The sequence below is a fragment of the Myotis daubentonii genome, chromosome 10 (assembly GCF_963259705.1).
Source record: "Myotis daubentonii chromosome 10, mMyoDau2.1, whole genome shotgun sequence".
In the NCBI taxonomy this organism is placed as follows: domain Eukaryota; kingdom Metazoa; phylum Chordata; class Mammalia; order Chiroptera; family Vespertilionidae; genus Myotis; species Myotis daubentonii.
In genome coordinates this window covers 66,039,457-66,183,635 of record NC_081849.1, presented here as the reverse complement: position 1 = coordinate 66,183,635, position 144,179 = coordinate 66,039,457, and the positions used below count along the sequence as shown (strand labels likewise).

Here is a 144,179-nt window from a genome sequence, read left to right as displayed (position 1 = left end):
TGCCACAGCTACAAAAATTGCTTTGGGGAAAGAAAACCCTCAGCTGCTTATGTGTAATGAATTCATGAAAATGAAACGCTTCCCTCAGAAAGAAAGAGGTGCATGCACCTGCCTTCCACTTCCAATGGTGGTAGCAGACGGGCAAAAGGCAGTTTAGCCGACTCTTCGTACCCAAACAATTTATCCTCATCCACATGCACTCCCACTCCTCAGGGTTGACTCTAAAAAGGTGGCAAGTTAAATGAATCGATGTGTTTACAGCAGTCAATTCAGGTATGATGGTTAATTGTATATGTCAACTTGACTGGGCCATAGGGTGCCCACATATTTAGCAAAACATTATTCTGGGTGTTTCTTTGGGGGTGCTTTTGGACGAGATTAACATTTAAATCAGTAAACTGAGTAAAGCAGATGGCTCTACCTGATGTGGGTGGGCCCCATTCAATCAGTTGAAGGCCTGACTAGAACAAAAAGCCTGGCCCTCCCTTCAGTAAGGAAGAATTCTTCCTGACAGCCTTCAGCCTTCAGCCTTCAGCCCCTTTCCTGCCTTTGGACTGGAAATAAACCATCACTTTCCTAGGTCTCTAGCTTGCTGACTCACATTGAAGACCTGGGACTTACCACCTCCATAGCCTCCATATGCAAAAGAATATGCATGAGCCAATGTATACGTGTGTGTGCGTGTGTGTGTGTGCCTTATTGGTTCTCTTTACTGGAGAACTGTGCCTAATTCATAAGGGTAATTTTTCACCTTTTATACTCCCCCAGGTTTTCTAATTTTTCTATAATGAGCATGTACACAGTAATCATTGATATTAAAACTGTGTTATTAAGTGAACAACAGGAAGGATCGTGTCCTCTTACACCAAGTGTCTGTACCTCAGAGCAGGGCTGCATCTCAAACTTTAGAACTGAAACATACCTAGTGGGGAGCCGTTAAAACTGCCCCCCCCAAGACACTCTGATTCAGGAGTTCTGGTGGTGGCGGTGAGTGTCTGCATCTCTCACAAGCTCCCAGTGATGCCACCCCACGGACCCTGCTTGGAGTGGCGAGGTCTATGATGACTCCAACAGTGACCCCAGCCCCTTTCTAGGGGACTTCTGTGTTTACTCCACCAATCCAGGCCTTTGCTCACTTCTGCCATGTTTTGCTGTCATCTTTCTTCCTGTAGCTCTTGAGCAATGGGGGGATTCTGGAGGGCAGTGATGGCGTTTGACTATTTTTTCACCTCCCTTCCCTAATCCCCAAAGCTTTCCTATAATAAAATGAAAAACATGTTTGTAGAATCCAACCGAGTTGAGTTGAATTTTTGAATTGACTTTTTTCTGTTTTGATCCAAAAGTGAGCAAGAACAGAATGAACACCATAGGATGCTGTCTGATATTCTCTCCGCCCTGTCGAAGGCATTTAATTTTCTATAAATCTAGCTCCAATCCTCTTCGGGATGGTATATCAAGATCCGTAATGTGACATTCAGGCTTTATGGAATGTGATGATCTTGAGGAACAGTGCGTACAGAATCATCGTGTAGAAAAAAATCTTTGAATGTTGAATTGACTTTTTCTGTTGATCCAAAAGTGTAATAACATTGGATAAGAATATCCTAGCGTTACACATGGGTAACATTGACTGAATGTGACATGTAGTTGAATATAATGATCTGACAACACTTGGGGAGAAGTCTGAACAATAATACAACTTTATACATTCTCATTTGATCTCCATTTTCATACCCCCTGTTTTTATATTCTATGTGTCATATCACAATGCCTGGCTTTTGTTTCTTTTTAAAATATTTTTATTGACTTCAGAGAGAGGAAGGGAGAGGGAGAGAGAGATTGAAACATCAATGATGAGAGAGAATCATTGATTGGCTGCATCATGCATGCCCCGTACTGGGGATCGAGCCCGCAACCCAGGCATGTAGCCCTGACCAGAATCAAACCTGGGACCCTTCAGTCCACAGGCCAATGCTCTCTCTATCCACTGAGCCAAACTGGCTAGGGCCTGGCTTTTGTTTCTTAATGCTGCTTGTGATCTTGTTGTACTATTGTCAGAACACTATCAGGTTAAAACAATTCTTTTAGGGCATCCCGAATAGAAATCTTCCCCCACTGCTGAGCTTCCTCTGCCTTCCTATTTTTCCAACTCCATCGTTACCCTCTCTTTTGCAGAGCATCCTGCCTGTCATGGTCTCAGAAGAGAAGTTCAGCTTGTCTGCATAGGCATTTGCATGTCTTCATTAAAGGAAGACAGCAAAGTGATTAATGAGTGCTATTTCTCATTTTGCAAAAGGAATATGTCCATTTTTTATATTCTGTATTCAAAGCAATGAAAGAGTCATGAGTTAGCTTAATATCCAATCATTTACAGCATTTATGTTAAGATGTTTTCTTATAAAGCAATCATGCTAACTGTAGACATGTTGGAGGTAAAGGAGGGATCAGTAAAAGAAAAAAAAAATCATCCATTTTCTCAGCAACATGAATAAGTACTTTAATAATTTTTGGCATTTTTTTCTCCCTGTGGGGATGAGCAGTGTAGCAGTCTGCTTTTTGCAGTTTATGATATGTGGGAATCTGAACATACCTGTGGGAAAACTTTGCTAGGACCTCTACCAAGAGTGGCTATCTTTGTGTGTTGAAATTATTCTACTTTAATTTTTCTATGTTGGGTAATATTTTTAAATAATTATATTTCATTTTTATAATTGTATACAATGAGAAAGCTATCTTCATTTTGGAATGAAGCTGTATGAATTATTTCCCCATGTCATTACACATTCTTAATGTGATTTTTAAGTGGCAATAAGTCAATTCGTGACCCCTCTATTAACTGAAATTTAAATTGTTCCATAGTTTTTGCTTTTTGTGAATTACGCTGGGATAAGAATCCTTGCACATAAATCTGTAGGTGCCTTTCTGTTTATTTTCTCAAGCTGGCAACGGCAGCCTGAGAAAATAACATGGCTAATAAACATGGCAACAGCAGGGCCTGCAGCTGCCCAACTTGAGAGGGTACCAGACTCAGTGGATGCCACACTAGTTTTCTGTTCTGCTGGTTATCTATCAACCAAACAGCGATGTAGCTCATCTGCTCTTTATCAACTGAACTGAATATATAATTTTGATTTTTCATTTTTATGATTTTATTATTTTTCAAGTCGATTGGCTTCATTGTTCTTCATAGCTTCTTGTTCCTTCATCATAATTGTGATGGTCTCTCACAATTTTTAATCGTGATGCTGGGTATTTTCGTTATGCCCTTTCCAAAGCCACCCTCCACCCTGTTGCTCCCTGCTCTGTGCCCTGAGAGGCAGATCAGCTGGACCACAGGGACAGGCGCCCTTGTCCGGACAGGTTGCTGCCCTCTCCCAGGACTAGGGAATCTTTGCTTTTCATCGATGGGTGCAGCATTTGGGCCCAAAGAGTTTCTTTCACTGTCTCTCCCCAGGTCTGATGGCTTTCGCTTCCATCCTTTCCCCGGAAACAGTAAATCTTTGCCGGATACTGACTGTGGGAAGAAGGGTGTGCTGACCTTCCTACATAGGGAGATGGCTTTGCTTCCACTTCCTCAGCAGCGTTGGAGGCCAGCAGCTTTGCTGCTTCGTCCCAACAGCTTAAGGCTTCTGCTTCCCAGGAGAGGAGCATCAGGCGCAGTGCCAGGGACGCCTGCAGCCCATGCCACCAAGAGGCGCTCTCTCAGCCTTTTCACCTTGGTGACCACGGAGAGGAGCTTGGGAGTGGGTACAAACTCCCCTTGTGTCTGGAGCCCCCAGTTATTCTAAGCCGATATACTAGTGCACACTCAGCTTTTAGGATTTTTAAAAAATGTCTTCTTCCCCACGCTGTGGCAGCCGCCTCTTCCCGCCATGCACTGCCAACAGTAAAGGAAATCATGTGTTTTGACTCTCATTGGCGGGTGACTTTTACTCCTTGAACTTCCGTTTCCTGGCCATGGGACCTCAGCTCTCGGATGAGCTCGTGAAAGGGATGGTTTTGAAGAGGGACTGTCAATGTGTTATTAACAGCATCACCGCTCACTTCACAAGCACTCTGGGTTGGAGGGTGAATTACAGGGTCAGGGAAGGTATGGCCCAAGCTCAAAGCCACAGGCACTTGGCAGATGCCTTCAGGGCAATGCCAGCGGCAGGGCAGGGCTCACTGCCTCTCTGGGTTCCCGCTGTCTTATTTGCTAACTGGGAGAATTTTCCTGTAAACTCTGGCATGCATTTAAAAATATGTGTGTGTGTTTTAAAATAACAGCACTATCTTATCCAGCACTTTTTAGTTGATATATAACAGAAAGGCTCCTCTAGATATCTAGTAAGTCATAAGCATAAGTTGAAAAAAATGTTTTATAATGTTAAAACTTTAATTTACCTTTATCCTTATTAAGATGAATGATTCTTGAAGTTGTTGATTCTGATGGTTGCGTAAGTCAAAACGCAATGGTTAATGTGAAAATGGTTAATATTTTAAAAATGGAATCCATTAACGTAAAAGACTGACTTAATAATCTTTCCTCAAATACTCAAACAGTTCAAATTATCTGGAGGGTGTTAACATGAATAATTTAAAATTAATTTTCCAACTGCAATAGAAATAAAACTGATTTTGAGCATTTTCCTGGTTATTTTTAACAAAAAAAAATTTTTTTGACAAATGATAAATGGATGGTTACATGATGACAGATAGACAGATAGATTAATAAATAGATTGTTGTTACAGTATACTAAGGTAAACTTTAGACGCCAATCTTATAACCAAAGTGAGCCTAAGGTTAGAAGTCAGAGGAGTCCTGGGTCCCAAGTCAATCAACTAGTTACAACAAACCAACTAACAGAAATCAGCCAACATGACTACAGCGCCTGTGGTACTAAGACCTCAGTGGGACTGGATCCTGGAGAGAATGTGATTCTGAGATTTAATGATCCACAGAAGATGTTTCATCAAAGGACTGGACATTTCAGGAATTCCTGGGTTCCATCTAGGTGGCAACGTAACCAAGCACATTACCATGATCTAGCTGACCCTGTACTGACTTGGCTAATCTGGCTAACTAGATGCTTATCTCCTTCCTCCTCATCATTTCATGAGTTTTCCCCATGCACAGCCCATGCTGACTCCTCAGTTGAGGAGGACAACCTTCTCAGATAGAGCTGATTATTCTTTCCAGTCAAGAATATAATAGGTCATAGCCAGTTTGGCTCACTGGATAGAGTGTCAGCCTGTGGACCAAAGGGTCCCAGGTTCGATTCTGGTCAAGGGCACATATCTTGGTTGCAGGCTCCTCCCCAGCCCAGGCCCACGCCCTGGTTGGGGCTTGTGCAGGAGGCAACCAATTAATGTGTTTCTCTCACATCGATGTTTCTCTCTGTCTTTCCCTCTCTCTTCCACTCTCCCTAAAAATTGGGTGAGGATTAACAAACAAAAAACAAAAAAAGAGTATAGGAATGGGGGGCTTCCCCCCAAGTCAGCTCTTAAGTTCCACTTGTATGTTGAAGATATGCTTGCAAGTTTCAGTTACAACTACTTCGTTCCTTAAAAATGATAGGTTCAGTAGTTGGCGTTTCCCCACCCCTCTCTGGCAGGCCAAATAATGGCCCCTAAAGATATCCTTATCCTACCCCTAGACCTGGGAATACATTACTTTACATGGCCAATGGGACTTTGTGGATGTGGTGAAGGTTATAGATCTTAGAATGGGGAGATTATCCTAGATCCGTGGTCAGCAAACTGCGGCTCGCGAGCCACATGCGGCTCTTTGGCCCCTTGCGTGTGGCTCTTCCTAAGCCTTAGGAGTACCCTAATTAAGTTAATAAAAATGTACCTACCTATATAGTTTAAGTTTAAAAAAATTGGCTCTCAAAAGAAATTTCAATCGTTGTACTGTTGATATTTGGCTCTGTTGACTAATGAGTTTGCCGACCACTGTCCTAGATTATCTAAGTGGGCCCAATAAGTACTTAACATTGAAGAACCTTTCCCAGCTACGGTCAGACAAATCCAATGGAAGAAGAGGCAGGAGAGATATTCAAAACAAGACAGGGACTCGACTCACTGTTGCTGACTTTGAAGATGAAAGAGGCCACAGAGCAAACGCAGGCAGCCTCTAGAAGCTGAGAGTGACCATGATCAACAGCCAGCACAAAAATGAAGACCTCAGTCCTACAACCACATGGAACTGAATTCTGCCAACACACCTACATGAGGAAATAGGCTCTTCCCTAGAGTCTTGAGAGAAAATGCATCCCTGTACACCCCAGGACTTTAGCTTGGTGAGACTATATCAGACTTATGATCCACAGGACCATGAAGTCACCTGTCTGTGCTGCTTAAAGCCACGTAAGGGTAATCTGTTATAGCATCACTAGGAAACTAACATCCCCATTTTCATGTCTCTTATCGTTCACTGTACACTTCACTCTGTACTGACTCTACCCATGTATTCTAGTGCCTTCATGAGATCTTGTGATGGTCTCAGAAGCACCACTACAGAGGTGAACACAGGGCTGAGCAGGCCCAATCCATGTCCCTTATAAATTGCATTTGGGAGTGATAAGGATGTTGGCAGAGAGAGTACATTCTCCTCTCAAAATGGCAAACCAAAACAGGGGCCATGTAAACCTAGAGGTCCCACTATAAGAGAGAACCTGCTTGAGAATAAGGATAACTCAGATCCACCTCTACCCAGAACACGTAACCTCTAGACATTTTAGTTATCTAACTTCAAAAAACAAGAACAATCCTTTTGTTTAAGTTTGGTTTTACTCCCTGCCACTACAAAAGGCTTGGCTGGTAAAATACCAGTGTCCTTGGGTTGCCAAGAGTATTCTAGGAACTGAACATGGTGGCCTCAGGCACAGTGCCTGGGACATAATAGGCCTCATATTACTAGTTATCTTTATCTTTCAGAACTTCTCAAGGAAAGGCTCCTCACTCCTGTCTCCGACTTAAACTCCTAGGACTCTGAAAGGAGCCGTGGAGCCATGGAAAATCCTGCACGAGATGAGAATGTTGATTCATGTGCTCATGAGTTACCTTTCTCATGGAAACTATCAGAGTGGAAACTTGGGAGATACCCTAGCTCCCAAGAGTGTATATTGAATTTCAGGCACCGTGATATGGCTATGGAAACAACATTTTAGACCGGGCATCCTTTTGTTGGTACCCCTTAAATTATATTTCAAATGAATATCACTTTATTCATTCAGAAGACTGGTTCTGATCACACATCTGTACCTTAAAAAAAACACCTTATAAATGTGACTGGAAAAGGATTTATACACGCTTGTTATTCTGCACTGTATGTTTACAGAATCATCTTGTGTTCCTGTCTGTTATACTACATACCCTGGAGATAATGGCATCTGAGAGAAGGAACCATATTTTTATTTTCCAAGTCAAGAAACGGCCATCTTTAAAACAGTAATATTAGCATTCTAACGTTTACTGCCTTGGATTAAGGCCTAGTCCTTCCTGGCATGTGTTTATGTGGGAAAATGGAAATGCATTCTTTAGAGACACACTCTGAATCATGTCACATGACTGGATTTGGCTTTAACAAGTTCTATGCTCTGAATCATTTGCCTCTTGGCCAATATTTCGTTTGTGGAATTTGATTAAATAGCATCTCTGAGGCTTTTAGAGCTTGCCTTCCCTGCCCACGTGTGAAATAAATGTTAAGTCTCTGACCTTACACTATGAACACAGAAGACCCCCAATAAGAACCTCAGAGCTGCATAGAGGAGGATTCTGGATAAATTCATCCCCCTCAGTGATCCCCACCCTATTAGCTTATTCCGGGTGTGATGCTTTCTTCTGCCAAGCTCAGCCCGAGGGCCCTGAACTGGCTAATGCTGTTGGTTATTCCATTACGCATGTATTATGTTGAATGACATCCCTACAGAATAACCAAGCCCAATTAACAGGTAGTTCTTACAGACCTGGGAGATCCCCAGGGTGCTCCTAAGGGCGTTTTGGTTTCCCCAGAGTGTGGCAGAAAGAATGTAGCACGAAGCTTATAAGGTGGTGTCAGCACCAGTTATTTCATGAGCTAGAGCAGTGCATATGGAAGCACAGAGCGATGCAATCAGGAGTCAGAACTGGGAACCAGGACCGAACAGGCAGCGCACTGTGCTCAGCACCTTTCATCTTGATTGACACACCTTGTAAACAGTCATTTCCAACAAGAGAAATGTGGGCTTGTGTGCATTAGAGCAATGGGTTGGCTGAGTCACAGAGCGGTGGAAGTCGTTTCTGCCTGATGTTAGGCGTTACAGAAAGTCGCTCTGAAGCATTTCACGGAGCTTGGGAACCAAGATACTAGAGGACATACATTTGTCATGTAATGGTTTGTCTGTCTTCAAAATATTCACTAAATATGCAAAAGCCATTATGAAGTGGGGGACAAGTGACTTCAATGAGTCATCAGATTAACAACTGGAGAAAATATGGACAATATGGGGAGGGGGCCTACCGCATTCAGTATCCAAAATTAATGAAAGGAAGGACAAGCCTCCAGCATCCAATAGAACACATGTTTTATTAGGGACATATATAAAAGAGACCTTGGCCTGAAGAAAGGGGTAATGGCTCATTTTAGGTGTCAATCTGAGAGGGCCAAGGGCTGCTCAGATGAAACGTTGTTTCTGGGCGCGTCTGTGAAGGTGTTTCCCATTTAGATCAGCCTTTGAATCGGTGGATTCGGTAGACTGCCCTCCCCAGTGTGACTGAGCATCATCCAATCTCTTGTAAATGTGTATAAAATTCATTTTTTAAGTATGAGCTTTCTTTCTTTTTGATTCAAACTGGCCTCATCCAACACCTGACTCACCTGCCTCCTTCTCCCCTGCAGGACCACCCCCTTAATCTTTAAGCCCTTAGGACAATGGGGTTCTGATCAGCACCAAATAATCTTAGGAACAAAGCCGTGGGTGTGTTGACGAGAGAGAGAGAGAGAGAGAGAGAGAGAGAGAGAGAGAGAGAGAGAGTAAGTTTTGGTCAAACTAGAGATGGCATTTAGACCTCAATTGTATTTCAGCTTCAGGCCCAGAAAAACAGTGAAACCAGATGAAGCAAACCCATGGCTGACATCAGGACCAGCTGCAATGATCAGCTACCCTCACCCCAGCACTGACCAATCAAGAGAGACCAGGACCCTGACCACAACCCTAAATCCCTTGTCGTCATGATTAATGATTTCCTCCTATATATCAATCCCCTGGAAGCCATCGAGGAGCCAGGTCTTTGTGCATTAGCTAACCTGTGACTCTGGGCTGGGCCACTTCCTAAAAATAGACCCTTACTTTCCTTGCTGCAAGCTCCTGTTCCTGCCTTATGGGGCTTTGATGAGCACAGGCAAACGGACCGTTAGTCCCATGACACCTTGAAATCCTGAATAGAACAAAAGGTGGAGGAATTTGTCCCTTTGTCCCTGCCTTACTACTTGAGCTGGGGGGGGGAGTGTCTTACCTCATCTTCTCCTGCCTTTAGACTGGGGCTTACACCATTGGCTCCCCTGGTTCTCAGGCCTTTGGATTTGGACTAAATTATACCAGCAGCTTCCCCTGGGTCTCAGATTTACAGATGCAGATCGTGGGATCTCAGCCTTCATAATTGCATGAGCCATCCTCATAATCTCTCCCTCTGTGACAAATTCAGAAGGCATATTAAAATCTTGTGTTTTGCCAGCCGGTGCGGCTCAGCAGTTGAATATCACCCCAGGAACCAAGAGATCACGGTTCAATTCCTGGTCAGGGCACAAGCCCAGGTTGCAGGCTCCATCCCCAGTAGGCGGCATTCAGGGGAAAGCTGATAGATGCTTTTTCTCTCTCATAGATGTTTCTATCCCTCTATCCCTCTCCCTTCCTCTCTCTCTAAAAAAAATAAAAACGTATTTTAAAAAATCTTGTGGTTGAAAATTTGCTTTCCATAGAGTTGCTCTGGTAATGAAGATTGTAAAGAAATATGTCAGATATTAAAACAAAGAAATAGTGTCAATAGTATCACCAGCAATCAACTGTTTTTTGCTTTTTTTCAAATATATTTTTATTGATCTCAGAGAGGAAGAAAGAGGGATAGGAAGAGAGAAACATCAATGATGAGAGAGAATCACCACTGATCAGCTGCCTCTTGCACACCCCACTCTGGGGATCCAGCCAGCAACCCAGGCATGTGCCCTGACCGGGAATCGAAACACGACCTCCTGGTTCATAGGTTGATGCTCAACCGCTGAGCCACACTGGCCAGGCCAGCACGCAACAATTAAACGAAGTGGCTAAAAAAGCACATTAGAGCACTAAGCGGTTTGGCTCAGCGGATAGAGCGTCGGCCTGCTGACTGAAAGGTCCCAGGTTTGATTCCAGTCAAGGGCACTTGGTTACTGTCACATCCCCAGTGGGAGGTGTGCAGGAGAAAGCTGATTGATGTTTCTCTCTCATAGATGTTTCTAACTCTCTATCCCTTTTGCTTCCACTCTGTAAAAAATCAATTTTATATATATATATATATATATATATATATATATATATATATATATATATATATATATATAATTTTTTTTAAAGCACATTAGACTCAGGTTCAAGAGCTCAGAGAAGCACCTCCATGCCGTAAGACTCCTCCAGTAACAACCCCAGAGAATGGGCTATGGCTGAAAGTCTGGGAGCACTGGATTAGTCAAGGTCAAATACAAGGATCAAGGGGACCAACAGCTCTCATCCCTGCCAGACAACCATGGAATAAGGGCCAGGAGAGCTACAGGCAAACCACTGTGCAAATGGCAACAGGGGGAAGGGAGGAACTTTTCTGCATCAAATGTGTCAAGCAGGCCCTGAGGGACAGAGTCAGAGCTGCAAACAATGAAAGCCCTACAACATGCACACAAAACAGCAGGAACCAAAGGAGAAAAGGCAGAAAAAGCCAGTGGCCATGTGCTGGTCTTTACTCTCTGATACATTGTCAGCTACTTAATAGAATGACGAAACAAAATTTTTTAATTGACAAAAAAACCATTGCACTTAGACATTTATGTAAAAACAATATAGGACAGAATCACTCATGGAGAAGGGAGAGTTGTTTAAAATAACAATTAAAAACACCATTTTAGAGAGGCATGTAAATGGCATTGCTAAATTCTGAAAGACACAGTACACTGCATATGACTACTTTAGAAGAAGCCAACTTGATAAGAGGATACATCTAACAAGACTGAATGACGAAATGCTCTTCCCAGATGCTTCTTTAATGGTAATATCACTGTAGTGCCTTTATCCATAGTACTGCCATATATTTTGAATTATCTACTCTTAAAAAACAACAATGCTAAAAACACAATTCATAAATTACCTAAATAGATATGAGAGAAAGAACCATGGTCCCCACCCCATCCCCCACCCCAACCTTCCCTGAGAGCTAGATCTCCATGTGTCAGGGCAGCCATCCTTTGCTTTTTTTTCAAACAAAATTGAGGACCGCTCTTTGCCCGTTTCCACTTTTCCCATTAATATGGATGTCATTTTTTCTTTGCCATTTCACATTTGATACCAAAATGTAGCACTCATATTTAAGTAATAAAGATAATTACCCTTAATTTTATTGTTGCTTTTTATTACCACACTAGAGGCCTGTTGCACGAAGAGATTCGTGCAATAGGCCTTCCCTTCCCCTGGCTGCCGGCACCAGTTTTTCTCCAGCACCTGGGATCCAGGCCTTCACTGCTCCGGCCAGAGCCTTCAGGCTTCGCTCCACAGCTTCTTCATGCCTACATAAGCAAATTAACCGCCATCTTTGTTGGGTAAATTTGCATACTCTCCTGATTGGCTGGTGAGCATAGCTGAGGGATGGTCGGTCAATTTACATGTTTGTCTATTATTAGGTAAGATTACTATGTCATTTTAAGTTGATGTTGATTTGTGAGAACTGTCATATAGACAAGGCCATGGCAATGATCACTGCTTGACAAATAAGTGAATCAATGCACTGTGTTCAAGATTTGGATACGTTAGAAATTCTACAAAAATTTACAAAAATGGATGAAGTCATCGTGATTCTATCCCAATGTTCTCTAAGAGAGACTTCACTTAAATAGGAAAGGAGGACAGTCTTTTGTAGAATCCTACACACCCCAGCTCTGCCACTTACTGGTTTGTGTGCCTTAGGTAAACTTGATGGGCCTCAGTTTCCTTTTTTTGTAAAATAAAGCTTCAAGATCCTTTAATTCTAAATAGTTTGTCAAGCCATTGACAAATTCCACTTTCTGCTTCTTTACGGGAGACATTTATTGTGGGCCAAACTCTATTTTCAAAAAAGCCAAATTAATAATTTTGAATTATCTTGCCTTCTAAATTGTTAGTTTTAAGGTAGTGATCTTTGGCAGTTTGTTTATATAAAATACAGACTAAGTGCATATAACAACACCATGGAACCAGGACCAATGACAGTACATGACATATTACAAAATAAAATAGACTTTAAATGTTCTACTTAAAAAAAAAAAAAAGAATAGGTTTTTATTCCATCCAAAGCCAACTATCAACCCAGGTCGTTTTCCAATTCCACCATCCAAAGCACATCAGTCTAGAATAATTCTCCCCACCTTCAGGACCAGATGGAATCTGTGATGTCAGGATGCTATAGAGATCTGGGGCTTAACCTTGACTGTTCCTCTCACCAGTTGTAGATCTTGGAAAAACCATTTAATCTCTTCTATGTTCAGTTTCCGCCTCTGAAAATTGAGGGAGCTGAAGAGAATGACACCCAAGGTCCAGCTCAGGTCTAATGCTGTAACTCCTGGATTTAAAACATCTCCTTGCAGGAGTCTGCAAGAGGCTCTTCTCACCTGCTCCGGGAGAGCTCCTTATGCCCTGAAGCCCAGCAGGGCAAGAAAGCTCACAAATACTGAGGAGCCACCTAATGATTCAAATGATTTAATGGAATTTCATGTGGGCAGCTAGGTTTTAATTTTCTCTTCTAGCACATTCCCCCTGGTAAAGTGTACTTTCTAATGGAATAATAACTGCACAGGATATTTGGATTGATGGAGGATATCTCATATGGAAATCAGGTGTAAGTCATGTTCCTCTGGTAGTTTTTATTATCAGAACAAAATAAAAGCCCCCCAAAGAATGTTTATACGTAGAATTAAGAACTGTTGGAATGTTGAAAGGATCTTCTAAGAGTTAAGCATCTGTAAATATTTAAAACAGGATGATATCACATATACTGCTTCTAATAATCTCCTTGAAGTTTGAGTAGAAGCCAAAAGAAATGAGCAAAATCCCAGGGAACACTTTGATATTAAACTGTTGACTCCATGGCCATGCCTAATAACTCAAGTTATAACAGAGCGTTGGGGGAAATGCATAAACGGTCCCTGCAAGCACACAATCAACTCTCCACATGAAGAAATGGGTCATGTAGAGTATGCTGAAGAGGGCTTCCCCCCTCCCATCCCCCCGGGTAAACTTTGGTAGATTCTTTATTTACATCATCTTATTTAATCTTCTCAATAGCCCAGAGAAATAGCAATTGTTCATTGTATTACATGCTGGTAGAAACTGAGGTACCAAGAGGTTTTGTGTGAGCTATAAACTGCTTTTCCTTCAAATGCCAAAGAAATTAAAGGAAGGCAGTCCTTGCTCATAGTCATTCACTCATTCATTCATTTATCTATCTGTCCATCCATCCATCCATCCATCCATCCATCCATCCATCCATCCATCTATCCATTCATCCATCCACTCATTCATTCAGGAACTCCTATTTTTAACATACACTAATCTAAGGAAAGCTTCCTATAAATCCAGCCCACTCCCCCTTTCTTGCTCAGTTTTCCATGGAGATGGAACTCAGAGAAGCCTTCCGTTGGGTCTTTGCCTCCATTGTTTGATTACCCCTCCATCTTGCCTTTTCTGGATTAAATTATAACATTTCCTTTTTGTTTCTCTTTAGAATCATTTTCAAAAGACATCTTTTCTCATAGGAGCAGAATTGTTAACGAAAAAAAACCCCACAGTATTTTAGCAGGGAAGAGGAAAACAGAAAGATTACCATAGCGTTTTTACATTAGCACCATGACATTTCTAATAATCTACAAAAAAAGATTTTTCTTTCTAGCAGCCTCCTAAGTGCCTCTTGAAAACCTCTGTGACATACTCGATAGCTACTGACTAATTTTTTCTGGCAGAAAAATGAGTTCAGTGCTACTGAAAATATGTTTCCTATCATCAGATCTGACTCAGGTCACTGCGTGGCTTCTCAGTGGTGGAAAGGAGTAGGATTTACCTTCAATGAAACGTTATTGAGAAGAGAGAGAAAAATAACATTTTGACCTACTCTGACATTAGCAAAATGCAAATCATAGTCAATTTTCTAGGAGGTAATGTTTCAATAGTTTGCATTTCTGGAGTTGTGCATCAACCTGAATAGTTGAGTAAAAGGTGCATAAAGTGAAAACCTAACTTGAAGCAGCTGGCAGCTTAGTGACGGAGACAGCACCATTTCTTAGGGTAGTTCTAAGTATAGAGGAATAATGGATAGCATTCACTACAAGCTCCTCAGCTCCATAAACCCACAAGGTGGGGGCATTGACTGGGGTAGGACTGGACAGTCCCACAGCAATTTGGGAGATTAAGGATCACTAGCCACAGGTCCCCATGGGTGTGGCAGGGTCAGGGAGGAGTCACATCCCGTTCTTTTTTTTTTTCCTTCCATGCAGAGGTGTAGGTAACTGTAAAACAGATTGCACACGTGGGTGGTCAGGATGTGAAGTGGGAGAAAAGAAAGCTCTTCGTGGCTCTTCTTTGGGAAATAGAGGGGGATGCAATTCAGCAATCATCAAGCCTCTTCATTCCTCTTCTTCAATTTCCTAGCACCGTCAGGATGCCGGCTTCCTCTCCATAGGTGGGATTTCGTGCTACTAACAGCAAGAGGGGGTCAATGCACAAATGTGAAAACCCCGCTCTAAGCGTAGCTTTGGTTTTGATGTTTCTTAGACGTCCATTCCTGTGTTAAAATTCTAGGTGTTGACTACTGGCAGCCACAGGATTTTATCGTTGAGAACACAGGGCAGCATTCTCTAGAAAAATCCCCAGATGCATAAAGCAATTGTTAGTTTTAATAAAGAAGTACGGCCTCTTGGCTTTTGTCTTTAGCTATGCAGAACAGATAAATCTGAAAACTGAACATGATGCCCTGGGTAAGTATGCCAGAGAGTACCAGTCACGTCTACATTCAAAATCACATCAATAAATGCATATTTAATTAGAGCATATAGACATCTAAAGAGAAAAAGTTCAAAGGTTCCCTCATAGATGACTTTCCTCAGATGCCACAGGGCAAAATTTCAACCCAAATGAAATAAGATAAGCTGGGGTTGGTTATTTAATAATCTGTCTTTAAATAGAATTTAACTCTTCTTTTTTTTTCAGAGTTAGAGCCTTATACATATTTTGGAGGTGACTTGGTGTAACAGAAGCTTAGACTGATAATATTCTAATTCAAATGATATCCTCTGTATCAACTTTAGAGAAGTAACAAGCTTAATCCATGGCATTCAATCACTGAGATTCATTTTGACATTTTTAGAACATGGAACCTAATACTGAGATGTAATAACTGCAACAGCTTTGCAAGGAAGGTGACATGCCTTGTGAGGATTTACAAACAGAGGAAAAAATGGTCTAGTCTGGGGTGAGAAGATAGAAAAAGTCTCCAGGTCAAAAAAACTAAAAGGAAATACGTGATTTTCAAATTGCTTCTCTCTGAGGTCTGGGAAGAACCTGTACACATTATCTAAACTTTCCTCCCTCTCATCACTCTTTGTTCTTCTACCCTACAACCCTCTTTAGATTTAAAGGGGGAAACAACAAGGTTGAATGTGAGAGGAAGTTTCCTAACCAATTGCCAATGGGTGAACACTTGGTCTGCTCTGTAGGAAAGATACATGGCTGCTTCTGGACTGTCAACTTCAGACCCTGACAGATGCCCTAACACTGTCTGTACACGGACAGAGTTATCTAAGAAGCGTCCTCTCCAGGTGCCCTGTACCCTATAAGAAATCTACCAGATCAGCAAAAAGATAATATCTTTTTTGGTGTGCCACAGAATTTTAGTAATTCGTTTATGTGTCATCAGATGAAAAAGGTTGAAAATCACTGGTTTAGAGGGATAGGGAAGAGGGATGGGGAATGTCCCTTCTCCATGCCAGGGACTTGCTTTTATACAAATGGGAAGGGGCCTGATCTTGAGGTTCACAATCTCCCTCATCCTGATCATTCCTTCACTTACTCAATGCACTTCACTAGTTGGCCTTATCTGCCTGTCAGCATCCTGCCCCAGGCCAGTCAGAGAGATGACCCTCCCAGCCACCCTCACCACGGACCACAGGACTGTTCTCACAGCTACCAAGACTCCTTGTTGAGTTAGCCCCTTCTGGCCCCCACAGTGCCATTCCTATACCACAGAGGTTCTATAACTGAGACTCCCACCATCCTCCTCCCCAGGTGTAACAGTCACAATAGACTAGGTTATGATGTGGTCACAAACAGGTCCCAAATACCAGTAGCTTAAATCAACGAAGGCTGATTTCTTCCCAAGCCTGCCTCTCTTGGGAAGTTTGGGAGGCAAGAACATACAGGAAGGTCCACATACCACATCTAAATATTTAAAGATTATAAACCAGGGTAACAAACTGTGAAGTAAAATAAGTTCTATACGCTTTTCTTGGAAAAATATGCCTTTAGGACAACCCTGGAAAACAAGATTTGAATTTAGAATTCTAAGACTCCTTTGAGTTCTATGCTAGGAATGTGGTGGAGTAGATGAGTTGTTACAACTTCCATTTTCAGGTGAGGAAACCAAAGTTAAGAGAAAGAGAATAGAGAATGAAGACATCTGGGATTGGTCCAGTACATCGTCTCTCCTCAACCATTGTGTTCTCCTAGTGTAGCCATCTCAAGTGCAAGGGCAGTCCCTTCAATCTGTAGCAGTCACCCAAGAAGGAAGCTCCCCACAGTCAGCCAGGACCACCACACATACAAAGCAACAAATGGCAAAGACCGCTCTTCACCTATTATAATTGTATTCCTTATTTGGTTAATTCCCGAAGCTCATGAAGCCCTCAAGGGTACAGAAACAAAAAAGTAGAGTCACTTTTCTAGGTCAACTCTGCCTTGAATCATGCAGTTAGTCGTAGGCATAATATTTCATTAGTAAGTACAGCACCTGGACAAACCATCATTTGAATTAGAAAAAAATAAAACCTAAATAAAAGAAAAAGAGGAGACACCACATGCCATTTCACTTAGTTTCTTTGATCCTTGCTTATCATTTGTAAATTTCCTGCCTTTAACAAATGAATGATCTTGCTATGGGCCAGGCTGCTGTGCTACCAGCTTCAGATACAATTTTATTCAATTCTCTGATCAGTCCTGGAGGGCTGTCCTCTTTCCATATGTGAGAAAGCTAAGGCTTAGAGAGGTTAATTAACATAGTAAAGGTCACACAGCTAATGAGTAGCTGAGCTGGGACTCAAACCCCCATCAGTCTACTCCTAAAACCATGCTGTGCCCTTACTCAGATATTGTACAGAGAACACTGGCAGGTTCATCCTAACACCTTGTAGGGCTGATATGAAAATTAAAGAGATGATGTATATGAAAAGTGTGGCAAGCCACGAAGCCTGACAAAGGTTTGCTGGGATTATTCCTCACAGTCTTACACCAGGTTAGCTTTGCTGTCCTTCGTGGCCAAGTCTATATTAATCCCATCTTTCATCCTTCATCCACCAAAGTCTGGCTTTCTTAACAGCCAAGGGAAACTGGAAACATGCCTTTTGTAAGAAAGGCTTAACACCCACTGCAAAGGGTGCTGGGTCACGAGAGAGAAGGGTTCACTTACAAAAGACTGAGATTAACTTTCCCAACAAAAAGCAGGCGCCTGGAGGCAAACAACCCAGGGAAGGATAATCATGCTGAGAGTGAAAACACTTATCTAAATAATCACCATGGAATTGTCCACAACCTCCCTGAGTCTGTAGCCTGCAGCTAATCTTAGGAGCTGGCCCTTCCTGGCTATGTATAAGGAGCTGGTCCCTTCCACAAGTTTATTAGGGCAGGTGTCTGACAGCGGGTCACCGCCATCTTGGCCCACTTCTCAAAGCTACTGTCACAGTGCAGCACAGATGTGGGGTCTCCTCAGCGGGATCCACTCTCCTCTCCCCTTTGAATAGCACAATGCCATTTACAAGTGTGGGAATGCAACACATCTGACTTCTTACTCAACATATTATTTCTTTTCGATGTGTCTGTGTTTTCAAGCCTCGAGGTGACCAAATTGAAGACATGTAATGACACCTAAAAGGAGCAACGACTTCCAGGAGGGGCATGTTTGTCTACAAGGTTAACCAATTCCCTTTGTTTTCATTCCAGGTCCACCTTTATCTTGGTGGCAGCAGCCTCAAAATGTGAAATGAAACCTCCAAACCTAGACAATTGGAATTTTATTTACCTCCTCAAGACGTGCAAACAGCTATTCTCTGTGTCTTAGCTGGAGTATCAGGCACACTGCAGAGCTCTGGCCGTGGGTCAGTGAGGGGCATGTGTATTGTGATGTCCAGTTACAATGGAAACCCTGGGGAAGAGAATATAATTCAGTATCCTGGGTGAGGCAATTGAAAAGAATGACAGTCACTGGCCTGGAATCTCACAGATTGTCATGATCATTATTATAGACTAAAGGCCCAGTGCACGAATTCATGCATGGGTGGGGTCCGGCCGGGGCTGATCGGGCCAGGCCAGCTGGGGGGAGGGGCCGAGGGCAGTTGGCTGGCTGGCCCCGCCCACTGGTTGAACTCCAGGTCAAACTCCCAGTCGAGGGGACAATTTGCATATTAGCCTTTTATTATATAGGATGCCGTTTATTGAGCCCATGCTACACAACAAGCACTTTATGTCCATTGTCTTGTTTCACCCTGTAATCACACTGCAAGGTAACTAATATTATTTTACCATGAATGGATGAGAAATGTGAAATCAGGCAACTTGCTTGAGGTCACCAGATGGCAGGTTCTAGATGTGAACCCGAATCCAGCTCATTCTCTGAACCACCAGGGCTTAAACCGAAACCTCCCAGAATGCATAGTGCAGAGCACACAAGGCCTTGGGGGAACCCTGAAACCAACTGGATTGATCAACCTGACAATTCTAAACATTTGTTTGCAGAAAAGCTGATCAGAAAGACTTAACCAATCTTTTTGCAAACCCTTCTTTTGCCTACCATTGAGTACTCTCAATACAAGAAAAGAGTTAAAAATTTTATTTCCAGAAGTTTGATTCTCTTCCATAAGTTATATACTTTGATTCTTCAACTGTTGATTGTAGTTATGGTCATTTGGAGAGAAATGTAAATAAATACTCTATAAAGTATTAGAAATATTTGACCAAAACATGGGTGCTGAATAGTATAGAGAAGGAATATACTTGATCCTTGAACAACACAAGTTTGAACTACATGAGTAGATTTATAGGGTGATTCATATATATATATATATATATATATATATATATAGAGAGAGAGAGAGAGAGAGAGAGAGAGAGAGAGAGAGAGAGAGGGAGAGAGTCAACCCTCTGTAACTCTGGGCTTCACATCCACATATTCAACCAACCACAATTTGAAAAGAGTATTTTCGATCCAAAGGGCCAACTGTATGCATTGTTCTATACCATTTTATATAGGGGACTTGGGCACCTACAGATTTGGTATCTGCAGGATTCCTAGAACCAATGCCCCACTGACACCAAGTGATGGGCAGTTTTGGGAAAGTCAAAAGTTATATGGGGGGTGTTGATTGCACATGGTAAGGGGATTGCCACCCTTAACCCCTGTGTTGTTCAAGGGTCAACTGTACAAGTGTCTCTTATGAAAGATCTAGACCAGAATCATCTCTCCCATGCTGCTGCCGATCGTACCTGGTACCTGCAGTCTGGCTGGAAGCACGCCCTGCAGGTGACCTCCTGCACTGTAGCCTGGCTTCTGAACAGAATCTGCTGTGGGTTCGCCAGATGGGCTTCTTCAGAAGCCAGGGTCCCCTGGAGAACAGATGTTAAGAAAGACAGGGTATTATTTAATGGAAATTTATAGACTCACCCTCGTTGCCCATCCCATGTTTAGCTGTCCCCAAATCCTCTCAGTGCATTTGAGTATCTGTCAGTGGATTTTGAATAGGTCCCCCTCAAAATTTGTGCCCACCGGAACCTCACAATATGACCTGGCTTGGAAATCGGGTCTTTGTAGATGTAATTTGTTCAGATGAGGTCAGACTGGGTTAGGATAGGCCCTAAATGCAATGACTGGTGTCTTTATGTGAAGAGGAGAAGACACTCTGAGACACACACAGAGAAGAAAGTCAGGTAAAGGTGGAGACAGAGACTGGAGTGATGCAGTTACAGGCAAGGAAGGCCATGTTTTTCTGGGAGCTGGAAAAGGCTGGGCAGGATTCTCCCCCAGAGCCTCAGCCAACCCCTGCCAACACCTCAATTTCAGGCTTCTCCCGAGCTGTGAGAGAAGACATGTTTGCTGTGGTAAGCCCCCCAGTTTGTGATCATTTGTGAGGGCACTTCTAGAAACTAATAGAGGGCCTCCCACACACTTGAGCCAAGCCCTCACCATCTTTTGCAGGAATTATTTTTAATATATCAACTCTGCTCCTTCCATAGGCGCCACCTCCACCCCATGGGAGCCTGCAGTGTTGCACACTGCAAAATAAAATATTTTACCAACAGAGTTCTTGTCTTTGAACCTAGATAACCTTCTAAGGACCCTCTGACTCAGTGATTCTGTGTTCCAGATGTTTATTTCCTAAGGGACTAATCAGATGCACATAATTTTTTATATGAGAATATTTCTTAGTGAATTAATAAGGGAAAATTGGAAGCAACCCAAATGATCAGATGTTGGAAAATGGTTGAATAAATTACAGTACATTCCTATGATTGAATATTATGCAGCTATTAAAATCATGGCTTTGAATTAATAATGTGTGAAAATAATTGGGATATAATGCTAACTGCTAAAAGCAGGATAAATAATTCCATATAATAAGATTCTAATTTTGTTTGCAACACATGTTTCTATACATAAAAGATTTGACAGAAATACATCATTTGGTAATCCCTGAGGAGTCACAGTGGGGTTTTTACCTGACCTTTTTGTATATCTCCGTATTTCTTTAATAATCATGTATTGTACCCATCAAAAGAAAAATAAGCCATATGTCTATCTTATTCAAAAATTTAGAAGACTTCCAGTGAAGTAGCTTTCAAGCTCTTTTGACCACATCTCATAGTAAGAAATAATGGTTTTTCTTGTGACTATACAAAGTCCTCACTTCATGCTATCTATAGGTTCTTGGACACTGCGACTTTAAGAGAAACAAAGTATAACAAAACCAAATTCACCATAGGCTAATTGACATAAAGAAGAATTACTAAGTTCCTACAGCCTATTTCTGGTCACAGAAACATCAAACTTCTTTTTTTATATATATATATATTTTATTGATTTTTTACAGAGAGGAAGGGAGAAGGATAGTTAGAAACATCAATGAGAGGGAAACATTGATCAGCTGCCTCCTGCACACCCCCCACTGGGGATGTGCCCACAACCAAGGTACATGCCCTTGACCAGAATCGAACCTGGGACCTTTCAGTCTGCAGGCTGACGCTCTATCCACTGAGCCAAACCAGTTATGGCAACCAAACTTTTAAATAAAGTCCCAAAATGCTTCTAATATTAAACATTGATATAAAGGTGAGCTCTATGTATATTTGGGTTTCCCAAGTAAATGAATGCAGTTTTAAGCTTTAATTACTTCATAAGCATAAATGCTACAAACTTTCAAAACTGCCATTTGATAGCTTACTTCTTTTGACTCTAGGTTTTAATTATTTTCATAAATGTAATTGTGTGTTTTTTTCTTTTAGTCAACGTATGCCATTTTTCACTTGGGAGCTGAAACGAAAAAAAAATGTGCTACTCAAAATTCACAACATTCAATAACTGTAAAATACATTTAGTTGAACTTTCAAATGTTGTGTTTTTGTAAGTTGCAGCATGTATGTCTCTGAAGTCATGAGAAGTTGAGTAAGACTTTTGCAACCCAGTCTCTGAGTAAGTACACTGCAGCATGATTCATTGTATGTGTACTGTAAGCTCATTGGGTTTTCATGTCAGTGGCTCCAATTTGGGTGCAGGTATTCCTGGGCCAGACGCTGTCCTTGTGCTTAGAGCAAAGGGCCTGGCCAGGGTCCACATTTTAGAAGGCACCTCTCTGGGCCTTGATGGCTGTGCTCCTCCCCATAGATTGAGGTATCCATGGGGCTGTGTCCATTGCTCCCCCTGCCCCCACATCCACACCTCCGCAAACCTTGTTCTGAGAATCTAGGCTCCCCACATTGCCTCCCCAGATGGCACTGGGCCTCCTTCAAGGGTCTGCACACCAGCTGTGATGTCTGCAACACCTATACTCGCATGGCAGATAGCACTGCAATTGGTGTGCCCAGTCCCAGGGCCAAGAGAAGGCCAGGCTGCTGGGCTGAGCCTCCCCACTGGGGCTGGAGCTCAGTGGGGAAATGCCGGGAGCCGGTCCATCCTTGCTGTTTCAAAGGACCTGGCATATATGGCATACTGTTCTTAATATGTTTGCTCACCTTCTTGGCACTATGTGTTTTAACCAAGGTCACCTCTCTGAGAAAGGTTGTTTCCCCAGGTAGGGATTTTCCCCTGAAGTTAGAGAGGGAATAAAACCCCTTAACTAAGTGCCAGGCGGGTAATTAATCACTTTAACTACGAACAATCATGCTTAAGCTACATAATCTTTACTCCCTGGAATGGAGATAAGAAATGCCCTAACCTTTGGAATAGAGATTGATAGGACTGGAATCAACTGGTATAAATACAGATATAACAAGACAACAGGACACAGAACCTAGACACAGAACCTACACAGAACCTAGAGACAGAAGAACTTCGCTGGAGAGAACATGGCAAAAGATCCTGGACAGAAACTGGAGACAGGACCTAGAGACAGAACCTAGCGAGGGAACATGGCTACAGAACCTGGCTGGAGAACCTGGAGACCCTGACAAGAGAACCCGGCTATGATGATCACCTGAACGCTGCCTCTGTGTCATTCCTTCTTCACTAACTCCGTCCACACCTTTGGGGACCCCTGGACCTGTTGGGGCCCAACAGGGAAAGAGGAGGTAGCTTCGGACCAGGGGCAGGAGACCAGCTCTCATGCGCCACCCCATTTAGGTGCAGATCACCCAGGAATTTGAACCTGGCCTTTCAGGTCATAATGAAGGTGTATTTGTCGTTGCAGGAAGTTTATTTAACAGTTGCATACAAATGTGCTGATGTTGGTCTTACAGGAAAATACTTTCCCACCAACACATTTTTCTCCATGAAGAGGTCAGTGGGATAACCTACGATGGTGAATAGTGATGGCTGCACGTCTCGGGGCCAGGTGGTTTGTGCAGAGCCTCATTTAGTCCTCACCACAACCCCATAAGGCAGGTACTTACAAGAAAACCAAGACTCAGCGACATTAAGTAATTTGTTCAGGTCACAAAGTCAGTGCTAAAGTTAGTCTTAATTGTATAACAAACCCCTGTGACTTAAAGCAGCAGGGATTGGGGTCTTCCCCTGATTGCTGGGGTGGTGGAGCCTCAGTACTGGTGGTTTCACCTGGGCTCACCCAGGCAGCAGCGCTCAGCTGGAGGGGCCACTGAACTGGGAAGAGACCAGGGCTTCTCTCACTTTCTCCCAGGTGGTGCCCCTGTCTCTGAGTGGCCTCAGTTCTCCTGCCTGGATCCTCTTTTTCCAAGGAGCCACACTGGCTTGTGGGCAGGGGAGTCACCAGGTGGCAGTCTCCAAGCAGAAGGTGCCAAGCCTTTTGATTCCTGCCATGGAACTGGCACTTGTCTACATTTTAATGGTCAAAACCAGTCACAAAGCCAGCCCTGACTTAAAGAGCGAAAACAGACTCCACCCCTGCAAAGGAGCATCGAGATATTTTGTTGTTGTTGTTTGGTTGTTTTTTTTGTTTCTTTTTGGGGGTTTTTTTGTTTGTTTGTTTTACCAAAAAATGGATAAGAGCTATCAGCTAAATAGCAGAGCCAGGATTCAAAGCCAGGTGGCCTCCTGCATTGACCTCCTGTCAATGTTCAGATAAGGTCAGACTGGGTTAGGATAGGCCCTAAATGCAATGACTGGTGTCTTTATGTGAAGAAAAGACACTCTGAGACACACAGAGAGAAGCATGAACTCTAGAACTCTGAATAACTGTGCCATATCTGAACCACGGGGCATCTGGGGGACTTAGACATGGGAAGGATTGTGAGTTTTGTCTTTTTCCTTGCAATACCTTTTCATTCTGTCTTCTCCAGAGTCTGGCTCAGTGCCCAGCACCCAGTGATGGTCATTAGTAAGTAAGTACTCAGGTCACTTACAAGAGATGTGACTCTGAATGGGATACCTAACCTCTCAATCTCAGTTTCCGGCCTGCAAAATGGGGGTAATTACGGTAATAGCACATCCGGTTGCCCTAGGATTCCTGCGCAGTAACGCAGGGAAAGCTTTCAGCACTCAGTGCCACGCTCACCACTGTGTCAGTGTCAGTGATGGGACTGTGCACCAGCAGAATGCGCGTGGGCTTTTTAAACGGCGGGAGTGAAGCACTACTGGATTTCCAGATGCAAACACTCAGCTTGCAAGCAAACGCTCCTGTGAGGCAATCATTTCGAAAAACAGTGTTGAAATTCTAAGACAGCAGCTTTTTAAACGCAGGAGAGAAAAAACGCACAGAGGAACAAACCCACGGAGTCGAACCCCTGCCCATCTTCCTCCGTTCATTTTTAAGTCCCCGCCCCCGCCCCGCTGGGCTGCAGGCTGCTCCCAGGATGGGAAGTGCTGACTGGGCGAGGCCAGGTCCCGGGGGAGGGGGGAGGGGACCTACCTGGGGCCCCAGAAACCTGGGTCACGTGCGTCGCTGAGAGGGGCCCTTAAAAGCTGGCGTCCTGCAGGGCACTGGTGATCGGGAGGTGCGAGGGGAAGGGCTGTCTGGCCTCTCCTGACTGGGGAACCGGCGGGCTCGGGTCTGCGCGCACCGAGGCGGGAAGGAGCGCCCACTGCCCTGCGTAAGTGCGCCGGGTGCGGGCGCAGCGGGGCGGGTCCGCACCACGTTCCCAAACGCAGGGAGTGCGGGGCGGCGGGGCTGCGGGGCGGCGGGGGGCGGGGGTGTGTGGTCTCTGGAGCCCTCGGCCCCCAGGAGGAAGGAGAAAGCGCGGGAGGATGCTACCGAGGGCGGGTGGGCTTGGCAGGCTCAGGATTTCCAGGTTGGGGTACTGCGGAGGCTTGACCCTCTGCCCTGCGCTCGCCCAGCCCCGGAAACACCCCCAAGGCGCCAGGCAGGATCCCAGGCGCTGGTCCCCAGGCTTCTTCCCTCCTGGGAAGCATGAGCAGCGGTGGGGCCCCTCCATTACTCAGGGTGAGGCAGGAGCACCGTCTCCTTAGTCCCTCGTCCCTCTTTGGGACGTTTTGATTCCGGGGTGCTGTGGAGACGTGGGAGCGGAGAATCCCTTGGATTTGAGTGCGACCCACAAAAGGAGAGTTGGCTGGTGCGAAGGAAGGCAGGCACATGAGAAAGACTTAATTTCTGCAATGTAGGGTTAGGGGGAAGCCAGGGGTGTGGGACAGGCCACAGCCCCCTGCCCAGGGGACTCCTAGGAGCCAGTTGGATGTGCAGAGAAATGGAAGCGCCAGTACCTTTAAGGTCAACCTGGTCTCACGGGGGAAAATGGGCTTTTGCCATATTTATGGATCCGAATCCCAGCTCTGCCTTTTACGAATTGGTGACCTTGAGCACTAAGCCTTACTCTCTGCACATTTAAAAGACACTTGTTTCCCTAACCGGTTTGGCTGGGTGGATAGAGCATCGGCCTGGGGACTGAAGGGTCCCAGGTTCGATTCCCAGTGCCTGGGTTGCAGGCTTGATCCCCAGTAGCAGGGCGTGCAAGAGGCAGCCGATCAATGATTCTCTCTCATCATTGATGTTTCTATCTCTCCCTCTCCATTCCTGTCTGAACTCAATAAAAATCTATTTAAAAAAAAAAAAAGACTTGTTTTTCACTCTTCCCTTAAATGTACAACTATTTTTTACTGTGTTTGTGTGTGTGTGTGTGTGTGTGTGTGTGTGTGTGTGTGTGTGTAGTAAGAACAGAGATGTTAGGAGAAAAAGAGATCGAACAAGAATGCATTTTACTAACTTGAAAAGTAACTTTTAAGAAAGTTGTTTAAATAGGACCCGGAACACTCTCTTTTTAAGTAGACCGCACTGGCTTTGTGGGCATAGGAGAGTCTGTAGGGCTGCCAAGCCCCTTGGGCTGGTGGGCCTCCTGGACTTCTACCCCAGGTTAACCTAAGCCAGGGGAAACCCTTTGTCTAGAATGCCAGTGTTCTTGGTAAGAAGCCACTTTATTCCTCTTTCCTAAGGAATTGGCTGGTTTGGAGGGGCGGACCCCAATGTATGTGAATCTAGCTTCTAAACCAGTTTGCGTGGGTTTCTACTGGCCTGATTTTATAGCCTGAGAGATAAGTGGGCTTTGACTGACAGGAGGTACAAATGACGTAGAAGAGTATTAAGCAAGTCCACTGGGCTTACCAGTCCACTCCCCTTGAAAACAAAAACAAGAAGTGTAGGCCGTGGGAATGGCACCAGGTGTCTGACCAGGGAGTCAGACCAAACCTAGGTTTAGCAACCTTGATACTTGGGTTCTGGCTAGGGAAGAATTCAGAGCCAAGATCCAAACTGGAAGAGAACATTTATTTGGTAAATCAGAGGTAGAAGAAGTAATTCCTAGAAGAAATGGACATAGGAAATGAGTTATGGAGGTAAAGGAAGGGTCCTTGGAACTCAGGAGTGAGAAAGCAAATAGTAACATGCCTGGGGCAGGGAGGGGGACATAGAAGAGGAGAGAAAGGGGGAGAAGGGGAGGGAGAGAAGAGAGGGAGGGGAAAAGGAAAGGGAAAGGCACTAGCCTGCCCCTGGGAGGAGATGACACTGGGTCCTCCCTCCTCAGGGTTTTAAGGGTGGAGATTTTAGGGGAGGCCCCAGGGGAAGATCTCAATAGAATATCCAGTAGCTTTCCAGTGTGTCCATTCAGGGTTGTGGTCTCCACTCATTGATTGGCCAGCACCAGGGCAGCGGCACTCTCCAATGCAGATGGTCCTGAGGGCAGCTGTGGCTGGTGTTGCTGCTCTTCTGGGCCTGGAGCTGAAATACAACTGAGGCCTAGATGTCATCTCTAGGGAGGAAAGGTCGGGGGTCCAAACAGCCTGAGCATAGGTATTCACCCTGGGGGAGCAGTCCCACCCTATAATTGTCCTTGCTAGGCACCCAGGACTTCCCGCCCTGGTGACACTCTATACCTGGCTCATCTTCTTGTTCTGCTCATGTCTGTCTGAGTGCCTCCCACAGAAGCAAACAGCATGCCAGTATTTTGTTAATGACTTTGTTTTGTTTCCAGAAGCATAGCATTTGTCAGAGGAAACAATAAGTGTTGAATGCTACTCTGGTATGCACAGAACTAAGATAGTGAGGGAGGGAGAGCTTATCAATGCCTCAGAGAACAGCACATACCCATTTATTAGCACCCAAATACCCCTGGGAATGCACCATTCTTAAGAGGAAGCATAGTGAACTTGAAAGAGAGAACATGTTTATTTACCTTCAAGTGTGGCTCTGATACCTCAAAGCTATGTACCTTTAGACAAAGTACTTCTGTTCTGAGTGGATACAGGAGATGGAATACATACATGCTTACTGTGTGCAGGCATTATGTTAAATGTTTGCACACACAGGGTCCTTCTTGTGGCCCCTCTGGTGTGGTCCCTCAGTTGTTTATTATCAGTGGTCTGCCCTCCAGCCCTGTCTTATTTCCACCCCACTTCTTGAACTCTGTCAAACTCCCTCAGAAATGCAAACCCCTACAGCTAAGTTTAACAATCACTTCATTAGTTCTCCTTAAGATCACACATTTGGTCCTCTGCGGAGTTCTTTTAGAGTGAACTAGAAGAAAACTCTAGTTTTGTTTACTTGTGTGTTTTATTCCATCCATCTTCTGCTTTTCCCATTGTCCTGCTCATTTACATATCTATGGTCACTTTCTCCTTTCTCCTTACTTTCCTTCCATTGTGAGACTTTGGAGAGAGGGGGGAATAGGATCTGGGGCCTCCAGCAAGATTGTATTGACTCTGTAATCGATTATTATTGACTCAGTAGACATAAGGATTGTGCTCCGTTTTCCTTCCTGAAGTCGAAAGGGGCCAGCTGCACACTGAGCAATATAGGATTCGGATTGGGAGTGAGGCCATCACCCACGAGAACTTGAATTGAGCGCAGTGCTGATTGGTAGTGGCTTAGAGACTGAGCTTCTTGCACCTGATGCTAGCACATTCCCGGTCTGCCAGAGTTACTGGGTTTGTGCCGGTCTCTTCTCTGTGAAGGCAAGTACCAGTACTGTATCATTTTCACCTTTGACTCCACGAATTTTAGCAAAGTATCTCACAGTTTATCAGTTGCCCAGAAAATCTCTAAGGAATGGAATTCTATGAAAGGAGAGAAAACTGTGTGTGGAAAAGAGTGTGGGGGACTCGCTATGTTTGAAAGGGCCAGGGAATGTGATTGTGCCTGGGCAAAGCTGAGCAACAAGAAATGTAGGAAGTTAAAGACAAACCCATTCTGAGGCTTGTGTGGACCCCATGGTGCAAAGTTGATATTTGACACACAGGGAAAGTGACAGTCATAGCTAATTCTGAAAATGAAACAATTTCCTGCCTGGGTTTCTTGATGAAGAATAGTATTATCAATCAACAAATCAACTGGAAATAATGTTTTTTCTCTCCCTCTAAGGATTGGAGTGTTTGTAGAATTGACTTGGCTTGGGAGAGAGTTCTGTACGCTCAGGAATAGGGGCCGGTCTCAGAATAAGAGAGCCCGCAGCTGCCCTGATGCTCTGGATTAATTGCCTCTTCTCTCTGTATGTTGTGGTCTCCCTCACTTCTCTACCTGGTCTCAGCACTCCTTTCAAGGGCATGTGGGAGCTCACTGATGAAAGACTACCAGGGCTACATGTGCAATGACACAGTTTGTGTTATTAGCCTACTTGCAGCACAGGAAGACACCCGGTCAAAGGATCAGGGATGTAGGAAGGAGACTCGGGAAGGTTTGGCCGTGTGCTGATTGGGTCAGAGGGGGAGCCAGCGAAGAGGGGACACTGGACGGGCTGTTGTCTAGTAGCCATGGCAATTCAGCAGCTGACCACTCAGCAGTCTTTGTTCAGGAGGGGGAGAGGCAAGTGGGGCTCGGGCATGTTGGTAAGAAACCAGTGACTGCTCAAAAGAAAGGGCTGTCAGTCATCTGGCAGCGGCAGTGTGGCCTCGGGTGTGTAGAAGCATTGCCAGTGTTCTGTGGGGAACATCACAGTGTGATTAGCAGGGAGCTGATTTTCACTTTCTCAGGGATCTGGTATTCCCTGTTTCTCTGTCTGTCTTTTACACACACACACACACACACACACACACACACACACACACGCACGCACACACACACACACGAATGCACTAATGTATTAGTTTCACAACAAAATCACATAGTGAGAAATCTAGTTACTGATGCCACCGTCTGCCCAGCCGTCTAAGTCAGATTTGGGAATCGTCCTAGATTCTGTTCTATTTCAACATATAATATTTCATCACTCCCAAGGTCCTGCTAATTTTACCTTCTAGTTATTTTCAACCTTCCCTGTTTACACTATTACTATCCCCTGCCCAGCATCATCATCTTTATTCTGGGTTATTATAAAGCCCAATTAATAGTTTATCTGCCTTCTGTCTTTGTAGCTGAAGTCCATCCTTGCACCATGGCCATAGTATTCTTTACAATTATGAAGCCCTAGGTAGTTTCTCACCACTGGAGGGTAAAGACTGAGCGCTCCAACAACATCCCCTGCAATGGCCTCTGTATGATTTCTCTAGCTTCTTCCTGCTCTTTAGCACTTTGTACTCTCTGCTTATATCTTGCCTTAGGGAGTAGTTATCTATTGCCATACAACAAAGTTGGAAAAAGCATAACACCCACAGCCTAAGAAAATAGAGAGACAACAGTAAATGAGGAGAGTGGGGAAATCATTCAAGTAGGCATTAAAGTCAGGGTTAGCTATTAGCTTGGAGCTTCGCATTGGTCCAGGTAAGTAATGGTAAGGCCCTGGATTCGGACCTGGGAGTAGAGTTAGAGGGGAGAGGAAGAATTTGACAAACATCCAAGACGTGCAGTGGTGGCTGGTTGGCTGTGGAAAGGCAGCAAGAGGGAGGCAGAGGAGTCCATCGGTCTGGGATGTCCAGCTTCAGAGCTTGAGTATTTCCAACCAAGACGAAACAGGGAAGTAGAGACATGTTTAGGGAAGAAGGTAATAAGTTTACATTTTGAGTTATTGTTAACTACTTTTGATTTTTGTCAACATAATTCACATCCATGGGTGAAAAACCCAAGTCGCAGTACAATTCTCATGGGAAAAAAAACTGTATTCCTCTTTCTACTACTCTCCATGCTTCTCTTCTCTCTGAAATCTCGTCCCCAGCTTTCACCTGTTTCTTCTAGTATTTAACTCCAAATTTCTCAGTGATCTGCCTAATCTATTTCTTGATATCTTGAACTCTTTCTTGATTTAGAGTTGTACTTAAAAAAAAATCAACTTGAGGTATTTGTCTATTAAGGTGAGAACTTATCACTTTTCCTAACTTATGTCTCAACTTGCCTATCCTCCACCCTGACCAATGGTTACAGAATTTGTTGTTGTTGCTAAATTCATTCCTGATGAGGACTTTATTATGTAAGTATTGCTCATTGCTGAGCTAAGTAGTGTACTCTCATTGCAATACCTTTCTTGTACAGTTTGATATTCTTCATTGAGTTAGTAATTGCCTCTTTTTTATTTAGTTTTCTATGTAATTATGAGGACTTCTGTCCAAGCCTGCTGACAGAACTGTAGTATCCTTATGGATATGATTTTTCACAAAAACTCATGAGGTAGTTAGTTACATGCTTTTTCCCCCTTTCCTATGGATTGCTCTGTCTTACTGCTCCAGTCTGCATGGGTGGCCTCTAGGTAGAGCTGTCATCCTGGGACCTCTGTCCTCTTAGTTCCCCTGTTAGTGGGATGCCACATAATTTTCTTTTTTACTTTACTTCCTCAATTTGGTGGAACACGTTTGCCACTAGGTTTCTGAGAAGTGGTATATGAGGACCAATTTTTAAAAACATACATACACCTGAACATTCTTTATCGTTACACTTGTTTGATAGTTTGGCTGAGTAGACAATTCTAGCTTAACATTCATTTTCCGCTTAGAATTTTGAAGCTGTTGCCCACCCCTCCCTGCAATGTATTTTAGCTGCTGTTGCTACTTTTGAAACGTCTAGTGCCATTTTGGTTCTTGATTCTTTTAATGTTTGTTTTTTTCTCTCTCTTGCTCCCAGTTTATGTAGTCTTTTTATTCCTGGAAACTGTTCCATGTCTTTTCATGCCTTGATCTGGGAAAATTGTCATCCCTTTCATTCTGCAAATCATGTCCATACTTCTGCTAAATGTTTTTGTACTAATTCTTTAATAATCTCCTCCCCTGAATTTGATCTGCCTTCTTTTTCTAGAATGCCCATTACTCAGATATTGGTCTTCCAGAACAAATCTCATAATGACCTTCTTTCCTCTTATATTTTTGCCCTTATATTTTCTGTGACTTTTTTGTCCCTTCTTTTATCAAAAATTTAAAACCGCTATTACCCTATTTTTAATTTTCAGGAGTGTATTCTTGTTCTTTCTTTTCAAGACAACTTTCTGTTACTTAATGAATGCAACGTCTGCTCTTATTCCTGTAAATAATTTTTTTGTTGTTTTTGAAGGGCTACCTATTTCATGTATGATTGTTTCTTTTGAGGTGTTTTTCTTCTTCAAGTAGTTTCTTTTGGTCTTTCTTTTAAATTAGAGACTTTTTTCCCAATGTGCAGTGGTTCTTTGCAGTCTGGTTGTGTGTTAAATGTGAGAAATGAAGTCACTGGTTGTAAGTTTCGCTGTGTCCAAGCGATTTGTCAGCAGCTCCCTGGCGCCATGAAATCGATTGGCAGGACCAAGAAGTTCCACGGAGGACCTCACACATCAGCGTCGCTAGGTCCTTTCTCTAAGAGGTTGCAGTTATCCCAGAGAGGCATCCTCAGGCTCCTGCGCAGGATGAGGGATGGAGGCACATAGTGTGTGCTGCCAGCTTTCTTGGAGCTGAGTGTTCAAGGCCTGGGTTCAGGACACGTTCAAGTTCAAGGGGGAGTGTTCAGGGTATGTCACTGTGGAGACGTAGCTTTAAATTGGGTGCCTCTTCCCCAGTGTTTACTGTATTTACTATTCCTAAGTCTAGAGTTCCCCTGGTTTAATTTTCCAAAGAATAAGTGTTCTACAGAATAAGTAGGAGCCAGGCCGGGGGCGGTGAGGTCTGAGCCTTTACCTGCTGTTACAGACTTGGACCAAGCCTTGTGCAGGCTCCAGCACTCAGAATGTCTGGGCTTTTCTGTGGTTGTGTAACGTGAGTTAGCTGGCGTCTCATCTATATTCTGCTTTCATGCTCTGCACACTATTCGTTCTCTTTCCATCTCACGACAACAAAATTTGACCTGCCCTATGTGCTGCTGCTTTTCCTGTTCTTGTGGGCCATGGGATTTATACCTTTTAAAAAATGTCTTCACTGCACTCTAGCAGTTTTATGAGGGGGCAGAAGTAAATGTGTTCAATTCACTCTGCCTTAGCACAAGGATTAGGTTCCACTTTGACAAGTTGCGTTCACTATGCCCATGGGGCCTGGGGCAAAAATGTGTGGCAGGCAGTTGGATAGATGAGGCTAGGCTTTTAAGAAGAGCTATTATTCTGAGCGGTGTCAGTAAAAGGTGCTCGTTAAAGTGATGAGATTACCCTGGAGAGAGAGTGGGGAGAGATGAGCTGTGGACCAAGGAGAGAATCTGAGGAATCCCCATGTTTAAGGGAAGGCAGAAGAAGAGGGAACTCTGTAGGATAACATTCTAGAAGATCTACGAGAGCACAGATGACAGAAGGCAAGTCAATCATAAATTGCCCTAAAGGGTAATATCATTGTATCAGAGAAATCAATTAAGATAATGGCAGAAACTTTTGTTTTGAGTTTGGGAATATGGAGATCATTAATGATTTTGGCAAGATGGTATGGACCGAAGTCAGAACGGACGAGCCAAAGAGTGAAAATAGCTTTTCTGATTTTAGAAACTGCTGATAGAAGCAATAATAGATGTGTTTCCATGCTTTTTCTGTCGTCTCCACTTTGGATACTCTACCCACTTGATTTTAAAATACTTAATGAGGGGATGTGGTTTTGTATCCTTTTGTTCTTGCTAACTGGTCCTTGTGTGACTTTGTTGTCTTCTGAAGGTCCTGTGAAGATAGTTTAGCTGATTTGATTTTAGAAATTATTTCTGTGGATCAACTCTCATACCTTCAGGGCTGGAGTGTGCAAGCCATATTGCGTGGGCTTCACATTCTGGATATGTGGGTGACACTGATACTGTTACCCAAGCCTTTGTGCAGTTACATGTATGATGAAATGTTTACAGCATAATAGAGACAGTGGGGGGCACTGGGAAAAAAATATTCCAGCCTGTTACACTCAGAATAAAACCCAAATCCCATTCTGTTTGAGGTTTCTGAGGGAGCCCCAAAATAGCAAACTTCTCTCCATTACCTGAAATTGAGAAGCCAAAAGAGCAAGGCAGGTGGACAGTAATAGATCACTTTTATTACTGAGAGAGGCTGGGTTGAGTTGGAGCTTTTACTTCTGGAACAATGGGCTTCCTAGGACTAAAGCCCACAGTCCAGCAGAGCAGACTTGCCCCGCTGTTCACAGGCCCACACCTGGCGGAGAGAGAAAAACACTGCTTCCTGTGCGACAACAAGGAAGTTGAGACTAACAGTTTCCCCAAATTTATCAGCAGATATTTTTCCACCTCTCCCCCCACCTGGTAGAGTGAGCAAGGAAGTAACAAGAGGCCAGCCTCACCGTTTATGGAAACATGGGAGCTGGGAAGAAGTGAGCCCCAAACACCACCATAATCTGATACCCGATCCCACTTTGTACCACCCTCCCACCACTCGCTGGACTCCAGCCTCACTAGATAAGTTAGAATGAGGTCATAATGACAACTGCAAAGATAGCATTTCCAAATAAGGCCACATTCTGAAGGACTTCAATATATATTCTGGGGGGAAACAATTCAGCTCGTCACAATTCACACAGCCACTTTGGGCAAAAGATAGACTTAGGAGTCATCCTTGCTTTTTCTCATTATATTTGAGTTTATTAACAAATATTCATGGACGTGCCTTCAAAATGTAGCTGACCACTTCTCACCACCTCCACGGCTACTCCCTGACCCCGGCCTCTGTCATCTCCCCTAGATTATTACATCAGCCTCCTAATCCTTATTCTTTTAAAGTCCATATACTAGGTAACAACCAGAGTGATCATTTCACGTAACAACCAGAGTGATCATTTCACATTTCACAATTCTAATTAGACTGGTATTGCTCCTTTATTTAAAAGCCTCCAATGGTCTCCCATTGAAATTAGAAAAAAAAAATCTGAATGCCTATGAATACAGATAAGACTCCACATGTGTTGACCCTGACTACCCTCGAAACTCATCATGTGCCACTTCCTCCTACATCCACTCTATGCCCATCAGCCAACAAACAAACCTTGGTTGCGCCTCAGGGCCTTTTCACTGCTTCATCAAGGCTGGCTTCGCCCAGAGAAGTGTTTCCTGAACACTGTTAGCTCAGACACTTTCTTGAGATCATTTGAAACAGTAAGGGCCTAGGCTAACGGTGTCCCTCCAACATATTTTGTTGAGTAAAAAAAGGTCACAGAACGGTGTTCTATTACATTTTTAAATATTATACAAGAATAAAAAGCCTTTCCTAATGAAATATTGTTGGTTTGGGGAGTACTGGGATAAAGTTTTAACACATTTATTTACAGCAGAACTTCTCAGCAAAATAATAATTTAATTCTGGGAGGATATAGTATGTTGTACTTCCAAACTTACCTGGATAAGGAGGAGGAACTTGGCCCATCTAGCACCTTTTGGGACATGCTGGTATTGGGACTGTAGAATGGTCTTTGGAGACAGATAAGGACTGGCCTGAATTCCTTGTTCTACCACTTATTAGCTGTGTGAATTTGGGCAAGTAAGTTAAATTCTCTGAGGATCAGTTTCTCATCTGTAAAATGGGAGGTAATAATACCTTCACGGTAAAGGTTAGAAATAGAAATATAAAACCATTAGCATAGTTTCACGACATAGGGAGCATTCAATAATTGATAGTAGTTATTGGTATCATTATCATGGCAATGCCTTTCACCATGGGGATGGTCTTTCTGGTTTTTTTTTTATTTCAAAACTATTATTAATATTTTGGCCCATGTCTACTTTTTATTTCTACCCCCACTCACATTTTCCTTTGGTTTGATTTCAAGGTAAAAGTGTCCTACTACAGTGTCTGATCATACTATTTTCTCCGGTTGCTGATTATTTTCATTCCCTACCTGCCACATAACTCAAGTTTGTCTCCCTTGCCTGGGAGTCCAAGGGTATGGTGGCAGAGATAGGCCCTCCCAACTCATTTGCAAGATGAGACACCACTGTCAGCTGCCAGAGGGGCGGCCTGTAAAAAGGCGATAGGCATATAGTTCCAGTGCCACTTTTGCAGATGGTTGCCCATCACCAGGTGTGCCAGGTACTATGTCCTCTCTGGGACCAGAGCGCTTCAAATATCAATTGTAGAAATTGAAATGATGCCATAAGGAAGATGAGTAGTGGTTCCTTCAAAATAAAGGCTTTCTTTTATCATTTGTTTGCATGGATATCTTTTTCACAAAATAGCTAGATTTGGGATCTGGGTTGGTATTTCATTTAGGGTTGCACAGTAGTCCTTTAATACAGGATCCAAATGCTTTGGATATGCATGAATAATCTTGAGAGGTGACTCTTTTTTAACCAGAGGAACCACTTTCTTGTACTTTTTTAAAAAATTACAGATTTTGTGGAAATGTCTATTACTAGTTGGCCTGTTTTTGTTGTTTGGGGCAATGTTTTAATTGTGTTGGGAGCTATTAACACCAATTAAACATGTGAGGGGACCAGGTAACTGTTTGAATTTCAGCTATAATAATTATTACATCGATGATTTTTACCCTTTAATTGGAATACTTTAAAGTGGAGAAGTTGGAAGGAGAGATGAAGAGAACATAGGGCTGCTTGAAATGTTGGCTCTGTGTTTGGGCCTCATTCTGGAGTTTCTGTTTGCTTCTTCTCTGTTGGTGTAACACACCCCTTCCAGTGGCGGGCTCCTCTCCTAGAGGCCTTGCCTATGTAAGCAGGTTGTTGGTTGCTTCCACACACAGATGACAACTCGGCAGGATTCTCCCGTTTGTCTCTTCTGCTGGTCATTGCAATTGGAATTAACATTTGAGTTGATAGAAAGTGGTTCTCAGCTTATTTTTTAAAGAAGAAACATGAGACCAACACATGCAGGTGTATATTCAATGACCGGCTCTCTGGGGGGCAAGAAAACCCTGATTCAGTGATGGCGAACCTTTTGAGCTCGGCGTGTCAGCATTTTGAAAAACCCTAACTTAACTCTGGTGCCATGTCACATATAAAAATTTTTTGATATTTGCAACCATAGTAAAACAAATATTTATATTTTTGATATTTACTTTATATATTTAAATGCCATTTAACAAAGAAAAATCAACCAAAATAATAAGTTGTGACACGCGTGTCATAGGTTCGCCATCACTGCCCTGATTTGTGGTGTTTGCTGATGGCCATGGTGTAAATATAACCACCATGGCTGACTGGAAGCCATCCATAGGTGTCACTGAACACAGAGTTGGAAAGAAATGCCTGGTAGCAAACTGTTGTATAATCCACCCACCTGACAAATACAGAAAAACTTAACTCCCGGACACAGATAATAGTAAAATGCAGTAAGATAATTCAGAAGTGGTGAGTTTTGATATTTATGACATTTTTTTAAATATAACTTATTTAACGGTAAACTTTTATAGCGTAATTTGTAACAATGGCCATGTTGAACTGGCTCTCACAGTTCCTGGAAATCTAGTTGTTGGTTCTAACACACAGACAGGGATCCACAGAAGTCACTGTCTTGCCCAAGGTCTACTGAGTCAGTCATGACAGGATTAGTATGAACTTTTTCCCAAAACCAAATTTCTCTGGAAAGATTTACTTCGTAATGTTTCTTTTTTATGTAACTCCAGCCTCTACTGGTCTATGAAAGGATCTAGGACCATTACAGGCTGTTATTATCTATCGAGACAATAGGAGTCAGAATATCTGAATGTAACTGGAACCAAGAACAGGAAAGTGGAATGCAGATTGGATTTAGCGCCATAAATAAATCCTTGCTTTGAGTATTGCTTGGCCCTACTACTCACTAGCAGAATAATCTTACGCAAGTCACTTACTTAATCCTCTGGCTTCCACTCTCCGGTTGGTAAGATGAAAGAATTGGGCCACGTGAACATGTATTATCTCATCTAGGTCTAAAATATCATGATTCATTTTTTGGATCTATCTGTTCAACAAATATTTGCTTAGAACCAATTATGTACGCATCTGTCATAGACTCTACTTCAGGCCGAATTAAATACAAATGTAAGAACAGTAACTGTTATTAGAACCTCTCACATTTACGCAGATCCTTCTCATTGACCAAGGAGGACATGGACCCTGAGTCTCTGGGGTTCTGTGGCTTCAGCAGGTCAGGACACATCTTCTCAGAATGTTAGGGAGAGAAGGACCTATTGTAAGAGAACAAACAGAACCTGACTCCCAGGAAACGCAAGAGGTCATAACAGGTAGTAATAAGGAATAAGAAACATGCATTCTTTTTTTTGCCTTGTCTCTCAGTTGCTTCACTTTGTCTTCAAAACCAAAAATTGTTTTTTTTCTGATTATAAGATTAATGATTGTAGAAGATTTAGAAATTGTTTAAGAAGTGTTAAATAAGGAGAAAATACCACCTATCCAATTTAATAGCTTGCTTTACTTTACCTAATATTTTAGTATATTTTCAAAGCATTGTCATAGATATATTAATTGCTGTATATAATTTTATCTTTTTGGTGTACAGAAACTTACTTAATTGGTTACATTGTTGACTGCTTTTATTATTCTATAAAACTCTGATAAATAACTTTGTTTATATTAAATGTTGAACATTGGACACAATTTCTAACTGTAATATTTAAGGTTTAGTAAGACAGTGTTAGCAAATCATAAACTTCTGACCTTGAGCTTATTTGATTCTTCCAATATCCCTTTGTATTTGCCTAGATTTTATTCTGTTTCTAAACAGTTCTTAAGAGGAACAGTTTGTCTGAATCCTTCAATATGGTATATTTGAACTGGAAATAGTGCTAATGTTTCATATTATTTCAAATAGACATGATAAAGTGTATGGTGAGTAACTTTTTCTTTCACTTTCTATGGGTAGTAGATTCTGGTACAGGATTTATTAGTTTAGAAAGTACTCAATAATGTTCAATAAGTAAAAAGATTCAGGCTAGTTTAGGATAAGCAAAAACATCTGAGATGGATGTCATGGAAAAAAAAAGACTTTTCCATTCAGGATAATAGCTTTCATTTCATTAGGAGAGATGACAGCTTAGCACACAATTCAGGAATTCTGACTGTTGAGAACTGTGAAATGAAAAATATTGCTTTCATTCACCTACATGCGAAGCCATGACTCTAACAGTTGTTTAATCAAATGTTAATGTGATCTTCTAAGTTGACCCAACTCTTACTTTTATGAATTAAATATGTCAATTAAAATAAGACCAGCTTTGCCTTTCTTGAACATCTCTGAGTCAACATCTGCTTACAAGGGAACTCCTGTAACCAGCCTGGTTATTTAAATATTAATGGCTTCCATTAAAGGGGCCTGGAGGTTTGCAGCAGGAAGACTGAGAAATTAGAAGGCATCATTAGTTTCTTGTGTCTGCCCCCAGGAAAAAAACCGTTTACTGGAAAAGCTTCTTCCACTATGGTTTTAATACCACAGATTTTTTCCCCTGAACCAGTTAGAGTAAGATTGTTGATTTCAAGCATTCCTTAAAAGTAACTGCTATTAAAACATTAGCATAACAAATTCACATAATTTAAAAAAATTATTAGTACTACAGTAATCATTACCCTTTGGCTTCTTGGGAACCTAATTTCAGTTTCTAAATTCATTTTGTTCTTTATTATAGTCAATAATAGGCAAAAGCATTTTTTTAGCTACATACTGTAGATGATTGAGCTTGCTTACGTTAAGTATGGGGAATTCTATTAAATTAACCGTGAAAGACTTTACAAGGATTACATTTTCAATCCAGTTATAATTATACATTTTTATCTTGTTGGGGAAATGTGGCTCAAAAGCTTTTTAAATTTTCTATCAGTATTTTCATATTATGCCAAATTGGGTTGTGATAAACAGGTGGTTAATAGACTTTTACCCATTTTGTGTTTTTAAGATGTTTTAATAGCTTGGTATTTTAAAGCACCAAATAACAGGCGTTATATTTGCATAGTTGCATATTTCTTTTTGCATCCAATAATCTGAGTGGAGTGTTTATTCATTTCATATACTTTGCCTAGACTTTAGAGCTAAGAACGTGGGCCATGCTTAAATAGCAGTGATGCCGAGTGATGTACCAACCCTGATGTAGGCATCATAATACTTAGCAGGATCAGAATTAAGGTGAAGCAAGTGAGGCACCTGCCTTTGGGTGTAACATGTAACAGTCCCCCCAAAAACTCAGTAATCAAGAAAAGTAGTATTTTAATATACTCTTGGAAAAAAATCAAAATCAATGCCAAAAAAATCCATGGTGAACCAAATGTCAAAACTTTAGATAAAAAGATGAGATTTGACCCTGCATCTCCATCTGCCTCACCTGACCCTAGTCCTGACTCTGGCTGAGTTGTAGTTCTGACTTCTCCACTGTCATGCCTTGCATAAAGCACTCCTTTGAGTCAAATTATCTTATCTAACCATGGTGATAATAATCCTCGCTTTCCTGGTGGAGTTATTAAGAGATTGGAATCGGCTGAAAATACAAGGGAAGGCTCATTGTAAATACAATTTGCATGTTTGTTTACAAGCTAGGGAAATCGCCATGCAATTTTAAGCCACTATTATCATCAACCCAGATGAACACTCTAAGCAAACATCAGATTCGAATATCCTTGGAAAGCGTTGTGTTAGTAAAACTTAAGGCCTAACTCCTAAGTTTCTTTATCAGGGAACTATAGGGGCAGGAACCTAAAAATAGTTGGAGGATCCTCCCTATCTTCCTTCTTTCTTTTTTGTTCTTGGATGCAAAGTGTACTGATTTTGTAAGCTAGAGTAGAGGGAACCAGATCCATTTTGTTTGTTTTAAATTTCCCTGCAAAGTGCCCATGGACAACTGAGGCCTCGCCTTTGCTCACGCTCACCCACCCACTGGTGATGCTTCCCCATTTCTCCCGCCTGCCTGAGCTCCACCCATCCCACCTTGCCAAGGCTTTTCTAGGTCCTCTGCCCTCTGTCGTGGATGGACTGTCACCACCACTCGTTTGGTGATCAGTTACTGAGCCCTTGTTGTCTTGAGGCGTTAATCAACTCCATTGCATTTACTGCCCAGACCACAGGTTTAGAAATATAAACTGTTTCTCCTGCTACATAGTAAATCCCTGGAGTAACCCCCTATTAGGCAGTTAATTTCAGGGTGAGCAGGGATTGGGTCTGTTTTATTTAAGTGGTAGCAAAGGGCATTTACACACAATTGTGTTTTGAGTGGATGAATGACTATGGTGCGTGTAAAAGGGTGAGGGAGATAGTTACTCTTTTGATTCATTTGTGGAATGTTGTTTTCATCCTAGGCCTCGAGGGAATAGTTGGTGCCATGTGGAAGGCGACTGTTCTGTTGGCCCTGCTGGTGCTCTGCCCCGGTGGGGACGGGCTGTTCCGCTTCATATACAATAATGCCCGGGCTTCCCTGCCATATAAGGGAAACGCAGGGCAGCCATTATTTCTCACTCCCTACATTGAAGCTGGGAAAGTCAAACAAGGTAAGTCTAATCAGGAAACCGCTGGTGTACTTTTAGCAGTTCTTTTCCTTTTTAAAAAAAAATCAATTATCCTACAGGATCTAAAATATATTCTGATAATTTTTTTACTCACTGGTTTTATTTCAAATATAAATGCTTTAGTGTCATCTAAATTGTGAGCTAAAACGAGAGTGTGTCAGGCTATTTATCTAGTGGTTGAGTTCCTGCACTTCTTTTTTAAAAAAAATATATTTTATTGATTTTTTTACAGAGAGGAAGGGAGAAGGATAGAGAGTTAGAAACATGGATCAGCTGCCTCCTGCACAGCCCCTACTGGGGATGTTGCCCACCACCAAGGTACATGCCCTTGATGGGAATCGAACCTGGGACCTTTCAGTCCGCAGGCTGACGCTCTATCCACTGATCCAAACTGGTTAGGGCAAGTTCCTGCACTTCTGTTTATCAAACTAGTACAGTGTCTGTCTACCACTGGGCACTTAGTAAGGTTAATAGGAACCTTACAGCTTATTATGTATCAGTTACGGGGGCCAAGTATTCTGTATAAACTCAGTTAAGCATCTCAACAACCCAGGGAAGTGAACTCCTTTTACACACAAGAAACTGTGCGGAAATAAACTAAGTACCTTTTTGGAGTCACACAGATGCCAGCTGGTGGGTGCAGGCTTCACACCCAGACAGCCTCACCACAGAATCTATCACAGCCGCTGGCCCCCCTGCCTGGCAGGTTGCCACCCAAACAGCCTAGGCCTCAGTTTCCTCACTAATAAGATGGCGATGTAACAACTTACCCAAGTCGCAGGGATAGTATAAGAATCAGATGAGAAAATGCATGTGAAAACTCTTAATATTCTGTAAATTGCTCTCTAAAGATTGCTTGCAAATGGGGTTTTCTATTGTCATTATTAATAGAAAAAAAAAAGGTGTCATTTGGTGTCATTAGAAACTCTGCTCTTAATGTAAGTCACTGTGTAGATAAATGAATCTTTCTGGACCTCAGTGGGCTCCAGAATCAGCCGTGGGCAAACTACGGCCCGTGGGCCGGATCCGGCCGGTTTGAAATGAATAAAACTAAAAAAAAAAAAAAAGACCATACCCTTTTATGTAATGATGTTTACTTTGAATTTATATTAGTTCACACAAACACTCCATCCATGCTTTTGTTCCGGCCCTCTGGTCCAGTTTAAGAACCCATTGTGGCCCTCGAGTCAAAAAGTTTGCCCACCCCTGCTCCAGAATAGTATGTAGGCAGCTATTCTGAGGAGCTGTAATTAAAAGGAAGCAGAGACATGGGGTGGTGGCTAGAGGAAGCTGTGGAAATGATCCAGCAGAGGGGGAAGGTTGACTGGGGTGGGGGCCACTCTTGCTAGAGCCCTTTCTCTAAGTAGATGAGTGAGAGACATGGCATCCGTGGGAAGATGCCATCACAGGCTTTGGCATCTGCTCTGGAGGACCGAACTTCATCCTTGTGCCTCTGAGGCTGGCGGGTGGGTAGATGTCATGAAAAAGTGTGGAAGTGATGCTGGAGATTTTAGGGAAATGGTCATTTTATTTCTTTATATATTATTTATTGATTTTTTTTTAAAAGAAGAAGGGAGAAGGATAGAGAGTTAGAAACATCGATGAGAGAGAAACATCGATCAGCTGCCTCCTGCACATCTCCTACTGGGGATGTGCCTGCAACCAAGGTACATGCCCTTGACCAGAATCGAACCTGGGACCTTTCAGTCCACAGGCCAATGCTCTATCCACTGAGCCAAACAGGCTAGGGTGGGAAATGATAGTTTTAAAGATCAACAATAAATCTGTCTACTCTATATGGAAAGTATAATAAAGCAACTTTCCTTCCTTTGAAATTTCTCATAGCCAATAGGATGTCATTGTTTTTGTTGTTTGGTTTAAAACCGTATCTTAAGGGTGCATTTGAGTCCTGTTCAGACGTCTTTTCTGAAATACACAATGGTTCCATGTTTCACCATCTCTGTTCTCAGAAAAGGTGAAAAACTTTAATGATGCTGTCAGTGTACATTAATATACATTTGATAATGTCGTCAGATAATGTAGTTAGATAATGTAGTTAGATAATGTAGTCAGTCTTCTTTTTAAAAGATTCTTTTGACTTGATGTAGAGAAGGCATGAAATGATGGTAGCCTGCTGGTGCAGGCTCATATCACTAGACACATATGAAGAGGCAAAATATCATTGATCCAAATCTACCAAATTGGACCACATGCATTCATTCATTCTGGCTTCCGTAAGTGGATACTGATGACTTAGAGATGATGTTCATTAACAATAAATCAAAGCAAATCATGTAGTTTAGAATTGAAGAGCAATGAACTACTTATAACCAACTCTACCGATCTACAGATGAGACTCAGATAGTTTGCATGATTTGTCCAAGCAGTCATAGAAGCAGAGGTGTGTTTAGGACCCAACTTTTCTGACTTCTGCTATAATTTCTTTTTCTTTCTTTAAGAAGCTATGCTCTCCTAGAATGACCAGATACCCACACATAACACAATTGAGGAATAAGGCAGCACATATTAGAATCCTAAAGGAGTACATGTGACCTAGGCATGCTGGAGATGTTGAGAAAGAAACCATCCTGTCAGTTGACACAGTCCCGGGGAAAAAACAGCAATAGTTGCCATCGTAAATATAACAAGTATTTATCAGTTAGTAATTATATCTCCAGTACCTAGCACAGTGCCTGTATGTAATTGGCACTCGATAAATATTTGTAGAATTCCAACTTTAGACCCAAATGTGTGTCAGGCATTGTGCTTTATGCACATACCAGTTCATTTAATCCCCAGAGCAACCCTAAGGAAGAATGCATAGTTGTTGTTCCCATTTTACAGATGAGAAAAATGAGGCCCAGAGAAATTAAATCTCTTACCCAGGGCTATTAAACATGATAAGTGGCAGAGCTGGAATTAAAACCTCTCTCTGCTGACTCCAGAGTGTGAAGTAGGAACCACTGAACTATGTGACCAGCTCCAGACCTGAGGGTATTGGGCAAAATTTGGGTAAATAGAAAAGGGCCCGCACATACTGAGTGAGGAAACAGCTTAAACAAAGGCATTAAGTGACAGTGACCATGGGGTCTGTATCAGACATCTGGTAGCGTCAAGTCAGAAGACTGTAGAGAAATCCATCTGAGAGGTTGTCCACACCCCTCTCATTCCTGAATTTCTTGACTATGAGCATTTCAGCTATGGTCAAAGGAGCAGAGAAAGATATTGAGGGAGATCGTTTCATCTTCTGTCCTTCTGTGCCAGCCCTGAGAGATCATCATGGGATAAGTGATGATATTTAAAATATTAAATCTGATGTAATGTCACTTTCTACTGTTCTGTAACACACTCAAAATCTCAAAGGAATTTTAAATGGCTGATCCAAAATCTGGTACATCTGGGTATTCAAATGCAACCCTGATAACCTAATTAAGGATCATTTTATTCATCGTCTTCACTGAAAGTTCAGGAAACTCTGGGCAGATGGTCACCTCATTCCCCTAAATCTGTTCTGTTTATCAAGTCTGTCAAAACCTTAGGAACATGAGTCTTAATGCTGCAACGGAACATCTTGGGGATGAATAATCATTCACAAAAAATGAGAGAAATTTTTTTAATCCCCAACTAGCTGGCTTCATTTTATGTAATTGTAATTACATGTTTACTTTCTTTGCAGCTAGAACAAATCCTAACTCTCTGAAACAATGAATCTAAGAGGCAAATTTTAACATGTTCACAAACACATGTTTAGCATTTTCACAAATTTTAAAGACTATTTTGCTATCAGGTCTTCATTTATTATTACTGAGGGTCTGGCTGTGTCTCTCTGTACATCATGGTGATGGCCCGAGTCTTGGTGAGTGTGAAGTCCGCCCTGATTAGCTGGTTCATGCCCTTCTGTGGTCAGACTCCAATCTTTTTTAACGTGGTGGTATTACAAACCCTGGCAACCACAGTACATAACAAGGAGGAAGTGAAATTGCTTCAAAGAGACCTTTTCCCTTTCTGTAACGGTTTTGAATGTTTGTATTGTTGAGTCACGGTTCCAGGAAGAAAGGAACCACTATGTCTTGGGGGTTTATTTTCCACATTCCATTAATAGACTTGGGGAGGGTGAACAGAGCACTAGAAAATATTTTTTAAAATCATTTGAGTTAAAAGAACTTTTTAAATTATTCACTGTGGTTTAGTTAAAGGAAGTTTAATATTTGAAACAGGGTGAACCACTTTTTTTGTGGGCCAGAGAAAAGTTTTCTCTGCATTTCTTAAGCTCTTAATAAGGCCTCCCTGCTCTAAAAGATTTTTGTAGAAGGAAGGTAATTCTGGTGCATTATCAGTGTGGCCTGTTTTAGCTCATTCATTAATTCATTCACATTCATTCATTAACAATATGTATTAAATGCCATAAGTGTATAAGTCCGTGTGGTATGTCCCCAGGGGTACAAAGATAAACTAGACAAATTCCTTGCTTTCTGATAGTCCCTGACCTAGAAGGGCAGGTAGGAAATGAACCTGAGTAAGTGCAGGTAGCAGAGAAACCGCTTGGGGTGCTCAGAAAGGGCAGGCTGGCTGAGCCCAGTCATTTTCAGAGCCGGCCAGCGGACCTGGTGCCGGGCTACTCTCAGAGAGATGGATGACTCCGTCATGTCCTGTCTATCATATATTTTCTCTTCTCACTCTACTTTGATGGTTCTCAGTTTTTCTCTTCTTTTTTCATGAACCATCTCATGCTCTCTTACCCCTCCTGATTCACACCAATATTCATTCCCAACTCCTCATCTTCAGTTCTCTGCCCTCCTTTTTGGGGGAGAGGTCTCTGATTTTCAGAATATTAACAGCTTTGTGAGAACCATTTCAAAAGTGTTTTTTAGGTACAAACTTCCAGCTATTAAAAAAAAATACATCCTGGGGATGTAATGTACAGCATGGCAACTATAGTTAATGGTACTGTGGTGCATGTTTGACAGTTGCTAAGAGAATAGATCTTAAAAGTCCTCATCACAAGGAAAAACATTGTATAGCTGTGTGGTGACAGATGTTAATGAGAATTACTGTGATGATCATTTCACAATATACACAAATGTCCAATCAGCTGGTTGCACATCTGAAACGAATAACATGTCCTATTTCCATTTGAAAAATGGCCCCAAAACAAGTGTTTTAATGGCAGCCCAACCCTGGAGGGTGACCCTGCTTTGCGCTAATTGAAGTGCAAGCAAGGAAGGGGAGAGGGAAGCGGTGTCTGCAGGAGGGAAGGGTGTGGCTAGGAGGACGGCGCCCACTAAACATCTCTCGCCCTTTTCCTCTTCTTCACATCCATCTGTCTCCCTTTTTCTCTGTCTTTTTCTGGTGGGGAGGTAGATCTCATTGCAAGAGGAGGGGCAGAGCTGGCGAGGTTGGGTTAAGCAGTCTTGGCTGGGAGGGAACTGGGCTGGGGCAGAGAAAGGCAGGGTCTTCCAGGCTGCTCCTGGGGTGGCCTGGGCGGGCGGTGACCGTCCCTCCCTTTGCTTGAGCCCTTATTTTATGCCCAGCCTCACGGTGAGGGCTCATCTGCATGTTTTCATTTGACCCTCACAAGGTGGGGGAGGCATCCACATTTCGCATGAAAGGAAAGAGGCTCAGAGGTGGAGTGGCCTGCTAGAAAGCCTGGCCAGGACTGCCAGCCCAGGTCTGTCCAACCAGGAAACCATGTTTTCCCTGCTGTGCTGGCCTAGCAGGACCCTCAGGAAACTGCCACCTTCCCTGTGTCCCCACCATCGCCTCTGCTCCCAGGTGCCCCTGTTCCTATTCAGGGGACGCATTTCAAAGGCAACCATAGCGATGCGCCCTGCAAGCCGGCTTCTTTTCTCCAGGTTTTGTGTGCATAGACTCAGTGCCATCCATTTTCCTAGGTGAGAAGCTGGAGCCCAGACCGGCCAAACCTCTGCCTGTTAAAAGGGTCACAGAGCCCTGGCTGGGTTGGCTCAGTGGATAGAGCGTCGGCCTGTGGACCAAAGGGTCCAGGGTTCAATTTCAGTTAAGGGCGTGTACCTTGGTTGCAGGCTCCTTCCCCCCTGGCCCAGGCCCTAGTCAGGGCTCATGCTGGAGGCAACCAATCGATGTGTTTCTTCTCACATTGATGTTTCTCTCTGTCTTTCCCTCTCTCTTCCACTCTCCCTAAAGATCAATGGAAAAATATCCTGGGCGAGGATTACCAAAAAAATTAAAAAAGGGACACAGAGCTGGTCAGTAGTAGTGCTAGGATCAGCAAAGCACTAGAAAAAGGAACAGCGGGGTGTAGTTGGTGAAGATGAGCTTCCCTTTCGGGAGGCGCATCATTTGAAAAGAGAACTTGTGGCCCAGAGCAGTGGTGTGCTGGTGAAAGTTAACAACCATCTCTGGGGTCGGACCCTGATTGGTCGCACCGATTCCCTGAGTGCACACGTTCGCTCTGTGGCTACTGCGCCCTATCAGTGCTGTCCCTGGACGCCCAGTTGGGAAGACACGTGAACCATCAGCGCTGTGGGGCCCGAGGGCCCTGGGACCCACACAGGCATCTTTAGTCAGTGGCGTGTGTGAAGGATCAGGCTTCCTCGCCGATCCCGTCCACTAGCCAGTCTCCAACTAGTATGTCTCAGACTTAAATGGCTTTTCTTGAGTCGTTTGTTTTTATCGGGGACCCTTGCTTTGCCACCACTACAGGACTCGTCTTTACCCAGACTTCCCCATCCACTTCCCCACGATACCCGTCACCTACTTTCTGTTCCTTCCCCACTCCTTTCCTAATCACTGCTTCCCCTTCCACCTCACCCCTTATGACTAACTCTCCAGTGAGAGGCCATGGGGAGGGTGGGAGAGGGACTCTGAGGTTTAAACCTCAGCTTCCCTTGAGTAGCTGTGTGATCTTGGGCAAGTCACTTAACCTGTCTGTGCTTCCGTTTTGTCACCTGTCCAGTGGGGATAATAATTATACCTGCCACTTAATGTGCATTGACCTTTTCAGTGTTAGCTCCTATCAGTATTATCTCCTTCTGGGTGGCCTTAGCTGTATGAACATTTCCTCCCCCTCTTCCTCCCCTGCTGTCCTTATCCCTTTGCTGCCATAAGACATCTGCCCTCTACAACTGTCCCATCATCTTATTTGGCTCCCTCTGAGTCGCCACGAGGCCACCCTCACGCTCACTGTCTGCCTTTCCCCTCCCTCCCCGGCCATCCTTATCCATCCCGCTCCCGCAGGCCTCAGTGCATTTCCCTTCATGGACGGAGCAGGCCTTGGGCCTCCATGACCAGGGGAGTGTGCAGGATCCAGGCCTCCCAAGGCTGAGGGCTACTTGGCTACGTTGCTTCTCTTGCAACCCCTCCTCTGGCGTCAGGTGACTTTACTCTGCCCTGGCCCTCCAGGTGCCCAATGTGAGCACCTTGGTTTGCTTACCTTCTCAAGTGGAACTGAGATTAGGTGATTGTTTTTGTTCTTTTAATAAGAACAAAATTTACCATCACTTATAAATTATATTTGGGGACCAAAAAAAAAAAAAATCTTAAAGGTGCCACTGTCCTTGGCTAAATTGCATATGTAGACGATGTGGACTTGACCAGAGCATGCTGGGATTCCCTGCAGTGAGCATCCTTCTGCCCACTCTCGTAGCCTTTCTGATCACTGCATCCTAGACCTGGCCGCTGGGAGGAGGTGGCTAACCCTGTATCCTCTCTCTAATCCTCGGGTGAATTTTTCTCTCACTAGGGAGACGATTGAGTGCGGTGGCTTCTTTCCCAGGACAGCATCAGGTGGAGAGCTACGCCGGCTTCCTCACTGTGAATAGCACTTACAACAGCAACCTCTTCTTCTGGTTCTTCCCGGCCCTGGTAAGCCTGCGCCAGCGCCCTCACGGAACTGCCACTCAAGGGCGGGCTGTGCTCCCTCCAGGGTGGAAATGTTAACCTACAACTCAATGAAGAATTGTGGGTTTTAAAATTTATTTTAGATTATTTTTCTAAAAATAAGTGACTCTGTGGGGTGTTCCTGTTTATGGGCAGGAAACCAATGTTTGCAGAGAGGTCCAGCTTTCAAAGTCCCGCAGCCTTATTAGGAATACGAACCCTGCCACCTCTTCCTGCCGCCGCCTTCTTCCTATCTCTTTGTTGTTTTGTTCTAAAAAATACCCAGGGTAGTGGGAAGCCAACAAGGATAAGGAGTGGGGGACTCCTGAAGTTCACAGGTAATGCATGTAAGCATGGCTAAAGGTGGTTGATTTTGGTCTTGGATGGTTGCCCTCTCTGTGGATTTTGCTAGGCCGATTAATATTCCTACACGCACTCCTTCATGAAGTCAGTACCATGAATTGAGCAGTGCTCTGTGAAGACACAGGAGAGGAAACTGAACCCATCTACTCTGGACCTTTGGGGGAGGGATGGAGGATTGAGGTGATCTAGGTTGGCATCCTGGACGAGGGGGCCACTCACCCTCTCAAGTCCATAATACACACAGGTAGGTATATCCTTCTACTTTACTAATCCTAATAAGCTTACTTCAAGGTCACATAAGCATGAACAAATTATGTTAGGCTTCTGGGCACTGTTGGGGGTATTGGTAGAGGTGCTGAGATGCATAAACAAATGCTATCCCACCACAAGGTAATTTTCTATTTTTATTTTCCAAATTGGATTTGCTTTAGAAGCCAGAGAAAACAGTAAAAAAGCAGTCCCTATGGAGGATCTTATTTATATTTGCATATGATTTGCATATAGCAGTGCTACATATCTAATGACTGGGTAAATTGCTTAATCCAGGATGGTTTTCCAATTAAATTACTTCTGTTGGTACTGTTGGGTTGTATTTTTAAAATATGTTTTACTGATTTTTAAAAAGAGAGGAAGGGGGTGAGATAGAGAGATAGAAACATCAATGAGAGAGAAACATCATCCTTCAGCTGCCTCTGGCATGCCCCCTTCTGGGTATTGAGCCCACAACTCCGACATGTGCCCTGATCGGGAGTTGAACGGCAATCTTTCGGTTCCTGGATCAATGCTCAACCACTGAGCCACACCAGCATTTTCTAAACTTCTCATTTTTGCTTTCCCAGTCACGGCCTCTGATGGAATTCACCACATAGTTGTGGGTCGGGGGAGGCATGTAAGAAATGGTGAGGAATTCTAGACACTTTTTGGTAGTCCTTAGGCTGTCATCTACTCTGGAAAGTCTTTCCTGGACCCTAGAGAGTTTCTTATCTCTTCCTTGGTGTTACTGTGGAGTGAGGCAGGTGAGGAACCTAGAGCACAAGATTTAAGGAGGGATTCACTCTCAGGGTTGTATAGATACAAGCTCCGCACCTAGTTGTCTTTCAGATTCCTGTTGGTCCCTCCCATTGGTGGAACCAAACTGGAACCCAGAGGGTGAGGGACTCTTGTTTATAGAGGTCTGCCTTCCAGGGCACAGAGCAAAAAATGGGCCTTCAAAATCAATCAGGAAAACATGCAAATATCCAGCACATCTGTCTTAGGGAGAGTTGATAGAAATTAAGCCTAGAAATATGACCTAATCCTAACAGGTGGAAATTATCCCTGTGTTCTTGGAAGTCTCTTAAACTTTACACCTTTCGGAAGCCACAATGTACACTTGTGTTTTTAATATCATATTTATTAATATCATTAAGTACAGACATTTATCATGTCTTCTATGTGTCTTCTATTGCTGCTGTACAAATGATCACAAACGTAGTGGCTTGCACAGCACACATGCATTGATTCACAGCTTGGTAGGCCAGCAGTCTGACAGGTCTCACTGGGCTAAAATCAAGGTGTTGGCAGGGCTGCGCTGCTTCTGGAGGCTCCGGGGGAGAGTCTGTTTCCTTGCCTTTTGCAGTTTCTGGAAGCTGCCTGCATTCCTTGGCTAGTGGCCCCCTCCTCCATTTTCAAATCCTGCTTTGGTAGGTTGAGTCCTCACATGCATTGCTTTGGCTGACACCATAGCCAGTTTGCCTGCTCTGACTCTTGTCTTTTGCTTCCTTCTTCTACATTGAAGGACCCTTGTGATTACACTGTGCCCACCTGGATAATCCCAGAAACTCTCCCTGTTATATACAGGTCAGTTGACTAACAAGCTTGATTCTCTCTGCAACGGTAATTCCCCTTTGCCATGGGGTGAACCCAGTCACAGGTTTGGGGGATTAGGATGTGGGTATCTTTGGTGGCCAGACTTCTTTGTAAAATGAATGCTTGAAAAGTTTGCCTAGATTAGTGGTTCTCAATGTGTTCTCAGTGATTCTCACATTTTATTGTATTTGAGAATTACCTCCAACTCCCCCCAGAGACGGTGACCTGAAATTGGGAGAATTAACAGGCAGGGCATGCTTGAGGAATCATCCAGCCTATGGGCCACCGCCCTGTGTTCAGTGTTCCTCACCCCAAAGTGGCCCACACTTCTTTTCTCCAGAAACTTCTAGAGCAGGCAAACCCAGATGGAGGTGGCGCTGTCCCCTGAGTGCCCCGGGGATGAGGGCTAGAACGGGGGACTGAGGAGGCGAGTGCAGCCTGTGGGGATCAGCTTCCCTAATCCTGCTTGGTTTTCCTCTGAGGTCTGCTGGGCCTCAGCCTCCACTGCACTCCCTGTCCCCCCACCCCCACCCTCACCCCCACCACCACCCCGGCCCTGGCCTCAGAAACTGATTCCTCACTTTCTCTTCTGCTTTGTGGCTGCTTTTGATACCAGTAAGTTCCTCAATGACTTCTGCATAGCGAGTCTTCTCTAATAATGATCCAGATTTGTGAAAACAGGAACTCATGGTGAGGGAAGTGATCTTTTGTTTTGAAAACAGAATAAAGGCCTAGTCTTCTCTTTCTTAGGTTGCCTCTGAGGGCGACTGGCTTTGTCTACAGTGTAGGTGACACAGGGGGCAGGACAGCTGGTTAGGAACACGGGCTTAGGATCTGCACCCTCTCCCGGTTGCTAGACTGAGCTCTGAAACCCCCACTCCCTGCATGACACAATGGCTGAGCTGTTGGGGTTCCCCCCTTAATTAAATGAAGACCTGGCTGTGCATCTCCTGACCAGATTCTGCTTTGGGGGACCATTCATGTAGCCCTAAACGCATTCAAGATGCTCCCAGAAGACAAAAGCTCAAGGCCGCCATGCCGTGAAGGAAGACGCGGAAGCATAGTGTCCTATTGGACACGATACACCAAGCCTCAGGGGAAAGAGGCAGCAATGAAAAGACAGTGCCACTGACAGCTGTCACCTCAAGGCGTCCAGGATAGATTGTTCCAAGACCTCCTGACCGGGGCCCACCTGCAGAGCCCCGTCTCTGAGGCCCCAGAGCAGCCATTCCTGCCCAGTCAGTTGGGTCATAAATTATGGAACCGGCCAGTTTGGGTGAAGGAGAAGCAGCGGTCACCCAGATGGGGGAAGAGTTCCTTTTATTTGGCAGAAATATTAATCCGTTGCCTGTCTCAGGGAAGCAGCTGATATTGTCATCAGGAGAGAAATGACCCCTTAGAAAAGCTGGAGGTAGAGAAAATAAGAGAGCCAGGAAGGATGCCACATTTGTAATATCCTCTGAGTAATTTTTCGGGCTGCTGTTTCTCAAATTAGTTTTGTTTTCCTGTTATTTCTGCGAACTCCCCTCTTATTGTATACAAATCAGGGCAGAATGGATTCTAGAACTGGAAATTGGTGTGCAGTGGGGAAACAGTCAGCAAGCTAAATGAATAGGCATTTTTCATGGGATAAACAGTATAATGAAGCGAATAAAATGTACAATTATGATGGCTGTTGTTAATTGAACATTGACTCTGTGCTGAACACGGCATTTTTTTTAAATTTAATCCTTTCAAGAACCACCTGAGGAAGGAATTATTATCCTCATTTTATAAATGAAGAGGTTACAGAGATTAAATAATTAGTCTCCAATTGCCCAACAAGAAATTGGCAGAGCTGGAATTTAAAACTAGATCTGGGACAGAGAGATCTTTGCTCTTGATGGCCACTCGGTGATCCGGAGAAAACTAGACCCAGAAGACACTTGACTTAGTCAATCAGGCATAAAATCTTGACTCTGCTCCTTGGACCAAATGCGACCTTGGGCACATTTTTTTAACTACTTTGAGCATTGGTTGTTTTGTTTGTTTTAAAATGAGGACCAGAATACCTTGTGGACAATGGTTTTGAGACCGATGAGATAATGTTGGAAAGCCCTTACATTGGGGCCTGATACATAGTTAGTACAGCTGCTGTTGTTACTATTTTATTATTATCATCATTATCTTTATTAGTTTTCTCATTATTGGCACAATTTGGGAAATTAAAGGAGACAGGAAGTTGGGGGAGATTCCAAAATGGAAGTAGCTGAATGCAAGGCAAGACTGTGGATGAATTGCTCCTGGGTAAGGAAATTACAAAGCAGAATTGTGGCTTTTCCACTTTTAAGAAGATAAAGAAGCATGTTGATTTTTTTTTAAAATTACTATCCTTCACATTGGGAATTATCTAATATTTAACTTTCTTGTAGGAATATAGGTAATTTGTTGGAAGCATTTAGCCTAGACTTACAGATTATTTACCTCAAATGTCATGGAGCCAAAACCTGAGATGTTTAGAGTTGGGCCTGGGCCCCTCCACTAAGGGCCCCGTCTTGCTCCTCTAGCCACAGGGAATGGCTGGGATTCCTGGAGTCTGAGGATCTGGTGACTGAGAAAGGTCTGTTTCATATCAAGGAGTTAGAAAGGCTGGGACAAGTGAGGCACGGGGCACCTGGAGGCAACATTTGAGGTGCTCCCTCCCTTTCAGGATCATGCAGGAGCCCATCTTACTTCATCAGACGCCAGGAAAATCAAGTGCACGGGACCAGGTGCATTTAACACAGTCCACAATCCAGTGCAAGCCAAAGCACAAGGCATTCTCTCTGCAGGTGGGAGAGTGTGTCCCCAGGAGTACCCAGGAGCCAGCGGGACAGCCCCCCTGGTGTGAAGACATGGAATCAGGCTCCACTGGGCCTCAGCCTGTGCTGGGTTCACTCCCTCCTCTGGGTGGCAGAAGCAGTCAAGGTGGTGGAGCCCAGTGGCTCCCAGACTGGTGGTGGCTGCTCAGAAATACCTGGGGAGCTTTACAAATAGGACAGACTCCCCTGCTGGGTGTCCAGCCCCTCCCAGCAGATTCCGATCCAGTAGGCCTGGGGGGGGGGGGGGGGGGCAGGGATTGACATTCCTAAGAGCACCACAGTGATTCCAGTGCAGTGGGCTTGAATTTGGGAAGAAAGAACTAGAGTCAGGACCCCGGGATTCTAGTTCTGGAACTGCAGTTACTGGCTGTACCACTTAGGATAGGGCATTCGTGCTCTCTGAGCCTCCGTGTTCTCATATAGAAATAAACATGTTGAACCTGGTTGATTTCTAAGGACCCTTTCCAGTCTTACCTTCTGTGGTTGACAGTGTTAGTTGGCTTGCCTATAAGACATGCCTAAATGTGCAACCTAAGGTATAGAAACATCCACGAAGTCCACGTCACGGTCCAGGTTGAATGAATGAGCCCTTGAATTCGTGGCCTCTGTGCTAACTAGCCTCCAAGAGAGTCACCAGTGATTTTCGTCTCTGGGTCCGCATGTTCCTCTCTCATCCCCTTCCACATTGAACCCAGGCCAGCCTTTGTGACCAATACGTTATAGCAGAAATGATGGTGTGTCACCTACAAGGCTTCTAAAGGACAAAGCTGCTTTGCCTTGGTCTCTTGGATCCCTCACTTTGAGGGAAGCCAGGTGCTAAAGCAGCCATATGGACAAACCCGTATGGGAGGACGTGGGGCCTCCACCAACCTTGGATGAAGTTCTTCTAGCCCAAGTCAAGCCTTCAGGCGACCGCAGCTCTGGCTGATAACTTGATTGCAACCTCATGAGAGACCCTGAGCCAGAGCTGTCCAGCCAGATACCCCCGAATTCCTGACCCACAGAAAACAGGAGAGATAATAAGTGATTATTGTCTTAAGCCACTAAGTTCTGAAGACATGTTATACAGCATTCGATACTAACACAGCCTCTTGTCGTGAACTTTTGGGCTGTGACTGTGACATCTTGGAACAACTAGAACTTCCAGAGTGGTGACTGCCAGTATTTTGCTACTGGTTTTTTGTTTTTGTTTTGTTTTTTGCTTCTCAGATTCAATTCCCCTCTCTTACTTGCTCTGTGATAATAGAACTTGAAACATTTTCCTATGCAGCGAACATGATATGAAGCTTCGTCAGTAGAGGGTGCTAGAGGGACATTGCAAGAGGAAGTTGGCATCTCTTCCTGTTCCCTTGTCCCGTGTTTTGCCTTCCCTTCACCCTGCTGCCTAGTTCATCAGCAGTATGTGTGAGGGGACATTCAGTGGCACTCTGCCTGAGCTGGGTACCCAGACCATGAAGACCCTCAGCAGGCACACAGTCCGGCTCCGTCCCAGGGATGACCACCTGGCTATGGCTCCCTCAACATGGACACCATTCATCTCAGGCCTTGCCAGTGAGCTGGCTTCCTACAGCCCAGCTCTCTTTGCAGCCCTCTTACCAGCCTTGACCACCTACATCCCAAGGGTGGCTTCCCACAGCCCTCCCATCATAGATACCGTGCACTCCTGGTGGTGTGTCACCCTTCAAGCCCCTGGGATCCCAATATTCTGACTTCCTTTGCGCCCCCACCCCCGCCAGCCACAGCCCACCGCCTCTGGAGGCTTTTCCTATGTGTCCAGGATTGTTGGCAGTTTGGGGCCAGGCCCCCTAGTGAACTTCTCAGCCACCCAGTGGGCTGTAGCTACCCCTTCTCCAAGGAGGTCCAGACTGGAGCTTTGGGAAGGGCCCCATTCATACTTTATGGGTTTGTCCATCCATGGTACTCTTCCTGAACTCAGGGTGTTCTTTAGAATTCACTTTACATGTCTATGGTTATCCTCCCGTTATAATGAATACGTTTTATATTAAATATTTCCTATTCCCCAGCATTTGCCCAACACTGAGAATGTAGCTCCTCATGCTTGCTCATGGCTGACGCAGGCCAGAGCAAACACTGGAAATTGTAACAGACTTGGAACATTGAAGGTCAACGTTTCCAAGTAAAATAAATAATAATTTTTAAAAAGGAAAATATTTTTAAAAAATATATTTCAGAGAAGAAGGGAGAGAGGGAGAGAGAGATAGAAACATCAATGATGAGAGAGGATCATTGATTGGCTGCCTCCTGCACACCCACACTGGGGATCAAGCCCTCAACATGGGCATGTGCCCTGACAGGGAATTGAACCATGACCTCCTGGTTCATAGGTCAATGTTCAACCACTGAGCCATGCTGGCCAGGCCAAAAAAAGGAACATTTTAAAATTAAAGTTACTGTGGTTTCTATTATTTGGTTGAATCCTAATTCAGGTAGCCACCCCATTCTAAATCCTTCTTCCCTGCCTGGAGACACCAAGAGCAAAAAGTGTTGTCTGGCCTAAGGAACCAGGAACTGAAATCAGAAGCCAGGGCAGCCAGTCTTTCTGTCTCAGCCTTATTCTGTCCAAGATCATAGGGTCACCTTTTTGTGCTTCATTCTTCCCTCTTGGCAGATCAACATGCGTTGCTTTCCCAGGTATTTGGCAGAACATGGCTACCCTACAGTTTCTAAGTTCACCTGTCTCAATCAACAGAAATTAACTAGTACTTCTCCTAGGAACATGATGTGATTGGTCCAGTTTGGGTCAGGTGTTCTTTCTTGGGCCAGTCAGCTAAGGCTGAAGGAGCTGGGTCATGTGACATAACATCACCAATGGGCCCTTTCTACTGGTAAACGCAGAGTCACTTTTTATTTTTATTTTTTTTAATATATTTTATTGATTTTTTACAGAGAGGAAGGGAGAGAGAGATAGTTAGAAACATCGATGGGAGAGAAACATTGATCAGCCACCTCCTGCACATCTCCTACTGGGGATGTGCCCGCAACCCAGGTACATGCCCTTGAGCAGAATCGAACCTGGGACCTTTTAGTCCGCAGGCCGACACTCTATCCACTGAGCCAAACCGGTTTCGGCCAGAGTCACTTTTTAGAGAAAGGGGTGTGGGCTGAACAGATCTCTCAAAATATGTCTTAACCATAGATGGCTATGAATCCAGTAGCCATACAGCAAAGATTTGGAAGTCATGGACATTAGTTTTCTCTGAACTTTCACCATCTTCTTTTTGCTATGTATGTAGGGCATTAGGGATCTGGAAGAATAGAAGGTAGGTGAGACAAAACAGGAAGAAAGTAGCTAAAATGATGTTATTGTTCTTTCCATTCATAGATATATTTGGACTGTGCAGAAACCTTTGTGTGCATGATTCCCTTTGAGAAATGAAAACCTAACATAGAGAAGAAAGCAACTAACTCTTTCAGCATTTCTTTCTTTGCATCTTTGCATCAAGTAGGGAAAGTCAGGCTTTTTCTCCTCTCCCCCTTCCCCTCCCCCATTCCTTCTAAAGTCCAACTTTCTGGCAAGAAGCACAAACAGAAGACATAACTACCTCACAAAGGAATGAGAGGTGAGTAGAAAGGTTAGGAAGGAGAAAGATGGGAAGGATTCTAGTGTGGTGTGAGTTGGCTCAAATAAATGAGACAATTCAAAACTTGACAAGAGCCAGTGGTCGCTTGAGTGCTGTAAGGAGGCTCAAAACAAAAAAAATTTGAAAAGTTCATTTTCTGTCTGATGGTACAGTGGCAACAATCATAATAAGGGAAGATTTCGTGAGTGGTTAACACCAACCACTATAAGTAAAATTCCTCTGAAAAAGCACAGAATAGCTTAAGCAAGTGGCTAGTATATGCTGGCAGTGTATGTGTGTGTAGAATTAAAATGCTATTAAGGTACCTAGTTAATGATTCTAGTCACAAAACCAATTGCTTTAAATAAAAGCTCTGCCCTGGTGAACACCATTAGTGTAGCAGCTGAAGTATCATCTGAACTGGAATCTCTGTGGCAAAATGGGAGTCCATTCAAACATACTTGGGGGAATTTCAAGACATTTGCTTGGGGTACTAATGACTTCAATTACGATAGAGCACGTTACTTAAACCAAACAAATGATCTGCCTCCGAATATAGAAGCATGAAGGGAGCCTTAATTAATTTACTAATTGTACTTCTCATCTTAAGTGGTACCATTGATTTTGGTCTGTTGGTGGTTTAGTTTTCTCTTATAAAGTGTGGTGTTCCTTGCTGGGGGTGGGAAGTAGGGGTTGGCTGGAGTATGTACCCAGCCCTGGGCATTGGCAGAACATGTTGCCCTAATATTTGTCAAGTTACCTACGATTCCCTAGAGTCACTCCAATGAGTCCTCTGTGTAAAATACGATTATGGTACCTGAGAGTGCTGAAATTGACAAGTCTTTAGTTGACACCCTCCCCCTCCCCAGTGTATGAGCTTACTGCCTCAGTGATATGTGTAAGGCCTGAATAGAAGGTTATCTCTACCATGTTACATAGAAGAGGGCTTGGGAGGATGGATCAGGAGCTGGGTATGGCTTGATGGGGGGCAGGGTGAAAGGGAAGACTCAGAGTATCAGGGGATGCTATCCATAGGGGGCAAGTCCAGTGGGGCAGGAGGATTAGTACTAGTTTAGCTCCACTATGCTCGCTTAGAGACAAGGAGAAAGGAAAAAACACCCGCTTTCTAAGAATCTCTTTATACACAGAATGTTAAACCAAATAAAATGAGTTTTATTTTCTTCGAATAGCAACCTATAAAGACATAGGGTTGATTTTTTTACCAGCATTGTGAACAAATAATGGAAGGCGCTGACGTGAGAAATTGTAAAATTTCCTTTGGGGATTTTAAAAACAAAGGAAAACACACAAAACAAACAAAAAAATAAAAACGGAATAGATAACCTGCCTCCTTCTGGGTTGTTCATTCTGGAGCAAACCCTGAGGGAGTGTATAAGTTCATGAATTGGCCACCAGGGGTCATCAGAGAATTGAAAAGGGCTTCTGAGGCAAAGCCATAGTTTATTGTTCATCAACAAAAAAATGCTGGTTTATGGGACCTGCCTGCCCATACTCTTCTGTTGCAAGACAGACTTCTCACTTAAATATTTAGAATTCTTTTTATATTTAAAACTTATTTGTCCCTTCTTTTAATCATCAGTATTTGCTACACTACTCTAACTTATATGTCCTTAAGAGAGATTTGATTTGATTTTTTAATTAATATATAAATGCTTTTTAGTAGGGGATTACTCATCTTTCAGTCCAAGTGTTAAGCTATCACTAGAGGCATTCTTAAAGCATTCACTATCCTGTCCCTCCATTACTCTCTAATAGAACCCATTTATTCACTTCTTTATATCCCACCTCACCAGAAAAATGAATCGGATCTAACATTTAGATAAGTATGCCAGGCACTGCTGTAAGTGTTGTGATATGTTCACTATTTGAATCTGCACCACAACCATATAAGATAGACATTCTTTGTCTTCTTATTTTTAAGCAGAGGACACTGAGAAACAGAGAAGTTAAGTAACTTGCCCACAGACACACAGCTGTAAAATAGTGTATTTGGAATTCAAGCCTTGGCAGTCTGGTGCCAAAATCCATGCTCTTAATCATTCAGTGTCTGACCTGTCCATGAGTGGGGAACTGGTCTCCGTCCCCAGCTCTAGGGTAATGCCTATGAGTAGTCTGTGTTATAGGTTTAATGAATGAATACATTGTTGTAAATTCAGTGTCATACTCCTCCGCCAAATGATGATATGCACTGACATGAAGAAATTTTCACAGAAGGTTGATAAGTGAATGCAGCAAATACAGAGTATTATTTATAGCCTGATCCTATTTTTGAATAAAATATACATAATATCTACAAGATACGTATATATTTATGTGTGTGTGGGTGCATAGAAAAATTTGGAAGACTAAACATCTCATGATCATCTCTAGGGAACTTTTGTATACCCCATTTGAATAAAAATTATTATGAATAAGTACTTTCTTTGTAATATAAAATGTTTTAAGTAAAAGTTTTAAAACTTTTGGCAAAAAATCAATGCCCTATTTCTCTTGCTTCACACACACTTGATTTATGGCTTCAAACAGTAAATATTTTTAGTCTTAAATTTTGTAAAAAAACTGTAAATGAATTAAAGCAGTTTTTTTTACTTCATTTGATCCCAAGCTCTGCAATGTCGCTTTGTTCAGTATGTTTTCATTCACTTGTGTTCTTGCCTAATGGATGGGTGGAGAGTAAAGGAAGGGCTGCATTCTCCCGATTGAGCGCTAAGTATATCACCTTAGAATTGTCACCTAATAATTTTATGCCATTCTTATGGAATAATCATTTTATATGTTATTATATTACAATGTCGCATTGTATTACAAAAGTCTGCGTACTGTGACAACCCTAACTTGGGTTTTTAGCTTTGACCTTGTAAATCTTTATCTTCCAGCATCTGACTTTTGCACGTCATTCCGGATAAGGGCAATATTAGCTCACAGGTTGGTTGGCCTGTCAGGGAAGAAAGATGTGTGCATGGAGTTTCCTTTAAAAAATGGGCTTGTTCAAGGGCGGTTGAACTCCTTCACCTCCTTTAGGAAAGTAAACTTGAGGAGCCAGGGCAGCTGAGGTGAGAGGTGTACATGCAGGTCTCTGAGGGTGTAAGCATCCCAGGAATGCCGTGTCCTGGCCTTCAAAGTGGCATAATCAAGATGTTTGGCACTGAGGTGCTCGGCTTGACTTTGTAGTGTGGCCTCTCAGGATCAGGCTGTTTTTCTGAGAGCTGGGAGCTCCCTCATTGTGCCAGGTCACAGGAAGGGACATGAAAAGCCAGGGAGGATAGGGTGGAGACCAGATGGCCCGGGGCATCCAGGAGGGCAAACCCCCCATGGTCCTGCCAGATTCTCAGCCCGGCCTGCACACTGAGCCACCTGGGAACTTTAGAAAAGACTGATGTCTGCTCACCCCATACCAATAGATTTGGAAGCTCTTGGATTTGGGCCTAGGCAATAGTTCTTTTTTGTTTGTTTGTTTGTTTGTGTTTTAAAGCTCTCTAGGTTATTTTAATGGGAGGCCGAGGTTGAGAGCCACAAGTTTGTGTGTAGCACACCGTGGCTTCTAGAAGCTCAGGTGCCTGTTAAGGAGGAAGTGTGTGTGTGTGTGTGTGTGTGTGTGTGTGTGTGTGTGTGTTGAGGTGGGGGTGCTGGATGTCCACTGGATGGGTGGACTCACTGTATTTTACCTCCTGGAGGCTAGAATAATCCCCCTCAGATCCCATTGTTTCTCCCCGTCTAGTATTTCTACTGCGTGAATACAAGTGGAAGGTGGTCCTGGTGAGTGGTATTGAATAGCGACTTAGAGGATCTGAGCGGAGATAAAAATCACTTCTTCAAACAAAAGAGGCACAGTTGGAGCTGGGTGTATTTATTCAGCACGGGAGAGTTTAGAGTATTGTGCCATGACGTATTTTTTTCATCGGGGCCTCAGGCAAGCCTGTGAGGTGGGCTTTATTGTCATTTGATGGATGGGGAAACTGAGGGCCAGGACCCCCCCAGGACCCCACAGCTATTATGTGGTCAAGGTGACCAGAACCTGTCTGGCTCTCAATTCCAGGGCTCACTCCGCTTCCTTGCAGCAGCTTTGAAAGGCTGTCTTTGATTTTAATTTTTCTTTCTTCAACATATATACGTTAAGTTCCTCATTCCCTTGAATTTTTTATGCACATTCACAACACTTGAGGCAAGAGGACTAAGTAGTGAAAAATTGACTAGAGCCCTAACCGGTTTGGCTCAGTGGATAGAGCGTCGGCCTGCGGACTGAAGGGTCCCAGGTTTGATTCGATCAAGGGCATGTACCTTGGTTGTGGGCACATCCCCAGTAGGGGGTGTGCAGGAGGCAGCTGATCGATGTTTCTCTGTCATCAATGTTTCTAACTCTCTATCCCTCTCCCTTCCTCTCTGTAAAAAAAATCAATGAAATATATATTTAAAAAAATTGACTAGAGAAGATGTCAGCCAAAGGAGCAAGAAAAAGCACCCACTTCTACTCTCTCCTGTAGAGATGGTTTACCTTAAAAGCATCTATAACTTCCTGATATTTCTCTATTATAACAATAGCTAACATTTGCAGAACCCATGCTATATGCCCCCCACTGGGCTTCCTGAAAATCAACTTATTTAGTCCTCCCAACAACTAAGTGGCATAGGTACTATGATTGATCTCCATTTTACAGGTGGGGAAACTGAGGTCCAGAGAGCTTAGGTAACCTGCCTAAAGTCACACAACTTGTGGATAGCAAAGTCCAGATTTGAATCCAATTTAGGGCCAGAGCTCACAGACTTATCCATTATACTGTGCTGACTCTTGGAACTATAGCCTGCCATCTGACTCTGGGCTCCTACCATTTTTACCTATTTCCTTAGTGATAACCACAGTTTATACTGACTGTGCCTTTATCATGCGTTAGGTGTCGTTCCATGGGCTTCATAAATAGTATCCCATTTAATTCCTTGATGCTAGAGAGGAGACCCCAGAGGTAACCCCTTGTAGGGTGGCTATTCTTCCTATCCCCTCTTTCAGCAAGGCCTCCTTAGGCCCTTTCCAAAGCTCTGCACCCAACTTCTCGTGACTGAAGAAGAGCGATCCCTCTAGCCCCTCTGTCCGCAAGGCTAGAACTCGGTATGATCAGCTCTTCCTCCAGGTTCTCCACCAGGCGTCCCAGAACACCTCCTCTTGAGTTAGTCTTGCCTTCTGCCCACAGCCTTCTCACATCATCCCTGTTTGGAGCCAATCCTCTCAGACCTTCTCGTCAAGTGCCGATTTGTCTCTAGGGCTGGGCTAAGTAAGAGGAGGCAGCATTTCATTCTGGGCAGAAGCAACAGGATCCTTGTTTGCCCAGCCTGGCCGACCGGACATCAAATGAGCCATGTCGTCACAGAAGGGCTCAGTGTCACCTCCCAGTCTGAGTCTGGTGGAGGCCCCGGAGCTGCTTCTAGATGGCTCTGGAGGAGTCACTGGCGCAGGCAGCGTCTGTACCCACTGCTCCTACACCCAGTCCTTTTTCTTGAGCATTTCCCTGGCATTTCCTTTTGTCTTTAGCATTGTTCCCAGGCTCTTGGGTAACTGGACCCTCCTGTGCCTTCAGGTCTTACTTAGCTCAACATTCAGGTTCTCATTGAGTCCTTCCCTGATCACCATGTCTAAAGGCAGCCCCTCTTTCTCAGCCGTCACTCTCTTAACATCACCCTTACTAGTACTTCCTTTTCATTCTCCTTAATCATCACATTTCTGTATTGACTTACACATTGTCTATATTCCCCATGAAAATGTAAGCTCGAAGAGGACAAGGAGTTTTCTTCTTTCCTCGCCCTCTGCTGTGTACCTTCGTGCATACTTCCCGACCCACAGGAGGTGCTCAGCAGGTGTGGGCTGAATGAAAGAACTAACGACTCCTCTGTCTTTGAGAGTGATGACATTGACACTACTGCAGCATCCCAACCCCGCCAGGGACCTTTTCTTATTTACGTCTCCGGCATCTCCTACATACATCCGTCTGATGTTTAGGGTTTTGTTACCGTTTGCATGGGCTGAATGCTTCTCAGTTTCCTTGTGTTGAATGAAGTTGCTGTTGTCCCTGGGGACACCTTCTGAGTGAATAAGATCAGAAAGACCATTTGGCGACACCTTCTGAGTGAATAAAATCAGAAAGGCCAGTGAAGGGGGCAGACTGTTACTGAGAACGATGGATTCTTTGTGCCTCTTTGGGAATATGTTGGTCAAATGGAAGAGTCCCTCGAAAGTTTAAACAGCTGAAATGCTGTAACCGTGTCCCAGGCAGTGTGCTGGGTACCTAGGGACATACAAAGGTACAGCTTCTGCATTCAATGGATTTTCTGACTATTTCTGACTATTGGCGAGAATTCAGACAATGGCGTAAGATAGACCCCAGGAGATGAGGCAAATACTATTTCAAAACTACAAAATAGGGGGAGTACTTCGCTTATAGTGGAGAGGGTCATTGGGGTCTGGGAGGTCGTCATGAGGTGTAATCCAGGCTGGGAAAGACTGAAGATTTGCCTACATTCGCTTGTGTGTATTGCATAGCCTCAGTGCTCTGTGTGGTTACTGCCTCTCTGTCCCTCCAGGTAGATTCGGAGACTGCGCCAGTGGTTCTCTGGCTGCAGGGCGGGCCGGGAAGCTCGTCCATGTTTGGACTCTTTGTGGAACATGGACCTTATATTGTCACCAAAAACCTGACCCGTAAGTATTGCTTGCACCCTACTTTCCTGTGGAGAACTCTTCGTCTGAACCTTATATCTGCTCTAGAAGTAATTTAGAGTGTGCACTGAACCCCCAGGAGGAGCTTAACAGTTCCAGATTATAAAAACAGTGTCTGCCCGAGAAGGAGGGGCCAGCAGGGTGAGCCTGCCCGCTGGGCTGCTTTCTCCCTTGAAATTTGGGTGAAAGGTTCTAAGCTATTTTTCTGCAGTCTGCTGCTAACTCAAGCAGTCTGGGACTATGAAAACAGGTGGTATTTATTACCACTTGGGCAAGCTCTTTTGCATGGTCCTAATGGGTAGAATTATATCCCTAATTATTCATAGGAACTGCACACTGTCCGGTTCAGTCACATAAGTGATCGGATATCTTGGAAGCAGGATACTGTGGGTGGAGACTGGAATGAAGGAAGAAGTGGGGGAGGAGCCACTTTGGCTGTAACCCAAGTGAACCTCCATCTATTTTGGGGGTTGGGGTGGGGGAGGGGGTGTTTACTTTCCCTGGGTTAGAATCTGGAGGGTGACCCAGCTTGTGACTCAGCAGAAAAGTGTGTGCCAACTCTGTTGAGGTTGCTCTCTTAGGCGTTAGGTGGGAGGAAGGGGATCAGGAAGACGGAACATGAGGACGACCCCTTGGGTGGGAGAGATGGGTGTACTGCATAGTTGGTTGATGGGTGTTCTACATGAACCAAGTAGCACAGGGGTTTGTTTTATATATATATATATTTCAGAGAAGAAGGGGGAGAGGGAGAGAGAGAAACATCAATGATGAGAGAGAATCATTGATCAGCTACCTCCCCCATGACCCCTACTACTGGGGATTGAGCCCACAACCCAATCATGTGCCCTGACTGGGAATCAAACAGTGACCTCCTGGTTCATAGGTTGATGCTCAACTACTGAGTCACACCAGCTGGGCAGTTGCACAGAGTTTTGTTCCCAAATTGCATCTTAGATATAGAGACCCTCTGGGTCGGGGGCAAGTAAAGGAGAGGAGAGGAGAAGGGGCTGGTGTCTGTTCCCACTGTGAGAAGACACAGCAGTTAGAGGGATACCATGTTGACGTGGTGGGGAGAGGTGGGGCGAGGTGGGCATGCTGGGCTCTGGACCAGATCTGAGCCTTCAGTAGGGTGTTCGGTTCATGACCCTTTCACTCACCTGGTCTCTGTTTCCCCAGTGCATGCCCGAGACTTCCCTTGGACCAGCACCCTGTCCATGCTGTACATTGATAATCCGGTGAGTACAGGCGGCCAGTGACAGGGCAACGTGGGCCTCTCGTCTTTCTCCTTTTGATTCCGTACATTTAAGAAATAGGGGGAAAAGGAAATAGAGATTTAGTTTTGTTCATTTTAAAGTAAAATTTAATCTATTAAAACTTTTTTTTTTAGATTTTGTTTTTCTTAATGGATGATTGCATCCGAGTTTGGGGATTTTGGTTGGTGCTTTCTCTCCATCCCTCATTTTCAATCTTATGAAATGCCCTGTTCATTGAATGACATCATCCAGGATGAGGGATTCGTTTCTTTCCACTGATAATGCGACTTCCCAATGTCATGGTTATTATATGGTGGCAGGACTCCTAATCTTTCCAATGGAATTCTAGACATAAAAAGTCAAAACTGGCCTCCTTCACCGTCACAGCGGCAGAATGCCTCTTCTCAGCGCAGGAAGCCACTTCTTCTTGGGAAGTTCTTCTGAACCCGAGTCCAATAAGCTGCAGAGCAGGAGCGTGACTTTAGGACCAGCTTCTGCAGATGTTTGCCCCTCATTTCTCCAACCCCTCTCCCTTCCCAGATGGTTCAAAGAGAAAACAGGTCAATAGAGAGGAGCGTTCTTGTCCCTGCTCTTACCCATCAACCATTCTCTTTCCTGGTCAGTAACTGCATATTTAAATAAATGTTGAATTAAATGTCTCGTTCCCTTGGGTGTTTCAGGGGAGAAAATATTTATATCTGGTGGGTGCTGCCTTTCTTAGACAAATTATTTATGCAGAATAAGTAGTAGCTTCTTTTAGTTACAACTCAGTTGTCTATGAACTTCTAAGTAGAAAGAAACATGAGTGTAAAATGAAATGTTAATTGTTTTAAAACCTCTTGCCTACTGAAGGTGAAAGGGATTAGGGGCCATATTTTTCACACGATCTGGTACCTCCAGCCTGGAGAGTTCCTTCCTGGCAGGACAGCAATGCACCCTCCCGGTTTCAGAGAGGAGGCAGCTTTGGGTCTTTGACACTGTAGCAGGGGCCAAGAAAAGGTGAATTCCTCGGCCTTAAATCAACATCTGGCAGGGTCCCCACTGCGGAATCAGGACAGCTGGACCACTGACCTAGGGCAGAGTTTTATGCTGATGCTTTGTATTCGGGCTTGGAGGGGGGAAGGGAAGTAGGTGGAATGTCGCATCCTCCTGTGAGGATGACTGAGTGCACATGGCACAAAGCCGAGGCCAGAGGCTTGGCTCTTGGAACAGGTCTATTTCCTTCCCATGTGGTGTTTCCCTCTGCGGGGCGCTAAGCACATACTTCTCTGTGGCTCTACCTGCTCATTATCTCCCCTTCAGGTGGGCACAGGTTTCAGCTTTACTGATGACTCCCAGGGATATGCCGTCACCGAGGATGATGTGGCTAGAGACTTATTCAGGTAAGAGGCCCTGGCTCCCTCTTCAGACTCAACACTTTTCTCTCTCAGTAGGAAAGTGCTTATAGCAGAAGTATTACCGATTGGTCCTCCTAGAGTAATTCCCAAAGGCATTTTAAGACACACACCGTCTACTTTCCACTTCGTTACGTTATCACTGATAATTGTAAAAGTGGCCAGCAGAGAAAGTAACAAGGAGGGGGAAGAGCTTAAGACATAAGTATGATTTGGTAAAATATATCCTTTAAGAAACAATGGAAACAGGGCAGGTTATTCAACCAAATGTGATCTTCAGACCTTTGGCCAGGTGCCTCAGAGGGTTCTGTTGACCGCGTAAGAGGAACTTGGCATTTCCAGGAAGCAGCATCTCAGATGTCTGTTTTTCTCTCAGGGCCCCCCCCTTTTTTTAAAATATATTTTATTGATTTTTTTACAGAGAGGGAGGGAGAGGGATAGAGAGTTAGAAACATCGATGAGAGAGAAACATCGATCAGCTGCCTCCTGCACACCCCCGACTGGGGATGTGCCCGCAACCAAGGTACATGCCCTTGACCGGAAATGAACCTGGGACCTTCCGGTCTGAAGGCCAATGCTCTATCCACTGAGCCAAACCGGCTAGGGCCCAGGGTTCCCCCTTTTGTGGCCTTCAGGGCAGTTTTTCATTCTCTTGCTTCTTCTCATGACTCTTCAAGCTAAAAGCTCAGCTCGATAGCTAGTCTCTCCCCTTCCCCTTCATCTTACAAAATTACTACTTTAGTAAAAAAAATTGAAGGAAAATGGAAAGTTGCAAGCTTGATCAAACAGTATACATATAATTTCTTCCTTTCTTTTCCCTACATGACTATAGCTATTTTTAGTATGTATATGTTTTTTTAAAAGTAAGTGACCTTTCATATTTGTGCACATTTTTCCAGCCTGTAACTTATTACTAGAGACCAAGTCCTGAGTTCTTTCCAATCACTAGGCCACCACTCTTTGTAATAATTCACTCCAAGAACCCCAGTGGCCAGAAAGAGTTAACCAGCTCCTCTACCCCAACCTCCCCCAAACACTCACTCTGCTAATTACTTGGTGAGGGAACCGCAACCAGGTCCAAAAGTGAAAATGAATCCAATAGAGTCAGAGGTTTTTCATCGGACAAAAGCTTTCCGTTCTATTCTTTGTGCCCAAGCAAGTGGTGGGATGGGGATGGAGGTGGGGGGTGGGGGTGGGGGGGCAGGAACTTTGTGCCTTTCTCCCAGAGACATCACTCTCTCCTCTGTTTTCTGACCCAGAAAAGAATATGGCTGTCGTCTCCTACACTTCATTTGCCACATGTCCCATTATTTAAACTCTTCCATTCAGTTTCTGGGGAGAATGCATAGGACCCCACCCTTACGTTTCCAGATACAGTGGATCCTGGGAGCAGGTTGGGCAGATCCTGGCAGAGGTCCCTGCCCCTTCCCCCTTGGTCTAATTTATGCCCCCCAACTCCCCCTGCACAGACATAGTCCCGCTGTCCTTATAAGTGTGCTCAAGCTCCATGTCTTTCTCATTTCGTACTGACTGTGGGCTCTCTTTTGGGTTAAATCCAAACCAGCTTAGTTGTTTAACTAGCAAACACCCGGAGGGCGGAGGTTCTGCATTACAGAAACACATCAATCCCCTCTAAGCCAGGGGGTTGCAACCCTGCCATTCCTTTTCTGTCTCTCCTTCCCCTCCCCCCAGGATGGTCCCAGCTTCCAGTTGACCCTCCGTGTGGATATTTACTGCGGACATGTGGTACATCTCCTCTTGCATGACATGTAAAGGGAACCTATTTCAAAGCATGCATTGTTTATAGCTGTTTGAGTTCTTTTCGCTTTAGGCTCTTAGAACTGGAAAATAGCTAATCAAGGGTCGTGCAGAAAACTGACTTCAGCTGTTCCCTTCCCAGTTTACACTATTTGTTTCTTCTCTCCTGCTCCCCAGATGGGCGGTCGGCACAAAAAGGTCGCTTTGAAACCTGTAAATGGGCTACTGCAGGTTTAGAAAGTAAACCTTTCTCCTTCTCCCTTTGAAAACCACCTTTCTTCTGAAAATCCCATTTCTTTGGACTATTACTAGTGCCCGGCTATAAGGAGAAGCCTCCTCAAGGGGCATCTGACATTCACATTCAGGCTGCTTTTCTGTGTGTTTGGAAATGAAACGTTTTCACTACCAGATGTTTAAATGTTCTTCTCCTTTGTTTCTTTTCTTCGGACTTGAATTGTGCTATTGAGCCACAATGCCTCTCTGGTTTAGAAAATAAAATAAATGTGCCAAAGAATAAGAACTTGACTATCTTTGACTTGGAGTATACCAACTGGTGCCCGTCTCCTTCTACCGCAATTGACCGATGGCCCGTTCCTGGTGCTGGGGCCGCAGAGTCAGCAAGCCCACAGCCCCTGCTCTCGCGATGCGCCCCATGCTACCTGACCAGTCCCAGTGCTGTCTTCGATCTCTTGAGCATTGTCATTTTCACACACCTTCTCGGACCCGAACTCATCTTCCATTTTTGGGTCCGAGGAGTATTTTCTGCTAGTCATTCTCTTACAAGCTCTGTCTCTTCCTGTTGTCTTTCAGTGCACCTTTCCGCCACCTGGTAGCTTTTGACTTAAATTCTAATTATTAGAGAAGGTCTTGGCTCAAAGCCAGCAAGGTTGCCAAGTAGAATCGCCTGGAAGAGGCATGTTTCCTGGTGCCTAAACACATGCATGGAATGAGTGCATGCACGCGCACATACACACACACACACATACATGCATGTGTGTACATTATGTATTACATATTTTTGCGATTCCACTTCTAAAATTTGGAATTTTATGTGGCCGTAATTCTAGATTATATTTTTAGGCAAACCATCATGTAACAAGAAGAATCCTTGAGTAAAACAGTTAAATGAGCAAATGCCTATGTAAATCTAACTCACTAAATTTACCTTTTTTATTTTTCACTCCCATTTAAGAAAGACCCCCCAAGGGCTTGCTATTATTAGCCTTGTTGTTGTTGTTGTTCTGATCTTACTGTTACGTTAAAAATCTATGATCACTTCCTCAAGGGGGGCCTTGCTTTGGACACTTCACCTACAGAATCCTGGCATCCTTCGAGCTAGAAGCAACTAAGATGGCCAGATAAAGGGCAGAATGCCCAGTTAAATTTGAATTTTAGATAAACAATGAATACTTTTTTAACCTAAGTATGTCCCATGCAATATTTGGGACACACTTATGCAAAAACCTTATTTGTTGCTTATCTAAAATTCTAATTTAATTGGGCACCTTGTATTTTTATTTGCTAAATCTGGCAACCCTCACAACTCAACAACAAATTCTCCAGGCAAATAAGCTTTAACCTAAGGCATATGGCTACATTGAAATTTACTAAATTAAATTATCTAGTATTGCCTTTTCCCAATTAGCAGGAAGAGCGGAAGGGACGTAACTTTTAGCCTAAAGGTTAGAGAGGGAAAGGAGGAGGATCAACTCCTATTTTTATCTGTGCTCTAAAGGCAGCTTATTGTCAGCACTAACATGGAAGCTGTATAAAGCAGCTTCCAAGATTTAGTTTCTATAAATAATAAATAGAGAAATACGCTGAAACTCTACGGTAGTGTGTAACGGTGGATTTTTATGGAGCCTTTGAAAAGTAAGTATAGCCAGGATCATGGTAATTGTAATGACCCAGTTGTGCCTCTCTGTAACCCTGGAACTTCCTCCTCCTCCTCCTGATTTTGCAGGGCGTCCTGCCTTTCATCTTTCCTGGGTGGTTCATGGCTTTAAGTCCCTCAGCAGGAAGCTGGAACAAAATCCCTGCCTGGCTACTCAGGCATTGCAAGCTGGGTGAAAACAGTCATAGTGCGTCTGAGTTTCACACGGTTTTGTTTCCTTGAGTCTGTTTAAGCCTGTTGCAGCATAACTCACCCAAGTGGCTTTGCCATTCTTTAGTAAATAAGATTTTTTGGAGCCTAGAGGCCATTGCACATTTCCTTCCATATCTGTGGCCTTTCAGTGATTTTCTTTAGAGTGCGTCATTTCACGTCTTTTCTGTGTTTTTGTTATTAAAAACACTGAAATTCTGGGAGGCCCATTAGAAATGATCAGGGTTTCCCACAGGGAGAGGGAGGTAAGCGCTAGAGGTTCCCATTACCTCACCACAAACCTGGGTTAATGAGGTCACAAGGTTTGCAGAACTGCCTCCAAGAATTGCTAAGTAGAAGGTGAAAGCCTGGATCATTTGGCTCAAGGTAAATGATCCAAGTTGGTAACCCAGAGATTTGCAAACGTGCCCAGAGTGTGGACGTCCACTTGTCTCAACTTCTAAGTATCACAGAGTAAGACCACAAGTATTTTCTAACCATCAAGTGTGGAGTGTTATGCACATGAGACATTGAAAACGATGCCTGCAGGAGCTTACACTATAATGGTATCCTGTCTTAAATGTGAAACCTATTGTGCAAGGCTTGGATTGGGTAGCATGAAGCCTTTCCGACTCCATATGATTTTTCTTGCTGTTCTTTTGTTTGTTTTTTTGCAGTGCACTAGTCCAGTTCTTCCAGTTGTTTCCTGAATACCAAGAGAATGACTTTTATGCCACTGGAGAGGTGAGTTGAAGTCATGGTTTCTTATGGTCTTCCAAGAGGACTGAAATATATTAGCGGATAGCATCTGTCAGTCTTCTAAAGAGATCTTTCACTCCTATTCTTTTCAATATTTTACATTTTAAAACATCATTGTGGGCTCATAGGTTGTAATTTCTGTTTGATGTTTGAACATTTCTTGCCATCGTTATTGCTTTTGATGCTCACATTGTCCCACATTTGATCAACGGGAGCCCCTCTGTCTGGTTCCTATGTCCTTTTGACAGATCCCCATTAGTCTTTGAGCACGTCTATGCTTTTGGCACAAATATATTTCTAGGATTATCTTGTGCTTTCCCTGCCCAAGCCCTGGAACCAGTCATTTCTTCAAGGAATCTTGGTTCCTTTTAATGGGGAATGGTATTTAGAAACCAAGACCCTAGTACTAAGTGTGCTCATTACTACTGGGATGCAATTTCTTCTAGGCTTGGTCTATGGACAGGGATAGGAGGCAAAATGGTACAAAGTCATCCCATCATTCTAATTCAACGTCTCAAGCTTCTTCCCTCCCCGCATCCTGTATTTGTATGCTCCGTTTTTCACATTGAAGGCCAGGGTTCCCAACAGCATCAGTGTATTTACTCTTTTGCTCAATCCTACAACATGTGCAAAATGGTTTCACAATTGCTGCATCAGTACCACTACAACAAGAAACCCCCAAGTTACTGTCAATATTTTTGCTATAATTATTTTTATCATTAGATTATTATTTCACCACAGGTTGCCACAGGTTTTTTTTTTAAAAAAGTACTATGTTTAAAGGTTATAAGAACTGATTCTATTTTTAGGGTGATATGTTACAATTGAATATACAGGTTCACGTGCATATATTGGTTTCAATTTTGGGATTTGCTTTTTTCATTCATTTAAATTTAAGGTTATTTCAAAAATGTATAGCAGCCAGTATTTTGAGACCACAAAAATTTATAGGTGCTAGTCGTGGACAAAACAGAAAAAAAATACTCTGCCTTTATACATCCTAAGAAGAGAAGACAGTAATAAATAAAAAAGAAATATGCACTGTGCATCCATGCAATGATAGATGTCATGAGGAGGAAAAAACAAGGTTATGGTTAGAGAGTGATGGAGGTACTACTTAGAATAAAGTGGTCAGAGAAAGACTGTCTGGTAAGGAGACAATTGAGTGAGTCCTGAGTGATGTCGTGGGGTTGGCTGTAGTACCTGGAAGAAAAGCTTTCCTGGAAGGAGGAATAGCAAATGCAAACACTCTGAGGTGGGGACAGGCTTGCTGTGCTCAAGGGAGAGCACAGAGCCACTGAGGAAGGAGCCAAGATGGGAAGGCAGGCAGGTCATGTGGGGCCCTGATGCCCATGGTAGAGTTTCAATTTCATTCTAAGTGTATTGGGAAATCATTGCAGGGTGCAGTGAAAGAGTAGTTAGAATCAAATGCAATACAACACACATATATTGAGTATCTACTATATCAGAGGTATTGGATAAGTGTTGGAAATTTAGTGATTACTACGACATTGACTCCATTCTTTATCTGAAAGTAACAATTTAAGCACAATACAGAATGAAAAGTGCAATCAGAGAAGCAGCCATAAGGACAAGTAGCACAGGAGAGTGCAAATAGCTACCTCTCATTATGGGATCATCAGAAAAGGCCAGACAGAGGAGCCAAAAGTTAAACTGGATTTTGGAAGATGAATAGGGGTACATTACTCAAGGCCCTTTTGCTTGCAAGTGACAGAAACCCTATTCAAGGTGGCTTAAGGCAGACTGGGTTGATTGACATCAGGAATGGCTGGAGATGGGTGCTCAAACATAGTCATCGGGATCTTGTCTTTCATTCTCTCTTGATCTATTCACTTGGCTTTGCACTTCACTGGTTTTATTCTCGGGTAAGTTCTTTCCACCCGTGCCCTTACCCCTCCACCCCTTCCAGCGCTCTGGTATAGCCTACCAGCTCAACTTCTCTTTCCCAGTAATTCCACCCATATTCCTGAATCTCATATGAGCCATTTGGATCCCATGCCCATTCTAAAACTAATAACTGGCGTTAGAGGATGGAATATCAAACTGGCCAGAGTGGTACCTGAGGCCCACTCCAAAGCCCTGGGAGGGATCATAGTGGGGCCCTCACCTTCTGAACTGCAGGGCCTGGGAGATGAGTGGTCTCCACAGGACGATCCAAGTGATGATACCTGAGGAAGGGCTGGAAGGATTCTGGGCCAGCACAAACCACAGATGTCTACTCCAAGGGACTCAACGTGAAAAATAGTCTTTGTTTTCCAAAGGAATTGCTAGTTAATGGAACTGGGAGCTCCCTTCTCTTCAGCCTGCGTTCCTCTAAGGCGTTTGGAAAGGACATTCTGACTGCTTATTTTTTAAAGCGAATAAGCTAATTACCCCGTTGGGATTATTTGAGATCTCTACCAATAGTTCCCTGCTATTCCTTGCCTTTTCACCTACTTCAAAGGCAGGTTGGGGAAAAGGGCCGGAAGAGACCCTCCCATCATTCTTGGTAGCAACCTTGGAGAATGCCCAGTCTCCCCCGCCCACAGAAGAGCCATAGGCCTAGTGTGTAATCCCTTGTCTTGCAAATGATGTGGGGATGTTGTTAACTATGAGGTTGAACTTTCAGCAAAGCTGCCAAATTCCGGATGGAAAATTTGTCTATTTCATGTCCGCCTGGTGGTTCCCACGCATGTAATTTCCAATGTGCGTAGGAAAGGGCCATTTTATTTTTACGCGCTTTGCTGCCAGGACGGATACGTTTAAGGAAGCCTGTGCCTTCCAAGTGATGAAGGGAGATGTGAGCCAGGGCAGGCAGCATCTGGGCTAGAGAGGCAGTGCCAGGCAGCATCTTCATAAGGGCTCCACGGGACACGTCAAATCTGGGGGCATGTCTCCTAGAAGGAAGACCACTAAATAAAGCCTGGATGGCTTATTGTCATTAGAAAGCTATGTTTCTGCAGTCTGGTTTGCTCCATCTGGTCTTCTGTTTCAAGGCAGGATGGAGAAGTGGAAGGCACTCGGTAAATAAGCAGGAGCCCCTGGAGTCATTGCTGGCCTTGCCTCTCTCTGGATGATTCCAAACATGTTCTTTACTGTCTGCAGCCTTCTGCTTCTCATCTTCCCATCAGAGGGGTGGTTTTGTAAACTAGATCACCTCCAGGGGTAGTTCGCTTTACCAGAAATCCAACTGTAGTTACCACATGTACTCTTAAAGCATCTGTGGGCCATTGCAGTTTTAATATAATACCACCCACCCTTCCTGTCTCCACCACCAAAAAGAAGAAGAGGAAGAAGAAGAAGAAGAAGAAGAAGAAGAAGAAGAAGAAGAAGAAGAAGAAGAAGAAGAAGAAGAAGAAGAAGAAATTTCAAGAAGAGGAAATTCTTTTTCCTTCTGAACTCTTAATTTCCTCACAGACTTAGGCAGATTGAACAATTAATGCCACTCAATTTGTAGAATCGTCCTTGAAAAATAAATAGGTAAACTTAGAGAGGGTTTTCTGCTTCTCGGTGCAAATGTCCTGGACCTAAATGTCCTTGACCTACGTGTGCTGTGGATGAGGGTAGCCTGATGCTCCAAGGGTCTGGAGCAGCTGTTTTGTGCCCCAACTTTGGTGCAAGGAAGTCTGGAAGCAATAATAGTACCTACTGCATAGGGTTGTTTTAAACGTTTAATTAGATAATCCTCCTCAAATATTTAGCAGAGTGACTGGCTGTGGTGAGTGCCCAACACATGATGACTATTATTACTACTCATGTTGAAAAGCTGCATTAATATATATATTTGGAGCCATAATATATTAAGGCTTCAAAGCACATGGCTTAATGCGTGGACAGGAGCTGGGCGTTTAGAAAGCTCTGCTCACCTGGTTGGGGATGTGGCGTTGTCTCCCCTGTCATCTTGACACCATCTTTAAAAGAAGTGGTTGCTTCATCAAGGGATGACAGTGCAGCTTAGAAGCGGATACTAGACATTTCGGAAAGCAGATGCGTCGGAAGCAACCCCAGGCTCCTTGTCGCTGCGTGTGGACCATGGTGAGACCAGGAGGCTCAGGGCGGCCCACAGTCAGCGCGATGAGAAAGGACTGCTTTCTCTCCATTTCTGCCCGGAACACCAACTGGAATTAATTTGCTCTAAAGAGAGAAAAATGTGTCTGTAAATCACCCTCCTCCAGGCATGAACAAAAAAGGACTTCAAAGAGGAGAAACAAGCTGCGTTTAATTCACATCATTAACTTGCTTTCTAAGTGTTATTCTTTCTGAGCCAGCGACTATTGGAGAGGTGCCTCTTGTTCTTGAGGTACAGGCCCACTTAGCCTCCTCTCCAGGGAACACGGGCCCAGCGAGACCTTAAACCAAATCGGCCCTCCATTGTCCTCGGAGCATGTGGCTTTCTGTCGACCCCGTGAAAGATCCAGCACTTACGATGGCAGCGGCAGTGAGTGGATGGATGGGAGCTCTTTCAAAGGCACAGGGCGCCTGGTGGAAACTCTGGCTGCTCTTCCGATCAGCGGAAGGGGCCTCCGCTCCTTAGAAGCCGTTTTGCAACCATGGCTAATTTCAGGGCCCAATAAAGGCAAAACTTGGAAGCTATTTAAAAATTAGTGAGCTTAATAGGATACTTTATCTTCATTTGCATGAGCGAAGTCCTGCTGGCATCAGGGAGTCTGACAACCTTGATTGAAAGCATCATGGTTCACTGGGTTGGGAGTAGCAGGAGGGGTAGGCTCCCTGTAGGCCCGAGCCATGTTTGTTTAATTTGTTTCATATAATACTGAGCACATTACTTTTTTAAATATATTTTTATTGATTTCAGAGAGAGATGGCAACATCAATGATGAGAGAGAAACATTGATTGGCGTGGCATCCTGCATACTCCTACTGGGGATCAAGTCTGCAACCTGGGCATGTGCCCTGACAGGAATTGAACCGTGACCTCCTGGTTCATAGGTCGATGCTCAACCACTGAGCCACGCCAGCCGGGCCTGAGCACATTACTTAATGAATGTTAGAGAGTGGTTTCTCCCAAGGCTGTTACTAGATGAAATGAAAATATCGGTGGTATTTCTCTCCAGCTTCCTTTCATCACCCTTTCATGGCCCTTCTCTCCCTGTACTTCCCAGGCCTGGGGGCCCTCCTTCCTACATCCCTACTTCCCAGGGCTATCCCCTGCCCCCACTCACTCTCAGCCTTCCTTTCCTTGGCTATATTGTGCTCAGATTCTATTTTCCAACACTTCCTTCATCTCCATCATGATTTATCGTTTCTCACCTCTATTCTGACTTGTTATCAGCTCACTATCCATTAGAGAGGATCTGAAAAATTAAACTTATTCCCAATAGGCTTGTATTTGGCTAGAGCAGTGGTCACTAACCTTTCGGACCTCACGGACCACCAGGGTCCTCAGACCACCGGTTGGTGACCGCTGGACTAGAGTACAGAGCCTAGGCCATATTCAAGCAGGGACATACAGTTGTGGGGTGACATCTAACGTGTGTGGGATGGGAGAACTATTCTAGCAGTGGGCCTGTCCTCATTCTATGTAGGCCTACACCATTCTCCCATCAGCTCAGGCTGTGATCATCGAATATGGTAGCTAGAAGGGGGCCTTCAAGGGTTCACTTGTTTTATTTGTAGGATTATTTGAGGATATTTATTGAGAGTGGATCATATGACAGGCATAATGCTAAGCACTGTTTCATGGATTACCTTGCTTCATCCTCACAGCTACCTTATGAAGCTTACACTGTTATTGTCATTCTCATTTTACAGATGAGATGACTTAAGGCTCAGAGAGGTTAGGCCTTACTAAGGTCTCCCAGCCAGACTCCAGAGCTGGCTAAAGATTGTTACCCTGCTTGTGGAGATGCAGTCTGGAGCCTGGGTGCTCTCTCTCCGAAACTGCACTGTCTTTGGGACCTGCCTCTTCCCATAAAACAGACCCACTTTCTGTAGAAGGGAGTCAAACATCCTTTCCATATTTTGTGCAGAATCTTTCAACCTAACACAAATGGAAGAGACATAGCTTCTTGGATGTGTCTGTCTTTCTGGCCAAGACTTAGTTTTAATCATAAAGACTTGGCTTTGATCACAAAGTTTTATGGAGTAAATGGAAGTTTCAAGTGATGTAAAGGCTTGATGTCCTCAGAATGCAATTATTTCCAAAAGCTTGGAACTTGCTAAATTTTATTAGATAACATTCAAGCTGCTTTAACTCTGAGGCTCATGACAAATGTCTCTTTTCAGTTATGTTCATTTGACTTGCCAATATTTTCTTTTAGAATTGGGAATGGATTGGTGACTATTTAATGCATTTAATATTAGAAAATTTAAACTTTAAGCTGCAACCTGAAAAACTGAACAGGGACATATGGAACTGTTTGCAAATTAGGCCTGAGGCTTTTGGATAGCAGCATATCTGAGTGGAATCAATGCATGTTTACTGATTCCTTAGTTCCATAGAAAAGAAGATGAGTAAATCGGAAGTCATTATAAGCTTTGTTTGAGGTTGCCCACTGTGCTGCCACACAGATAGTGCTTGATTCGATGGTGGAGACAGGAAATGCTAAGTTTTATATATTATGCAGCTTCAACCTTCTGATTTTATCTGTGGTTAGCAAACAAAGGCCTCAATTTGTTGACCGTAGCCTGATGTTCATACTCTTTGTTTAAAAGTCAAATTATCTGTGGTCTCTTTAAACATAAGGATTTATTCATCTGGTTGAGTCACCTGGCTGCAAGCTGGGTTTCTGCAAAACCGACACAAGATCACTTGCAGGGGAAGGGGAGGGCAGGTGAATCTTTTTCACCTATGCTTGTTGTCATTGATGGGATTTTTTTTTTTTTTTAAGAAGCATCCTCTTGCCCAGCCAGAGTGGCTCAGTAGTTGAGCTTTGACCTATGAACCAGGTCACTGTTCAGTTCCCTGGGTCAGGGCACATGCCTGGGGTTGTGGGCTGGATCCCCAGGAGGGGGCATGTAGGAGGCAGCCAATCAAAGATTCTCTCTCATCATTGATATTTCTCTCTCTCCCTCTCCCTTCCTCTGTGAAATCAATTTAAAAAGAAAACAGAATGAAAAGAAGCATCCTCTCAATCTATAATAATAAAAGCATAATATGCTCATTGGATCGGATGTCCTTCCTGATGAAGCCGGGGCTGAAAATGCCTGCCGGTTGTTGGAGGGAAGCCAGCCAGGGTCCTGAGTGCCAGAGGGAAGCCCGTGTCGGCGGCCAGGGAAAGAAAGGCCTACTCTTGCATGAATTTCGTGCATCAGGCCTCTAGTATGAAACAAGAATATATCATTTGGAAGGCAGCACATCTTTTTGCATAAATTTATGTAGCTAAAAGTTGGATACAGATCAAAATGTTTGTCTTATGCCTACTCCTATAGATTCTGAGCTCCTTTTCAAGCTCATGTTCCAGAGCAATAGATGTTTAGATAAAGTCATATCCTTGTTAGAAGCCATGTTTTTTCTTTTTAATTGCAGCAGTGCGGTCATGAAATTGGATGACGCATGGTCTAGAAATGTCTAGGAAGTTGTAGAGATTACCACAATACTGAAGTTTCAGCTTTCCCCATTCATTAATTTTCTGAAGTGGCCCTTTTAAGGCCCCACCTCTTCTCTCCTCAGAGAAAATAATGGTCCCGTGAAATTAGATTCTACCCCAAGGCTGGATGAAGTCAAGGTCGCCCTTGCTTAATCCTGTCCTCTTGGCTGCTGCTTCCTGTGTTACTCCATTAGGTTTTGTGGTTTGCAATCTGTGTATACAATTCTCTTCAAGGCATATTCCCTTATTCCCTCTGATTGTCCCCATGAGTGGGCGTGGCTCCACCATAGTCTGTGTTTGGAGACAGCTAGAGGACACGGCACTGGTGTGACTCTCTCCGGAAGGGCAGCCCACCTTGTCTCCTCCTGGGGAATGGAGAAGTTCTTATCATCCCCAAGGGACTTCTTCAAAGAGACTTTCATTTCAGCTGGAGTGCCTGGGGGTGTGGGGGTGTGGGGGTATGGGTGTGGAACAGGCAGAAGGGTGTAGAATGACCCTGACCTTCCTCAACATACCAGGGCTGAGGTTGACAACTCCCCCTTTTCCACTGGCCAAGCAGAGGGGCTGTGGACAGCGACACTGTGTGTGTCCGGGTTGCAGTGTGTCTCATTTCAAAGGCCATTGCTCATTATCACCCATAAAGTTGCATGCTTCACCATAAAATGCATACTTAGAAGCAAGGCAGAGAATGAAAACGTATTAACTGCCTTTTTTTTTTTTAACAACTGAACTTGAGTAAGAAATGTAGACCACTGAGAGAAGCTTAAACAATAGTAACTGCTAACACATGTGAAATTTCTGTAAGAGGACATTGTTTCCATTATAGTATTATTCCCTGACACGATTTTTTTTTTCTTCAGGAGGAGCTGATTAAAGCTTGATTTTAGATATGAAATATTTTTTCCTCCTTTAAAAGTCACCGGGTGCAGGGATAGTGTAAGTCTGCTACGAATATTGTTGAAACATGTAAGAAGGGAGAGATTCAGACAGAATACACAGTTACAAGTTTTTTTAAAGCCCAATTTCATTGTGCTTTTACACATCTGGATAATTAACCAAGCATTACATTCTCCCCAGACTATTTTTACAAGTTCAATGTGCTCTTAATGTGATTTCCATTAGGCTGTTCCAAACATCATTTAAGAACTCAGAAAGATCTCAGACCAAGATTCAAAACCACTGCTCCCTTGTTCTCTCTTGGGGGACATAAAAGACAGAGCTGAATGCTGAGATCCTGCTGATGTAACAAGGGAGACTGGGGGCTCACTGCTGCTTTAAATTCCAGCCAATACCAGCAGATGCAGACACACCCCAGTACCTCTGGTCCTTATCAGAGATGAGCTCTATGAGCTCCCCAAGAACTGTGCTGGGAATCACACCTTGAGACGTCTTTCAATATCAGAAAGTAATACGAAGATCCTGATGTGTTGATGGTCAGCCTCCTTTGAATTATTGTGTCAAGTACATATGTTTCTGTGGCTGAGTTCCCCATCTGAAGGTCACTGCTGAGTTCTAAACTAATATGTGCCCAGATACTTTCTGGTCTCGCCTTTCTGCTTTCCTTTTATCATCGCTTTGATGCTGTTCTGAGCCTTTATGAGGCCAGGGTCTAACCCAGTGGTGGAAGGTTAGTGTGAATTCACAGACTTTAGGAGCCCCCGTGGCCAGCTGCTGCCCACATTGGTGAACGCCAGCGAGAGATCAGAGAAACCGCAGGGCCGGTCGCTGTGCCGGTTTGTTGCCTTTGTCCTTGTAACGGGCAGAACTCAGAACAAAAGAAGCAAGAGTTCATAAAATCACAGGATCCCAAGCACAAGTCCTGAGGGGCTCTTTAGCCTGCCTCTGATCCAGCAGACAGCTATACCTAAGTTCTCCCTCCCAAATAAGGGGTTCTGTTCTATTTAAAACATATATATATATATCCAGAAAAGGGAACACTGGGCAAAATAAAACAGGATTTACGGTCTGGTTGCCTTTTTGTGGGCTCATGGTGATCAGAGAATCGTTAAATTGAGAAATAAATATTTGAGGAAGAATAAACAAGTCTTATCTTGTAAAAAAATAAATAAAAAGAAGAAACATGTGTCAACAGGAGAGCCAAAATAATTGCAATTTCACTATACTGTTCCAGTCTGTTTTCCATAAAATGATCCTGTAATTGTCTTCTGTGTGACAGCCGGAGTCACTCCGCCAGTGGGATGATTAATGGGGACGGCAGTGAAGGATTTGTCACACTGACACGGGCAGGGAAGTGTGGGATAGTCATTAGGAAGGAAAAACGAGGTAGACACCATCATGGTTAGGTGAGCAAATGTGACTGAACATTGAGGAATCCGTTTTGGACGTTGTTACAGAACTACCCACCTCACTTCTCATTTTCCAGCAGTGGCCAGCTTAGCAGGCATGTCGTGGATAAACCCAAGGTTGAGCCCCCACTTGGGGGACCAGAAACCCATAATCTATTCCAGGTCCGTGGCCTGAAAGATGATTTGATGTGAGAAATGGGGGGCGTGGAGGCAGCCAAGCCTGGATAGAATTCCAGCCAGGCATGTGACGGCAATGCACAGGCCCTTGTTTCCATCATTCTAAAATATAGGAAGATAAGGTTAACCTTATTTGGCTTAAATTAAAGTAAGTGGAAAAGCCTAGTTTTTAATAGATGCTCAGAAATGGAGTGGGTGTTTGTTCTTAATTTCCTGCCTGGATGTATCCCAGATACTCATGATGGTCACAAGGGGGGAGGTGCCCTAAAATTCTTCCTGCTTTAGCCTACGTTTGTCATCACTACCTGCTTACAAGTTAAAATACATACCCTTCCCTCTCAGGAGGAGAGGTGTTTTATTGCCGGGTTTTATAATGGGACAGCAGTCAACCCCTCTGAGCCTCAGTGTCCACATTTTGCAATGGGAACAGTGCTATGTCCAGCATATGATTATGGTCTGAAATGAGAGCGCCCAGTCTTTGAACTACCGGCCCTCGGGGAGCCTTGGAAATGCTGTGAAGGGTCTGCAGACTCAGATGTTTCCACATAGTACCTCTAGTCTACTGTGAACATATATGCATTGCTGTTCTTCAAATGCATTAGGTTAATTCAAGATTCTTTCAACAACTGTTTATTGAGCACTAACAAATAAACAGCAGTAGGCCCAGGGGATACACTGAGAAACAAGCAGACCGATATCCCTGTATTCACTGATCTTTTATTTAGTCTGGGTGGGGGAATAACAATTCAAGATAAATAAGTAAAAGAGTGTTAGCGAGTGATAAGGAATAAGATCAAAAAGGAGAGAAGGGGACTAGAAAAGGGAAAAAAAAAAAGGTGTGACTATATATATATATATATATATATATATATATATATATATATACACACACACACAGATATATTGATTTCAGAGAGGAAGGGAGAATGAAAGAGAGAGAAACATCAATGATGAGAGAGAATCATCCATCAGCTGTCTTCTGCATGCCCCCTACTGGGATCGAGCCCCCAGCCCCAGCATGTGCCATGATCCAGAATCAAACCATGACCTGGTTCATAGCTTGATGCTCAACCACTGAGCCACACTAGCCAGGCAAAAAGGAGGTATGACAATTTTAGATAGGGTGGCCAGGGAAGGCATCCCTTAGAAGGCCTCACTGAAGGAAGTAAGGGAGTTAAGCATGTGGATATATCTGGGAGACCATTCCTGGTGGCAGGAACTGCTACTGCAAAGGCCACGAGGGAGAAGCAGTGAGGATCACAGTGATGATTGTGGTCCCACACGGGCTGGAGAGGAATGAGGGTGGAGGGGATAATGTTAGTGAAGTGACCAGATCATGTCAGCCCTTATGTCTCAGGAAAAACCCTTTGCTCTTCCTCTAAGGGAAGTGGGAAGTCCTTGGGTTTGAGCAGAAGCGTGACATGATCTGCTTTATCCAGACCACTGTCCTGACAGTAGCCTGGACAAGGGGAAGGGTGAGAGCAGGGGCCAGGTAGGAGGCTACTGCAACAGTCCAGGTGAGAGATGGTCTACCTGGAACAAAGCAGTGAAGTAGGGGTGTGAGAAGACATGTCAATGATAGACTTCCATGGGGCATCAGAGAGCTGAAGAATGGCATCACTTTTTGGCCTAAGCAGTGAGAAGGTCAGAGTTCATGTGAATGGAAAGGGAGGCTGCAAGGAGGGCTTGGGAAGGAGCTGCATTTTGAACAGATGAAGTTTAATATTAAACATGCAAGTGGAAATGTCAAGAAGGCAACGTTTGGAAAAAAATACAAGTTGGTTTTAAACTATTACTGAACTCATAGTAGCCTTTTCAGCATACTCTTAAAAGCAGCACTATTATTATGTTTGTGTCCAAAAAATATTTTGAAACTGAAAAAGAACCTTATACTGGAAAAGCTTGGCTACAGAGGAGCGTTCAAGTGACAATTCTAGTGGCCAATAAGTAGTATTTCCCTTTTCCTCTTCCTTTAGCACATGCTGATGTCAAAACTTGTGTCATTATACGGATGTTGAGATCTTAATTCTGGCCTTGAGATTTTTTTTTTTAAATAAACCTTTTAATGGAACTTTCTCATAAGAAAAGTCCTATGGACCAGAATTGTGTTCACTGGTCCATTTTTCTGTACTGTTTTGGAAGAAAATGAAAATGCTCACTTATTCCATGTCCATGCATTATCTTTGTGTGCTCCTAATCTGTGACTTGCGTGTACTGGGTGCAACTTGGGATGACAAAAGGAGCAAGAGACAGTGCTCTCAGCTATTGTGGAATTTGAAATGTGAGGCTAAGAAATTCTTGGTGTGTCTCTGGTGGAGATACTGCTGTGATTGTTATTGAATGAGCTTAAACACGTAATTTTATCAGCATACATTTCTGATGGTTCATTTTAACATCTACCATTCCCAGTCTTATGCAGGCAAGTACGTGCCGGCCATCGCACATTATATCCACATGCTCAACCCCATCCTGTCGGTGAAGATCAACCTGAAAGGAATCGCTATTGGAGATGCATATTTCGATCCTGAATCAGTAGGTGTCTGCTTTTCCTTTCCATTTTGTTCCTTGAGGAGAATAAACTCCCTTTAATTCGATGGAGGCTCCTCTTACCTTAGAAATCAAACCTGATAAAGAGAAATACAGTTGTGCAGTTGATGTCTAATAATTTCAATCCTCTAAATTTCCCCAAATGCTTTAAGGTGTAGGGGTGTGTGTGTATGTGTATGTGTGTGTGTGGTATGTGTGTATGTGTGTTACATGTGTGTTGTATATGTTTGTGTGTTGTGTGTGTTTGTAAAGTTGTGTTATGTATTTGTGTATTGTGTGGGCATGTTTGTGTGTGTTTGTACTGTATGTGTATGTGTGTGGCATGTGTTGTATGTTTGTATATGTTTGATGTGTGGTATGTGTTTGTATTTGTACTGTGTGATGTGTGGTATGTGGGGTGATGTGTGGTATGTGGGGTGTGTGTGTGTGTGTGTGTGTGTGTGTGTGTGTGTGTGTGTGTATGTGTGTGATTGTCTTGCTTGGCTAATTCTAGCCCAAGGTGGACAAATTACAAAGGGCTATTTCACCAAGCACATGGGCTTCCCTAACTTCTTCCACGCCCTGTGGCTCTTGTGTTTGTCTCTTTTCTCCTCAGATCATAGGGGGCTATGCATCATTCCTGTACCAAATTGGCTTGTTGGATGAGAGGCAGAGAAAGTACTTCCAGAAGCTGAGCGAGACGTGCGTGAAATACATCAAGGAGGAGAAGTGGTTTCAAGCCTTTGAAGTGAGTCCTGGGGCCCACGTGGCCGGAGCAATGAGAACCATCTGAGGGGGTGCCGGAAGCGCCACGGTGCTCAGGCTGTTTGTTGTTGTTAGAGAAGGTGTATCTGTTATGCCGTCCAAGCTCAGGAGGGAGACAGTGGGCTCCTGATGAAGAAGCAGATGGTGTGGGTTTCTTTGAATTTCCTGTGGCTCCATGTTCAACCTGAGATCCTGTCTTTCATTGACTGTCTTGATTTCTTTAAACACTACGTAGGCCCTGAAGGCACACCCTGGGTGAGGAATGGAGGCAGGCAGCCTGGAACGTAGACCATCGGTTCTGAACCCTCTAACCCCCCCTGATAGCCACACACAGGGTTTCAGCCCAAGAAGTGACCAGCATGTGTAACAAATGTCATGTGTTCCTGTGTGCCAGGGACAAAGATGATAAAGTATAGTGATTGGAGACTTTTACCAAGAGCCTTTGGTATTTGTAAACATTGACACATTGCTCCCCTAATATTGAAATTGAGAATCAAATAATAGGGTTATATTCTTCACCCTTGTTGTTGTTATTTAAAATGTTAGACTAGACGAGTGGTCGGCAAACTGCGGCTCGCAAGCCACATGCGGCTCTTTGGCCCCTTGAGTGTGGCCACGAAGTTTCAATCGCACTATTCATGCGTTCCCGCATGTGGTATTTTGTGGAAGAGCCACACTCAAGGGGCCGCAGTTTGCCGACCACTGGACTAGACAAAATGTTAGGATATTGGAGGTTGGGGTTTGTTTTGTTGTTTGCCAGTGTAGATGGGGATGAAATGTAAGCAGCCTTTCTCAGGGGTTTTGCCACCTTTAGGACGGAGCCATCATGTACATGAGGCCAGGTTCAGTTCTGAGGACTTGAATCTTTGTTATCGGAAGCTATTTGTGATGTTTAGCTGAGGGCATGGTGGTTGTTAAGACCGAGGCCTGCTATTAATAGACTTCTAGGCGCTGCAGGTCAGCTGGTTCAGATCAAAGCAGGAGGCAGACACACTTAGGGAGAAGGGGAGTAACACGAAGTTACACTCCAGTCTGCACGTGGGTGCCAGGGCACTACCTGAACCCCCCAGGCAGTGCCCCTGCCAGGAATTCTGATAGCAGCCAGCTGTGCAACCGGAGGGGCTCAGGAAGTCCCTAGCAGGATGCCAGCCACCTACCCTTTCTCTGTATCAGGACACCTGCCATGGCCGCGGAATGTGGTTCAGAATTTCTTGTGCGATAATAAATATGAAGGAAGAGGGAGCATCATGGGGACATGTAGGATCATTCTTCAACTCATAACAACAGTATTTTCTTTTCCTTTTTTTGAAATCCTCATCTGAGGATATTTTTTCCATTGATTTGTGTGTGTGTGTGTGTGTGTGAGAGAGAGAGAGAGAGAGAGAGAGAGAGAGAGAGAGAGAGAGAGAGAGAAAGAGAGAGAGAGAGAGATCCATTGGTTGCCTCCCATATGCACTCCCACCCAGGCCAGGGATCGAACCTGCAACTGAGGTACATGCCCTTGACTGGGAATCAAACCCTGGGCCCTGCGGTGTGTGGGCCAGCACTCTAACCACTGGACACACGGGCCAGGGCCACAATGACAGAATTTTCATGGCTGGTTTTGGGCTATCATCTGTGCTAGCGCCAAAAGGACTAAACCTTTAGAATTTAGACTTCCTATCAAAGTTTACCTCATGGGAGACCGATCTGCAAGTGAGACATTTGATGTGTTTTTGGCGAAGCATACAGGGATTAAGCAATGTCAAGAGCAAGAATATTTCATAGGCCCAAAGGGATAAAGAAGGCAGAAAGACGCTTGTTGTACGTGAAGTGAACTAGCAGTTACAGAATTCAGTGACCCTGTTTAAAAGTTCAAGTATTTTGTATATCCAGAGATAATGAGGAGCTGGTGCATGAGGTTAAGTAGCTTCTCTCCCAACCCAGATTCATCAGGAAACAAACAAAGAAAACACCCCAAACCCTGGAAGGAATGCAGTGTCTCTCTGGCCAATGGCCCAATATCTTGAGTGAAGAATTAAAACAGAAAGACTGTTGCTTTTTCAAGGGGAATAGATGAAATGATACTTAGGAAAGTCCGTAAGTAGTGGTCGAATGTGTTTCAACATCGGTCATAGAAATTGCAAGAAATCCCAAAACCCAAGAGGAAAGCTCAGTCAGCATCGCAGGCCGAAATAATGAAGCCTGTTTGATGTTTTGCTCCTTTACAATGATCGAGTTCACCAGAGCTGGAGGGGACGTCGGAGAGCATCTCTCCTCACACACACACACACCACAGTCACTGATGAGGTTGCTGAGGCCCGGAGGGGGCGATCAATTGCCAAAAGCCACATGACAGATTGTGGAAGGTCTGGGGCTAGAATTGCCTCCCCTCCCCAATTCCCACCCAGAACTTCTCCCATGGTAATTTTCCTGCTTTCTAGAAAAATCCTGGGGCATCATGACGATTCTGTAAGATGTGCACAGGCCATCACTGGTCCTGTGTTGTCTTTCTCACATGACAATGTTCTCTTGGGGAAACAGTTTTGATTAGAAGCTGGATCTCACAGGTCTTGACCACCCACCTGAGTGGTTTGACAGCAAATGATTTTTGACTCTTTTCAAAATCAAATGCGTTCTGGAATATAAGCTCCACAAGGGAGGACTTTGGATCTGTCCTGATGGCCACTGCTTCCCCAATGTCTAGGACAGTGTCTAGCCTAGAGGAGATGTGCAATAAGTGGTTGTGGAATGAAACAGTGCACGAGTGAAAAAGCCATTCAGTAAAAGAAATGACAAATGCCTGTATATTTTTACCCACCCTGATGTGGTCCTTCTTTCTTTCTCCCCTCTTTCTGATCTAGGTGATGGATAAACTACTAGATGGTGACTTAACAACAGACCCTTCTTACTTCCAGAATGTTACAGGATGCTCTAACTACTATAACATTTTACAGTGCACGGTAATGGCATTTAAAAATACCATGATAGTGTTTGCTTAAAACCTTTGGCAAAATCAAACTTTTTTTAAAAAGAATTTTGGGTCTACTAATCTATAGATTCCCTCCCCTCAATGTTGTAAACATTATAATCTGACCATTGAGAATGTGTGACATTCCAGATAATTCAGAACAGTCTCTGATTAACACAGTCCTCTCCCCCGCCCCCAGTGACCCCAAAGAGCTTGTTATACAGAAGTCCTTTGGTGACGGACAGAGGCGGGGACTGCCGTTCTGGGCAGCAGGCCCCTGAGTTCCAAGCCTGCAGTGAGTTTTTGGAAATGCCCACATTATTTGCTCTGTACTTAAGACAGCTTGGATAACCAAAACTGCGAGGCCTGTATGAAAATATTTGCTTTGTCTTAAGATGTTTCTTGCATTTAATTCGGGCCTCACTTGGAGCCCTCTGGAGTATTTCTCAAAGTATTCAAGTAGTTTCTTTCATTAAAGTAGGCCAAAGTTGATGTCTTCTGGGTAGAATTAATCAAATAAGACAAAGTGAGCCAAAGTGGGGATTTGGGTTGTATATTCTTTGTCTACTCTAGTGTATATAGCAATGCATTCTGTTTGTGAAATTCCCTTGTTCACGAACTACTTTGTAAATAAAATATAAAGCTAACATCAATGGGGTTTGCCAGCTTTGAGATTTTAGATTTTATCAAAAGAAAAACATATGGCATCCAAAGAGAAATAAAATTTTTAATTTGATTTTTTCAAAGTAATAATTCAGTTAGCAAAAACTGTTGATGATGCACAAATGTTAATCTCAAACTCTGACAGTTTTTTTTTATCCTTTTGTAACTTTTTAAAACAGCATGGAGTCCTTTTCATTTTAGTATAATGAATATCAGAGACTTGTGCACAGTATTGTTTTAAAACTAAGGCTCATGGATAACTTCTTTAGTGTTATGTGCCTCACAAAGTATATCATCTGTTTTTACACTCTATGTGTACCCCTTAAATTATGGTCAGCCGATTATTTGGTGCGTGTGGCTTTAGCAAAGGGAACATGGGCAAGAAATCCTCAGCTGTGACCCACTAGCTGTCACCCTGGGCCCATGTGCTCCTTTGATCTTTCCATAGGTCCTCCAGCAGGAGCAAATTAATTCGGATAATCTCACCTCTTCCATTTCCCTGTATTTACCTCCAATGGGATTGTTCATTGGAGTCACAGATTCCATAAAGGGAAATCCAGCATTTACAATTTGGGTATTGGCTCCAAGAGTATCATTCGATTGTCCAGATTTGTTAGTGAAATTTAAATTAACTCAAAATCCCCAAGTTAAAATTTTCAGGTGGAAGCAAGTGAATAGTCATGACTTATCTTGTTCCTAATGGCATAGGAACAAGATACTCTGGGTTATGAGAAATTTGAAGCTTTGACCAAATGTGGGCTGTTCATGTTCCCTAATATCTTTTGGATGCCTCCTTCTGCCAGGAACCCGACGACCAAAGTTACTATCAGCAATTCTTGTCCCTCACACAAGTGAGACGAGCCATCCACGTGGGGAACCGGACTTTTAATGATGGATCCATAGTTGAAAAGTACTTGCGAGAAGATACAGTGAAGTCAGTTAAGCCATGGTTAACTGCAATCATGAATAACTATAAGGTGAGAAAGTTACTTCAGTTACTGTTTTAGGAACTTTTCGGATTGCCCAGAGCAGAGGGGACTTTCTTGGATTTGTCATTTGACTCCTACCATTTTCTTTTTTTACTTTTATGATGTTTTACAGATATAAATAACCCGTTCATTGTTTGATTTCTTTAAATGAAAAATTTTGTGGTTTCTTCCTTCTAATTAAATCACATACCTCAATAGTTCCTAAAGTGAAATTCCCCTTGGCATATGCCACCTCTCATCATTTCTTGAGAAAAGAAGTCATCACAGAACTAAAAGGATAAGCCAATTTTTGCTTATTGTTTGCTGTATAATATTAATCCCAGTGAAGTCAGGGGTAAATGGAATCAACTGATTACTCCAAAAATGCTTATTGCCTATTAATTGAATTAATTCATGTTGCTCAAAAGGCAGTTTTATTTTGTTTTCAGTAGCCACATTAAGCCAAACACTGCTAGGCTGTCAGGTTGAAAAAAATGAATGAGAAAGGGTTTCTGTTCTGAGGTGTGAAAGCCTACTGCTACTAGTATGTTATCTGATTGAGATGTTTTGCCTGATTTGCTGCTGGATCTACCAAAAGAAAGTGAAATCGTGGAAAGAAAGCCCTGAGGGTTCAGGAAACGAGCCATGGACTCTAGGACTCTCACCAAAAGGGTGGACACCAAAAGCAAGTGCCTTAAGGAGAGTCACCCTGTGCATCTCCTCCCCCTTCTGTTCTCAGTTCTGTCCTCCAGGGCTGCTGTCATCTGTCCTAGGCATGGTCTCTGGGGCATCTGTGCAGGATAAGTGTGCTTACATGAGAGAGGAGACCACGAGTGAGGCAGTCCACTTCCTCTCTATTTCCTGGCAGAAGCAAGAATAATCCTATATAATAAGAGGCTAATATGCAAATTGTCCCCTCAACTGGGAGTTCAACCAGGGGGCGGGGCCAGCGAGCCAAAGTCAAGCATCCCCTCCCCCCAGCCAGCCCAGCCCGACTGGCCCTGATTGGAGTGGCCGGCCAGACCCCACCCATGCACAAATTTGTGCACCAGGCCTCTAGTGTTTGGGATTTTTAAAAAAGCACAGAGTAGCAAGTAGCCAGCACACCTTTGTATCAATTAGAAAAAAAAAGGTAACCTCTCAAGATACTTTATTCCCATCTGTCAAAAATTATCCTAATATACTGCCTTTATTTGAACTAAACTCTTTGCTGCCATTTTCTACCATGAAAAATACACATTTCTACAATGTCTATATCAGGAATAAGGTTCTATAGGATTGTTCTGTGCACAACCTTCAGTACTGTCCAGGGAGTTTCTGGCTAAATGCACAATTTCTAGATTGGGTTTTTGGAATATGCCAGACCTAAGAGGCCCATTTTCTGGTCCTACCTCTAGCACAGAGTTTGAGTTCCTAGACACACAACCCTTTTCAAAAATAATCTAGTGCCAATGATATGTAGAGTCTGCAACCCTATTACAACTCTGCAGAAATGGATGAAGTACTTTCTAGGACAATCGTCTTCTCTCACTCTCAGACCATGTCATCTCTGCTGCTCTTGCCACACTTAGCACTTAGCTGGACTGCCATTATAGACTGCCAGTCCAGCACGAGCCTGGAGCAGATGACAAGAGAATGAATGAATGAATGAAAAACCAGTTCTATAAATCAGTGGTATCTCAAAATTATCTCTACTAGCCCTGTTAGTGTGGCTCAGTGGATTGAGTGTCCCCCCATGCACCAGGAGCTCACTGGTTTGATTCCCAGTCAGGGCACATGCTGGGACTGTGCACTTGCTAGTAGGGGGCATGTAGGAGGCAGTTGATCAATGTTCCTCTCCCATCAATGTTTCTATCTTTCCCTCTCTTTTCCTCTCTCTAAACATCAATAAAAAAAATTAAAAATTTAATTATCTCGTATAAACTTATCAATGACCCAACAAATTATTAAACCAAAAGAGCTTAGCATTTGCATTTTCAAAACCTAAATAAAGGGCTACAATATAAACATTAAGGAATGCAAAGTGGTATTTTTGAGTGGAGAGCAGATAAGGAAGTTCCCATCACATTTTTTTTTTGTGCCCTTTGGAGATACATGTTCTCACTGTATAAACTGAACTGGAACATGATTCCTTTCCCAGGCACATGAGGAGAGTCTATATAATCAGCTCACCTGCAAGTAGCTCATCACCATGGAGTGTGCAATGGACTGACAAGAACACATTGACTAAAGATATATACACATCTCTGTCCACGTGAATTCCAATGCAAGCAGAGTATTTTCGAAACAGTAAGACTCTGGCTGAGTTGTCAGAAAAAGAGGACAGATCAGTGAGTGATGCAGATAAACCGTGTTTCCATAAAGAAAGAGGACAAAGTGTTCAGTCAATCTGAGTGCCCACCAAGAAAGTGGCATCTGCTCAGACAGACTGCATATGCATTGCTGCGCTGGCGGAGGCGCCGGGCAGCGAATACCTTTGGCTTGTCTGTGATGGTGGTGAACCTCAATGCATATGCAATGGCATCGGAACAACGCAGATCGCAGATCGGCGTGAAACATTAGTACCCTCAAAGTGATATGTAAGACTCAGTGCTAATTTGTCATAGAAAATAGTGCACATGTTTCTATTCCTAGGAACCTGAACTGGGTTCATTTTAGCCAATGCGGACTATCTCAGGTGGACAGGGGAAGGCCCTCCTCAGCTCCTGGCAACTAATGGAACTGCTGTGGCACCTCTGGGTAGACTGTATGAAACATAACCCTTGTAATGATCTCTAGGGAATGTGTACTCAGACTCACTCTCTACTCAGTAATTTCAGACGTTTGGGTGGTAAATTGCAATATCATATTAATAACTTCCAAAATAACTAGAATGAGAAATACTCTGCTGGGCTAATGGGATTCTTCATGATTCAATCGGGACACAATATTGTCAGGATTTTTAGGATTCAGAGGGGTCATAGAACATGGTAGTTAGGAGCGTGGGTTCTCAAGTTGGATATTCTGAGTTTGAATGCTGGCTGCTCCACCCTTCACTGGCTGTGTTCCTTTGGGGAGGATACTTAAACACGTAGGATACTTCAGCTTCTCCATCTGTGAAATGGGAATAATGATAGTACTTGCAGGGCATCTCTAAAACCTAAGACATGCAACTCATACTCCATCAGAGCTGTGGGCTTTGAAAACCCTGCTCTTTGTAGAGGTCCCCTGGTCCTTAGTCCTTTCTGATATAGAAGGTACATTGTTCTTGTGAAGATTCTTGCTAAAGGGTCTGACTATGTGTTTAGCCTGCCTTTCTTTAGTTCTTGCCTTTCTAAAAATATATGGGCTATAGTTTCGAAGACATGAGAATGAGTGTCAGTGTGGGAGGGTGGGGGTGTGTGAAACCTTTATTTTAACAAATAGGAGCCACAGCTCCATACATAGAGGCCATTTGGATTCAAAGCAAAGCACTGGCCTTGGATTTGAGGCTACCCCCGTAGCTATGTTGTCTGGAAGCCCACTGCAGTTTTAGGGGTACCATCTCCAAGTGCCGGTTCTTAACCTCCAAATGCCTGTGCTTCGAAAGGTTAAATTGCCCTGGGGTAGGGCTTAGTTTGCTGTGTTTAAAAGTTCATCTAGTCAGGAAATTGTAAATATAAAGTTACATTTCCCTGTCACTTATCATTCTGCAGCTCATTAAGTTTCCACTAATTGCATCTTCAGAATTCAGGATCTTACTGTTTTCTCAGCTTCCCCACCAGACTGAAATCTTAACACCCAGGTCGTTGGAGTTTTGTTTACTTGTCCGGGGCTAGCAAAAGGTCTAGCTTAGAAATGGGCAGTTCCTGATTAAAGGAGGCGACTTAGACGTTTGGAAGATAAGTATTTCTATTAAAACGAACTCATTTTCGCAGTCATTCTCATTGCTGGTGGCATTTTCTTCATAACATCGCCTGATAGCAAAATGTCAATAACAAGAGTGGCCAGGAAATGAGATTGGATAAGTGTCTAGCATACCAAGAAAAAGTTAACACTTACATGGGCCTGGTTCCTCAGCGGCTCAGTTGGAGTCCAAGCGTCCATGAAACCATGACGGGAAACGCTTGGCTTTGTTGACTATAAGCTGATGTGATCACTTTCTTCCAAAGTCTTTGAAGGCCGTGAAGGGAATGCCAGTGCCATTCCATGAAAATGTCTGGGGGGAGGAAGTGGCTCCTAGTGAAGCATAACGGAAGAGAGGAAGCTAATCCTGGGACATTTGTTTTATGTAATCATAGCCTATAGATCCGCAAGTGCCACTTTACAGGCAAATAAAATAGTGTACCTTATACTGCAGGGTGCTTGGTGAGGTCATTTTACCTGCTTCAGTTATAATCCAAGTGCAAGAGTGGGGTTAGCTTTTTTTGTTTTTTGTGGGGGGATTTTATGAGACATACTTTTGGACTTTGCTGATTTGTAAGCATTTCAATGATTATGGGGAAATGAAAATAGCCATATATTATGAAACAGACTTTGATTTCACCCAAACTTGCCATGCTTTTGACAATTTTTCTTGTCTGTCCTTTAAATTTATGTTGGGATGAAATGTTCAAAGGAGAACCAGAATGTATTTTTATGTTCTCTTATTAAAAAAAAAACCCAAAAACCCTTTGATATTATATTCTGCCATGTGGATCAGTTGTTTTAAATGGCTTTGCTTGGTAAGCATGCCAATCATTTCGCAAGGGCTTTATTTTGTTGTTTGAAGGGACCTCATGCTCAAAACAATAGAAAGTACATTTGTGATCTCTGGCAACAGGAAAAGTAGAATTTATTCTGGTGTCACCCAAATATGGCAGGGCAGAGGGTGGTGTAAGAAGGAAGATAGTAAGTGGCACTACCATTTGCTATGCAGATTCCAGGGAATCTAAGAATCATTAAGTTAAGAAATGCATATATAATTGCCCCACTATGTCCACAGGCTCTGCGGCCACAGGTTCAACCAACCATGGGTCAATCATATTCCAAAGAAAAATTGTTATATTGTTGCTCATATGTACTTAGGCCAATGATGATTGCATCTGCACTGACCATGTACAGACTATTTTTCATATCATTATTCCCTAAACAATATAGTATAACAACTATTTGCATAGCACTTATCTTGTATTAGGTATTACAAGTAACCTAGAGCAATTTAAATTGAACAGGAGGATGTATGTAAACATATAGAAGGGATTTGAGCATCCTCAGATTTTGGTGCCTACAGGGGACCTGTAACCAATGCCCCAGGAATACCAAGGAATGACTGTATTTAAATTCAGTTGCTGTGAAATCCAACTGCTCTGAACCAAAGGCTATTATATCAGTTGATTTTACTTTGAAAAGATAAATAGAGAAATGGCGGGAGTGGGGGGGCGGGAATTGCTTTCTGGATACAGTGAGGAGTAGTTTGCGTGTGATAGGTGTCAGCATTGGTAGTCACCTCTCAGTCTAGTCCTCGTGTCATCGTGGAGCAGGACTAGTGCAAACCGATGCCACACCATTGGAAACGAGTGGCCTCCAAAGCAGTGTGCGCCACCACCCTCCTGGGGGTGTGGGAGGAAAACAGTACAGCCTCAATTTTTATTTTACAAAAGAAAACAAGACAAAAAGCTTTGCTAATGATACTGCATGGATTGGCACCGGGGCACTTGTTGGTCTGTATGTGAGTCACATATTAGAGACATAGAGACAAAATGCAAAGCCGGTAATTTGGTTCGGGTCATGGTCATCACCATTTGAGTCCATTTGCCACGAGATGTGACTCCAGGTCCAGTGCTCTTTCCACTGCAGTTTCCTCTTCTTCCGCCTGAGTACAGGGGACTGAGTTCAGGGGCCATCGGCCCTGGCTATTAGTCCAAAGGGGAAGGCATGTTACCACCCTTCCCAGTGCCTGTGGGAGCCAGAGTCGCGACCTCTGGGCTCTCCCTGGGGGCTTTTCACCACTGACTTGCTTGGCCTGCTTGTAGAAGTCCTGCAGCTACACCCCTGTGTGGCTCCATCTGTACCATCCACTCACTGCTGATGAGAAACTCCCATCTTCTCACGGGTAACAGGCAACACCACAGCGCAGGCTTCCTGTACTGAGCAGCACGTGGCTGAGTGAAAGCCCAAACCTCTAACCAAGCTTTCTGAAGCGAGAGCTCTGGGCGGGAGCCCCCCACCTCCTCTGTCTAGATTTCCCTGTCTCCCTGTGCTCCTTCCACTCTGAATACTCATGTCTGTTTCTTCGGCCTCCTGACAGTCCCTGCGTTTGTTACAGCGGCTTGCACAATCCTTTTGAGCCTATTTGACATTCTCGGGAAAGAACGGGGAAAAGGATGCTTTTCTTACCAAACAAGGGGAAGTTGTGTTTGGGGGAGAAAAAGGCTAATCGCAGACTAACGGGGCGGCTGTGGTGAATAGCACCATTGAGAGTGCGGGCCGAGGATCTTGCACCTGCTGATAGCAGGTTTTCCTGTGCCGATGAAATCCCAGAGGCCGCGGGCATCAGCTGGGCTTCTCTTTTGAATTCAGTAAGGAAAAGTAGGCTGTGCAGCCAGGCGCTTGCCTCCTTTCATGGCAGCGGGGTAACCACAGTGGCAAGCATGTGGCAGTCTTTGGAGATGGCCCTTCCTGCGGCCTTGAAACTGACATTCTGGCAACCAGGGAGGACTTTCACCTCCAGAGGGACTTGCGTGGGCAGCAGCAGGCCTGCTCCTGGGCACTTTCAGTTCCTAAACCCAGGGATGGACCTTGATCAGGGGAGACCCCGGAGAGGTGAGAAGATCAGAAAAGGGCTCTGACAGCAGACCCTGGAACGAGAAGGCAGAGGAAAGACCCTCGAGTGAGCCCGGGACTTTTCTGTTCAAACCAGAGAAAAATATTACTCTGGGCCATCATTAAAAGTCGTTTTAAGTGTGCTATGCTAGGTGGTTAATTTTTCCTCAGAGATGCCTGGGTTGGAGTGATGGCTTGCTGGCTCTTTGCCACGCTGGCTTAGCTCCTTGTTCCCCTCTAAAAGCAACGAAATTATTTAGAGTTAAGTTGCAAGAAAGCAGGAATAATTTTCTTTGGCTGAAAGACATTATTTGTGTAATCGCTGCGCACACTCTCAACCTTGTTTTGCTCCATTCTCATTTTTCTTTGCTCGTCTTGGCAAGCTAGCTGGTAGGCGGATGGCAGGCACATAGGGGTGTTTATGCCAAGTCCATTTCTCTCTTTCATTGTCTTCCCTTTTCCTTAAGCTTGGAAGCAAAATATGTCCCTTTGGAAGCACAACGTGGTGGCATAAGTGACTGCTATTTCCTTCAATGGTGGCCTTAGTTTTCTGCCATAGTCTTCTCCGGGTGGACCACAGGGATTGGGCTTCCTGAGCCTTCCAGCCTGATATTCCTGCAAAATCACCAGGAAGAGGGACTCCTATGAGCCATAGGCACCTGGGGCCAGGGGGCCAGGCATTGTCCGGGAAGAGATAACAACCCTGCCTCCGGGTGGGAACATTTCCTGAACCTTGTTGTGCACCGTGGAGGCTCAGCTCTTCTTTTGCAGCTGAGCTGGTGAGAAGCCCTGGGGAAGGGCCCTGGGTCAGTTGGATATTAGTGAAATTAATTCCCTTCTGCTCAGGAGAGCATGCTAATTGCTTCAGGCAGAAAGGACTCCTGGCGCTGCTGGGGTTTGTAATAGAAGAATGATAAGTAAGGCGGCCAGAGGAGGAAGTGTGGAGGGCCGCTTGGTAGGAGTTTCATTGATTTAGCATCTGTAGCAAAACCTTCTTTAAACCAATTTTTTTTTTTTTTTTGGATTGGTGAACAGGAGAACATTCAAAACCAAGACAGATAGCGGCCAACTGGGAACGCCGGGCCGCCTGGAATAGCTTAGGCTGCTGTTCAATCATTTCCCCAAACAGGAAACCACAAAATATTAGAGATTAAGGTCACTAGATCATTGGGAAAAGAGCATAACTTTGTCTGCAAAGTATTATGATGGGTTGTAAATGGGCCAAAATATAAGCATAAATCTTTCGTCTAAAAGCGCAACAACAAAAAGCTCGCCTTCACACACAAGCACGGGTTGCTTTCCCGCTCTGCTGAGAGACCAAAGCCTCCTCCTGCGGCATTTCAGTCATTTTCCTAAAAGTAGCCGCGCAAACGGGCAAACACAGGGAACGGTTTTGTGTTCTTTTGATTTGGTTTAACAAAGAAGTTAAAGTTTCGATCAGACAGTAGCCCGCACATGATTTATTTCCATCCTTCTGCCTTGAGACTGGAGGCAATGACATTTACAACAAAATGCACATTTATATACATTTCTGCCCCCAGCCCCTTCTTTCAAGAAGCCAGTTGTGTGGGACCATTGCAAGCCCAGATGTCTCTTTCCCCATTGAGTAGCATGTGGCACCCCCTAACTTACTTGGAGTCCAAATCTGAGTTCTGAGGGCACGGGATCTTTTCAGTCGCCTCTGCAGGTAAAGTGGTGAGCAGGTATTGTTTTGCTAACGGTGGGTTGCTTTATATCTGCCCAGAAAATACCTTTGAAAGGCACACACTGTGCAAAGTAAGGGTTCAGCATCCTCTGGTTCTGCTCATTAGGTCTCTACTGGGGAGAATTTGTTCTTGCTGAGAGATGGAAATGTATGAATCGACTACTGATTTATATACGTCCAGAACTTGAAAAGTTGGTGGTTAAATGATTAGATTTTAGGAAGATGCACGTGGAACAGACTTTGGTTGATCTCTCCTTTAAGGAGAACTTAGAGAATGGAAGGGTGAACTTGCCTTTCCTCTTCGGATTAGTCACTGTTTTGAAGAGTTAAAAAAAGTCTGGAGCATCATCAGGGCAGAGGTCACATGTTTCCCTATCTGTCTCCTGAGTGCCTAATCCTTAGGCGCTTCATAAATATTTGCTGCTGAGTAAGTCGACATTTCATAGGAGCCGAGTAAACAAACAGACACAACACATTCCTTACGTAAGTCATGGGCTCTTCTCCCACTCAGACAAAAGGCCACACTTCCCTTCCATTTCGGATGGAAGTGGACTTCAGCTGCCTGAGGATCCAGGAAGGAAATGAAATCAATGAACAGTGTTGGATTGAGACCTATTGATCTTTCTGTTTGCCCATGACAAAGTCATGGATACGGAGAAATATTTTTCTTTTTGAGGAAAAATAATAGCATAAGCACCGAAAAAATGGCAACTGCCCTTGCACCTATGGGGGTGGAGGGGAGGGGGGAGGCACTGAGGAAGGGGTGGGGCTGTGTGTAAGAGGGACAGCTCAAGTCCAGGGTTAGTCACTGTGGCCCAGGGGAAACACGGGCCCAGCAGTGTCAGATCTCCTCCTATTTGAATGCTGGCATCTAATTGCAAAAACTGTGCCACGTTGTAGACTCAGTGGATAGATCTGCAAGGCCTCAGGCAGCCAATTTAAAACCTCTGCACTCCACTATCGCAATGTAATTTTCAGATTAATCTTCATAAGGAGTAACAAAACCATTGATGAAACCCTGCTCTTCAAGTGACAGGACATTTTTACATCTTGTATCCCATGTGGCCCTCATAACAACTCTACTACGTAGCTATTTCACTTCCTAGAGGAGAAAGTTAAGGCTAAGAGTGAGTAGATGCCATGTCAATGTCACCCCAGAAGCACAGGCCCTGGGGGCTGAGCCAGGGCTGGGCCTCAAGTCTTCTGTCTGCAAGTGTAATACTACTTTCCTAAGGCCCTGCTGTTCGTTTTACCAAATTTATGACCTCGAGCCGTTGTGTTAGAATTCGAGCTCCTTATTCCTAAATCACAATTGTAATCCACAGGTGACATTTCTTTTGGAAATTGTGCAGCTGTTTGAATAGCTAGTTGAGCTCTTTAAATGTGGTGACAATAATAATAGCTAGCATTAACTGAGCATGTACTGTGTGTCTAGGACGCAAAGAGCTTTACATGCATATGTTGTGTAATTCTCCCAGTGACTCTCTGTCCTATATGTTTCCCTTATACCCATTTTACAAATGAGGAAACGGAACTCTAGACAGGCTGAGTAATTAATTAAGGTAATCTTATTAGTAAGTAGCAGGGCTATGATTCAAAACCCAGACACAGGGCCTGTGCTCTTAACTATAAACATGTATCCTTCATTACAAGCAGGCACACTTATCATTAGGTCTGCTCCTTGCGTGTGGAATTACAAATACAGATACACCGCCTGATCGATGTGTTCTTTCGGGGTAGTGACTTGGGCAGGGAGACAGTGGGGAAGAGAGGTTAGAATCACAACCTTTTGGACTCAGGCAGATCTGAACTTGAATCTGTCACCAGTTGGCTCACATCCCTGCACCTCTGTCTCCTTGTATCTAAAAAAGCGTAACTACCCCCTGCCTTCTGGGGGTGTTATGAAATCATCGTGGATGTAAAATGGTTAGCACACTTCCTGTAACATAATAAGGACGAACATGTTCAATTATTATTCAAAATATCCTTTTCAAAGCTATACTTTTTACCATACTTTCCTAGCATTTAAATATGGGGAACTTCCTTGTGATTTTGAATCCCATGGTTCAAAATTATAAGTTCCTTTAAAAAGAGTACTTGGTGAACTTATGGCTCTGACTACCAGGAAAATATTTCTGAGACGCTATACCTGACGTGTGTAAAAGTCCCAGGGAGAAGTGTGTTATTTCAGGAGTTTGAATATATAGAGTTCAGGTTTACCCTGGCTGGATTCCCTCCTACCATAGGCCTTTGTCCGAAAGAGTGCGCTTGGCAACCAAGTAGTGAGCACAAAAAGACCATCTATACACACTGGGGGTTTGTTTTAGAAGAAGTGCTTTGTTGAGTCAAGTCATTATCAAATGATCAACCTGCCTAAAAATGAAGAGGACCTAACAGTCACTGGACTCGCAGTTTGTATCAGGCCCTGTCCTAGGAGCTGTATGCACACCACCTCATTCATCCTCGCTGCAGTGGGATGTAGCTCTTACCATCTTCACGTCCAGGAAAGGGAACTGAAGCTCAGGGAGGTTAAGCCTGGTTCCAGGGGTTCCCTGTTTTGCATGCTGGGGCCTGTGTGCACTGGTCTGGCGGTGCATGCATTTGGATGGCGTGCTCTTAGCAACATAAACAGTTCTGGTTACTTGAAGCATAAAAGGACTTGATCAGAAGACACGAGAGGTCACAGAATTCACAGAAAAGCTGAAGAGCTGGAGTGAAGAGGGAAGATAGGGACCAGGAAAAAATCTGAGCAGATTCATCAGGGAGGCCTAGCTTAGGTCACATGCTCATCCCTGGCACGAAGAGGCGGCGGGATACTGTGATTGACAGCTCCAGTGGGGCTGTATGCTTTAGGGGTTGGGAGGACAGTCACCAGGAGAAGGAAGAGTGGACCTGGGCAAGCCACAGCAGCAGGCACTCTACAGCATGGCAGAACGCCTAAGGAGAGCAACTGACTATGCCCTGGAAGTGTCCATACGTTCAATGGGGCGCCAGGCACTGTGCAAGGGCTGCGGACAGACCGGGTGCTCAGGGAGCTTCCGTCTCCAGGAGCTGATGCCGCCCCACAGCAGCTTCACCAAGGCCACTCCCTGCAGAAGTGAAGCATCTGCCACCAGCTGAGCAATGCCCTTGCACTCATCCTTGCCCACAGAGCCAAAGTGAGAAATGACGCAGCTATGTCACCGGACTTGGGCACACAGGCCAAGATTGTTTCTGAACTGGAGATGTGAGCTGTGTCATGCTCAACCAACTCTCCGTTTCCAGGGGCACCAAACACTTCGCTGTGGGGAGTCAGTACATGCTTGTTGGTTCGAAGGCCTTTAGCTCTTTCCCTGGGGAGTTCCAGGTACAAGTTTGCACATCGGGATCTAGGATGCATTCTGGCACCTCGCTGTGTCACAATTTCCTAAAGCGGAGGCGAACACTTTCATCCCGACCTCGTGTAGCAGAATGAGAATAAAGCCATGTGGACACGAAAGCACTTCAGAAAATAAAGAACATCATAAAAATGCTTTTCTCATCTCTGTCCTTTGACCTCCCCAAGAAAGATGCTTGTAATCCAGACGACCTAGTGCTGTCTCTTGCAAATGCTTGAATTCTGGAATGAGTCTTTAGGGTCGCCTGTGAATGAACTGAAGTTGTGCTTTTTACCTAGTTGCCATGAAAAATTGAGAATGGGTAATATTGGAGTTTCCATAAATTATTCTGTGATAAAACCCATCTTTTGCCAAATGGAGGTGCCTAACCTCTTAATGTTATTGTTTGTTTGTTTTTTAAATTATTTTTCATTATGAAAGCATCCTAACCACATTTATAACATAAACCTAGAAAACAGTCAAGTTAAAACAAATCACTCATACTTAGACTACCCTAACTGCCTGTATTTGATGTTTTCTTCTCCCAAATTGGAAGCATCTTTTTATAGTAATTACAGAGCACAAACCGTGGAATCATAGTTGTTCATTGATTTTTTTTTAATAAGAAGTATTTTCCATGTCTTCACATAACCGTCACTTCCAGCAAGCTCACCAGTCAGTCCTCTAAGTGCTGACAGAAAAGAACATTCTCTAAAAGGAGGCCTCACAGCTGACCACCCAGGACACGTGTTTCGGATGCTGCCTGGGAAACCAGCTCCCAGCAGCCCTGTCCCTGCTCCGGGTTTTGTTAGGCTCACTGCTGACAAGGGGAGTGTAGCTCAAGGCTGCATTCATTTCTGTCTCCACTCTGTCTTTAGATCCTGTTGCTTAAAATACCAGCAAGCCTCCGGGGGAGGTTTGCCCCAGACTGTCCCAGTTTTAGCCTGAAAGTCCTGCATCCTGGGAAACTCCTCAGCCCAGGACAAACCGGGACAGCTGGTCACCCTACAGGGAAAAAAATGAAGCGAATGTGTGTGTGTAGATCCTGCATAATTGGCCAATGTGTCAGGGCGTATGCCTTGTCCTTAAACTTCTCTGTTAGGATGTGGGTCGCCCACATGTGCCCTTGGGCTTCAGGACCACCCACCCATGCACTTCACCCACCTGGCTTCTCAGCTCACTGTCAGTGCACCCTGGGATATTTTGCCCACTCATCCAGCCCCACAGGCAACTGGGATATTCCTGTGAGGTCCGACGAGAATAAACGTGACATTTAGATAAAAATAAAAGCTCAGGAATTCTTATATTTAAGGCTGGCGACCTTAAAGGCCAGCCCTGAAATCACTTCACTTGAACATTAATCTGATTTCTGTTTTGGTTGCATTTGACTTATGTGCCCTTTAAAAGTTAAAAATGTTTTCCTTGTTTTGTAAAGGAAGGATTTCCATTTATCCCCATCCCCCCCCAAAGGGGGCCTTCCGCCTGTCACATGCACAAAGTGATTCAGGTCAGCCCTTCACTGCAGCATTCCAGGGAGCTAGTGCTCTGGTTTAGGACCAGTGGAGGTGACCAGGGACGCAGCTCAGGGCTGGGATTCATCTCAATTCAGTTCAACAACCATGCACACTAATGCTGTACATCTTAGCCTGTTTTTGCTGTAATCTGTGGGTTTTCATCCCTTAAAGATGACATCGATTGATGAAATCCCTTAAATCAATTTCAAAATATACTGTTGCTAGCAAGTCCCTACAAGAGACACTCAGAAAGACACTCAGCAAGCTTCATTTTGTGGCCACGGAGAGGAAAACGCCGGAGAGTCTGGTGCATCTCCTAGTGAATCGGCATCTTTTCATTGAGGGCTAGCCGAGGAATTACTTTAGAGATGATTATCTCTGTTAATCAGCTATAATCAGGCCTTCCTAGAATGGTGGAGCATTTAAGCCTTGTTTGCTGGTACAGATCATATATAATTGTTTCCATACTGTCGGCGAAACAGCTGTAGGAGTTTTGCCTGGGCCAGAAGTACTCAAGGTCTTTGAGGCAATGTCTTTGAATAAACAATGCAAAATTTTATTGCTAGGGGGGAGTTGAGTTTTCTCAAGATGCTTTAAATCGACCAGGATTTTCCCCTCTGGGTTTCTGTTGAGGGGAGTGAAGTGGTGATGGGGACGGAAGGACATGAAAGACCCGCGTTCTTGCGGCAGAGCCCAGGACTCTTTCATCTTCCCCCGAGTCCTGGCCAGGGCTGCCGGAGGATTTGCAGTGTGTCAAAGTCCCGGGCTTTTTAATTATGTGTGAGCCTTTAAGAAGCCTGTACCAGGGAGGCCGGGATGGAAACATGCAGTGAAACCTTTTCTATCCAGTGTGAGGATTCAACCAAAGGTCTTCACTTGAGCCAAACCAGAGCTTCCAGATAGATGAACGGTGGCATGGAGCTGAGGAACACCCCTTGCTGGGGACAGAGGGACAGTGTCGTATGAGCATTCCTATTGTGGGAGTTGCATAAAAATAGCCTAAGAAGAGTAGAAAACAAAAGAGAAAAGGACTGAAATTAATGGGTTGTATTCATTTTTTTAAACAGTCTCATTACACACATGAGAATATGTCTACCTATCTTATTCATTCCTAATGGTGATATATATATTTGACTTTTGGCTCTCAGACTTATGGGATAAGGGTTTTCCACTTTGCTTCATGGTTCAGGCAAACATTTTCGATGGTTTTGCTCTATCCCAAAAAATGTCCATACCACAGTTCATTTAACCACTTACTAATCATGGAACCTTTAGATTGTGCTTGAGTTTTTCTTTATAATAAGACTAACGAATATAGTTTCTTTGGGCTTATTTTCATAAAATTCATTAAAAATTCAGGACTACTGAGATGGAAAGTCTCAACATTGAAAGAGTTTGCGTTAAGTGGCCCTGCAGAGGAGAGCACCTGTTGCCCTGCTGGGGCGTGCCACAGCTTCACCCGCGCTGGGTGCTACCTGGATTCTTTTCCAAGCAAATTGAACATTGTTTGGGAAGAAGAGATAAGAGCTTCCCCAGGGTTGTTTCTATTATAATAGCCATCAAATTGGCAAAAAATACAAATGAATTCTGGGAAGGAAGGACATTGCTCACTGTTGGCAAATAGCTGTCTTATTTAAGAACAGGAGGTCTTAGAAGTTGCATGGCAGACATAGTTGCCTCCAACAAGTAACAAATCTGAGGCACCTGCATCTGTCTGTCTGCCTCAAAGCATTATAGTGGCCACTGTACAATCAATGTGGAGAGGAGAGCCATATGGGTTAACAACCCCCAGGGAAGGCCCAGCCCACCAGCTACTGCAGTGCCTGAAAGCCCAGTTAATGAAATGCAGGCCTCGTGAAAATCCGGGGTGTAGTATTCCTCAGCTCTACTAACATGTGGTAAGTACAGTCCTACTCTTTAGCATAGCCATACCTCCGAGCATGTAATATCATCGAGTATTACAGTGCAAACATGTTTGCAACCAAGAGCGGCCTTTAGGTAGATTCCTGTGAAGAATCAAATGTTGGGAGAAGGCAACAGTTGAGACAAGGCTCCAGTTTATTTCAGGTTGTTGATGTGTGTGGCCAACTGGAAGAAAATGACCCCACTGGCCTGTGAGCCAGGCCTCTGGGAGCACCACAGGAGAGAAGCTCATGGTCCCTTTTCTCCCATGCGTGTGCATGTGCATGTGCACTTTGGCTACCTAGGTAGAGTCACTGGCTTAACTCACTGACTCCTGCATTTGTTCCTGGCTCGATTTCATGTAGGTGCTCATCTACAATGGCCAACTGGACATCATCGTGGCAGCCCCCCTGACAGAGCGCTCCCTGATGGCCATGAATTGGAAAGGATCCCGGGAATACAAGAAAGCAGAAAGAAAAGTTTGGAAGATCTTTAAATCTGATAAGGAAGTGGCTGGTTATGTGCGGCAAGTGGGTAACTTCCATCAGGTATGAACATGCTTTGGGGCCTTTGGCTTGTGGGAATGGGAGAGTGGGTTGAAAACAAAACCTAAAAACATCGATTGGGCATGGCTGGCCTCAAGCAGAGGCCCACACCAGCCAAAATGTGGCCTCTGCGGTTCTACTTTCCACAGGGGAAGAGTGGTCTGAGTTTCTGTTGAAGTACACAAGACCAAAGTGTAGGCATTGTTCAGCAGTCAAAAAGAGAATACTCAGCCCCAAAAAAGTGAATCATTAATGAGAGAATTAGTGTATTTGGGAGCAAAAGGAGAGCTTGAACAAATTTCATGAGGAAAGGTCAATGTAATCTCCTTTGACCAATCTATGATCATCTACACTAATAAAAGAGAAAAATGGTAATTGGCGTACGAAGATACCCTTTTCATTGGCTAATCAGGGCTATATGCAAATTAACTGCCAACTATGATTGGCAGTTAACTGCCAACTAAGATTGGCAGTTAACTGCCAACAAGATGGCGGCTAATTTGCATATGTAGGCACAATGCAGGGAGGTGAAAGGGAAAGCAGGAAGAAGCCCCCTGCCACTGACAGTGATTGGAAACCCAGGGGGAAGCTGAGAGCTGGGGGGCAGGGCAAAGGCGGCCCTGGGGCCGCCTTTGCCCTGCCCCCCAGCCATGATCGGAGAATCAGGCGCCTTTGCCGCCCTGGCCAGTGATAGCAGGAAGTAGGAGTGGAGCCAGCAATGGGAGCTGGGCACGGTCGAAGCTGGCAGTCCCGGGAGCTAGGGGTCCCTTGCCTGGGCCTAAAGCGGAGCCCACGATCGCGGGGCCGCTGCAGCTGCGGGTCCCCGCTGCCCGGGCCAGACGCCTCAGTCAGAGGCGTCCTGCAGGGGCAGGGGCAGAGCCTGCAACCGCGGGGAGCTGGGGGTCCCCTGCTCAGGCCTGACACCTCTGCTGGAGGCCTCAGGCCTGGTCAAGGGGCATCGATCCGGTGATTGGTGATCGGAGGGTGATGAGGGTCAACTCCTCTGGCCGAGGCATCAGGCCTGGGCGGGGGGCTGAGCTGGGGATTGGGGGGATATGATGGTCCCCTTGCCCAGGCCTGAAGCCTGGGTCATAGGCGTCAGGCTTGGGCGGGGGGTGGAGCAAGCGATCAGAGGGAGATGGGGGTCCTCTGCCCAGGCATGATTCCTGGGCCAGAGGCCTCAGGCCTGGGCGGGGGCCAGAGCCAGTGATCGGGGGAAGATGGGGGCCCCCTGTCCAAGCCTGACACCTCTGGCGAAGGCGTCAGGCCTGGGCAAGGGGCTGATCAGGTGATCAGAGGGTGATGGGGGTCTACGCCTCTGGCTGAGGCATCAGGCCTGGGCAAGGGGTAGAGCCAGCAATCGGAGGAGTCTGGGGGTCCCCTGCCCAGGCCTGATGCCTGGGCCAGAGGCATCAGGCCTGGGCTGGGTGCAGAACCAGTGATGGGGGGAAATGAGGGTCCCCTGCCCAGGCCTGACGCCTCTGTCAGAGGTGTCAGGCCTGGGCAAGGGGCCGATCCTGCAATTGGAGGGTGATGGGGGTCAATGCCTGAGGGCTCCCAGTATGTGAGAGGGGGCAGGCTGGGCTGAGGGACACTCCCCCCTCCACACACCCAGTGCACGAATTTCGTGCACCGGGCCCCTAGTATTTGTATATTATACCTGGAGCCCAAGACAAAATCTCTCTACCTGATGCCCCTAGTGTGACCTCCCCTTTAGGGATCAGATCAGATATTACTCCTGGCCAAGCCTATCCACCCTGCCTTTGTTTGTGGATCTCGGCTCCTCAGGACAAGGCTTCTCCAATGATTACTTGACGGTTGCACTGTTCACCTCCAGAAAGTTTTTGGAGAAATTAGAAAGCCCCTCAGCAAGCATTTGCTTAGTCAAGAGAAGAAATTTAAATGTTTTGGACTTCATTTTTATTTCCCTCAATTTTTTATTTGAGGCAACATTGGGACCTCAATTTTGGCTCCCTGGGTATTTGGGATTCTAAATGTTCGAGTTTTCCATTAGGCAAATCCATGCTCCAAACAGAAATTAATCAGACACATACTTCCTTGAAAGTACTTCAATTTGACATAATAAATGAGAGTTCACAAAGAATTTCATAGGGGTTACTGGGTTACTTTTACATTAGAAGAATTTATAGATCAGGTAAAATTATGGGTGTTCTAATGTAAAAAGAATAGATTTGCCTACCCCACCCCAGTCATTCTAATCATTAAAAGCATGTGAGAAATTTAGATATTGCCAAAAATGTTAACTACCTTGATGAACAAAAGAAATTGTTGAAAGACATATTTCTGGGCTCTGGTGAGAGGAATCTCTACTTATAAGAATGTACATAACAAGAGGAGAATTATAAATGATAAAAATCAATATCAGGGCAAATGAATGAAAATCAACTCTTTGGGGAAAGTTGTCATATTAATAGTTAGGCCATTAAGGGCAGACTTGAGTGTTGAATGGCCAGGGAGCAATGGACACGTCAGGTGTCCCCCATATGCTCACTGCTTGAGGAGGGTGGCAGCGGGCACACTCGGCATGTCCTCCAGGTCCTTTCATGGCTGCCTCCGCCACCTGTTATTTCGTGTCCCCAGCCCAGTCTGTGAGCGCTGCCATGCTTAGCATTGCACACGTGTCCCGTGCAGCTCTGTGCATAGAGCAGCCGCTTGGGAGACCAGATTGTGGCTGTATGTGCCACTGAGATGGACAAAGGGATTGCCTGCCACTCAGAAACTTGTGGCAAATATCACACGGTGCCCGCTGACCCTTCTCGTGAATGCAAAACACAATGAGAGCTGCCATGGCACTCCCCTGGCTGCCAAAAACAGGCAACAAAGGAACAAGGCCCACATATGTTTGTGATAGGGAGGGTTTCACCACGCAGCATGTCATGTAGGTGATTTACAAATGTTGGCAGAGCTCCTGCCCAAAATGCTGGGTGGAGGGTGGGGTGGTGGGTAGAGATGAGGGCAGAATGGAGGAGGGAAGAGGTCCCATGTTAAGAAAGGCATCCTCTGTCAGGCTGGACTGAGCACACAGTCCAAATGTCAAGCGGCTGATAATGAAAACAGCGGACCTTAGCCATGGACTTGCTTTCCAGCATGAGACACACAGCACAGAAGCATGCATATGTGTCTGCCAAAATAGAAACCGCCCTCCCTGCCAAACTCCACAGCTCTTAACTTAAAAATCGAAACCAAAGTAGACTTAGTTTTGGATGGTTCCTTAAAATGCCCACTTAAAGGAGTGACAGCTCCCCGCAGGGAGCAACAGGGTGCTGGGAGAGGGAGCGGGCGTCCCCTTGTATTCCCAGCAAGCGATGCCCAGGGAAACCAGGCAGCTGCGGCCAGCCTCAGAGGCCAGGTGAAGGGTGAAGGTGGGCGCTCGACCTGGCCGAGGGGGAGCAAGCCTTTGGCATCTGTACCATTCTAACAATTGGACACGGCCTGGTCGTCTGGGGCAGTGGCCTTTTCTGAGCCTCAGTTTGTTCATCTGTAAAATGCCAGGTTTGGACTGAGTTATTGTGAAGATAGCTTCTAAGAAGTAACTGAAATATCTACTTTTTAGTAATGCCCAGAGGGGCACAGTTAGCAAGAAATATAGAATAGCATAGTGGCCTTCAGTGTATATATTTATAGGTATAGATATACACACACACACCCTCTACTAGTATTGACTCAGGTATGTGTTGTGTGTGTGTGTGTGTGTGTGTGTATGTATATAAATGTATATGTGCATGTGTGTATATAAGTATATATGTCTGTGTGTATGTGTGTATATATGTGTATGTGTGTGTGTATAGTCAATATATATTGATTTAATAGTGTTACAGGTAGATCAGAGGGCTACTCCTCTTTCTCCTTGGCTGGTGACAACCCACAGCCATCACTGTCAAGGCCACTTTGCTGCTTCCTTTGGGGTCTTTCTCTGTCCTCCGAATGTCAGAGTTGCTGCCATGGTCTCTTTTTAAAAAAATATATTTTATTGATTTTTTACAGAGAGGAAGGGAGAGAGATAGAGAGTTAGAAACATCGATCAGCTGCCTCCTGCACACCCCCTACTGGGGATATGCTCGCAACCAATGTACATGCCCTTGACGGGAATTGAACCTGGGACCCTTCAGTCCGCAGGCCGACGCTCAATCCACTGAGCCAAACTGGTCAGGGCATCCATGGTCTCTTTTGATGTTGTCATGGTCTTTGAAATTCAGGACATTTTGTTCTTACATCACTGAATCGTCATCTGAACCCCAAGGAAGTTTTGACGCCACATTTAGAAATATAAATTTGTAATCAGAATAATAGCAACACTGATGACTTTCTTTAAGAACATTTTCCTAGAACAAATTTTATTAAGCTAATATTTTCTGGCAAAAGCATTGAAACCATTACAGGTTTTTCTATCTTTATTTTAATGAAACTATTTTCATTGAAATTAGTTTCCATATGAACATTGAAAGAAAAGGCACTGGTCAGTTTTCATTCTTATCCAACCTCACAGGGCATAGCTTCTGATATTATGCCTTTAGCATAATATCCAACAAGTCTGTTTTCCCTGATTGTAATTTAAGTCATTGTATTTTTATTTTGTTTTCATTATCAGTATCAGTTCAGGTTATTCAGTGATTTCAGGATGGAACATCTCAGAGAGGTAACGTTTTACAGCTGAAACGACTTTCAGATCTAATGTTCCAGATGGAGAAACAAAGCCCAGAGGTTAAGGGACTGCCCCAAAGTCTCCTACCCATTTCATGTCGGAGCTGAGACCCCAGGCCTTCTGGTTTCCAGTCCAGTGGTTTTCAGCTTCTCAAGGGGACCCACCTCTGAAATGACAGATTGGCAGCAATATGCTAATATATTTAAAATAGGAACCTGCATATGTTAGTTATAATTACAGCAGGCCTGAGAAATAATGTGTTTCCCATCTAGGATTAGCTGTGAGGTCACATAGCTCATCTCCCATAGACAGAGTATCCGGAATTTTAGAAAGCACTAGAGCTTAGTAGATGGTGAGACCAGGTTCACGCACTGGTAGGAAAAGTTATGACTTTATCTGGGAACTTGTGCTAAAAGCACAGATGCTAAAATTGGCTAAGATGAGCAGAGAAAACACGGTGGGTGGGCAGAACCTTGAGTATGGAAGAGTATTTGGGGCAGGGCACAGGCAGAGTGCTTAACCCAGTTTCTAGTCTGGAGCCTGGATAATAAAAGCTGGGAGAGAAAGTGGAAGGGGATTGTGGGGCCTCTGTGGTAGGCAAAGGGGTGAGTGTTTATTATATAGGCACTGGGCAGCCATTGAAGGTTGTTGGGTTTGTTTTTTTTATTATTATTATTGTGGCAAAACACAAAACATAAAATTTACCACCTCAACCATTTTTAAGTGTACAGTTCAGTGGTATTACATATGTTTGTGGGCAACCGTCACCACCGTTCATTTCCGTAGCACTTTCCATCTTGGAACACTGAAACCCTGGCCCACTGAATAGTATATCCCCCACCCCAACCCTCTCCCTAGCTCTGGAACCACCATTCTACTTTCTGTCTCCATGAATCTGACTCCTCTAAGTCCCTCAAAGTGGCAGCAGACACCACTTGTCACCATGGAAGGTGTGTAAGCACCTGTTCTTTGGGAAGTTTAAAATGTCAGCAAGAGGATGGATTCAGGGTGGAGAGAGGTCAGGGCAGGGGAATCCCTGGGAAACAGGGAATATTAGGAGCTTTATGGGAAGAAGGTGCTCCCATGCTTCCCGAGACCTTCAGCTAGAGGCTGAGTCCAGAGCGAAGGAACCGCCACCCTCAAAGCTTGGTCATTCTGGAGAGTCATGATCAATGGTGGGTTGTCTGGTATCAGGAGAGGAAGGTAGACTGTGGAGCTAGACAAGCCTGGTTTATATGTTAGCTTTGTCACTTACTAGCTTTGGGCTGGTTTCTTGTTCTGTAAACTCAGAGGGAGATCAGTTACTTCACAGGGTATCAGGAGGGCCACGGGAGCATGTGCAAGCCCTCGGGCCTGTGGTCTGACACACCCCTTTTTGTGACATTCTGGTAGCTCCCCGATATTTTATGTGATTGAATGTACTACTTTATAAATGAGGAACCAGAAGTTTCACCCTAGAAACTCGCTTAAGGCTTTAAATAGTAGTCATATCTGAGATTTGACAACCCAAACCGACCTTTCCCCTGCACCACCGTGCCTTTGAGGCCAAGAGGGCAGTGGAGTGGGAAGGGGTGGAACACTCGGGTTGGCCAGATGTAGCCCACATGTGTGCCCTTGGGTGTGTAGGAGGTGGTGGTGGTCACAAAGTTGGGTGGAGTGTTGGCAATGGACAGTCTTTGGCAGCGCATCCAGTCCACATGGAATCACTTGTCCCCTACAGGCAAGAGGGTGCCTCCAGGGAGGAGGAGGATGGGGAAAGCATGTTGTGCAGACAGAAAGCATAACTCCAGCTTTCCAGCTGTGCTTTCCTAAAACGAACATGATCTTTATTGTGCTTCTTTGACTACACACAATTAAAAGAATAACCATGGTGCTTTGAGTGGAAGGATTTGAGGGTTTCCTCGGATAATCCACAGAGAGCTGGCCACCTGCCTTTCTTGAATTTCCTGCTGACAGTTCATTTTTTTAAAATAATTTTAAACAGCTTTGGGAGCATTATGAACTATTTCTGAAGGAAATCACAGTTCCAGGCAGGTCTTCACCACATTCTTGATTGCAGTGACAAACTCAGAGTAAGCAACGAGCAATAAATGCGACTGGTTGAGAGGGAGTGAGCGTTTAAGACACTCTGTAATGGAGGAAAGTAACTGCTGGACAGATTCTAGACAACGATTACCAAATGCAGCTAATTTTCCGGGAAAATGTTTTGGCGTTGTTACAGAAACTGTTCAACAGGATCTTCATCTCTCTCCCAGCCCTGTTCCCTTCCACAAAGAGGGAAGCCCTGATTCATGGGTTCTTTGTCTCCATCTTTTAGACCTAGGAAAGTTCTTCTGTCCTTTTATAGGAATCAGTCTGTGGCCAGAACAACCAGAACATAGCAATCAACCCACATCCCACATCCTCAGAAGTAAAACCTCCTAGATCTATGGCAGTCACAGGTTGAGTTCTCCAGAAGCAAACATTGAGGCCACGTTTGGGATACAAGATGTTTATTAGGAAGTGACACATGTGAAAGGAAGGGGTGAGAAATCCAGCCGTGGCACAGGCCATCTAAACCTTGGCCAACCTGCAGGGAACTCCAGAGAGAGTCTTTTCTATCAGTATTCCACATCAGGCCCAAATGACCAGGCCTTTCTATCCCCACCTCACTCAGTCACCAAAGGTGGGCCTCATCATAGCAAAGATTGCTCTGTGCAGCCGAGGCAGACCCCGTAGGGGCTGGGGGCTGGAGGCTTTCTGTTGACTGGACTCCCTGCAGCAGGGCAGCAAGTGCACCTTGGTAGGGGGATCTGATGGTGGGTCTCTATGTCTATCACAATGGCCACCCAACTCTCAGGAGCAGGGCATTTACCTAAGACCACAGGGGATATTGGTCTTCCTTTGTATTAGGTAAGCTTTCACCTAAGCTCTCAGTGTAATCATGTCTTCTATCTGCTTTAGAAAGATGTATCCAGCCTTGCTTTTCAGTTCATGTCAAGATCCCAAGATAGGAACAACAGATATTTCAAGAAAAGAATAGAGCATTGTCAGTAAACATTTTTTTGTTTAGTTTATTATGGAATAAGAAGTCACACCAAAATGTAGTGACTTAAACACCGTAATGTATTATTCCTCACAATGATATTGAGGGGATGTGCTCAGCCAGGTGGTTCTTCTGATTCAGATGATTCAGACTGAGGTCGCACATGCAAATGCATTCAGCTGAGAGTTTGGAGAAAGCTAGGCTATCCAAGATGGTCTCCTCTCCTCCAGGGCTCTCTCCAGATGACCTCTAACCAGGCAGTGTCCTGGCCTGGCTTTCACAGCATGAGGACTGGTCCCCCAAATTGAGAAGCAAAGGATGCCAGTCCTTGTAAACCCAGGGTTCCAAAGTCCATGGCATTCTCTGGGTCAAAGCAAATCACAAAGCAAGGCCAGATTCATCTTGATGGGACGAATAGCAAAGGAATGTTGAACTAAATCAGTGTGTCTCAACCCTTACAAATACAGATCCCCAGGCCCTCTCTCCAGTTATTCTGACTTTATTGGTCTGAGGTAGGACCTGAGCCTCAGTATTTGTCTTAGGGAATTCTAATACATAGCTTTGTCTTTTGTATGTGCTTTGTCCCTTTATTGGTACTAAAATGGCCTTCATCTTGCAGGAACCCTGTGTGGCTTATGTTTGGATAAACTTCCACTCTGATGCCTAACGTGTTTTCTAAACCCTGACCTATGATATTTACTTCCAGGCCAACCAGAAACCTGAGAACATAGTTTTACTCTTAACAAACCAGCCATTGAGCAGAAGCATCACATTTAGCAAAGTTCCCCCTCGTCCACAGTGTCTATTGGTGTGGCGCTGTTTCTCTGAAATCTTCAGCCAAGACCTGAAGTCAAATTTCAGACCACAGTCTCCACCATGCATTGTAGGTTTACAAGTGGCCTTTGTTCTCTCAAAACACTGACAGACCGTAGGTAATTCAGACTTGTAGAAAAACTATTTCATTCATTCAAAACATTAGCTTCCTTTTCCCAGCCGAGTTTTTGCCCTATACCGAAACAACATGGTCCTTGCATGCAGTGTCTTTAGGTAGCAGTGTATGTGTGTTCCTTTCCAACACAGACACCATTCGATCAAGCATGGCCTACTGTAAACACCATCCGCAGGGGTTCTCAGCGACATGTGGTCCACCAGTCACAGTGAACGTGTTCCTGGATATTACATCCTTATTCTTTGTTCCTGGATGTTAATTATTGGTCACATGCTATAATGGATGGATACAACTAATTCTATGTCAAAGCAAGAATTCAAATGCATCGATTAGACTGACGCCTTATCAGGAATAAGCTTAGCACTTCCAGGAGGTGATCGTCAGGTTATTGAAGAAGGGTTCTTCACCTGGGTTCAGGCCTGTGCTTAGGATTCAAGGGGTCAGTGAACTCAGATGGGGGGAAAAAATTGCAGCTTTATTTGTACTAACCTCTAACCAAAACAGCATTTCCTTCCATTATGAATTTTAAAATTTAGCATTTCCTGCCATTATGAGTGTAGGCAACAAACCATAGCGGCATTGGCAGTGCCTTCGACCTTGTCACCAATAGAAGCAGAAGTATTTCCATATCAAATACATATGCTGTTGCAAATACCTTGAAACAATGTTTATGGCCATCGCTACTTTAAAATTATAGTAGTTATCAGACCCATTGGTAGTTCTTATTGAATGTGTTCATATAGAAATATGTATATTAATATATCACAAATTTGTTTCTTATTAGATTGATAATTTCAATGAAATGGCTTCATGTGTGATCTATTTTATTATATACTAAAGGCCCAGTGCACGAATTCGTGCACTGGTGGGGTCCCTCAGCCTGACCTGCACCCTCTCGCAATCTGGGACCCTCGGGGGATGTCAGACTGCCAGTTTTGGCCTGATCCCCACAGGCCAGGCCGAGGGACCCCCCACCAGTGCACAAATTCGTACACTGGGCCTCTAGTATGCATCTAAGATCTTTGGTTAATCTCTTCCCCCCCTCCCCCCTTCCCTCTGAGATTCATCCATTTGTTCCATGTTTCCATGCCTGTGCATTGAGTGTCTCCCCCCTGGTGGTCAGTGCACATCATAGCTATTGGTCAAATGGTTAAATGGTCACTTAGGCTTTTATATAGATAGATATTTATATATTATACATATTGCACTATATATATAACATTTAAATTAGACTATTTGAATTGTTAAAAATAATTTATAGACCCTCACCAAACCAAACCCCAAACCACCTTTGGTGACTTCAGATAGAGAAGTTATGAGCTTAGCTATCAAGTAGACTTGAATTTTATTTCTAATGTATTTCAATGGCAACTCTACTTCTACTATCACCATACTTCAGTGACCTTGTAGTATAGGGATTAGGGCTAGATACTATGTTAGACCTGGTTTCCCTCCTTGTTATACCACTTACTAGTTGTGTGACCTTGGGAAAATTACTTAAGCTCTCCAAGAGATTCCTCATCTGTGAGGTTGGGATAATATTAACACCTACCTCTCTCACAGAAGGATTATTAGGATTAACTGAAAGAATGCTTATACATTACTTGACACTCTACCTGGCAGCTAGTAAGCATGTAATATTTATTCCTACAGCCTTTATTGATGTCCAGCATTAATCTGTTTTCACAGAGCAAGCAGCTCTTCCCCTAAGAGGGTCCTTAATAGATACTGGGTTTTAAAGGCTCAGATGATGAAATGGGCTAAATATTATTTATCAGAAAGGTCTGGCCCTACTGCAATTGTATCCAGTTTCAGCTTCACTGTAATAAGGAAACTCTTGCTGAGAAATGGAAGAAAGAGAGAGGGCTGTGAGGGATTCTGCATTTTGCTCCAGGGCCGTCTAAGGATAGTACGTAGAAGTGGCTGCATCAAGTAATGAGATGTTTCTAAGGCACTGAGTTCCTTCTAGTTGAACAATAATCTGAACCATCCCTGTTGACAATAAATGGAGCACCCAGCCTTTTTGTTTTTGTTTTTCCACCTGGACTTAGCTTCTAACATATGGAAACAGAGAAGAGGAGGAATATGGAGTTTAGATTAGAGAGTAAAAAACAATCCAGAAAAAAATACAGTAAAATATTTGGCAACTTGCTCCTCTGCTGTCCAGCATGGAGATGTGGGTGTTTGTTTTTGTTCCTAACATTTATTTTTTTATGCAGCAACCGGAGTCCCGAGGTGTAGGTTCTGGCAGCAGCTCTGTCTCCTTGGAGCTGCTTTCCAGAAGGGGACTTCCCACGGTTGCCTTTGTTTCTAGTCAGTTCCTTCTCTATCTCCTCCCGCTTAGTGTTTAGACTGACGGCCCATCTCCTCATCTCTGGGTTGGGCAGAAGAAAATAGCAGAGCAGAGAACATGTTAAATTTCTTAAAGATTTATTTTTTGTGAGTTGGCAGCATCAGTAGGTGGCTTTTCTTTTCTTAAATTAAAAATTGAATAATAGCCAAAGAATATGTATAATATTTGTGTAAAAGTAAACAGACAGTGGTCAATGAACACCCTTAGACTTAGCCAGCTGGTTTAAGAAATGCAACATTACCGTGAGTTTGCCCTCCCCAATCCCATCCCCTGTCCTCACTGTCCTGGATTTTGTTTTCACCATCCTTTTCCCCTTTTTAAAAATTAATCGTTTTACTATAGATATGCATCTCCATAAATAGACATATCTCCATAAACAATATTTTACTTTTCATGTTTAATTTTAGAGGAAGCAATTGCTCTGTACGTATTTTGCAATAACATACTTTTGCTATGCAATGCTTTGTGAGATTCACCCATGTTGATATGTGCAGTTGTGCCTCATCCTTTTTCATCGCTGCATAACATTCTATTGCATGCTTATATTCTCTGTCCATTCCATTGCTACTGGACATTTGGGTTGTTTCCAGTTTTCTGCAATTACAAATTTTGCTGCTGTGAACATTCTTGCACATGTCACCTTGTGCCCTGCGTGTAAGAGTTTCTGTAAGAATATTGCCTAGAGGTGGAATTGATGAGTTTACAGGATTCAAGCCTCTTCAACTGCATAAGATAATGCCAACTTGTTTTCTAAAGTGATGTATTCTTGCCAGTAATGGGTAAGAATTCTGGTTATTCCACTGTTATCATCAAATCTTGGACTTGTCTCTAGTCATCTTTCCCTAGGGGACTGATGTTCTTCCCATGTCTAACACTCATGGTTTGCCTTCTTCTTCTCTTGCTGTCTTTCCCATCTTCTTCTCTGGCTACCATCAGACTGAGACCAGCATCCACGCACAGTGACAGGGTGCAGGGAACAGGGCATGTCTAAGTGTTGGTGCTGCTTTGGTTTTGCAGAAGCATTTTTCATTCAGGATGTCCTGAGCTGAGGTTGGCTACCAAAATATCCAGCTCAAAAAAAAAAATCAGAAATGTATTCTTTTGGCATCGTTTTACATCCACTCGCCCACAGTGGCTCAGTATAAGAAGCAACTAGATAAAATAGACAGATTTCAACTCACGTCGTGGATTTGCAGGCAAGCCCCAGACTGTCTGGGAGGACCTGAATATTTTTCTGACACAGCACGAGGCCCCTCACTTCCATTATTTTTCCATTAAAACAACAAGGAAGGGAAGTTATTTAGAAGTTGCTTTGCTATGAGTCTTACCAGAAAATTAAGAAAAATTGTAATTGGCAAATATTACTCACCCAGTCCCTTAGCTAGCATTTCTCACATCTGCCTTCCAATAGCCTTCTCATTGCCATGGCTTGATTCATTTCCCAGTGCTCAACACAGAAACCACACAGAATTACTTAACAAGAAAAACACTGATTTTATACAGCATTTTGGAGACACTAGAAAAAAATGATGGCTACCCCACATTATAAATTCTAAAATAAAATAGTTTCTCCCTGTGGTGTTTTAAGAAAAGGCAGAAGTTTTAAGAGTTGCTATTGAACAACTCTCTAAATATGTGTTTTATGTTGTTGTTTAAATGTTTTGCCTTTTACAAGGGCCTCCATAGCTGTTCTTAACTAGTCTCCCTCCTCTCCAATCTCCCCTCCTCTCTGTGCTTTTTCCGAAAGGCAAGTCTGGTTGTGTTTTCCCTTGTTTCAAACCTCTCACTGACTCTGCTACCTGCAGAATCGAGTCCAAGCTCTTTACTGGAATAGTGATGATGGTTGGTCTGGCCTCAGCTTCCTTCCCCAACCTGACCGTTCACTCTCCCTTTTTCCCAATTAGAATCTTGAGAAAGAAAACAAAACACCTTATAACTTTCCAAACTCCCCCTGCTGTTTCGTCAGCCAGCAGTTCCCATGGGATGCCCTCCCTCTTCCTCATAAGGCCCTTTCTCCTCGTCCAACCGACTGCCTGGACGCCTCCATGTGCCGTTCAAAGCTAAGCTGCAGCATCAGCTGTGGGAAGCCCCCCTCCCAGAATGCCTCCCTGCCCCCTCTGGGTCACTTTCCCATTGCAGGACCGCACTGGGGTTCCTTTTAACTCTGTAGTCACCTTCCTCCCCTGTTCCACACTGAGCTCCTAAAGGACAGGAATGATGTACGCTTTCTGTTGGTAGCAAGACCTTAGCACAGATCCTGGCACTCAGTAAATGTTCAGTGAATTAGAATTAAAATCAAACTGGCCCCTGCCTCATGCTTACACCCTTCTCGTGTGTGTGTGTGTGTGTGTGTGTGTGTGTGTGTGTGTGTGTGTGTGTCAGAGCCAGTAGCAAGAGCCCTGCACGCGCTCTGGTGCTCTGACTGGCTCTGAGTGGCTGTGAGTATCTCTGAGTCCATGTATTCTTCTCAGTTCTCCCATCCGACTACGCCAGGGCTGGTTCCCGCTTGAACCTTGCCCACTGTACTAACTCTTGGGAACTTAGTCCAAGTTCCTCCTTTATCTTCTGCTCACTGGACAGCAGGTGTTGGGTCCCAGCCCCTCTGCCTGGGCCTGGCCCTCCTAGGACCCTGGGTCTTAGACGGAGAAGCCATGAGAGGTTGTGGGTGTATAAGAATGAGTCTTTATTGCTGAAGCCAGTGGCCATATAGCCATCAGACAAGAACAGTCCTCACAGCAAAGTCCATATAGGCAGGCAGCTGGACACCGGCTGGTGAACATAGATCTTTCCCAGAAAGCAGGATCAGTCTCTGTACCCACAGCTATTATCTGAGCAGCCACACGCTGCCTCCTAGACTCACCGCCTCACATTGTAGCGGTACCTGAGCTCTCCGGCTCAGCAGCTTCCCCTGTCTCTCCTGCCCAGCTGCTCTCTCTAGCAGACTTCTTCTCACTCCATCCTCAGCTGACTCCAGCCTGCTCCAGCTAACTAGCCGGCCAGTTACCTACTTTTACACTGTTTAGACAAAGACGGCTTGGTGCCAATAGTTATATCAATCATATTGGCTACTGAAGGGCACAGTGTACCGTGCATCCTTGCACCCGCTCATGGTATCTTGGCCTGATTAGGAATCCCAGGCTCAGAGTCCTTGAACATCCCCCTTAGGCACATGCCCAGAGTGGCCTTTGGCCATTCTGGTGTATTGATAACAAGGCCTCTGTGCTCCCACTGGCCTTGACTCTCCGGGGACCTGGCATGGTTCCCACAGTGTGTGTGTGTGTGTGTGTGTGTGTGTGTGTGTGTGTGTGTGTACTACAATTCTCAAGGAATGCTATTGTCACTCCCCAATTGTACACACCACAATGTCTTCTAGGAAACAGACTAGACATGAGGAGATAATGAATAGTTCAAAACAATCCGCTCTGAGCCAAAGGATGCACTGCTGATGTCAGCTGAAGACTATTTCCTTTCCGTGTGACATAGGGGGAGGGAGGGGCATCCTGGGAAACCAATTTATGGAAGGTGGTGTAAAAGCTTCATTATCTCAGGGGCTGACTGCAGTGTCGTCTCCTTTGAAAATATTGAATCCTTGCTATTTGATTTATTTTCCTTTCCTTAAAAAAGGACACAGCTTGCTTCCTGAAAACAAAGGAAATAATAAACAATAGCAACTCCCAATTTTACTCTGATTATTTGCCAAGAGTCCTCTTGGTTTATGTGATTTTTTTTCAATAGAGAGGACTTATTAGCATAAAAAGAATGCTTCTAAATTAAGCTACCCAAATATGCACTTAGCTAATTCTCAGGGAGCTAATTTATTGTATTATTTAAAACATAAATTGGATAGCAGATCTATTTACTGAGGTATAGCTGCTAGGCAATGATGCATAATCTTCTCTTAACTGTTGAGTGGTTTTTAATACTCTATTGAAATTTCACAGAGAACCATTTCATTATGGGAAGTGAATAAATACGAAGAAGTTTCACATCTAAAGTATTATCCACACATGGAGGATAGGTTTTAAAAATTAATACTATTTGAGGAACAAAGAAGGAATTGGGTTTGCTTTTTAAACAATGACTTTTTTTGTTGTTTAATTTAAGGAAGTGTAGCCAGAGTCACGAAATCGCTTGTGGGGATGTTAAACAGAGCCAGAGAGTTAACAAAGTGGAGGGTGGAGTCGGGTAGAGAAATGGACAGGGGGACGAAAGAAAATAAAGTTATGTGAAGACTGTCCCATTGTCCCCTGGACTAAGGGCCCCATTTTGCTTTGCACCATCTTTGCTTTGGTAGTAAAAATAGTGTACCTTGTTTTCTTTCAAGTACCAGTAATGGCATCGAGAAAATGCTGTGCCCTTTGGCATATTCTGTATCTGAAATTCCTGGAACCTGGGACATTTGCAGGTCTGGGGTCCCCTTAGGCTGGGGGTCAGGAACACAGTTAAACCTAGAAGCCCTGTCTGGTCAGTTGTCCCAAACAGACCCGCTGTGGAGGGTCTCAAGGGCTCTGACACCAGCGGAGGTTCCATGAACCCGGTGGTATGGCTTTAACATGACTCTTGCCAATTTCACTGGAACTAAGGGGGGGGGGGGCACAGGGTTGGACACAGGCGACAGGGCCTTCTCGCCTTCCTGCGGGTATTTGCAACCCGGCCCATCTGATTTCCTGAGCCAAGGTGTCAGAGACACTTCAGCCGACAAATGCAGATTGTAAAGCTAGATACCGAGGAAGGGTCATTAATTTACCCATTTGGGTGGATGTTTCTTTGATTGATTTTGAGAAAGAGGAAGAATGCCCAAATATTTCATCTTTCCCCAGTAGAGCCAAAACGTCAGAGAACCAGCGGCCTGAGGGTGAACGGGGTGGGGAGGCACCACGGGCGGGCGCAAGCGACCAAAGTGACGTCCTGGATGTGGAGCGGGGCAGCGATGTGCACAGGGGCGAGAGCCCAGCCCTCCACTGTACAACCAGTCTGCAATGTTTGCGGGGGACACAGTATTAGCAGGCTGGCTCGCTCTGGCTTCCATGTTCCCCAGAAGTGGCGGGTGAGTCAGGCTCTCGGTCCTCAGGACACTGCCGGTTAGAGCATTCCCTGCCGCCCCTCTGCCCTCTCCTCCCACTCAGTCTGTCCTCAAAGAAAAACTACAAATGCAGATCATAAAGCCAGATACTGAGGAAGGGTCATTAATGACCTGGATTGTGCTTTTTATCCTCTCGTGGCTGTCAAATATAAAACTGGACATGGAGGAAGTAGAGTTTCTATTACTTTTTAATTGCATCAAGTCCTTTTGTTGTTAAGTGGGTTCTTAAAAGGGAAAAAAGACAGAACAGCTTTCTCTCATTCTGCTAAGACAAGTAAGGTCTTGCTCGCTTGACATTTCTGTGTGGAGAGAAGAGGGTGTTTGGCATTGAATGTGGCGGAAGGGGGTAGAGGGAAAGAATGGGGCAGATCCTGGTGTTGGCAGCCTTAGGGCTAAAACTCACTCTCAGTAGTTAAGTCAAGTCTATTGACAGAAGCTGGAGCTCGTGTTCAAGCTGCTTTCTTACTGTCACTGGGACCTTGCCCACGGGAAGGAGGGATTCATTGCATGGAAATGAAAGAAGCCTGGAAGAGAAATATGCCCCTCCTGAAAAATTTCTTATAATCCTTTCTTTCTGAAAAGTATAGTAATGCATTTTGTAGTTATTACTATCTCTCTATATAAAAGGCTAATACGCAAAATGTTCCCTTGGAAGTTCGACCTGGAGAACGGGAGTTCAATCGCTCGCTATGACATGCGCTGACCACCAGGGGCAGCGTGGAACATGGCAGGCAACCAGCAGCCATAAGGTGCTGAGGGAGTGAGGGAAGGAGGAGGCAGGAAGGCAAAGAGGTGGGGAACCCGATTGGGCCTGATCACCAACCAGGCCTAGGGACCCTGCCCATGCACAGATTTTGTGCACCAGGCCTCTAGTTGTAACATATGCTCTTCCTCCACTCTTAAAAGGAAAACTATTCCTTTGACCATAAAAAGTCAGTCAATAGTAGTATGATGACCACTGCTTGAGTGCTTATTATTTGTCTATATGGCACGTGATTCAAGCTTAATCCATATCTGTGGGCTGAATGCCATGTGGCATTCTATATGCATTCTCTCTTTGAATCCCCACAACAGGTTAAATATCCTTAGAATGACCAACCATCCTGGCTTGCCTGGCACTTTTCAGTTTTTAGCACTGAGACATCTGTGTTTCCAGAAGCCCCTGAACCCTAGCCAAACTGGGACAACTGGTCACCCATATTTTAACTTCATTTTACAGATGAGAAAGTAGAGGCAGTTAAGTCCCTGGCTAAAGTCATAGAGCTGGGCTTAAACCCAGACTGCTGGACCCTGAGCTTATGGTCTTCACCAGCAGGCATGCTCTTCTGGGGTGGGTTGGTGTGACACACGCTATTGTGACATAGGCAGAAGTGGAAATCCTAAATTACAATATTGTTGCAACTGATTAAGCAAGACGGTGCTTCTGGGAGGCCTTTGGGAACTTTAAAGCAATACCAAACGGAACTACTGACTACTCTAAGAGTGTCTGCCGCTGCAAGGGCCACATGTAAGTGAGCGAAAGCAGCCTCCCTCTCCTATTTAATGATCACTTGCTACATTAGAGGTGTAGAGTTGTAAATCTCCGGAGTTATCCCTGGGTGTCATGGGAGTAACTGTGAGCCTTGATTTCTGCTTTGTTTTTTGTGTATTTTTTTTAAGTGACTTGCCTCATTTTTTGTTGACAAGTGGCTGCTAACAAGCTTTGGCTTGTTTTTAATTCTCCTTCCCAAGTACCTTTACACTTTAGTATATTTTTTATTTGAGTGCATATTTATTTTATTTCTACATATGGGTAGTTTCTGAAAGCTAACAAGTAAGATTTCATAAATATGCAATGGAATAAAAAATAGCAAAAGAATTTAGTGTAAGTCAGAAGCCATAACAAACAAGGTTCTCTTGTGTCTCCATCATTCCATCGTTACACATAAGAGCTATAAATCTGTCCTGTCGCCTGCCTCCCCAGCCTGCACCTCCCAGGGGCTTCTTTTCTTCTGTCTTGGTCCATGTCAACATTTTTTGTGAAAAAGCCTGCAGTGGGGAGCATGTGTGTGTGGCTTGGGGGGACTGCTTTCACTTCAGCTTTATATATAATGAATCACTAATTTCCCTGCTTCCACCCCAACATCCCTCTTTTCCTTCCCCTTCTCATCGCCTGTGCTATGAACCTACATCACTGCTCACCTGAACAGCTAGTCGCCTCACTTGCCCCAGTATCATTTCACTCCTAAGCCCATGCTCAGTCATCTTTCTATAATGCAAATCTGAGCATGTCCCTACCTGGACCCTCTATCACCCTCTGGGAGAGTAAACCCATAGAGACAGAAAGCTGAGCAGTGACTGCCAGGTCCTGGCAGGGAGAGGGGAGAGGGAGCGATGGCTAATGGTAATGGGGCCTCCTTTGTGATGAAAACATTCTGCAGCTAGATAGTGGTGACGGCTGCACAGCACTGTGAATGCACTAACTGCTACTGACTTGTTCACTGTGAAATGCTTGGAAGGGTCATTTCCTTTTATGTCACACATTTTATTTTAACACACACACATCCTATCAGATAAGGTCGATGCATCTCAGCAGCATGTCTCTCAGGGTTACCTGTTCACCCTCCCTCTGTTTTCCCGAGCCCCAATTGGCAGGTTAAGGCATGGGCACGTGCCATGAGTTCCATGCCCCAATGCTCACACACACACAGTTTCCTCTGTCTGCGATGCTACCCACCCCTCACCCACTCTCCACAATCTGTCCAGTGATCTGTTTCCTCTAAGACTCCCATGCACGCCCCGGCCATCCACATCCACACGCCCACTGGGAATTCCCCTCTATATTTTGTCCCCTAAAAAGGCATGACTGGGAAATCCTTTACTGCCGAGTCCATGTTTCTAGTTCCAGGCGGAATTGTACAGTTTTCTAAAACACAAAGTGAATTGAGGTTTTAACGTGTTTTATAGAACCCTTTTAAAATCCATGACATGTTTGTGACCCCTGGAACATCTGGAACACATGAGTCCGGCGGTTTTGGCTCCAGGGTGGAAACAGCGCAGACATACAGTTTCTGGTGATGAGGCCATTTCCATCCAGGGAGCCTTGAGATTAATCTTGTCACATTTAAACAGGTGATCGCAGCCTGGTCACATCTGGTTGCACACCTTAAAGACTGTGGCGTGGCCTGTGCCCTCGATCTGTGAGTGGGAACAGCGTGGCGGAAAACAACAGAGGGGGTATTCGTCAGCACGCATACATTTGTTCCTGAGGCTGACATCGGCAGCATGCTGGCTGGGAGTCTGCTGGAGAGCATCCTTAGAGAGCCTGTGGCGAGTGAAAAAGCCTTTGTTCCTGCAACGACACCCTTTTTTATGGTGTTTGGTCAGTCCTCGTGGCAGCTCAGCATTGGACTGGGGTCAGGCAGGTCTCTGAGAATAAGAATTATAATACCCAGCTGTGTCGTCCCTTCCTGACCACATGATTATCATGAACATGGTGTGTGTGTGTGTGTGTGTGTGTGTGTGTGTGTGTGTGTGTTAGTACCAGGAGAGCAGACCATCAGGAAGAAATAAGGTGAGGTCATGCGTAGGTGTTAAACAAATTTCTGTTTGTAGTCTCCCACGAAGTACATAGAGAATTGCCTGATCAGTCACAGGATAGACACGGTTCTTCTAAACAGTAGTTCTCACAGAGGAGTCTCTGGACCAACAGCATCAGCATTCCCTTGGAATTGTTGGAGATGCACATACTTAGGCCTTGCCCCCGCCCTTCAGAACTGGACCCTTGACGGGCAGGGACCAGGAGTCCACTCAACCAACTCAGATGTTTTTATGCACGTTCAAGTTTTAAACAACTTCCTTCAACCAAGATTGTTGATGCTAACAGGGGAAGACAATATTCGAGGGTAGCTGATACAAGCATTTTGAATAGGATAGTTGTTAGGAGAATAACGACAGTGACTAATATTTCCTGAGTATCTCCCCAGGCCACACAGTGTGCTCAGTGTCCCCTGGGCATGATTCCACTAATTTCTCACACAGTTCACAGCTGTCCCCAGTGGTGATACTTCTTTCCCTGTCGTACAAAGAAACTGAGGCTTAGTTATTTGGCCAAAGTCACAGCTTGTCGTGCCTGGAGTCACGTTCCTATGCCCTCACTCCCCCGAGCCCTGGCCTTACCACACTGCGCTGTCCCCATTGGCTGCAGGCTGGCCCTGGACAGAGGGTGACCTTAGCTCTGGGGTAGTCGGTTTATTGCTGTTCTGGACCACGGCTGCCAAACTCATTTCCAGTTGAAGCAGCTGGGTTTTGTCACAAACATGACTTCATTAAGTGTCCTCCGCTGAGCTGAAGTTGCATAAAAATCCCTCATCGGATTCCTGCCAAGGCCAGAGATTTGGAGGGGAATGTATGGGAAGAGAATTGTACCCTGAGAGTGTGGAGGCAGCGAGAGTTTTCCTTTAGAGTCATCTGCAGGGGCCGGTGTCACACATCTATTTACTTTCCGTCTGTGACAGAGTGGGGCATGGTGGGTTTCCAGACGCAAGCCTGAACACACATGATAGGTGAGCCCCGCCGTCGCTGCAGCAGGGCACAGCGGGCCCCCGATGGAGTGTAACACAAAGCAGGTGTTTCCAATTGCATAGGAGGAGCAGGTGCAATCTCCTGTCTGTAGTGGTGGTCTCCTTCCCTCACCTGCCTCAGCAGGCTGTTGAGAAGTGGGTGAAATGTTCTGTGACTAAGCTGTAAAGTTTGGCCCAAGAGTAAGGAATTATGGTACGAATACAATGATTTGATTTAAAACACTGGTGCTTGCATCAGAAGCCAGAGTTCTAGCTAATTCTCTCATTTGCAATTGTGTGGATCGGACAAGCCACCTAATAGCTCCAAGTAGCTCAGCCACCTTGACTGAGCCGGTGTGAATGCTGGTGTGAATGCTCTCTCATCATTTGTAGGTGCATAGCTTGCAGAGCTGCAAAGTATAATTCATCCAGCCACATTGATCCCTCTTGCCTCACAGCAAGGGTGCGTGTAGGTGGTGGGTTGGGGGTTCATACCATAAATGCACTATGTAATATATGTGTGCTTTTTCTACCTCAGTTCCCTCCAGGCTGGAGCAGGTAAAATGAGCCCAGCCTCTTCGGAAGGGCCTTGCCAAAGTGAGTTTTAATTTCTGGGTGTGATTCAGCAGCTAGAAGTTACTAATGCGATGCTTGTGCTGCGTGTGTTCACTCCCTCCATCCACTGCTAACCCTGTGTTCTCCGTGTGCCATAGGACAGCACAGGCCAGGTCGGTCTCTCCTGCATGTGGCCTCCTGACACTCAGTGTCAGCCCTTTCCTGTTGGGACTTGAATCATGAAGGCCTCCCTGTCCTCTATTTGGGACATTTGCTGAACCTCGAGGCTTTCTGAGTGCAGAAACTGGTCCCCCTTTTGTCAGTGGGGAGCCTAGCACAAGGGTGGATCCTTTGTGGGTCCATGTGTGGGTCTGAGTTCACCTCAACTAGATGTTTTAAGAATGTTTTTTACATCCTGAGAGGGCTTACAGGTGTCCATTGTTATCCAAAGGTGGTGAGGCTACACTTAAGACTAGTGCATGCTATTGTGTGTTTATATTGCATACAATTTGGGAGAAAGTGTACTGATACCTCCACTTGACTTCGAAATGTGTCAAAAAATAAGGTGGAGCCCTAGCCGGTTTGGCTCAGTGGATAGAGTGTCAGCCTGCGGACTGAGGGGTCCCAGGTTCGATCTCGGCCAAGGGCATATACCTGGGTTGCGGGCTCTATCCCCAGTAGGGGTGTGCGGAAGGCAGCCGATCAATAATTCTCTCTCATCATTGATGTTTCTATCTCTCTCTCCTTCTCCCTTCCTCTCTGAAATCAATAAAGAAATATATTTTTAAAAAATAAGGTGGATTCATACACAAATAGTGGGATCCTTATGCGAGAAAATGAGTAACATGAGTGTTAATGAGAGAATCTAAATGGTGCATATGTAGAAATCTTTCAAATTTGTGTATGTTTAAAAAATTTTTCATAATCAAATGTTGGGGGAAAAGAATGTTCTAACTCTATGCTGCTCAAAAAAAATGGCCTTTTAAAATTTCAGACGGCAAGGCTTTTTTCTTTACTTTTTTTGGATAATGACAACGTCCCCTTTATTAGTGGTAAAGGCTAATGGGAAGGTGCAGCTCAGTGTGAGGGTCAAGCGGACCAGATCATTGAAGGGTGGAATTGGGTACATTTCTCCCCCAGTTGCAGACAGAGCTGACCTGGGTGTGTCGCCCCACGACAGGGCCTAACCAGGTAAGAATGATAGCACAGCGGAGGGTGGGGGCGAGCAGACAGCTCTTAGCTCCCTCCCAAGTGGAGAAAGACAAGGAGAAATTTTCCAGTTTTATGCAAGGTAATGATGAACCCACCTTTGTGTAAAGTTAAATAACTACAACTTCAAAACTTTCCCACCTTAAAGTACCTATTATTGAAGCTGTCAAAAGCAAGACATTGGCATAGCCCAGGGGTGGGCAAACTTTTTGACTCGAGGGCCACAATGGGCTCTTAAACTGGACCGGAGGGCCGGAACAAAAGCATGGATGGAGTGTTTGTGTGAACTAATATAAATTCAAAGTAAACATCATTACATAAAAGGGTACGGTCTTTTTTTTCTTTTTTAGTTTTATTCATTTCAAACGGGCTGGATCCGGCCCGTGGGCCGTAGTTTGCCCACGGCTGGATAGCCCAAGGCATGGATTTCTAGAATATGTTCTATGTTCATGTAGGCTTTCAGGGTACTTCAATCTGAATCAAAGTTTCCATTTATTTAGAATATGCATTTCTCATTATTTCAATTTTTCTTTCTTTTTCTCCTTTCAGGTCATTGTTCGAGGTGGAGGACACATTTTACCCTATGACCAGCCTCTGAGATCTTTCGACATGATCAATCGATTCATTTTTGATAAAGGGTGGGATCCTTATTGATGGATAAGCTGCTTTTCTCAAAGAGTATGTCAAGGGTTGGAATCTTTAATAAGAAAATTTTCAAAATGGAAAATGTCATACAAATAAGAAAACTATCTTTTTCTACCTGCAAAATGTTTCTCATCAATAAAAATTACCCTTGAAATGATAAGTGAGGTTCTGTTATGTTTCATTACAAAATTAACTTTCAGGAAATGCCGTGGATGAGTGCGAATTACATCTTTTAACTTAAAAGGTGGAAAGAATGGATTCTGAGGCACTGATTCAGATACATATGGATAAATGGGATGTTGGGACCTTGAAAAGGAATTTTTAATTTCTCCTAAGAGTATGTTAAAAGTACAACAAATGAATAGAGCTGTAACAACATCTTGTTCTATAAATAATAGTGTTTCCTCAGATCACACATATGCAGGGGTTTGGTGAATATTATTGGATAAGAGTAGCTGAATTATTACCCCAAAGGAACAGGTGAAATTAAAACAGTGGTGGGGAAGAGATTCTGGAATGTAGAAAGTCTTAGCATGAAAGGTAGCTTGGAATTCCTTGAAACGGAAATCTCAGATATCAAAGTAATGACGTACCAACTGATGATAAGCACAGGATCTTAGAGGTCATACTAAATCTTTGCCTTTCCTTTTTTTCTCTTTAATTTGTTGATTTGTTTGAAGTGTACACATTTACCAGCAGGCCAGCCACGTTACTTATGAGCCATTTCTAATTTGGGTGGTAAAGTCTGTATGTCTGTTAGGCAAATAAACAATGACCTAATTTTGTATAATTGTTGAAATACCAAAAAAAAATTGAGATAATCTGGCATCACAATATATTTATAAATAGCATACATTAGTAATTTTCCAACTAAAATATCACATCTGGGCCCATCTTTCCTATTTACGCAGCATGTGCTCATATCTTTGAAATTCTACAGCGTGTTTAGCTTTTTCCACATCGTTACCCTCTCATATTACCCATCTATGATTTGGCTCTCTGGAGAACTAAATTTAAAAAGTCAAAGCTTGTTCTTGCTGCAGATACTTTATTGAGTTCTTTTAATATTTCATTTTGTGCCTTATTTCATTCAGGTTTTGATCTTCCTTTGGGTTTTTTTTTTATACACATATTTCATTGGTCCCATCTACGACAAATCATCAAGTCAAACATTGTTATCAAAAGCAGCTTTAATTATTGCAGGGGGAAAAAACACTGGAGTGGGATGGAGGAGTGTGCAAAAACGTTTACATAGAGCCCCATCAGCAAGTTAAAACAGTTGTATTTGGTCCCACAGATATTGGTAGAAAGGGTACCAGCTGTGCCTGGGAGACCTGGGATTTAGCTCTGATGTCACACATGCGCTGATGTTTTTGGATAAGGCCTTTGCAGTACTAGCCTCCCAGAGTCTCTGAGAAGGTAGCCAGGAGAGGAGATTGCTGGGGTTCGCGTGCCATTGTAATAGGACCTATTTTAAAAGGATGCCACGACATGATCTAGTCAATCTTCATTATTCATGGATTCCATATGTGTATTCACCTATTCGCTGAAAATGTACTTGCAATACCCAAATCAACACTTGGTGTCATCCAGACACATGTGTAGAATGACAAAAACTTTGAGTCATCCATATGCATGTTGTCAGCTGAGGTCAAGTGAGGTCACACTCTGCCTTCTCATGGCAGCTCTCCTACTGGGAACATAGCCTTTCTTTGGTACACTTAGTGCCACATTGTTCACGTTTTTGCTTTTTGTTGGTGACTTTGCTGTCTGAAAGGCTCCTAAGCATAATGCTGAATTTAAGTGGCCTTAAAATTTGTGCTAACAATATAGTATGCTTTCATTTAGAAGGAAGGGAGAAAAGTAGGGATGAAGGAAGGGAGGGAGGGAGACACAAAGGGTTTGTAAAGAATAGAGTGTCTTTTTTAAAATATATTTTTATTTATTTCAGAGAGAGGAGGGAAAGGGAGAGACAGAAACATCAATGATGAGAGCTAATCATTAATCTTCTGCCTCCTTACACGCCCTACACTAGGGATTAAGCCCGCAACCTGGACATGTGCCCTGACCAGGAATGAAATCGAACTATGTCCTCCTGGTTCACAGGTGCTGAGACATGCCGGCTTGGACAAGAATAATGTGTCTTTAGAAAGATAAATAAGAAACTAAGAACAATAAGGGATAAGGGATTGGGTGCTACAGGCATGGGTGGAAAGGAGACTTTACTGGCAAAGTCTATTTTGATGTTCATAGTTTTGTGTTTATATTTTATACAACTATATGTATCCATATACATATGTAACTAAATGAAATCTGGCCCCAGAATCTCAGAGAAAGAACTGCCCTCTGGCTCACTGTGTGTGGAAGCAGAGCCCTGAGGACAGGCCCTGAGGGACTGTCTGCTTGGCAGAATGCCCGAAGGAGAGTGCTCGGGTCCCTGAGCAGCCGGGCAGTAGAGGCGAGGATGCCAGAAGTTTGAGGAAAGGAGAGGTTAGAGGAGGTAAGAGAGGGAGAGTCTGACCACATGTTGACTGTGACCAGAGAAATTTAGAATTCTGTGGAATATGGGATTAGAAGCAAGGTCAGCACTGGTCTCCCAACGCCACTATGCAGTAAGCAGGGCAGTAAGCTGAATGCTGTCTGAATTGTGCGGAGGCCAGGCCCAGGGAGCTGACTTGACCTTGGGGTTGCAATGGCAAAGGGGCAGAAAAGTGCTTCTACTGCAATGGGCTTTCTGCTGGGAGGCCCACGGGGAAGGTCTAGAAGGCTCAGCCTTGACCTGGGAGGCTGCTCCCACAGGGTGAAACCAGCCTTCCCTCAGGGTTCGTTTCAGGTGTAAACACCTGATTCTGTGAAATCAGAGGTAATAATATTAGCTCTCCTTTCAAAGTCCCTAAAATGTGCCACATGTCCACCAGACATTACCAGGTAGATGGTTTCCCCATTTCACAGATGCGGTCCTGGAACTTCACAGATCCAAGGACACTTGCCTGGGTTTCTACAGCCAATGGCGGAGCCAATTCCCATGCAAAAGCAGGTGTCTCTCCTCAAACCCATCCTCTTCCCACGGAGGAGAAGGACACTGCCACCCCACCCTGAAGCTCTCTCACCGGATGACATCTGGGGGTCAGGATCGGTGACCCCCACCTGGGGCTTGGGTGTGCGCCATCATGAAAAATGTGCTTCATTTTGAAAGTTGTGTAAAGCAGATTCTTAGAAACTTCTAGATGCAGTATCTGCCCTGCCCCAGAGGAGCTCATTTAAATTGGAAATGTGACTCTCTGGAAAATACCGAGAGCTTTCATTTAATTACTGATTGATGTGAAGCTCCAAAGCTGTCTTTTCTCATGCCACCCAAAACCTGATCCACAAGGCCAGAAACCAAGACCTGAGGTCCGGTGACCAACGGCTTGACGTGCCCCCAATTTACTTTGGAAAATCGGCATTCTCTTTCTTCGTGGGAATGGCAGGACCCCCACCTACCGGTACTGCTGCTGACACGTGGACCATGGCGGTGTCGGTCTTTATGCCAGGTCAGCCTCTGGTTCTAAGCGCAGAAACTAGTTCATGCTCCATGAGGAGCCTCTGGGGGCTGACTGCAGGCCGGCCAGGCTGGCTGCAAAGATGACTGGAGGCTGGTTCCACTCCAGGCTCACGGGAAGTTAGTGCCCTGGGATGAAATGCCGCTCCCAGCGCAGATGTGCTTACGTTTTCCTGCACACTGTGGCGGCCATTGCTGTAATCATTGTGAAGATTTAAAAAACATTCAGAAAGCCAACCTGAAAGTGATGGATTTTGTTGCCCCGAGGACACCAAAACCTAGGACTTGAAAGCAGGCTGTGATGGTTTCTATCCGCTTGATCCCCAGGAAAGACATCTGTTCAATCATTTTAAAGGGATTTTTGGCAAGTTCAGGAGTGTGACGTGGGGCCTTCTGCATTCCCCCGGGCTCTCTGCACTGGAGAGGCCCGGCCTCTGGCTGCTGTTCAAATGGATTTCACAGGAAAATTCATTGTATCCAGCCAGATCTTTTGGGCAAATCTCAATCTTTTTGTTAAATCTTTAATTTTCAAATTGTACATGGCAAAAATTAAGTGAACCTTCCCCCCGCCCCCACCAACCTCATACTGTACCCAGTGGTGACCACTGATAACTCATGCCAGGCTAAGGGAGGGTGGGTGACCTTGAACTCAGCACCACCAAGACTGCACTCAATGAAGAGAGACAATTACCTTCCCGGTAAGTGCCCCAGAGTGTGTGACTAGAGGAAAGGGGGCCTGGATGCCACTGGGCAGTCACGAGCCAACACACATTCACCATGTGAGGAAGTCCAGGCTCAGTAAAGACCAAGCAGCCTCCACATTTAGACGACGTGCAGCAGGAATCCACGTTGGTAACTTCCCTCATTCCCCAATGAATATTTATAACCAAAACTCATCTGTACATCTAGTAATTTTCACTGCTCCTTCAAGTTTTCTTACATGAATAAAAGGGGACAAAGGAAGTAAGCCTCTGAGAGAATTGAGGAGTGGGTGGAGGGTGTTGTGTAAAGAGAATAGAAAACTCAGATAAGCAGAAAGTCCTCTGGGTCCCTGGCCCCATCCTGGTCACCATCTTCCATGAGGATGGGCTACATTAACCCTCCTGTGTGACTGGATCTGTTTTTGGTGCTAAAGACACAGAGACAAATTTAGCCCACTCCCTGCTCCCAAGACTCTCTAGTGGGAGTCTAGTGGGAGGAGGGGGCTGTGTGACGGGAAGGTGGGTGGCCACGGTGATAACTGTAATCCCAGAGTGCCACCTGCTTGCAGGAAGGAAGGGACAAAGCAATTTGAGAGCTGAGAATGTTACTCCCAGGGGAAGGAGGGAAGAAGAAGGCTGGAGACTTTGCAGAGGCAAAGACTAGCACGACCAAGGCCTGGATCGTGAGCGGCAGTGTGCTGGGGGGACAGCAAGGCTCTGGGCACTCCTGCGTCTGCCTCCTCTCCGCTTACCACTGACTGTTCAATTATTTTGTTGCAAAATCTGAATTCTCAAATGATTACCGGAAACTTCTGTAGTGAGGACTGACACTCCCACATCCATCTGATTTGAATAAACCTCTAAGGACCATGCTTAATTTTCCCATCTTGTCCTAGGAGCCAGGGAAGGATGCAGAAGGCTATGTTTCTGTACGTTCACCCGCCATGTGGCTTTGGTGGCATGTGCCATGGCGTTCCTTTATGAAGTTCCCCACACGCTATGCAGCAACATATTGGGACAGCTGTCATTTACCAATGGCCCATCTGCCCCAGGAAAAGAAACATTTATTAAGGAGGTCACTTCAAAATGCTTCCATAGTGTGACTCACTGGAGGGAAATGTCAAAGGCTTCTGGCAAAAACAAACAAAAGTGAAAAAATATGTTGATTTTATTTTTTTTAAAAAAGACTTGGCGTGAGTACACTGGAAATGGAGGCTGATCTTGGACAGGATGGAGGGAATAGTGGGGAGGGATTTTGTTTAGTCAAATGAGGTAGTTTATTCAGGTGAAATTCCACCTGAATGTATTTTCCTTGGTAGAGGCGTGAGGGACGGAGGACAAGGGATCTCTAGCAAGACACGGCTCCCTCAACTGAGCCCCTTATGGCCCCCAAAGGCCTTCATACATATTAGTCTAAAGCCTAAGACCAGGCCTTAAAGAACTCTAGTTTCTTACCGAATGAGAAATGGACTTCCCTTTTGGCCTCAAACGTAACCAAGTTCCACGTAGCTTTGCTTCTAGAACATATTCTTTCCTTGCTGGCTGGTCAGAGAGAAGAGAAAGACATACTACCCCAGGGAGCATGAGATCCTGAAGTCCAATTCCAAATGTTCTGTGATTTCCAACTCTTGGGTGGAAAACATCTTTTCTCTCCTTGGACTGGAGTGAAGCAAAAAGAGTTGATAGTCACATATTCAATACGGAAACATTACAAGGACAAGAAAAAGAATTTAAGAATCCAGTGTTAGTGGGATACAGCCAGTTATGAAAACTGATGTCAGGCGGTATAAAAGTACCCGCACCAACAATTCCCACAGAATGGTCTTTTAGAGAAGGCTAAGGATGCAGAGGTTTGTGTTCTCTGCTTCTCACTCCACACACACCCCTAAGTGCCCAACAGAGGTCCTTTCAAATAAAGGGATCAGATCCAGAGACAGGAGAGGAGTGGGGAAACTTGGAAAAGACCCAAAGGCGGGAAATAGAGATGGGTTCCTGAATCACCAGAGGGCAGCGCATGGTGCACCCCCAGACAGTGTGGTGGACTTCAGGTGCCCATCCCAGACAGTGCGTGGATGTCAGGTGCCCATCCATCTCTCCAGCTCCAGCCGCAGATGCAACAACAGCCTTGAAGTCCTAGGTGCCATAGGTCTTTGCGATGAGATGTTTGATGAGCTGTTTCTCCCCCTGTGCCCGAAGCCACTTAGTAAAAAACCACTTGACATTGGGAGTAGAGAGCAGGTAATGAGCTTCTTTCTCTGGGAACGGAAGTTCAACATCAGGAAGACAGCTTGGGAGTCGGGAACGTTGTCAATGAAAAGTTGCTGCTTTCCTACGTTTACTATGTTGAATTGATTCTGGCCTCTTAATAAATTCCTAAAAAAGCAAAATCCCAAATGAATGGCCTAACAATAGGTAAGGAAGAGAGAATTTACTAGCAGAAACCAGAGAGAATGATAAAATCAGATATGCCTCAAACTAGATATATAATGTAAAGGCTATTTCTTCTTACATCTGTCTGGACAGATTTCAGAAAACCACCATCAAAGGATTCTGTATTTATTGGAGAGAAAACTTGAGGTTGCATGGGTCTGCTATTTTGTTCCTCAGGAATTGATTCTTTTCATGTTCCCCAGGAATTGAGTCTTTTCATGTTCCCCAGTCCAGCTGTTTCAAATTGTGTCCACTCTCAAGCTCCAATAGGACACACTGACTGCGCCCCTTAATCTCAGCAAGTGGCCTTGTTTCCTACTTACTGAGACAAAGCAATCTGACACTAGATTCCTTGGTTTTCCTCCTGCACAGCAATATACTGAGGCAACATCATTACCCATATTTCTTCCTATCATGGGAAGGTTATGACCTCTCTTCTGAGCCTCCTGCCCACAACTCCAACCTTGCTGATGGAAATTCAAATCCATCGTGACGAGACTGGTCACCTTTCCCCCAAACCAGCCGCTTCTCTTGGTTTTCCCTTGCCTTCTGAGAACACCCCATTTTCACCACCCTCATCTTTCTCTTGCCCTTCTCATAATCAACCAGGGGTCAAATCCTATTTGTTCTGCTTCAGCAATATCTTTCGCATCTCTCTTCTGTCCCTTCCTATTTCCAGACAATGCGTGGCCTGCGGAAACTTCTCCCCGCTTCTAGCCTTCCCATCACCAATCCCAAACCATTAATCCACGCTAGACCATGTTGCTGTTTCGTTTTCTAATACACAACTCAAATCTACTCACTCTATGAAGCACTGGCTGCCAAGTTAACATCTAAACACGCTGGCTTCGAAGGCTTGTCGCAAACTGACTCCAACCTACTTTGGGGCGACTTCTTTTCCCACTGCTCAAATATATCCAGTCAGAGGATGATTTGCCCTTAGTCATATACCATCTCCATTTTCTCTTTGCTCCTGCCTCTCTTTCCATCCATCTCACGTGATGAACTGAAAAACGGCCTAACCTTCCAGGCTCATTCAAAATGCAAGATGCCGTAAACCTTCCTCTGCCGTGGTTTCTCTCTCTCACCCTGCCTCAATAGAATCCCTGACCTATCTGCATGTTCTGTCTCAATTCTGCTCTCCTCCAAGCCTGTTCTTCCCTTGGGCTCTGGCTTTCAGAAAAGAAAAAAAGCACACATTTCTGCCTCGTATCAGAGTTATTTGAAGTTCTCCTTGTTTGTTCCCTATCTGAGCAGGTAGCTGACCCCACATCACTTGCGACAGGGAGGTACGTGAGAAGATAAGAAGCAGAAGGAGTCTGGCTTTGCTTTTCTGAAAGCCAGAGCCCAAGGGAAGAATAGGGTTGGAGGAGAGCTTACTTAGTAGCTTGGGAAAACAGGGGAGAAACACCAGTTTGGAGGAAGAAGCAAGTTCTTCAGGTTCCACTTCCTGACAGGGGCCCTGTGGGGGTAAAACCCCAGAGAGGAAGACCTCTGGTGTGGAACATCTGGGGAGCCGAGGCCATAGGCACCGACATCCCAGCCTTGCCCAGAAGCAACAGATGGCCACCAGGAGTGAAGGGACGGGGGACAGTCACAATGTGATGGGCTGATCAGCAGAGGTCCTTCTCCAAAGCCCCTGTCACTGCATAAGACTCTTGGAACCTTGACACAACCCTCTGGCCAGGCTGGGGTGGGGGGGATGGAGCACAGAGCGTAACTGAGATGAAATCTCTCACTGGCCCAGTAGGGTGGGTTGAAAAATAAACAAGTGTAGAAAATAGACACTATATTTCTTATCATCTGAATTTGTGGGTTGATATTCATTCTTGAAATATTTAAATAGACAGATTGCTTTTCCCTGGAGGAAGAAAACCTGACTTCAAGTCAACATTATTCATTGAGTGCCTACTATGTGCCAGGCATTGTTCTAGATCATGGAGACACAGCAATGAGCAAGACTGAAGACCCCGCCTCCAAGAAGCTGCATTCCAATGGAAAGTTGGTGTTCAACTACATATGTGCCTTTTGTGTATTGGTTTACTGGGACTGCAAATCCACTTGGTTATGACTTAAGTGAAGTTGTTTTAATCCACTTGTTTCACAAGGACAAAAACGATGGTTTTGATATAGGTATGAAGTAAGTTTGTATCTAGATGTCATCATTCCACAGCTGCTGAGGAACCCCCCTGGCAGGGATGGGGGCTTATGGATAAGAGCAACTCTGATAAGGGGACATTTAGACTATAAATACTGGCAGTTTGGGAGGACTATTGGAAAGTTTTGTTTTGAGTGAGGTGACTCTTCACTAACTTAAAAACCCTCTGAAGAATCTTGAGACATTGGCTCCTACTGTGGCCAAGGTGTTTCTTGGGTCAGTAGTGCTGTTAAACTGTGATGTGGTCTCAGGAGCAGCTCAGTCCTCCCACTAACACTGGTGCTTCGTTCCCAAGCAACATGCTGTAGCAACAGGGGACTTTTACTTTTGCACTGGCAGCTGGAAATCAGCTCTGGTTGGATGCTGACTCTTCGGAGTGCCTCCTGGTATAAAGAGGTACACCTGGTATTAAATTTGGACTTTATCCCTTCATCTTGCCTTGCATGGGAACAATAATGTGATTAACCTGTCATTTATTTGGAGTATTTCTTTATTTGGTTTAAGAGACATTATCCTGTATGCTATTGACTTGTGAAATGATCATTCCCACAGTGAACCTATGCTAAGTAAATTGCTGGCAAAGACAGAATCAGTCTCTGAGTATAATCTTTGCTGCTGCCCACAAAATGAACAAAACATAGTCATAATACGTGTGGACAAGTGTCCTAAAGAAAATCACAGCCGTGAGGAGAATCAAGCATAATGGGAGGTGAGGGCTTGATGGAAGGTGGTCAGGGATGGCCTTCCAGAGGGCTGACCTCTGAGCAGGGTCTGAGGAAAAACTCGCCTGTGCTTGAGAGAGTACAGGGCCTGCAGGCCCAGCAAGGGCCCTGACCCAGCTCATGATCTGACCGGGGAGGAGGGGCTGGTGATGGCCCAGCCAAGGGAGGCAGAATCTCAAGGTACAGCCTGGGGACCAGCTCAGCTTCGCTTCCTCATAGGGCAACACACACACAATATGTGCTCAGAAAGTATTTCTGGAATAAAGGAGGGGCCGAACTTGGATAGTTATGCTACACTGAGACGTAAGCATTAACATGTACAAACATGACTATTTCAAACACAAGGTGACCCGGAAGCCAAGGTGGCCCACAGATACAACCAATTCTAAACTTTTGGTACGAATGTGTCTAGCCCTTTATGATTGGCAGATTCTCTGCTTTTCCACATTTGAGACAATACCGTGCCCTATTTTGTGCACTTAACCGCACTGCAATCTTTAACATCACCCTTGACTCCCTGAGATGCTCTGTATCTCTAACTGGTTTCCGCATCATCAGCAAAGTGGTCACAAGGCAATCGATGCCTTCACGGACCACAGGAGGTGCCCAGCAGCCCCTGAATTTTATGAAGAAGGGCTTCACGGGACACCAAACCCTGTCGATGGAGACAAAGTAACAGCATGCTGACCCAGCTGCCCCTGCTGGCCCCTGGCTCCAGGAGGCCAACGTCCATCCTCTAACACAGGGAGATGCCCTTGTTCCATGGTGCCCAGGCTTTTATCCTCAGTAACAAATGGTGCCTCTGACACTCTCCCCTCTCCGTGCGGGCTTGAGGTGTGGGGACACTCCCTAGAGAGGCATTGTGTTCCTCTCAGGCCCCTGCTTTCAACTCTCAGAGCTGCTCCAGCTCCTCCTCATTCTCTCTCTGGGTGGATGACTCAGTTTGATTCAATGTCTGCAACGTGTGGCTTCTTCAAGGAGCCAGGCCATTTTTAACAATGAAACAGCTAAGCACACAACTTCAAGTTAGAAAATAGAAAGCACATTTATTTTCAATGTCCAGGTTTATAAACTCTTCAACTATGAAAATAAATACGGACCTGGGTTTTTAAAGAAATCAGAAATGACTTCATAGAAATCAGGCCAAGCAGCCTCTGCCCCTCCATCTGCTTAGGGGACAGCGGACGGCTCTTTCTGGAAGAGTCTGTGCTGAGGTGTCTGCTTAGCCCCCTAAGAAGTAGAAGGGCATGTTCATGGCCAAAAGGGAAGGCCCCTCCTTAAGTGTTTTTGGAGTAAATGCAGATTTTCTAAGTGAACTAACCTTGTTATCACCTGATGATGTTTGCGGCTGGTTGTTGAAGCTGCTTTTGCCCACAAATTTATTCAAGATTTGTGTTATTGAAAGGAAAACAAACCTAAGGCAGAAAAAAAAAATGAATGGGAAATTGAAGGGCGGGGGATCCACCCCCACCAACAAACAAGCCTCAGTTTGGCTGAGATAATTAGGGCCAGATGGACAGGGGAGCCCAGGTGCCCAGGTGGGTGGGACGTGTCTGCGGACAGAAGCAGTGCCCCTCGGCCAGCACAGTCCAAACCTCCAATCACTGGCCAAGCAGAGGAATCGCTCCTTTCTTCCTCTTTCCCCTCCTGCCGCTTCTCTTCTTTTCCCCTCTTTCCCTGCAGCGCTGGGAACTTTCTAGTTGGAACTTTTCCAGATGAGAAGCCTGGTGTGATGGGGCTGGGGACCAAGACTGCAGCTGGGTTGGCACGATTTCTCATCCCTCTCCCCAGACTCTGCATTTCATAATAGGGCTCCATTCAGGAGACAGTAAAAGGTGCACTGGCTGCCTGGCTGGCGGTCCCACAGTCATTTCCCGGCGGCCTATGGAGGCTTTGAGCTTAACCAGACCTGCGCATGTCCTCGTCCAATTCCCTCCGTGGCTGCTAATGCAGACAGATGCAGCCTCTGGCAGCAAAGCCAGTTTCTAATTGCTAATATCCTCTCCCTTTAGCACTCATCCTGCCAGAGTCATTCACAGCGCTAGGTCTGAACCGCCCCAGAAAGACACCCCTCCCCCCCCTCAGTAAGATGGTTTCCAGAAAACAACCCTCGGGGGGGGGGGGGGCAAATACGAGGGAGAGTTCTGTCCATCACCCCCAGCACCACAGCGAGGGATTCAGGGTCTTGGTGCTGCGGAAAGAAAGGCAATGGCAGGAGTTCTTTGTGGAGTCTTTTTTTCCTTATGCTTTTATCACATTTGTGACTTCGCCCAGCTGGTGAAGGACAGCACCTTGTTCATCAGATCCACACTTTGTTAATGTTTCCATTCATTCCTGAGCCCTTAGAGAAGCTACCGGAGCTGCATGAAGACAGGGTCCTTGGTCTGTTGTGTTCAGCCCCGTATCCACAGCTCCTCCCTGAGTACCCGGCGCTTCCGAAGTGTTCATTAATACTTATTGTTGAATGGAGTGGGATATTTTCTAATGGCAACCGAGAGTCTGGCCATCTTTTGTGGTGACTGATGCGAAACAGAGTTGTCTATCTCAGAGTTAAGAGGAAAAATTTGACCTAGTTTCACTCAGGAGCAGTGAGACTCTTAAAATAGATTTTTATCTAGCTGGCTTTAAATGTGCAAACTACCACTAGAGATTTCGAAAGGCAACCCTTTCTTCCATTCCAGACACAAACTGCATTTCATTTCAGGTCGTGGCTGAGCCTGCCAGCAACTACAAACAGATTGCTCCCCTACGTTATGCTGAGGAGAGGATTCCAGACCCCAGTGAAAGGGATGTACTTCTAATTAGAGAGGCTACGAAGAAATGTTCTCCTTTCTCTTCATTTGGGGCAAGCAAAGCTGAAGGGCATGTATAATTCTAAAACATACTCCATATTGTTTTATTTTTCATCATTTTTAGCTACTTGATCCAGTGGCTGAGGATTTGAGAAAATATAAAATTTCAACCTCTGTTTTTCATAGTTAGAAAAAGCTGAGTTCATAGAACTCCAGCAGCTGTTGGCCAAATCCCAGAGGAAGCGTGCAGTGATTCTTGAGTGACTTTTTTTTAAGTCTCTCTTAGTCATAATGAAATTATAAATTAAAATCCAGACTGCTGTACTGGCTTTTCCCAGAGAGGCAAGTCTGTTTCCGAAAGTGCTGACAGCTAACGAGACGGCCTGTGATTCCCCCCACTCTAACCGGGCCGGGATGAAAGAGGAAGACGGAGTCCTTAACTCCAAGTCCGATGGAGACCTAAGAGGTCTGGGTTTTCTTTGAACCGGAGCACAGGGACTATGCACCAGCAAGAGGGAAAACTATTTGGTGACGATGTCAGACCTGGAGCTTCTCCTAAGCCCTGCGTCTGCTTCACAACTGACGAGTGGAATTCCAGGGACGGAAGAACATAAGCACTAACCTCCAAGGCGCCATTGAGGATGTGGGCTTTCCATGTTCATCCTGTTTCCATCCTTTTAAAAGCAATGACCAGCCTGGCCGGTGTGGCTCAGTGGTTGAGTGCTGACCTATGGCCCAGAACGTCATGGTTTGATTCCCCATCAGAGCACATGCCTGGGTTGCGGGTTCCATTACCAGTGGAGGCGTGCAGGAGGCAGCCGATCAATGATTCTCTGTCATCATTGATGTTTCTATCTCTCTCTCCCTCTCCCTTCCTCTCTGAAATCAAAAATATATTTTAAAAAATTAAATAAAATAAAGCAATTACCATAAAGCATGTGTATGATCCAGCTGTGGGCTGAACCTATGCCTGTGGCTATCTAGAAAATGAGCAAATCAATGCATCACTTATCTTAGGTCACTGCTGCTTAATGTATTAAATGTTCAGTGTAAACTGGTGTGTTAATTGTAGTAAAAGTGATCATAAATGTTAAGTGTGATTATTTCTGAAATAGGAGAAACAAAAAAAATTCCTTTTCATGCTTTCTCATTTTTTTTTTTTTTGAGTATTTAGAAGTATAACCCATGCATAGCTTCTAGGATTCAGCTCCACAAACAGAAAATGTGATTGGCTAGTATTGATGCTTCTGAGGGTTAACTGAATTTGGCTGTTGATGTCTTACCAACATTAGCTGGGTTATTAGAAATGGATTTTGTTAATTTGGCTGACAATGAGGTTGACAGTATAACAGCATGACTACCAAAAGCAGCTTTGTTTTTTGCTCTTATTTAGAATTGTCATAACCTCGCAGCTTGGATCGGATGGGGGGTTTTGTGCCTTAAAGGGAGTATGTTGAAGATTATAGAAGTGGAACCCTCATGGCACACGGATGGGTAGTTGCTTCAGGGATGCAGCCCTGTTGCCCGCTGGCTGAGACGCTGGGGAATGCTTGCGGATTCCTGTCACAGCCTACGTTGCCATGAAAGTGTGGAGCACCACAGAAAAATTCTCTTAAGGAAAAGGCTGGCCGGGGGTTGGCATGGCAACTGTAAACAAGACCCTACCTTTCTCATTTTAGAAAGTTCAAACAAGTCTAGGGGCTGGAAGCAGAATGCCGGAATGGTCTGAATGCCTAAAAGATGAGAAGATAGCAAAAGTGCTGTTTAATTAATTAAAGAAGATAAAATCAGAAAACAATTGTAGGGTGGTGGTAGGAAAGAGCGGGCCAGGCCTTCATTCTTTAGTCCAGCGGAAGAAGAATATCAGATGGCTGAGATGGGGACGGAGGCAGCCTCGCGCGGCCAAGGCCATTGTGCTGGTCCGGGCAGCTCGCCAGCCCCAAGGTGGACCAAGGTGACTAACCGCCCAGGCTGAACAAGAGCACTGCCCACAAGTCATTTAAAGTAGCTCAAATTTTGTTTCATTTTAAAATTTATTTTCAATGACAGTTTACATGCAATATTATTTTGCGTTAGTTTCAAGTGTACAGCATAGCAGTTAGACACCATACATCATTATTATTACAACATTAATTTACATCCCCATGACTGTTTTGTAACTGCCAATCTGTACTTCTCAATCCCTTCACTTTTTCACCCAATCTGCCAACCCCTCTCCCTTCTGGCAACCACTGGGTTGTCTAACCACTATGCTGTGCATCTGAAATAATACAAAATAATATTGAATGTAAACTATAATTGAAAGAAATTACAATAGTAATAAAATAATGTATAACCATAAAATATTTTATAATTAAGGAAAAATGATTTTGAACAAGCACTGCCTCCATGAAAGGGACTTGGAAAAAGACCAATAATTAAAGTAACTGGACCTCCACTACCCTACATGGCAGTGGGAGCTGTGTCATCGGCTCCTTCAAGAGAAAGTCCGAGCCCCGTGCACATGAAGGAACATGGGCTCTTCCCAGACCGCCAGGCAGGTGATGGATTCAGACAATAGTAAGCATGGAGGGAGCGGTCCCACCGACCACCCCCCACATACCACATTTACACATTCAAAAGGTGACCTCATATCAAGCCTTAAGGAGCTTGCCATTCATTTGCAAGAGCTAAGACTAGCACATGGGAAGGCAATATTTTAGAAAACCTAGTAAGCAAGAAATAACTAGCTGCAGACGGACACGCTCTGGATTCCAGAGTCTAGTTTAATCCCATTTCGGCATTTAGATCCTTGCACAAGAGTTTTGGTAGGTGTAATTCCAAACTGGGGAAGACACAAGCGTTGTCAAATGTATGTGTTGACAATACTTTCCTAAAATGGAAGTGTCCTTATTGCTCTTACTAAAAAGAGACGAGTGAGAGCAACGTAGATATCCATTTTCCGGGTCTTACTAGCATATAAACATGATGCATTCCTTTTTTTAAAACTAGAGAATGAGGAAGCTCAGTTGGCACGAATATGGAGAGATCTCTGTATCACACAGTGTCCAAGCAGGAAAATAAAAAAACACTCTATATATTTCAAGCATAGAATAATGCAATGTAGGGAGCTAGTTAAAAACTGCTGGAAGTCGCTGAGGAACACAAAGGGGGTCGGGGGTAGGGGGTCTTACCTAAAGGTTGGGAAGCTGCCCGATCCCTGCTGGTGCCTGTAGCCAGGAAATGGTTGTCTCCTCCTCCCACATTGGAGCCTACCACCTGTGCCTCCCATTGGAAGAATCTACCATGAAATCGGCTGGATGATTGAGTATAGGAAGGGGGATGG

The 144,179-nt window shown here is 44.4% G+C and overlaps 1 protein-coding gene across 2 annotated transcripts; it reads left to right on the top strand.

The window, feature by feature from the left end:
• Nucleotides 1-25,047: 25,047 nt before the first annotated feature.
• On the top strand, nt 25,048-128,670 carry CPVL (carboxypeptidase vitellogenic like). Of its 2 annotated transcripts, XM_059712657.1 has the most exons (13): nt 25,048-25,202; nt 41,135-41,323; nt 49,062-49,183; nt 64,419-64,533; nt 65,728-65,786; nt 67,107-67,186; nt 71,717-71,783; nt 84,241-84,363; nt 84,974-85,105; nt 87,966-88,064; nt 89,539-89,712; nt 105,308-105,490; nt 128,415-128,670. In XM_059712657.1, the coding sequence occupies exons 2-13, from the start codon at nt 41,158-41,160 to the stop codon at nt 128,517-128,519; spliced, it is 1,425 nt and encodes a 474-aa protein (XP_059568640.1). In that variant the 5' UTR covers nt 25,048-25,202; nt 41,135-41,157; the 3' UTR covers nt 128,520-128,670. The 2 variants fall into 2 exon arrangements, with proteins under 2 accessions (XP_059568640.1, XP_059568641.1); XM_059712658.1 differs by lacking the exon at nt 89,539-89,712.
• The last annotated feature ends 15,509 nt before the right edge of the window (nt 128,671-144,179 follow it).

Bases quoted from the DNA above. Each gene is read 5' to 3' on its own strand.
- CPVL (XM_059712657.1), top strand. From the start codon at position 41,158: ATGTGGAAGGCGACTGTTCTGTTGGCCCTGCTGGTGCTCTGCCCCGGT. The intron at 71,784-84,240 runs GTGAGTTGAAGT...TACCATTCCCAG, and splicing joins ACTTTTATGCCACTGGAGAG to TCTTATGCAGGCAAGTACGT. The intron at 105,491-128,414 runs GTATGAACATGC...TTCTCCTTTCAG, and splicing joins AAGTGGGTAACTTCCATCAG to GTCATTGTTCGAGGTGGAGG.